Here is a 112,951-nt window from a genome sequence, read left to right as displayed (position 1 = left end):
TGTGTGTGTGTGTGTATATATATATATATATATATATATATATATATATATATATATATGGTTGAAATAGTTTACTGTCAAATAATGCAAAGAGTATGCGACACGTGTTTTGCCCATATATATATGTGTGTGTATATAATGTAATGTGTATGTATGTGTGTATATATATGTGTGTATATATATATATATATATATATATATATATATATATATATATATATATATATATATATATATATATAATATATGTGTGTATATATAGTGTATATAATATATATATAAAAAAAGAATGTATAGCAAATAGAATTTGGCGAGATACAACCTGATTGTGTTAGATGTGTAACTTCAGGTGGCACAAAAGCTTGTAGTTGTATTCAATTCTTCCTGCTCAGCTCCTCATCTGCACAGGCCCAGGCAGCCTGCTATCTTCAGGCCATCATCTGCTCTGCTTTCATCAGGATGTAACATGGCAGAGAGAAGAATGCAGGCCTTTGCAGGCCTCTGTCTTTATTGTCCCTTCCTGGGCCATTGGAATAGCTCAGGCACGGCCCACCCCAACACCTCAAGCAATTTTGTTTCTTACCAGCATCCTTCACATAAACAACCAAGAAAGGAAATGCAAGTCATTAAGCTATAAAACTCGCCCTGTCTGTCAAAGGTTTAGTCATAAAAACAGCGTTCCTAAAGCTTTGGGGAGGCAGAGAAACAAAAGGAACTGTCTTTTCCACTGTCCTTGCTCTTTAAACATTACAACAAGTAAAATGAAAATTCTGCAAATAAAGACACACAAAAAATGTATCTTATATGCAATACTAGCACTCCACCACAATCAAATATATTGGAAGGCAAAAAAAAAAGAAACCAACATTTGAACATAAAAGAGCAGTATTACGTTGTTCTGAATGGCTTTGTGTTACTTAAGATGGGCTACAGGATTTTACAGATCTACTTTTGCACAGAAGGTTCAGGATTAGCCAGTATGCATTTCTAAATAGTTAGTGTTTTTATTAGTTCAACTTTCAGCATTCTCTGTTTTAAACACCCCCCATTTTTTAAAGACTTTCACTTAGCTACTGCATTAACTGTACCATACGCTTCTTTGTTTTAAATGCCCTGAAAAAAAATGTAAACTTTATAGTTTCCTCATCAATGCTCAAACTCATTCTACCGAATTTTTTATATAACTTTAGAACTTTATTTGTTCTCCTTGTTGGGATTTTGGCTTTTTACAGAATCTCTTTAAATAAATAAATACCTAAATATGTAGGTAAATAAATAAATACACACACACACACACATTTTGGTCTGAACACAAACCAGAATGACTGTAAAGCAAGAAAATTCAAAAGATAGAAAAGTTCTGACTTGACTGTTACAGTCCCAGTGAGGCATTTTGGCAGTGAATGAAGACAACTGCTAAATAAAAATGTATTTTCCTCCATTATAGAAATCTGTTACTGTGCAGCATTTAATACATGCAGGAATTACATTTGTGATGGACGTGGAAGCACACAGCACATCAGTTTATTGACATGAGAATACGTTCCTGACCTTTTCACCGTATTTGAACAGGCGAGCAGTAGATCTTCATGCAAACAGCTCCTTCGGTTAAAGGGGATGTACTTGAATAAAAACACAAGGAAAATGTGCTTTTCCCATCATTTATTCAGGAAAAATATCAAAAGATGTCATGGTCTGCTGAGGAAAAGGTAAGTCCACCCTTGGCTTCAGAAGCTGATATTGACCCCAGCCCCCGCAGAAATTAATGCTTGTATTTTGCATAACTGCCTGCCAGTCTCTGACATCAACTCTGACATTTTTGACCACTCTTCCTTCATTTCAAAAATATTTGGGGGTTGTCTTTGCTTGCACGGTCTCTCAAATCCTCACACAACATTTCAATGAGATTCAAATCAGGGCTTTGATTAGGACAGTCCATAAACCCCAATTTCTTCTTTTTGAAGCATTTGGTAGATTTGCTAGTAAACTTTGGATCATTATTATGCTGAAAGCTCCATTTCAGGTTCAACTTTAACTTTCAAAAAGATGGCCCCACATTCTCCTTAAGCACAGCTTGTTCATCTTCTTCTTCTTCTTCCAGCTGCTTCTGTTCGGGTTTGCCACAGCGGATCATCTTCTTCCATATCTTTCTGTCCTCTGCATCTTGTTCTGTTACACCCATCACCTGCATGTCCTCTCTCACCACATCCATAAACCTTCTCTTAGGCCTTCTTCTTTTTCTCTTGCCTGGCAGCTCTATCCTTAACATCCTTCTCCCAATATACCCAACATCTCTCCTCTGCACATGTCCAAACCAACACAATCTCGCCTCTCTGACTTTGTCTCCCATCCGTCCAACTTGAGTGGATCCTCTAATGTCCTCATTTCTAATCCTATCCATCCTCGTCACACCCAATGCAAATCTTAGCATCTTTAACTCTGCCACTCTGTCTCCTGCTTTCTGGTCAGTGCCACCGTCTCCAACCCATATAACATAGCTGGTCTCACTACCGTCCTGTAGACCTTCCCTTTCACTCTTGCTGATATCTGTCTATCACAAATTACTCCTGACACTCTTCTTCACACATTCCACCCTGCCTGCACTTTTTCACCTCTTTTTCACAATCCCCATTACTTTGTACTGTTGATCCCAAGTATTTAAACTCATCCACCTTCGTCAACTCTACTCCCTGCATCCTCACCATTCCACTGACCTCCCTCTCATTCACACACATGTATTCTGTCTTGTTCCTACTGACCTTCATTCCTCTCCTCTCTAGAGCATATCTCCACCTCTCCAGGGTCTCCTCAACCTGCTCCCTACTATCGCTACAGATCACAATGTCATCAGCAAACATCATAGTCCACGGGGACTCCTGTCTAATCTCGTCTGTCAACCTGTCCATCACCATTGCAAATAAGAAAGGGCTCAGAGCTGATCCCTGATGTAATCCCACCTCCACCTTGAATGCATCCATCACTCCTACTGCAGATCTCACCACGGTCACACTTCCCTCGTACATATCCTGTACAACTCTTACATACTTCTCTGCCACTCCCGACTTCCTCATACAATACCACAGCTCCTCTCGAGGCACCCTTTCTCCAGGTCCTCAAAGACAGAACGCAAATCCTTCTGGCCTTCTCTAAACTTCTCCATCAATACCCTCAGCACCTCTGTGGTGCTCTTTCCCAGCATGAAACTACACTGCTGCTCACTAATCATCACCTCCCTTCTTAACCTAACTTCCACTGATCTTTCCAATAACGTCATACTGTGGCTTATCAATTTTATTCTCCTTATTCTTAAAAATCGGTAACAGTACACTTCTTCTCCACTCCTCAGGCATCCTCTCATTTTCCAAGATTCCATTAACACTAGAATTACCAGAGCCTATGAGAAAACTTGTAAATCCGGCCCACCTTAAATCCTTTCTCACATCTCCGTCAGCGTCTTTTGTAAATGTTTCGATAAGCAGCAAGCAGCCTGGTATTTCATCCCCCCGCCCACCGCCGCAGTTCAATTCACAAAGAAGTTTCTCAGTGCTCAGTGTTTATCTTTGAGTGAAGTGCTGGAGCTTTATCGGGTAAAAAAGTAATCATCATTTGGAATTACATACATTTCATGTGTGTTCTGTGTCAAACAACAATTTATGTAAAAACAACAACAACATTTATTTATATAGCACATTTTCATACAAAAAGTAGCTCAAAGTGCTTTACATAATGAAGAAAAGAAAAATAAAAGACAGAATAAGAAATTAAAATAAGGCAACATTAGTTAACATAGAAAAGGAGTAAGGTCCGATGGCCAGGGTGGACAGAAAAAACAAAAAAAAAACTCCAGAAAGCTGGAGAAAAAAATAAAATCTGCAGGGGTTCCAGGCCACGAGACCACCCAGTCCCCTCTGGGCATTCTACCTAACATAAATGAAATAGTCCTCTTTGTAGTTAGGGTTCTCATGGAGTCACTTGATGCTGATGGTCATACAGACTTCTGGCTTTTAATCCATCCATCATTTTTGAAACATCATGGTACTTAGAGTAGATGGTGGTGGCACAAGCCACCACCAAAAGGACACCAGAAAAGGAAACAGAAGAGAGAGTAGGGGTTAGTACAGATTTTAGAGCCACCATGAATGGTTATTATAATGAATTGGATATACAGGGTATCAGGATTAAGTTACAGTGAAGTTATGAGAAGGCCATGTTAAAATAATGTGTTAACGTTGCTGTGTTAAAGTAAACGTTATTAACACAGAAACTTTTTCATGTTTTAGTAATAATTGAGAAAATGTAGACATGAAATGTATAATGTGTGAAGCCTGAAATACAAATATGAAATACACTTTCACAAAAGGTACAAGTATAACAAAACAAGTGCATTTTTATTCAAGAATTTAACCAAAGAAAAAAGAAAGCAGGTTACGGTAGGTGGTTGATATGACATTTTGCGTGGTGCAAAGCTAAGAAGTGCTGCCTTCCAATCAAGAGGTCACGGTTTCGATATCAGCTGCTTCCCAAATTTACCATTTTGAGTAGTGAGCTGCTCTTATATTTCATATTATACAATAAAAACATACATTTGATTTCCGTCTGTAAATTTACAGTACTTGTCAAAGTTAGCATTTTTTTTTTTCCAGGTTTTATTCTCTCACTCACGTTCAAGCTCCCATACACCCCACCCCCCCAAACAAACTTGTTTTGTTATACCCCCTCTTTATTTGAAAACTGTGTCAGATCTTGTGTGCGAAAGAGACTGGGAAAACTGTGGACGTGGATGTGAGTGGTGTGCGTGACTGAGAATGACTGTGGATATGAATTTTTTTATTCAGTTTTATTCTTGAGTGTTCCTACTCACGCTGAATTAGTATGCACCTTCTGATCCATGATGTCAAAGCCGCACTGACAATAAAAAAGAGAGATTTAGATATATATGTCATTCTAGTGTTAAACAATCTGGTTAAAAACTCCACTACTATCTCTCCTAAACACCTCCATGCTTCCACAGGTGTGTTGTCTGGACCAACGGCCTTTCCATTCTTCATCCTCTTCATAGCTGTCCTTACTTCCTCCTTACTGATCCATTGCACTTCCTGATTCACTATCTACACATCATCCAACCTCTTCTCTCTCTCGTTCTCTTCATTCATCAGCCTCTCAAAGTACTCTTTCCATCTGCTCAACACACTCTTCTCACTTGTAAGTACGTTTCCATCTTTATCCTTTATCACCCTAACCTGCTGCACATCTTTCCCAGCTCGGTCCCTCTGTTTAGCCCATTGGTCCTTTTCTTACCCCTTAATATCCAACGTCTCATACAACTCAACATCCACATCTTTAGCCTTTGATGACTCTCTCTTCACCTTACGCCTTATCTCCTTGTACTCCTGTATACTTTCTTCATCTCTCTGACGATCCCATTTTTTCTTTGCCATCCTCTTCCTCTGCATACTCTCCTGTACTTCCCCATTCCACCACCAGGTTTCCTTTTCCTCCTTTCGCTGTCCATTGCCACCCAGTGCCCGTCTTACCTCCTCCCTGAACTCCACCTCACAGTCTTCCTTTTTCACCTTCCATCATTTGATCCTTGGCTCTGCCCTCACTCTCTTCCTCTTCTTAATCTCAAAGGTCATCCTACAGACCACCATCCTATGCTGCCTAACTATTTTCCCCTGCCACCACTTTGCAGTCTCCAGTCTCCTTCAGACTGACCCTCCTGTATAGGATGTAAACTACCTGTGTGCATTTTCCTCCACTCAGAACATTTCCACCATCATGCCTCAAAGTTTTATGAGGTTCTTCTCCTGAAAATGCTGTCTTTGGTTTGTGCCAAACATGTCTATCCTTTGAGCTGTTTGGCTGCAGTATCTTTCCATCTCCTGTGTAGATCACATTGTTCCAGAAGGCCAAGGGGTCAGATTTGTAAGGCTTGTGCATACACAACTTTCCAAAGTCAGGATTTATAAAAGAGTACTTGTGCGGATTTACAGTGGCTCTGACCCAATGTGTAGAGAACATTTTGAAGAAAGTGAGAAATGACAACGCGCTTGATCAAGTAGGAAGATGTCGCCAAACCCTCTAAATGATGCCATGTGAGTATAGCAATGATAATCATCGAGCTGTTATTAGAATGTGTGTTAACATAAAAAACCTTATTAAACTTAAAAGTGATGAATTTTACGTATAGACTGTATTTTAGTTACCTTTTTAGAGGCCCAATGCTGCCCATTTGCACTGAACAACTAGATTGGGTTTTTCGTCAGTTTATATCAGCCACCTATTGTCACTTCTGAGGATTAGAAAACAATGTAATCACCTATTGTCAATAATTGTGTTAAACAAAAACTCAGGTGTCCTTCACTTACTGCATACAGAGAGCTCTAAATCCCATGTTCTGTAGCCTGTGCAAGTCTAATGGTTTGACACAACATGACTTGATTGGCTCTGCTTGAAGAATATATGAATGGTCAAATATAAAGGGAACACGCTTTTAGGAACTGGCAGAATGTTTTTGCCTATGGTGTTGCCTGGCGTATGAGCCAGTTTAGGCTTCCAAGGGCTATTATCTTGGAAAAATATGCCATGTTGTGCCTGGCAATAATAATAATAATAATTCATTACATTTATATAGCGCTTTTCTCAGTACTCAAAGCGCTATCCACACAGGGAGGAACCGGGAAGCAAACCCACAATCTTCTACAGTCTCTTTACTGCAAAGCAGCAGCACTACCACTGCACCACCTGTGAGGACAATAGAAATACAGACTGCCCAAAATCAGGCTGTGTTTGTTAGGGTTGTGCATCATACTTGTAACTAAAATAGTACAAAAGAATCCAATTGTTAAAGTGGTACGGTACCAGCATTTTTGTATTTTCTGAACCAGAATGGCCCACCCCTCATGCTTCTATTAGTAAAGACAACATCAGACCCTCAGTATCTGTGGTTTAAGTAAGATTTCCCATTGGGATTAATAAAGTATCTATCTATCTATCTATCTATCTATCTATCTATCTATCTATCTATCTATCTATCTATCTATCTACCTACCTACCTACCTACCTACCTACCTACCTACCTACCTACCTACCTACCTACCTACCTACTCGGGTCCAACTGAATACTCCCTAAGGAGGTTCAAATCATTGCCACCTCATCTAGAACACCTGGTTCTTATTTGGTACGTTTGAAGTGGTGACAAATGGACTTTTTCCATGTGGCAAATCTGCAATTTTTGTTCATTTATATTATAAGAATTAATACACCAAGTCAATTTTATGTGTCATTTGTTCAAGTACATCACCTTTATCATTAGGCACTGTTCAAATATTGGATTATCGTGGTCTGTGTATCACTTAGTAGGTTCATTACTTAGGATCATCGTCCACCCCATGCATGTGTCCTTTTGCCCATTTTAACCTTTTTTTTTTTTTTTATTTGCCAGTTCCAGATATGACTTTTTCTTTGAAACTCTCCCTTTTAGGCCAATATCCTGGAAGTGTCTTTTCACTGTTGTAGCTGACAACGGTGTTTTGCTTGTATTTAATGAAGAAGCTAACTGAAGACCTTTTAAGGTGTTTGTTTCTCAAATTACAGATTCTGAAGTCCTTATCCTCTTGTGCAGTTGTCAATCTGGGCTTCCTCTTCTGTTTCTAATCTGGTTAGGTGCAGTTTGCTCTTTTCACTCATAACAGTAATAGACACCTTTGGATGAAATCTTCAGTTTCCTGTCAAGCTGTCCTGTGGCGTAAAATTCATTCTGCAAATCAACACTAGGCCAACACGTTTCTTGTGAAAGCGGTTTTCATTTTTGACCACTTTTGAACCCAGAACTGAACTGTAACTCTTTTAAGGCTAACTCATTTTTTTCTTCCTTTTGTCCCAGGGCTGAATATTTTTACAAAAATGTCAATTTTCTAAAAAGCATACAAAGCAATGGTTTCACACATAAATCAACATAAAATGCTTATTTATGCCAAATGTTTTATGTTCCAGTAGCCCCTACAGTAGGCATAGTAACATATTTATTACATACCTGTTTGCCCCATCACTCATAAGCTGAAAGGCACTTTCTGGTAAAAGACGGCTTGAAGTAGTCGAGGGGCTGCTAATTCGTAGTGTCCACCAGCAGGCCACGTCGTTTAGTGAAGTCCAGTTGCCAGCTTGTCTCTCACAGATTGATTTCTGTGTAGCCCCAGGGTGAAAATTTTCGTTGTCACGTCAGCTGCACGAGCGTGTCCAGCACTACAATCAGCTAGCGAATGGTCAGCTGATGCAGGCACCTGACTTTCGCTTTCAATCTCCAGATCACTTGTATCAAAATTGGAGTTGGATAAGTCAGAGTCTAATTCAGCAATAATACGCAAAAAATAAATTATATGCACAGAGTATTTTGCTTTGTGCATTTGCTTCGTTCTCTCTCTTGATGTCGATGCCATTCTAGACGTTGCTTACTCTACGCTACTTACGCACATGCAGGGTTTCAACATTAAGTCAATGAGTCTAACAGTCCTCCGAGCAAAGAGGGTCTACCTATAACGTAACGGTGAGTTTTATCAGCATTTACAGGTTTCTTTCGCCCTCTGCCCTTGATATCCATCCTCAACCCCTTGTGTCGACAAAAGTTGACATCCGCCCTAAAAGAGTTAAGAAGACTAGGACCTTGAACCCCAAGTGAACAGAATAACAGGCTTCAGCTGTGCAAATGCAATTGCAAAGGTTTCTCTAATAACCAGGTTTTAGAATTTTTAACACTGTGGTATTATACAGTTTTGTTTTTTTGGGCCATTCCTAGTTGGACTTACCCCTGCGCAGTGTGTGCACTTGTTGTTTTTGTGCTATTTCACAATACAATGCATTTCCTCACTAATGGGCAGATTCAGAAGAAAATCAAAAGCAGAGAACTTCACTGATCGGCAGGAAGAGCTGAAACTCTTCATGATATACAAGCTGATTAACATCACAATTCTTGATATTTGAAAATCAAGTTACACGTATGTCCGTGACAGTCTAATGTGAAATCAATTAAACATACAGCCCTATTTTAGAATGGGTTTCCCATTGAAAATCAGCTAAGAGTAGGTTGTCAGACTCAGAACAAACCATGAATGGACCTCACGATAGTCTCAATTCTTTCAAAGACATCCTCACTAAGAACAGGAAAAGTGGGCCTCATTCTTAGAACCAGGCTTGGAAGTGGTGATCATTGGTGAGCACGTGATGGCCAAGTGGCCCATGTAGACTGTGGACGAAAGTTGAGACAACAGCAGGCAGACACCAATAAAAAAGTAAAAAAAAAAGCAATTTCTTTTTTCTTGGTGGCAGAGAGACTTCCAGCCCCTGTCAACCAGTTCCACTGACCGTTAGATCAGCTAGCCTATAGAAAGAAGGAGTTAGCTCAATTTTATACCAGTTTGTTTAATAAACAAAAAGAGAAAGTATGTCGGTTCAATTTGAGGTCACGCAGAGTTTGCAAGTAGACACAGCAGATCAGTATTGGAGAAGTACACGGTTGTCTTTAGATAAGAGGAACTGTCAGCATGTCCATAGTGCCAGGCTTCCTACCCAGCTTAGGCTATGCAATTCAGCTATGGCTAATTTTGCAAGACAGTTACAGAGACAGCACTTTGCAAAACATGTACTTCCCTATTCTTCTGCACCATCAGGGTTACAATACTTCAACGGCTATGTGGCAGTTACAATTTACGAATCTTATTATAGCTTGCATTTCGCACATAATGATCATCACACATAATAATTAGTTATACAATATCAAAAGCTAAGTTAGTTTAGTACATTTGTCTTACAGAAATACACTCTTACAGCTTAGTGTCTGTATTAGATTACATTTGTTCAGTTAGCTTAATACATCCTTAAATTGTACACAAGCTTAATTCTTTATATATATATATATATATATATATATATGATAAACAAATCATATAGAAATAATAAATCATATACAGTGGTGTGAAAAACTATTTGCCCCCTTCCTGATTTCTTATTCTTTTGCATGTTTGTCACACAAAATGTTTCTGATCATCAAACACATTTAACCATTAGTCAAATATAACACAAGTAAACACAAAATGCAGTTTTTAAATGATGGTGTTTATTATTTAGGGAGAAAAAAAAATCCAAACCTACATGGCCCTGTGTGAAAAAGTAATTGCCCCCTTGTTAAAAAATAACCTAACTGTGGTGTATCACACCTGAGTTCAATTTCCGTAGCCACCCCCAGGCCTGATTACTGCCACACCTGTTTCAATCAAGAAATCACTTAAATAGGAGCTGCCTGACACAGAGAAGTAGACCAAAAGCACCTCAAAAGCTAGACATCATGCCAAGATCCAAAGAAATTCAGGAACAAATGAGAACAGAAGTAATTGAGATCTATCAGTCTGGTAAAGGTTATAAAGCCATTTCTAAAGCTTTGGGACTCCAGCGAACCACAGTGAGAGCCATTATCCACAAATGGCAAAAACATGGAACAGTGGTGAACCTTCCCAGGAGTGGCCGGCCGACCAAAATTACCCCAAGAGCGCAGAGACGACTCATCCGAGAGGTCACAAAAGACCCCAGGACAACGTCTAAAGAACTGCAGGCCTCACTTGCCTCAATTAAGGTCAGTGTTCACGACTCCACCATAAGAAAGAGACTGGGCAAAAACGGCCTGCATGGCAGATGTCCAAGACGCAAACCACTGTTAAGCAAAAAGAACATTAGGGCTCGTCTCAATTTTGCTAAGAAACATCTCAATGATTGCCAAGACTTTTGGGAAAATACCTTGTGGACTGATGAGACAAAAGTTGAACTTTTTGGAAGGCAAATGTCCCGTTACATCTGGCGTAAAAGGAACACAGCATTTCAGAAAAAGAACATCATACCAACAGTAAAATATGGTGGTGGTATTGTGATGGTCTGGGGTTGTTTTGCTGCTTCAGGACCTGGAAGGCTTGCTGTGATAGATGGAACCATGAATTCTACTGTCTACCAAAAAATCCTGAAGGAGAATGTCCGGCCATCTGTTCGTCAACTCAAGCTGAAGCGATCTTGGGTGCTGCAACAGGACAATGACCCAAAACACACCAGCAAATCCACCTCTGAATGGCTGAAGAATAACAAAATGAAGACTTTGGAGTGGCCTAGTCAAAGTCCTGACCTGAATCCAATTGAGATGCTATGGCATGACCTTAAAAAGGCGGTTCATGCTAGAAAACCCTCAAATAAAGCTGAATTACAACAATTTTGCAAAGATGAGTGGGCCAAAATTCCTCCAGAGCGCTGTAAAAGACTCATTGCAAGTTATCGCAAACGCTTAATTGCAGTTATTGCTGCTAAGGGTGGCCCAACCAGTTATTAGGTTCAGGGGGCAATTACTTTTTCACACAGGGCCATGTAGGTTTGGATTTTTTTTTCTCCCTAAATAATAAAAACCACCATTTACAAACTGCATTTTGTGTTTACTTGTGTTATATTTGACTAATGGTTAAATGTGTTTGATGATCAGAAACATTTTGTGTGACAAACATGCAAAAGAATAAGAAATCAGGAAGGGGGCAAATAGTTTTTCACACCACTGTAGCTCTCTGCATCATGCTTAATGCAAATTACAGTTATTGGTATTGAGAGTTAAATACTTATAATCATTTCAGTTAATAATGTTTTTTCTCTTTCTCAAGACCATCAAGGAAAGTCTTTACAAAGACATGTGGAGTCTTGGAAGCTTGGGCAGATTTGCGGCAGATGGCATTTAATGTTAGTAAATGTGAGATATTACACATAAGAAGTAAAAATTTTAGGTTTGAATACACAATGGGCGGTCTGAAAATCAAGAGTACATCTTATGAGAAAGATTTAGGATTCATAGTGAACTCTAAGCTATTGACTTCCAGACAGTGTTCAGAAGGCTAACAGAATGCCAGGTTATATAGCGCCTTGATGTGTGGAGTACAAGTCACAGGAGGTTCTGCTCAACCTTTGTAACACACTGGTGAGGCCTCATCTGGAGTACTGGGTGCAGTTTTGGTCTCCAGGCTACAAAAAGGACATAGCAGCACCAGAAAAGGTCCAGAGAAGAGCAACTTGGCTGATTCCAGGGCTACAGGGGATGACTTATGAGGAAAGATTAAAAGAGCTGAGCCTTCACAGTTTAAGCCAACGAAGATTAAGAGGTGACATGATTGAAGTGTTTAAAATTATGAAGGGAATTAGTCCAGTGGATAGAGTCTGTTATTTTAAAATGAGTTCATCAAGAACATGGGGACACAATTAGAAACTTGTTAAGGGTAAAGTTTGCACAAACATTAGTAAATTTTTCTTTACAAAAAGAACAATAGACACTTGGAATAAGCAACCAAGTAGTGTAGTAGACAGTAAGACTTTAGGAACTTTCAAAACTCGACTTGATGTTTATTTAGAAGAATTAAGTGAATAGGACTGGGAAGCTTTGTTGAGCTGCATGGCCTGTTCTCATCTAGAGTGTTCTAATGTTCTAATATGTGGAGTCCCCATGCAGGATCACAAAGTGAAGGATGAGTGTTGAGTGCAGTGACAGTTTTTTTTAAGAACAAGAGTGGGATGGATCAAATAATACCAGACACACACACAATGCTACCTACGTCTCTGCTGTACACACAGCATTGGCAATAGAATTGAAATTTTTGCAGTCAAGGGTGATCTCATTTTACCTCATCGAAGACATTTTAAATGATTGTGTGGGAACTCAGAAGACCTGAACTTGAATGTCTTCACTTTGAGTTTCTTCCAGAAGATTAGAAAGTCACCTCAGCAATATTTCACATTGCATAGCAGAGAACTTTCAACATATTTGTATGTGTGTACCCAACAACTTTTCTGAGTATGTGGTCTCTTTAGAGACTTTGGATTCAGAGTACCATCTACAAACTCTGTAGACTAACTAAGGGACTTCAACAGTCATGTAGGGAAAGATAGAGCTACATGGAGGGATGTGAGTGAAAGAAATGACCTGTATGATTTGAGCCCAAGTGATGAATTGCTATTGGATTTCCTTGCTGGTGGATGTTTCTCTTCACCAAATACCATATTTGATCACAAGATTTATCATGAGTTTACCAGAACACCTTGGGCCAATGGTCATTGATTGACTGTGGTTTCTTAATCTACTCTGAGGGCCACTTGTTCTCATCATTTGGTTTAAGAGAAGAAGTGAGCTGTCAACTGATCACCACTTAGTGCTGAGCCAGTTCAAATGGATGACCCACACAGACAGTGAAAGCTTCTGTTCAGATTGAGTATGTCTCCAGATGAGCTTCTACTGCATCTTGGCAGGCATCAGGGGCACAGAGTCTGAAAAGACCCCATTCAAAACCTCAGCTTAGAGACAACCGCTAAGAGCTCTGGCCAGATGCTCATTGGTGCCTATCAAGATAGCAGGTTTAGCAGTAAGGGAAGCTGTCAAGTTGAAGAAAGAGGCTTCACTGTAATGTTAGCAAGAGAATTTCCTGATGTGAATGAAATGAATCAAAAAAATGTCAGCCACCTAAGTTTTTGATTAATGAGAAAGAGTGCACATCAATGGGAGTGAGCGACATCTGTTAATAGCAGAGTGAAGTGAATTTGTTCATTTCCCATTTTAGATCCATTTGATTTATTTTTGTGTACGACTTTTCACTGGGTACAGACTTGGTTGGAGTGCTTGAAGTTTCCAGCTATAAAGCTTTGACAGAAATAATTAAAGCAGACATCAGTTACATACATAAACACAAAAATGATGTGAAATAAGTATTAATACAAACCAAATTTGAAAAGATTTGAAAAGCATAAATAAGTCCTGACTATACATGTGCATCAGTCATATATCTTTTTATATATTTTTATATTGGACAAAATGATAATTGAGATTTTTGTAAAAATGTTTGACTGTGTTCAAAACTGAATCCCATCTCTACTGGCATAGATTTTAAACATGGCAGTAGAAAGGAATGTAATGGGATAGAAGAGGACAAGGAGATGCTGCTGCCTTTGAGGAATGACCTTAGCTGAAGGTAAAAGTAAAAAGTAGAGGGTGACACTAAGAATTTACAGCAGAGGTCTTGTAATGAAAGGTTTAAACTGTTTAGTTTACAATTTAAACTTTATGTATCTTGTGATTGTTCTCATGTGATTTGTAGTTGTAACACAGAAGTCAAAATTATGAAGTTCACACACTTTCCATGTGCAAGTCTTATGATCGTTTATTTGTATGAAAGATTGTTCATAATTTTAACTAATGTTATTTAATGTCAATAATAGGACATTGGGTTGAAAATATATTTTGCCTTTTTAAACTTCATACAGGAAACAAACCCCACTGCTGTTCTGAATGTGGAAAGCAATTTTCCTACAGAAGTCATCTTCAGAGCCACATGAGATTTCACACAGGAGAGAAGCCATATGGCTGTTCTGAATGTGGCAAACGATTCTCCAATAGCAGTCATCTTCAGAGCCACATGAGAATTCACACAGGAGAAAAGCCGTATTGCTGTTCTGAATGTGGCAAACAATTCCGTGAAAGGAGAGATCTGCAGAACCACACTACAGTTCACACAGGAGAGAAGTCATATTGCTGTTCTGAATGTGGCAAACGATTCTGCTACAGGAGTGGCCTCTGGACCCATAAAAAAATTCACACAGAGAAGAATCTGCCATATTGCTGTCCACAGTGTGGCAAACAATTCCGTGAAAAGAGGAATCTTCAGAAACATTCTGCAATTCACACAGGAGAGAAGCCATATTGCTGTTCTCAATGTGACAAACGATTCCGTTATAGTAGTCATCTTCAGAGCCACAAAATAATTCACACTGGAGAGAAGCCGTATTGCTGTTTGGAATGTGGCAAACAATTTCGTTACAGTAGTCATCTTCAGAGCCACAAAATAATTCACACTGGTGAGAAGCCATATTGCTGTTTAGAATGTGGTAAACGATTCTCGTACAGGAGTGGCCTTTGGACCCACAAAAGAATTCACATGGGTGAGAAGCCATATTGCTGCTCAGTGTGTGGCAAGCAGTTCAATGAAAGGAAGGATCTTCAGAATCACATTACAGTTCACACAGGAGAGTCTGAATGTAGCGCAAAATTCCATGAAAAAGAAGACATGCAGAACTACACTACAATTCACACAGTAGAGAAACTATATTGCTGTTCTGAATGTGACAAACGTTTCTATTACAGGAGTGGCCTTTGGACCCACTCAAGAATTCACACAGGAGAGAAGAAGCCATATTGCTGTTCTGAATGTGGGAAGCAATTCCGTGAAAGGGGGGCTCTTCAGAATCACTCTACAATTCACACAGGAGAGAAGCCATATTCCTGTTCTGAATGTGGCAAACAATTCCATTATAGGAGTGGTCTTTGGAGACACAAAAGAATTCACACAGGAGAGAAGCCATTTTCTTGTTTGGACTGTGGCAAACAATTCTCTGACCGGAGTACTCTTCAGACCCACACTAGAATTCACACAGGAGAGAAGCCATTTTCTTGTTTGGAATGTGGCAAACAATTTTGTGACAGGAGTAATCTTCGAACCCACAATAAAACTCACACAGGAGAGAAGCCATTTTCCTGTTTGGAATGTGGCAAAAATTTCCGTAACAGGGCAAATCTTCAGAGCCACACTAGAATTCACATTGGAGAGAAGCCATGTTGCTGTTTGGAATGTGGCAGAAAATTCTATGATGATGGTGATCTTCAGAGACACACTAGAATTCACTGTGGAAAAATCACTCCAGAAAAACAAGCGTTTTTTGGGACTCAAGAGTGAGGTTCATTCCTGTCTTGAGAAGTTGGCAAACTAATCCATTGTTGAGAAATTAGTCCCCTGACAAAAGCCGTAAGGAGTAAATTAGACATGGAAGGAGTCAATTGTCACCCACCTAACTACTCAAGTCTTGATGAATACTTTCATGTAGCGGGCTTCATTGCACAAGAGACATACTAAATCTCATCAAGGCAAAACTACATTCTTAGCAGGAAAATGATCAAAAATAAATCATAGTGGCTGAACATCTCCGCCGATCAAAAGGTGTTCAACCACCCTGCCTCACCAATAGGGCAGGTGATGGTGATAGCAACTTTGAAACATCTTGATATAAAGAGAAGACATCAATGCGTGTGACAGTCAAATGGATGGTGATGCTGGTCACACCACAACAGAACACACTAATTAATGGCTCAGTTGAAGAGTTGAGGTCATGAAATGTTCAAGTAAAATTCCAATAGTTGAAACTGCAGTATTCCATATTAACATATTGTAAGGTTTCTAAAACTCTTGTGGGACTCCCCCTAACAGGACAACATGCTGAAGAATGTCCTGAAGCGCAATCGCAACGTTTGTAGAAGACCGCCTATCAGTTGCCAGGGCAACCGCAGGCTCCCAGTGCTGCAGTGGCTCATCACAAAAGCAAATCCGAACCACCCGTGGTCACACTAGCCTGTCGTCAATGGGTGACGCAACGAACATTATAAATGCAGATAACAGTATAACTTGGCTACGACCCTGCCTGACTGCTGTGCCTGTGTATAAGAGGGTGGTAGATCCCGCTACAATAAATAACCATGCTGTTCCTGTTTCAAGCTGAATAAAGCTGGTTTAGCTAAAGTACTGAGACTCAGCCTCATGTTTTGGGGTGCAAGACAGGGACTCGCACATCACAATATGAAGACCTTATCTTTACAATGGCAAACGTTAACCTCAAAACATTGTTGCTGAAGCACAAAAGTTAAGAAGGTACAAATGACAACACAATGAATGGGTGCAGAACGGACTATTAAGGGGTTAATGCAAAAAAAATTCTATAGTGGACGTGAAAGTAACTATATCACCTGACAGAAAGACCCTACCCCAAAGAAAAGTGACTTCTTAAACAACTTCAGATTCTCAAACCTGCTTAGCTTATCCCAACTGCTTAGCCTATCCCAGTAGCACCTGACACAAAGCAGAATCCAACCCTAAATGGCGGGGCGCCGCTCACTGGTAAGGGGGCGCTGATACAGAAATCCCAAATTAACCTAACGTGTTCAGTTGTTGGATGTCAGAGAATATGATTTTCTTTTGATATCCAGTGGCTGTCTTCATTCGTACGGGATTTCTGCATGCTTCACAGGCAGGACACTTTCGCGTCTCACAGATCGACAAGTCAGATCCCAGGTGGCTGGCGCACCATGGGGGGAATTCAAAAAGCGGCTGCTCTGTCGACTTGGCTGCTCGATCGCCTCCTTCCTCCTCCTTCTCCTCGTCTCTGTTCTTTCCCAGCCAGTGATACTCACCGAGCGCAGGGCTCAGAGCTGACGTGATCAGACTGCCAAGCTCTTGTGGCTGCACGCTAAATTAACCTGCCATGATGTTAATTCGGTACAGCTCAGTGCCGGAGACGCGATGTGACAGGAGCTGATGTGGGCAGACGGTGGCAGAGAGCGAGAGAGAGAGCGAGCGCACTGCATTTCTACACTTGCGTACACTGACATCCTGACTGATGGCGACATTACACTGGCACAGACCACTATTCGGTTAGGGCACTGTGCCCACTTTTGAGAATGCTGAGCAGTCGACATAACTTGCAACCATGATCTATCACCAGAATGGCCATTCAACAATCCTGCACGCTCGTCTTTTTGTACATAAGTCTGCAATTGGCACCTCTGCCACATTCATTGGCACACTTTGTTCTGAGGCCGTGACAGCTGGTATAACAGGCAGGGCCGGATTTATATGAAAAGAGGCCCTAGGCTATTCCACTTATGAGGCCCTTTCACCTTCCATTTTTAAGTTTGTAAATTACATGAGAGATAATAAAATACATCATTACTGTGATTAACCAATACATTTTTATGTTTGTTTATTAGTCATATGCGTAGAATTTCTCCTTATTTTCGGTTCAGTGTTTTAGTGTTCACTGTTTTTAGAATAGTGTAATTTTAATTTTGCTAACAATTTGAATGTAGGCCCCTCTTGATCTTGAGGCCCTAGGCTGAAGCCTAGTTAGCCTATAGGAGAATCCGGCCCTGATAACAGGGCATCCATTGAGGACCTTTATTTCACACTGCTGCTTTTTTGTTGCGTATTTCTTTTCCGCTTTGATGGTAGTTGCATTTATTCACCAGTAGATGGCATAACATTCCTCATTTAACATGTTAAAAACACATTTTATTTATATAGTGCCTCTACTCTGCTCAAATTGCAAACAAGCTCCGGCCCCCGACAGAAACAGCAAGTGGGCATTTGGGCAGAGTTCGGGGTGGGGTTGTTGCGCCTGATGTGATAATATCCTAAAAACCCAACATGTAATACACTCTTAAAAATAAAGGTTGTAGAAGGTATCTTCTGAACAGTTCCATAGACGAACCATCCAAAATAACTTTGATTTATCTGTGTCCATAACAAGGTCCATAAATAACCATGAATAGATGATAAAAGATCTGTTCTGTAAAATGCCAAGGGGTTCATGATTGTAAAAGGACTCCTGCCACAGGCTGAGCCTCAGTTTAGCTTTTCTTGGTCAGTTGTATCCTGCTAGGTAGCCTACTACTAGAAACTGCAGATTTGCTTTGCCCATACTGGAACATTAGACAATTAGAACAATTGAGAAAAGAACAGGCATTCAGTCCAACAAAGCTCGCTAGTCCTCTCCACTTCATTCTTCTAAAATAAGATCAAGTCTAGTTTTGAAAAGTCCCAAAAGTCCTGCTGTCAACCACACTACTTGGTTACTTATTCCACTTGTCTATGGTTCTCTGTGTAAAGTAAAACTTCCTAATGATTGTGCAATATTTACCCATAACCTGTTTCCAACTGTGTCCTTGTTTTCTTGAAGAACTCATTGTAAAGTCACAGTCTCGATCCACTGTACTAATTCCCATCATGATTTGTGGTCGAAGGTTCGGTTCGAGACAACAGCAGGCAGACACTGTCTTGAACAAATAGAAATCTTTTCTTCTTGGTAAGCAGAGGTCTGTACAGAGCCTGTCAGCAAATCACTGACAGTATCACGTCACACACACTGCTCGGTTTTCACAGCAGGCTTTTATATTTTCTCAATCACGTACGCAAAGCTTATCTTATATTTGAAGCTTCACAAGCAGCCCTTCCTTATTGGCAGAGTAACTTCTTCTTTCACTAACTAGGACAGGGTGTTGTCTCCCAAAAGCTGACCCAACCTTTATTTATTTCATTTATTCATCTTGTGGCTACTTTATAAATTTAGGCTCTAATGCTTAATAACCTTAACTTTCCTTCATCACAATCTTAATGCATTCATATGGTTAACACACAGAACTCTTATACTTGCAAATACATATACATATACATTTTCTTAGCATCGGCTGGGTTAAATAATATATTTTCCATCCACCCAAATGCACACAGATAGTAATCACCAAGACGTTTTAGACTTGTTTATCCAAATACAAAATATTCATTGCACTAAGGCGTAGTCCCAAAATCTTCTTCCCCTCCCTTAGACTAGGTTAAAAGCCCTCAGCCCAAGATTCTTTGTTCAAATTATTATTTTAATACACTGATTCAAATTTTATTATTCCACAGATTTTAAACACTTCAATCAGGTCTCCTCTTAATCTTCTTTTTCTTAAACTGTAAAGGCTCAGCTCTTTTAATCTTTTCTTCATAACTCATCCCCTGTAGCCCTGGACTCAGCCTACAGTTTTCTAGTGCTGTGGTGTCTTTTTTGTAGCCTGGAGACCAAAAACTGCAGACAGGACTCCAGATGAGGCCTCACCAGTGTGTTATAAAGCTCGAGTAGAACCTCCTGTGACTTGTACTCCTCATATCATGGCGCTATATAACCTGACATTCTGTTAGCCTTCTTAATGGCTTCTAAACACTGTCTGGCAGTTGAAAGTGTTGAGTCCACTACAACTTCTCAAAAGATGAACTTTCGATGTTCAGACCTCCAATTGTGTATTCAAACCTCACATTTTTACTTCCTATGTGTAATTCTTTACATTAACTGACATTAAATTTCATCTGCCACAAATCTGCCCAAGCCCGTATGCTGGTCAAGTCCCTCTGTGATGATTCAACAGATTCCAGATTATCTGCCAATATGCCTATCTTGGTATCATCTGCAAATTTAACCAGCTTGTTACTTATATTGCTGTCCAAATCGTTTATACTGTATATATTAAAAACAGCAGCGGTCCGAACACTGACCCCTGCTGGTCACCACTCTTAACATCGGCCAGTTCTGATGAGATTCCTCTCATCATCACCTTCTGCTTCCTGGGTACAAAATTGGCTCAAACACATCTATACACAACACCCTGAACACTTCATTCTTTTAGTCTGATACCCAAACTCTCATGTGGCACCTTATTACATATTAGGATTCTTTACAAATCCCAAACCAACTTCATATGCAGAGAACCCATCAAAAATTAAATGCTTCTTTGTGAAGCAACAGTTGTAAGCAGAATCACACAACCCAGTAAAATGCCATCACAGAACCAGTTTTTATAAGAGTGTAGTGTAATCCGACAGCAGGTCTGGCATGTTAAATAATATGAGTGCCAAGTCAGCAACAGTTAGCATCAGAAATGGAGTGAGCGCAGCGATCACAGTACTTTTCAAAATGCCACATGAGGCAAGGTACGCTTTTGCTGCCCAGTCGCCCCAGCCAACATATATTCGTATCAGACATGAGATGATACCCTTCATTCATTTGCGATACGTATTGATGGACAGTCTTCGCTAAACAGGACAGTCTCTGAACATCGGACAAAAAATGTTAAATATTTTCAGAAATAAAATAAAACCGTAAAATACTATATCATATGAAAATTATATTATAAACAATGAAATGTAAAATATGAAATTGAATTCAAAACAAAACTCAGCGGTGTCACCCCTCTGGCACGCTTCTCTGGATACTTTGGCTGTTTCAGACTGCCTGCCCTTCTAACAAAACACTCGCGGTATGAACTCAAGTGACGTTTAACAGACATTGTGACTGACACCCTAAAAAGATTCCAGAAATTAACAAAATATTACAAAACGACATAAGCAGTATGCATACAAAGCGATGTGCATGGGCGCCGACCCGTCATAAATATTATGTATACTAGACAAAGAGCCCATTTCGACAAAGTAAGATGAAATGGGCATGAGTGGAATAGTAATAAGTATAAGCGCCACAAACCTGATATAGGTGTATTGAATGAATGCGTAATTGAATCAGAATGCGTAATTAGGCCTGAAGCTGTAGTCGAAATCGCCTTTCAGGCCTCTAGAGCTTTAATCAAAGTCGCCTTTCTCTTTGAATTTTTGCGGTCGTAAATCCACCGCCTGCCGCGATGTTGGGGTTGGATGTCGGTCGAAGTCGCCTTTCTCTTTGAATTTTCGCAGCCGTAAATCCGCCGCCTGCCGCGATGTCAGTCTTGTAAGGTTTTTCTGGCAGCTGCACAGAAGGCGACTGCGCATTCGGCTTCGGACGGACATGAGTGAGTGAGTGAGTGAGTGAGGAGGCTGGCGAATTATGTATTAAGATTATCATACCCCTTTATCCAAGGCAACTTGCAAAGCAAGTGATAATACATATATAATAATGATTCAACGGTGCAAGTACCAAAAGCAATGGAGATCAAGAATAAAAAATGAGCAAGAGGGAGTCGTTCTGCTACATAATTATACCTGCAATTAGACGAAAACAGAAATCAGGGTCATAAAGTCTTTGTCAGTGCAACAGCAGCTGCCCTATAGATATTGCAAAAAGTGGTCAAATAGTACAGGTCACCATATAGATAATAATCCAGCAACAACAACAAGAAGATGACTTTAAATACATTGCTAAAGATATTGTTCAATGATTATTTCGGTAAAATTTCAAGGGGCAAAACAAGGCGCCTGCACCTAAAAATTCTGAATGGTGATTGTAGATGGAACCTGTCAATCCAATAGGGGCGGTGCTTATGAAAGGTTAATGGCACATGCTCCCGACACCAAGTGTCACACGCTACTGCAAATAACGGCAGAGTTTCTGAGAAGCAGTTGCTCCTCCAATCTGGTGCCAGCACACAAGCAGCATTACTAGTCTGAGGTCTGCGCATTGCGGACCATAGACATATATAGATAGACGCCGCATTCACTGTGTTGCCCAGTCGACGCGGTACATCAGCACGTACACCATATTGCGAGTGGCAAAAGTGCCATTTAAACTAATACAGGTAAATGTGGAAACCGGGTTTTCTGATGAAAAAACAATAACGTTTAAAACAGTATCGCTTACATACAACAGATCTTGGTGAATCGTTTAAATGAAATAATTTATATCCATTCATACACTAATAATGACAATTATTAAATAATAATAATAATAATTGTTATTATTAAATAATTCCTCCCATATAAGTAACATTTCTCGGACTGCCTTCACCATCTCCAAAACATTTCTAGACTTTGTCCTGTTCTTACGCAACACAGTACTGAAGTATTGGTTAATGCCCGAGTCACCTCACATATAGATTACTGTAATGCTATTCTATCTGGCATCCTATAAAAACTTATCCATCGCTTACAACTTCTTCAAAATTCTGCTGCCAGGATAATAACCTGGGGCCTCATGTATAACGCCGTGCGTAGAACTCACACTATAACATGGCGTAAGCACAAAAGCGGGATTGTGCGTACGCACAGAAAAATCCAGATGCAGGAATCTGTGCGCACGCATACTTTCACGTTCTTCCACTACATAAATCCCGATCAGTGTGAAAAGTAACGCACGTGCACGCGCCTTCTGTCCCACCCCAACTCCTCCCAGAATTACGCCTCTTTGAATATGCAAATCAATATAAATAGCCTTCTGTGAAAAGACAATGGGAAAAGCACGGGAGAAAATATAAGAATTTCAGCGAATACCAAGTGGAGGCAAAGGAAAAACGTACTATTTGTTGGTTTAAACAGTGGTATAATCAGCAAAAGGAAGCTGATCGAGTGACAGAGTGTCGGAGAAACTCGAAGGCTCAACTTCACAAAGTCGCACATTGCCCGAAATAAAAAAGAAATCACATATCAAAGTCGGCGTGAAAAGGCAAGTTGTAGCCCACCGTCTGAGTGTCATATGAAAGCTTATTAGGGTACAAACAAAAAACATAGGCACACAGTGGGAAAAAAGCACGAAATGTCAACTTTAATCTCGAAATTTCCACTTTAATCACGTAGTTTATTTTGCCATTAAAGTAGAACATCATAAACTTCATCTTAAAATCGTTTATTTTACTAGTTTCTCAAGTAGCACGTTAAATGCTTTGTTCTGTATTTGATCTTCTATGTGCTCTATGTGTGTGAATCACTACGTGCTTCCGTTCTTTCTCTTTCTCCGACGGGACACATACTCCATTACATTCGAGATATTACAGCTCTCTGAATAATTAAAATACTGAGATGTATACGTGATATCATTTTCATGATGATAGGAATGAAAGCATGTTATTAAACATGGGAACACGGTGGCGCAGTGATTGTTCATATCTCTCGCAAGAGGCTTGCTGCACCATGTGCGACCTTCGATGAAATAATTTATTACAGAAGTACTGTCTCTTTCAAACGTACTAACCTCCAATTCCTGTCCATACTTTTCTTTCTCCAATCACCACACAATCAGTTCTGTAATAGACGTTAAGCCATTTGTAAGCTTAGAACGCCGATTCTTCAAAACTTTTAAGGAACATTGAAATATCTTCATAGTACATGTTTAATTATTCTATTCGTCTATCCTTCCAGTGTCGCGTCAGCACTAGAAATAATACAGCGCAAGGCAGGAGCTATCCTTGAACTAGCTAGCGCTGCGGCACCGTGTCCTCACATGTTTAATTATTAACAATACAGATTATTTAAATGAAGTTAAAGTTTTATCTGTATACTATAAGCAACATATTTTGCTGCATTTCATCTTAAAAATGATATTGTCATCATACGCGCTTTATAAAGTAGCGCAGGTTGTGCAATATTATAACTGTAGTGTAAGTTTACAGTGAGGTGATTGTACTTATAAGTACAAACAGTTCTACAAGGAGCACTTGATGGACTGATTGAGTGCGTTTATAGTTATTGGGATGAAACTGTTTCTGAAACGCGAGGTCCGTACAGGAAAGGCTTTGACGCTTTTTGCCATGGTTGAGGTAGTGTGTACTTGAAACTGTATACCGATAATTCTCTTTCCGATCATCTGCTTCTGTGATTCACACTCAGATACAGTGATATAAATACTCCGAGTGGTGCAGTGAGAGTAATATGGAAAAAGATGATCCACAGTGGCAACCCTTAACGGGAACAGCAAAAAGAAGAACAAGATGCAGTGAGCGTAACAACGCTAAAGCAGTTATGGTATTTGGAATACTATGGCTATTCCCTGGACCATTATATTGCTACAGGTTAATTACAATCAGATGCATTACACTAATAAACAATATGCAGTTAGTTTCAGTGTATTTATAAAGCCGCGTCAGGAATGTGGAGCTAAGAAAGAAAGGATGAGCACACAGGAACAGCAGTTTGACCATTCTGTGGACCATTATATTGTTACAGGTTAATTACAATCAGATGCATTAAATTTATGAACGATATGCGGTTAATTTCAGTGTATTTGATAAAGCCGCCGCCGTGGATGTGGATCTAAGAAAGAGTAACCACACAGGAACAGTAGCACTGCTTTGACGCTGGGTGCCGCCAGTCTGCAAAACCAAGCGGAGAAATTGCGTACGCCAAGGAATGAGTTACCGTGGAAATGTGCGTGGCTTTATGCCAAGTTTAGGTTTTATACATCGCGATTTGAGCGTGGAAAGGTTCGTACGCAACATTTCTGTGCGTACGCACCGTTTATACATGAGGCCCCTGCTGTTCTAAATCCACTGAACATATTACACCTCTTCTCTCTCAACTTCACTGGCTCCCTGTTCACTACAGAATACAATACACAATACTGCTGTGAACATTTAAAGCTCTCCACATCCTCACTGATCTCCTCCAGACTTACACTCCTCTCGCTCACTCAGATCCTCATCTGCAGCTCGACTTTCAGTACCGCACATCAAACTCAGTTCAATGGGAGCTCGAGCGTTTCTCATTGTGCTCCTCAACTCAGGAATTCTCTTCCCTCTCATATACGTCAGCTTGATTCAATAACACATTTTAAAACTACCCTCAAAACTTATCTTTTCAAACTGGCATACCAGTTGTGAATTTTGCACTGTTACTGACAGTAATCTTTGTTTGTCTTTCTTTTAACAGTGAAATGATACACTCAATGACAAAAATAAACAATTTTATTGTATACAAATTGGCTTAATAATTTCTGAAAAATTTTCACTCATTCCTTTCTCAATCTCTCTCTCTGTCTCTCACACTCACACACACACACACGTGGTTACTTAAATATATACATTATAGGATCTGCCTTACATAGCTTTTTCCGTGTGTTGCCACTCTGTAATTTGAGAGTATTCAGTCTGGCAATATGGTGCAGCCTTAGTTTGTGGAAGACAGACACAATTAAAGACGTGAGCATAAAATGATGGTCGTCAATTTCAAACTGTTTCTGTGCTCCTTGTGAAAAAACACATCATCTGAACCAATCTCAGCCCAAACAAACTGATTGATCACAGATACACTGACAGCTTGCCTTAATGTTGACTGTCAGATAACACGCTCAGCTACTTTGACCACCTTGACTGTACCCTCAGAAGGAATCATCAAACCTCCTTTGTTTTTTAATGTGAGCAAATGGTAACTTTGATCATATGATGCCGGTACAGCATCTGTTACCAAACTAGCACGGCACACATCACAGGACAGCTTTCTCAAAATCCCGTCTAAGGGCTACCTCCCACTGCTTCCTGAGGTGGATTTCTTGGGGAAACTTTCAAAGTTTGAGAAATGTTAACAGCTAACAACAATCTACATAGTTAGTGACTAAATACGTTTAGCCAGATAGCTTTGCTATCTTAGCCTGGCATAGCTAAAGTTAAGATTATAAAATGGGATTTTCTAATGGCCAAATTTAACCAAAACAATTGTTCAGCTTTACCTATGAAATGTAATCCCTGTGATCTGGTTTGGAGCGTACAGTGGTTTGTACAATCCCAAGCAGCACACGCGTGAGGCATCTTTATCCATTACTTCAATCCACAGCAGTGCCACATGCAATATGGTGGCGACGTTGACGTACAGTGCTGCTGGTCATGAGGCGTCTAGTAATTCTATGTCTATGCTGTGGACACCTTGGGATTGGGGTTTCTGTGTTTAAAATTTATGTTAGCAAATACTGGAAAAGAAGGAAATTTTAGAATATTACAAATGGGTCCTCAGGGCACAATTAATAGGTTACAACATACAGATGTTCTGCAGCAATTAAAGTAAATTGAGCCTTGTAAATTGAAGCAAACAATTTGCACAGGTGTACCAACTTCTGTTGATTACTTAAAAACCCTTGGTCTGTCTTAAAACCGATCGACTACCATTTTAATAATGCTGCACTTGTTTCTTCCCAAAATGTATACTGTATGACAATCGCAATTAATAAACAGTACAGTTTTTTTTTGAAATACTTCAAGTGTATCAAATGTTCATAAGAAGTTCATCAAAAAGACAAAAGGCTAGCAAGCTAACCAAGTTTACAAGTGAAAGACACATTGTGCTGTTAAGCTAACATGCCTGTTGTTTACTAAGCAGCAATTTCAAATTTTTATCTTTTTCCAATCAAACTTGTAAACTGCTTTTCTCGGCCAATTTTGATTGGTGGTCAATTGATTGAAGCATCCCTAATGTTTTGTATTGTCATACTGATGTAGGCTTTTTATTTATTTATCTATTTATCCTAAAGTATTGACTCAGGCGCCGCCGCGAGTGGCAGTCTTTCCAGCAGCTCCGTGTACGACTTCATCTTCCTACCTTTGTATCTCTTTTATCTATTTCACTGATCACTCCTACCACTTTCTTTTATGTGGACTCGTTCCCTGGACACTTTTTACTACTTTTTACTACTTGGACATGGATTTTTACATAAATTGGTGTATAATTTTTAACAAATTATCTGAGAAGTGGAATTTTGTGGATTTGATTGGAATTTAATTCGGTTTCCTTTCATTTCCAATTATTTTCCTCTTGAGCTGGCTGCATTTCCATTTACAATTCACATTCCAGAAAGTGAACTGGAATTGACCATTCAATTCATGAATGTCCCCAACCCCGACTTTACTGTTCAAAAGGCGTTATATCAAATAAAGGGAACGTGAGGCGTCAAACAAAAGTCGCATTGCAGTTGCACGTACAGCCAGCAGAGTTCAGACGTGACCCACGGAGCCTCGCTTGGCGTTTTAGGCACCTGATATAAAATAAAACAAGAAATCATTGAGTGCCAGGAAATTGACCGGTGCTGCCCCTTCGCTTTAGGTGGCGATCCAGTCGTACTGTAAGGGGCAGTGGGATGTGATGTGTGGTGCCAGACATGGCTTTTTATTTTCTTGATTCTAGTGGGAAACCGTCCACACGTCTTACACCTAGACAGGAGATGGACTTTATTATTGTTGAACGTGAACATCCATAGAGCACCATTAAACTTTTGGATTATTTACTTACTGGCTGTAGATTTTGCACTTCGATGCACTTTTGGGTCTTGAACCCATGTCTGGGATTGTTTTTGAGTAAAATCACTTACCACATTGCACCAGCCCTTGCTGACTGTTTGTGTTCTTGTTACATTTTGGATGGTTCTGGGTTCAGCAGCTGCTAAAGGATGTGGAGCCAATCCGTACCATCACAAGCCAAATCAAAGAGGTAATGGCTTGAAATGGCATCTCCTTGTCTGTTACTCCAACACTGTTTTGAACCCAAGTCCTCAGTCGCTCATACATATCCTGGATAATTGTCACATACTTCTCTGGTCCTCCTTTCTCATGCACCCTCCAGACCACGACATGACACTCAATCACAACTCTTTTCCAAATCAATAAACACCATATGAAGTCCTTTCTGCTCTTTATTTTATTTTTATTTTACTTTTATTTTTTGGCAAACAAATCATACTAGGCTCTGTTCTATTCAGTCAGTTCGCTCTCTGATCACAAGTCAGCTCAGTCCAGAATCGAGACCGGTCACAGATCTGTGAATGCTTGAATAATACTGAAGCCATATTTAGTATGCAGAGCCATTCACGCTGAAAGTGTCCTAAATCACGACACACCTTACTTACTAAGACACAAATGCTACAATACATTTCTTAATTGAGCACACAGCAGTCCCTTTCATATTTCCATTTTTTAAATCCTGTATATTGCCCTTTGTCAATGTCCACCATCAAACTCCCCATCCAAGTCAAAAGTCCATTTGCTCCATTGCTGTGTCTGCTGGTCTGGTGCTCTGACCCATCAGCCATTCTTCATTCTCGCCGCTCTTGTTCTTGACTGGACGCTACGTAACCATCCTTGAATTTCCACAATCTTCTCGAGACACACGGATCACTCGCAAAACTTTAAAATCGATCAGTCCAGGCACAAAGTTTCCCCTGTTGAGCTCATCTGATCCTCTGAAGTTGCAGTGTGTGGCGCCCCCCCTGTCCGTCATTACATTTTAATTCAAGGCTCTTCAGTCTCCATCTTAAGACTTCAGACTAGTTATTCCTCTAGTGAACTTTGTCATCTTCATGCTGTGCGACTCTTCATCTTTTCTATCATCTTCTGTCCTCACTTATTTCTCTTTTGATTCACTGAAAGGCACTATATACAGTATGCTATCATTTAGTCCCTTGTGTTTTGGCCATGTAGTCACCACCTCAACTGCTTCTTCTAAGACTCCATCGGTCATTCTTGATGAGCTCTTCCCTTCACACTTGTTGGTCCAGTCCTTCTGATTTCTCTCATATTTCCGTAATCCCTACTGGTCACTTTTGGGGTTGGTCACCTCTGTCAAGGCTCTGATGTGTGGTCTAAATTTAAGATCTCATTTAAGAAAGAAACATCCTCTAATAGGACAATTCAGTAATCAGGCTGGAGAAAAGCTGTTCATTGTATCTTTGAATTACTCCTCAGCAAAATACCTTGGAGGGAGCATTCGTCAAAAGCAGTCCATTATATCATAGTTAGAATGGTCGGAGAAACAAAGGCTAGAGGTTCATTTTATAAACTGTTGAATTTACATACTGTGTCAATCAATGCATACATTTCACTCTGGTTGGTTTGTTGGTTTACACCCATATATTTAAATAGAATAAAAGTATATTATATTATATTCAGGTTCTTCTTATACCTTTTGAGATGAGACACCATCCTTGAAATGTCTGTGCATATAACAATTGTCCATTCTCATTGTCATCTACTGATTTCTTAATCATCTCTTAGTCCTCCTCCTTTAGTTCATTTTGTATATTACATCAGCCTTTCTTCTGGTACATTCTTTATTTACTTGACCATCTCAGTATTTTTCCTAAACCAATTCTTATATTTCAGTCTACATTTTGTTGTTCACTTGACCTTAATTTGGTTTCCCACACTTATTAACCCTTTATGATATTTCTTTAAGATGAATGCTATGTTACCCTAAAATTATTCTTCCACAAATGGACATTCTCTGTCACAGTCAACTGATGTAATAATAATTAATAATTCATTACATTTATATAGCGCTTTTCTCAGTACTCAAAGCGCAATCCACACAGGGAGGAACCGGGAAGCGAACCCACAATCTTCCACAGTCTCCTTACTGCAAAGCAGCAGCAGCACTACCACTGCGCCACCTGTGAGGATGTAGTGGACCCATCTACTGGGTGAGGTCACTTTATTAAACCACCCATGTCAGCACCAGCATCATGAGACCAAGTCAAGTGAACAAAACATCTAAAAACATCAGTGGACAGAAAATTCACAGTTCAGAGACATGAAGGTTAGGCCAAGTTTGCCCCTGGCGTGTGTGTGTGTTTGTGTGTGTCCATCCTGTGGTGAACTGCCATCCTGTCCAGATGTTGTTCCTGCCTTGCAGGACGTGATTGCTGGGAGAAGCTCCAGTTGCCCCACCACTCTGCTCAGGATGAGCAGGTTTGAAAAATTGAGAAATGCAGTATTTGTTTTAACAATGCGTTTGTTTATAACTTTTCTCTTGTAGTAATATTTATGTGAGAAACATGCTTGAATGGAAAAAAAAAATTATTATGTGTCCATTATTATGAGTCTCTTTATGACTGCACTGTCATTATCATAACATTCCTCTTCTGGTGTCCCAGTGTGGTACCCATTTTCTAATTTAGGTCCTCAGATTAAAATGTTTAAGACCCCCCCACAGGTGTAGAGACTAGAGAAGTGATTCCCAAATTCATCTGTGGAGCGACTACAGCACCACAGCTGTTTCACAAGGCAGCACTATAGAGACCTTGGCCAGCCGATGTTCTTGAAGGAGCAGGAGGAGCATCACAGTGTGCTTCCCATTCAGGGCCGAGAGAGATTTCTGAGTTTTCGAGGACTTGTATATATGGAAAGGGCTGAAGCAGAGTCCAGTTTTTTTTTTTTTTTTTTAAGACTGCTAATAACTGTTTATGAACTGAATTAACATCAAGTTAAGTGCCTTTATTATTTTTTTAAATTTTTGTTTTGCCATTCTCTCAATAAGATTTTTTTTGTACCATACACTTTTCACTGAGAACTATGAATTCTTTTTAAAACAAGTTATTGTCAAATAAAAATCTTCCTTTTCTTTGTACATGTGCCGCTCTTGTGCCTCTCTTATTACACCCGAGACCCCCAACTACTAGCAGGCCATCTGCTCCGGCAGGTGACTTGCGACAGACTGGACAAACAAGAGGAGACCATTCAGTCCATCAAGCCCGTTGGTTTAGCTAATAGCCACGTTGTCAGTGTCTCGTCCTGATTCTTTAGTAATTTTTCATTTCTCTGTCCAACTCTTTTTAACATAAAATGTTCCTTTTCATTTTCACGTGAGGAAAATCACTTCAATCTCCTGGGAATTTTACTATACAGTCCTTCCCATTTGAGACTGCATGGAGACGGAGCCCACCCTAGAATTCTGTATTTCACCATACTTGGTGTTCTTAGTCCCTTATTTTGACACAAACAAATCAGGCAGACAGTGTGGTGCAGTGGTTAGGCTTACTTATGGGTTCAAAGCCCACTACTGACATTGTGTGTGACCCTGAGCAACTCACTTTACACGCCGGCACTCGAATTGGAAGAAATGCAACCAGTTGTATCTGAAATGTTAATGGATAAAGACGTCAGCCAAATTGGTAAATGGTTACCAAGTGAAAGCTTGAAGTCATCACGTCTGTTGGACTGCTACAAGTGGTCTGCGAATATAAGATTCTTAATTTCTTAACTAACTGCAGTCCCTAAAGGAAATGAGACGAAGCTCTCAAGGTAATAAACTCAAAGAGTGAAAGTCAAGTCAGTCCCAGTCAATGAGGGTTGAATATGTGAGGTACAATACAGACAGGGTGACAGGTAACAGTGGCACTGCTGCTTTTGGTATTTCTTCTTATCTCCCATCTACCAAAAAAGGGTAGTTTGTACCTTTTGCGTTGAGTTCATGTCACAGCTGATCTGATAACACGTTAAAACACATCTGGTATTGTTAAATGATCGTTTTTGTTAACATCTCTCATCTTCAGATTTTCACGTACTTGTTGTCCATGTCATGAAAGTCCAGGAGCTCTTCCTTGACTTGTCAGATTTCTTTGTCCTCTCGTTGATGAGGTTTCTACCGCTTTTGTTAAAGGTACAGTATTTGTTTAGCCACTTTAGTATTATTTCCAATCGAGATGGGTTTCTGTTGATGTCCTTCTACATTTTTCTTTTGCTGTACATTTGGAGTAATCTTCTTTATGGTTTGGATGCCCTTTGGCTTTTGTCATCCCTTTCAATCTGCAGCACCTCCAAGATGTCTCTCTTTTGTTATTCATTCACCTTTGAGAATTGGTTGGTTTTTGAGGAGATCCCACTAGTGAGTTCATAGTTGAGGGATTATTTCTAAATTTTCTTTTCATAAACATCTGGTTGGCTGCCTGAAGCTTTCATGGTGGCATACATGTCCCACACCATATGAGGCCCTTCATGTTCTCTTCATCCCCACTCTTTGCCCATTCTATTCTCATGACTTCTGCATTTTGACTATTGCATTTTTGTTTTGCTGTTCTTTTAAGATTACTCTTATTAGTTTTTCTTTGTTAATTATTCTAATTAAAGATGTAATGTTATCAGTTATCTAATATTCACAATGAATTTTCTGAATTCTAACGTCTGGCCAAACTGACCCTTTATCCGTTTTTCTGTTCTCATCTATTGTTGCCTTGACTAATTAAAGATGTAATGTTATCAGTTATCTAATATTCACAATGAATTTTCTGAATTCTAACGTCTGGCCAAACTGACCCTTTATCCGTTTTTCTGTTCTCATCTATTGTTGCCTTGAACCACCTTGTGCTGCTGTGATGAGGCGTTCATCTTCTGCTTGTGGTTTGCCCCTTATGAACCATCCATGGGGAAGTTAATCTACAAGGTGCTGTTACAGGAGGACAGCACACTTCCCACTGTATTTGTGGTCCTGTCAGTTGTTTCTCCTTTTCTGTTCGTCTGATTTTTTTTTTTTAATCTGCCTTCTGCTGCATGGCATGTTATATTGTGTCCATATGCATATGGATGAGTTTGTTTGATCATAGAGGGTGTTGGGAGTTTTCTTATCAAAGTGGTAAATGATGTGCACGTCACATGGGGATGATATTGAGGGTCTCTGTTACTGCATCACAGAATATATTAACTTCTGGGTCATCACAATGATAGCCACAAAGATGGGACATTGTTTTCTCAACAACAGGCCCTGGAATAGTAAAGATCTAAAAGGTCTACTGAACGAGAGTAATCAAATTCAGTGACAAAGAGGCTCTGAAGGATGTACAGCGTGTGCTAAAGAAAAAGCTGAGTGAATTAACACCAGCTTACAAAGCTAAAATTGAAAAGAAACTCACTCAGAAGAACATGAAGGATGTCTGGAATGGATTGGGCATAATTACGGGACTCAATCAATCCAGAGCTTGAGTGCTAGAGGCGGATGTGGATAAAGTTAACATCCTGAATAGATTTTTCTTCCCACTGCCATCTTCTTCCAATGACCATCCCCACTACATCAACAACTCTATCTATCTATCTAACTCCTACCATGTCAACTGGAATGGCCAGTGACAGCGTGGACTGTCCGTAACTGAAGACCAAGTAAGGAGACAACTGAGGAAGCTACACACTGGAAAAGCTGTGGGACCTGAAGGAGTTGGTCCTTGAGCTCTTAACGCATGTGCTGACCAACTTTGTGGTGTCCTCTGTCACCTGTTCAGTGTGTCTTTGGGGCTCCAGAAAGTGCCACTGCTGTGGAAAATATCCTGCATTATTCCTGTTCCAAAGAAAGCAGGTGCCTCTTCATCTAATGACAACACACCATTGGCACTGATGTCTCACATCATGAAGACCTCTGAGAGGCTGGTCCTGGACTATACGAGTCCTCTTGTGGTAGACCACTTGGACCCAACTGCAGTTTCCCTACTGGTCAAAGATTGGGGTGGATGATAGAATTATCTGTCTGCTCTAAAAGACTTAATGTCACCAAGATAAAGCTGGCCGCACTGTGAGGATTCTGTTTTTTGATTTCTCCAGTGCCTTCAATACCATCCAGCCATCCCTGTTAAGGGGTAAACTCAGAGATATGCAGGCAGATGCAGTCTTGTCCTTGATAAGAGACAATCTGTCAGGTCTCAGTTTGTGAGTCTCAAGGACTGTGTGAGCAACACTGGAGCAACACAAGGAACAGTCCTGTCTCTTTTTCTCTTCACTCTGTAAACCTAACACACATCTGTAAATATAACACCAGGCCACGTCACTTACAGAAATTCTCAGATGATTCTGCATTTATGGGGTTTCATGAGACAGAGGAGAGGAGTCAAGTGGAGAAGTTTGGCTAATGGTGAAGAAAGGAATGTGTGCAACTTAACATGAGCAAAACCAAGGAACTGGTTATTGACTTTCACTGCACCAAAGAGTTTCTATGACCTGTCACCTTTCAGGAAGTGGATGTGGAGATGGTCCACTCCCGCAGGTACTTGGGGATCCATATCAATGACAGGTTCAACTGGTCTCATAACACAGAGGAACCATATAAGAAAGGGAAGAGCAAGTTCTTCTTCCTTATGAGTCTGTATTCCTTTAATGCGGGAATTGACATCCTTCACATCTTCTATAACTCTGAGATGGTCAGTGTGATTTTCTATGCTGTGGTGTGCTGGGTTGGTAACATTACTTTAAGAGAGGCCCACTGATTCAACAAGCTAATTAAAAAGGCAAGCTCAGTTATGGGACACACTCCAGACCCCCTGGAGTCCATAGCAAAGGAGAGAATTAAAACAAAAGTGAATGCCATTATGAACAAAGCTGCACATCCTCTCTGTAACACAACAACACTGAGGACTTTCAGCCAACAAATTATTCACCAGAAATGTGTCAAGTAACACTGTGGGGGCTGCTTTATACCAACAGCAATACACTTGCATCATGAACACCTCTCTGGGATAGGAAAGTCAGAAATGTCTTCCTTTTTTAATCATTCTGGGATGTGTTCAGACTATAGTATGTGTGTGTATGTTTATTAATTGAACTCTTTAATAATAATAACAATTCTTTACATTTATATAGCGCTTTTCTCACTACTCAAAGCGCTCATGTATTTGCGTATTTAAAGAGCTTCTGTAAAATGCCAAATTTCCCCCTGGGGACAAATAAAGTTCTATCTGTCGAATTTGTGGTTTAATACTTTTCACACTGCTGCTGTTGTTATTCTTTTAAATTTGCTGCCAGAACTCAGCCTAAGTCATACGTTGTCCCTAAAAGTGCTTCCTTCTGTGGTTTGAATATATCGATGGTAATTGGTAGGATGTCAGATGGGCATGTGAGTTATTTATTGGTAAAGTCTGTTGATCTCAGCACCACTAGCACAATCTCAATTGTTTTATTCCACATCTCACTAATCTCAGAATGCATTTCTTAGTTTTATTTTTTGACTTTCCACTTTGAGTATGGAGTAATCATTTAAAACTGAAACTTCAATGATCCCCCACGTTATCAGATTCTTTAACTTTTTGACTATTTCTGACATGTATTTTCCTGTCAGTTGGTATTGTTACGTGCCAAGTGACTAACGCTTTCTCATTTTCTGTTTTTTAGTCTTGAGTGTGGTCTCAATGCATCTCTGAGACTGGCAAGTTCTATTTCTTGCCTACTTTCAAGTAAAGTGATCCTGAAAGTTGGTGGTGTCTCTGTGTGCATGAATTTTCATATGTCTCTGACGACTGGCACGAAAGGTGAATTTTTTTCCACATTCTGAACAGCAATATGGCTTCTCATCCGAATGAATTCCTGTGTGCTTTTGAAGACCACCACTGGAGGTAAATTCCTTTCCACATTCAGAACAGCGATATGGCTTCTCTCCAGTGTGAATTCTTTTGTGAACGTTAAGACTGCCATTGGTGGTGAATCGTTTGCCACATTCAGCACAGCAATATGGCCTTTCTCCACTATGAATTCTTGTGTGTGTCTTCAAATTGCTACGGCGGAGAAATTGTCTTCCACATTCGGAGCACCCATATGGCTTCTCTCCTGTATGGATTGCTCTGTGTTTCTGAAGACCACCACTGGAGGTGAATTCTTTTCCACATTCAGGACAGCGATATGGCTTCTGCCCAGTGTGAATCCTTCTGTGAACATGAAGACTGCCACTAGTAGTGAATCCTTTACCACATTCACAACAACAGTATGGTTTCTGCCCATTATGAATTCTCATGTGGGTGTTAAGAGTGCTTGTTTGCAAGAACCGCCTGCCACATTCAGGACAGCTGTATGGCTTTTGTCCAGTGTGAATTCTTGTGTGTGATTGAAGACCAAAAAACTGTGAAAATTTCTTTCCACATTTAGGACAGCAGTATGGCTTCTCTCCAGTGTGAATTCTTGTGTGAATGCGAAGACAACTATGGGAAGAGAACCGCTTGCCACATTCAGAACAGCAATGTGGCTTCTTTCTTGAAGGACTATCATGCTTATCCCTGAGTTTACTTTTTGGATTAAACCTTTTCTTCTGCTCTTGTAAAACAGACAAAGCAGATGAATTTGTACTGCACCTCTGTTCCTTGGTGTTCCTTTCATCAGCCCTTGTTAGTCTCACAACAGACAAGGAACTCCGCTGCAAAGTGGCCAGCGTCAAAAGCTCAAGTCCCGATTTTAATATCTTTGCATTTTCATGTTGCTGTGTTTGTTCTGGTCTGCACTGCTTAGATGTCTGAGGAAATGAAGATGAGGAGATGGTGCCAATGTCTTGTAAATCTGCAGAAACATACCAATGCACAATGAAAAGTCTGGAGATTTTCCAATAGGAGAGATCTTTCAAAGTAGAATAGCTTATGCCTGTTGAAATAAACTCCATTCACAGAAGAGCACCAACACCAGCTCTTACATTCTTTATTTAACATTACAAGTAGTCACCATATACGAAGGACATTCAAAAAGTTTCCGAAGTTTTACATTTTCGTTGGAAATGGTGAAGGCGGGAGGAGTAGTAATTGGATATTAAAATGTTGGTACCAACAGGGAAAATCACATCGAAAACAAGGGTGACTATGTAGAAAAGTGATGTAACTTGTTTTTGAAATTCTTAAGAAATAGTGTTAAAAAAAGTGCAGAAACTTTTTGAACATCCCTTGTAAAAACTGTATTAAGCTCACTTCCAGTTATGTAAAAATTGCATTAAGCTCACTTCTACTTAAATGCTGAGTGCACTATACATTAGTTAGCTATATACTGTAACAAAGAAGAAATGTGTGCATAAGGCTTAAAATGTTTTTGCTCATTAATTGGAAATAAAAGTCAATATCAATTTGTGTGACATGATGATATAGGAATGTAAGATTATTTAGATAGATATGCAGCTCTTTGTTGTGAAGTGGAATCCCAATGGTAGCAAAAATGGGTGTAAGATCTCCTAAAAGAACCATGAAGGCAGGCCAGGACACTAACCATCATACTGGAGGAGACTCACCCCAAACCCAGCTAGTTCTCACAGCGACCAAGAGGCTTTGGCCTAGCAAGCTTCAAACGTGGGGAGTCAGAAAAATAACCTGAAATGTCCTAAAATACATCAGAAGCTGCACAAGAAATGGAATAAGGGCAGCAAAGAATCGTTATAAAGGAAAGATTTACAAAAAATATATATAATGAAAACCTCAAAAGAGGAAAAATAGACAAAAGGAGTTTTCTAGAAGGAAATCCTACAACCAACAAATCCCCATAATAATAATTCTTTATATTTATATAGCACTTTTCTCACTACTCAAAGTGCTTTTCATAGTGAGTAAGGAGGGACTTCAACTACCACTAATGTGCATCATCCACCTGGGTGATGAGACAGCAGCCATTTTTTTGCACCAGTACACTCACTACACATTTGCTGTTAGATGGCCAGTTAGAGACAGGGGATGATTAGAGGGCCACAATTACCAAGCCAATTTAACCTGCATATTAAGATACAGTGCATCTGGAAAGTATTCACAGCGCATCACTTTTTCCACATTTTGTTATGTTACAGCCTTATTCCAAAATGGATTAAATTCATTTTTTTCCTCAGAATTCTACACACAACACCCCATAATGACAACATGAAAAACGTTTACTTGAGGTTTTTGCAAATTTATTAAAAATAAAAAAACTGAGAAAGCACATGTACATAAGTATTCACAGCCTTTGCTGTGAAGCTCAAAATTGAGCTCAGGTGCATCCTGTTTCCCCTGATCATCCTTGAGATGCTTCTGCAGCTTAATTGGAGTCCACCTGTGGTAAATTCAGCTGACTGGACATGATTTGGAAAGGCACACACCGGTCTATATAAGGTCCCACATTTGACAGGTCATGTCAAAGCACAAACCAAGCATGAAGTCAAAGGAATTGTCTGTAGACCTCTGAGACAGGATTGTCTCAAGGCACAAATCTGGGGAAAAATTTCTGCTGCTTTGAAGGTCCCAAAGAGCACAGTGGCCTCCATCATCCGTAAGTGGAAGAAGTTCAAAACCACCAGGCCTCTTCCTAGAGCTGGCCAGCCATCTAAACTGAGCAATCGGGGGAGAAGTGCCTTAGTCAGGGAGGTGACCAAGAACCCAATGGTCACTCTGTCAGAGCTCCAGAGGTCCTCTGTGGAGAGAGGAGAACCTTCCAGAAGGACAACCATCTCTGCAGCCATCCACCAATCAGGCCTGTATGGTAGAGTGGCCAGACGGAAGCCACTCCTTAGTAAAAGGCACATGGCAGCCCGCCTGGAGTTTGCCAAAAGGCACCTGAAGGACTCTCAGACCATGAGAAAGAAAATTCTCTGGTCTGATGAGACAAAGATTGAACTCTTTGGTGTGAATGCCACGTTTGGAGGAAACCTGGCACCATCCCTACAGTGAAGCATGGTGGTGGCAGCATCATGCTGTGGGGATGTTTTTCAGTGGCAGGAACTGGGAGACTTATCAGGATAAAGGGAAAGATGACTGCAGCAATGTACAGAGACATCCTGGATGAAAACCTGCTCCAGAGCGCTCTTGACCTCAGACTGGGGCGACGGTTCATCTTTCAGCAGTACAACGACCCTAAGCACACAGCCAAGATATCAAAGGTGTGGCTTCAGGACAACTCTGTGAATGTCCTTGAGTGGCCCAGCCAGAGCCCAGACTTGAATCCGATTGAACATCTCTGGAGAGATCTTAAAATGGCTGTGCACCGACGCTTCCCATCCAACCTGATGGAGCTTGAGAGGTGCTGCAAAGAGGAATGGGCGAAACTGGCCAAGGATAGGTGTGCCAAGCTTGTGGCATCATATTCAACAAGACTTGAGGCTGTAATTGCTGCCAAAGGTGCATCGACAAAGTATTGAGCAAAGGCTGTGAATACTTATGTACATGGGATTTCTCAGTTTTTTTATTTTTAATAAATTTGCAAAAATCTCAAGTGAACTTTTTTCACATTGTCATTATGGGGTGTTGTGTGTAGAATTCTAAGGGAAAAAATGAGTTTAATCAATTTTGGAATAAGACTGTAACATAACAAAATTTGGAAAAAGTGATGCGCTGTGAATACTTTCCGGATGCACTGTACATCCTGCTCTTTAGAAAGGATGCTCAGGGATCTCTAATGACCACAGAGAGTCAGGATCTCAGTTTTACATCTCATCCGAAGGATGATGCCATTTTTACAACAGTGTCCCCATTACTGCACTGGGGCATTGGGATCCACATTCAGACCATAGGGTAAGTGCACATTCCCCGCTGGCCTCACAAACCAACACCTCTTCCAGCAGCAATCCAAGCTTTCACTACATGGTTTTCCATCCATGTACTGGCCAGGCCCAAACATCTTTAGCTTCAGGTGGGAGACCTCAAACAGAAACACAAAGTCAGAAGAAAACAGAAAATCCAAAGAAACGAAGCAATACTCAAAATTGCACACACAAACCCAATGATCTTGCCTTAAATAGCCAGAGACCTTCAAGTGGTGATGGGAGGGTGGCCTCATGTCCCACAGAACACAAGGCATGGAAGCACATTTATAAAGGACTGTACGTATTTGCAAAACTTAACAGCAATAACATGAAAAATAAGGATTCAAAATCAACAATAAAACATACAATACACATGCATACAGAACACATTAATGTGAATTAAATGTGTAACTCAGACTGTATATGACTGTAGAGCTCACAGAAAAGGTTAACATTATATGTAATTGTGCATTTTAACAAGAATACAACAAGTAAGTGCTTTTAAAAAGGCAACTTTGTTGGCAAGGAGCAGCATGAGGGTTACGATACGATACAATATGATATGATGCAATATGATAGCTAGCTTAAGCTGTCCAAGATAATAAATAAAGCTTTTAACAGAATTGCTGGCAAGGAGCAGCATGAGGGTTGATGGGACTGATGCAGGGAATTATGCAACTGCCCAAGCAAATGCAAATGGTAGTGCAATGACTATGGATCTTCCCAAGCTTTAGGCTGAAGATAAAATTACCAGTGTGTACTTGTAAGGAGAAATAAAAGAAGCGATTGGGACTTTTTATAATCTTCCCTGCAGAACCATACGGGACAATAACAAGACATACAGCTATTGAAACTCTTCCATTATTCACTGTGCCACGCTGTTATTTGCCCCTAATTTTCCAGCAGCATTGCCTCATAGGTGTACTGTCCAAGATAAGGGGCTCAAGAGCTCTCGATGGTGCAGTTTTAGAGACATGATCTGAGATATGTGAGGGAGACAGCGTTGAAGACTTAAAAGACTGCAAACTCTGTAAAAATGCTCAAGATAGACCACCTGACATGAAGGCTGCTGTATGGACAATAGCTTAGGTTGTGTTGGTGTCACCTGTGAAGTCCTAGTGTTTGATATGACTACAAATATTATAACACTAGCTGACGCCCGCCGTAGCATACGGCGGTGTAAGAATAGGAACGGAAAACGGTGAGAAAGGAATTCAGAAATCAAGAAGAAATAAATACTTCTTGAAAGACGCAGTGTGCATGTAGAATTTCCGGCCAAATAGGATTACACGTGAAAGTGAAAAATAAATCAGGCTTTCCGAATTTACGTACTATGGCCATGGCATCCTGATAGTTTTGTTGCATGTATCTTGGACTTCCTGGAAATGTGGACGGTAATATGATCATTTTGCCTACACATACGTTGTTATATTCAGCGTTTGCTTGCAGTGCATTTGATAGTCCTTTGTATTGCTCCACACGCAGATCTTGTTGATGTAATCTGAGATATCTGAGATGGGTGTCCCCTGTTTTAACATACGCATCTACGACGTACTGTTGGAATAGTTTGCAGCTGGAGTGCAAAATACTAAACGTATTCCTCATTGATAATCTGTATGCGTAAAATTGGCATTGAGTAAGCCTTATTCGCTTGGCGGTTCTTTTATCGAGAACATATTGTAAATCTTTGTGCCAGCCAATGTCTCCGTAAGGGAATAAAAGTAGGTAAACCATAGGATTGCAATTCATATTGAGTGTGGAAACCTGTTTACAGGAATTGCCTATGGGATAGATGCAAATACCACTTTCAGCAGGGGGTTCACCATCTTCTCCGATGAAAATCGCTGCAACATCGGTGTGACATGTCAGGGCATTGTATCGTCGTAAATCCTGCCCATGGTTTTCCTTGAAAACCATTTGTACAGATGCTGTTGGATTGGACTGAGCAATTTCATGCATGTGTTTGAATGATCTAGCGAAGGGGTTGATGGTTCTGAGCATAAAATCTAGCTAGAGAAGTACATTTTCACTGCATGCAGAGTTTGCTTTATTTTGTAAGCGTACTGCAGTAGTTGGCGCTGTGTCAAAAACATACAACTGTCCATATCCTGGAGAGGTAGAAGTGTTAGCGTATAGTGGAGAGATTTGCCCGTGTATTTTAAAACAGTATGATCCGTGGCCAGGAGGATGAGTTATCTGTGCACCCATGGAAGCAAACGCTAGAGAAGAGTTGTATACTCAAATGTGTTCATGATCATTTTTAGCTTCTGATGTTTGCTGTGTAAGAAGCTGTTGTAAAGATACAGGTGACTCCCGCAAAGGTGGTAAGGCTACTTTACCATTGTGGCAGCAGCTCGAGTACTTGTTGGATGTATTACGCTCAGCAGGCCAGTATAGTGCATAACATGGAAGAGGACGAATAGGAATTGAGAAATGCCGTGTCGGCTGCGTGTCGGCAGGACCAGTTTTGAAGTGGAAGCAGGACGAACCAGAAGAGAAATATATATAAGAGATGTTTGTAATTATCTCATCAAAAGAACCTCACTTTTACAGACATTAGCCATCTCGGAGGGGGTTCTCATTTAATTCAGGTCCTGTAGAGACGCAGAGGGTCCCCTGTGTGCAGTTCCCTAAGTGATGGAAAAATGGGTGATGCCAAAGAAAAGGTGAATGGCTATAAGCCACAGTGCCAGAAGTGTGGAGCCATCACTGTTGAGGCTCCCATTGTGGAAAAAGTGGTGTGTGCATGTAACACATGAGTAATAGGGTATGGTAATGTTTAGGGGCATTTCTTGTCCACTGTTTAGTGAACGAAACCTAGACAAGAGGTGAAAATCACAGTCAAAATTCAAGAAAGAGGTTCAAAACTGGGCAAGAGATGAAAATGAATCACAAAGAGAATACGATAAAGGTTCTGAAGTATTTATCTGCAGATTTAGTAAAGTTCAATGCAAACGCTGACCTTTTATCCCATCTGTTAATGATCTTGAGGTTACGACCTACGAGACCACACCCCTAGAAACGTGGGACACAACCCTAACATTGGTACACATAATGGCTTCCACTATAAGAAAAGGCTACAAGACCCCAAAATTCAGCCCTAATCATGACGATATGAGGTGCTGGTAATAACATAATACTAAATAGACATTAGGATGGATATGTGTTACATATATACACCAAGGTGAGATTCATAACAAAAGATGACTCTGGACATCAGAATAAATTTGGAAACCCAGTTTTGTCAGCACATTTAGTTACAATCCCCAGGCTGCACAGAGTAGCCCTCATTAATTCACGTTAGTCGCTTATCAGTCCAATCCACTTGTCAGTGCTTCTTATTTTTTCAGTTATAGACACAGAATGGGCACTCACTAGGTTCTCAATAAGAACCTGATGGACCTTGCTTGGCATATCATCATAATTCCACATGGTTAGGTTCCACTTTTTCCAGGCACATCCCAGTCCCCAAGGCAGTCCCAGAAAACACTGGATGGTTATATCTCTCAGCAGACTTGGCGATGCCTGGGAATTGCAAAAGAAGAGCTGGAATCTACAGTTGGGGACAGAGAGGTCTGGTTTTCTTGGCCTGCTGCCACACTGATCCTCACCAGGAAAAGCAGCCTCAGAAGATGATGACATGATTCAGTAAAGACTATCCAGGTCTTTCTTATCTGTCTTTGCTGCTTCTTCATTACCTATCATCCCTCCAGTTTTAGTGGCATGTGTGAATTTTGACACATTATGAAAGACATTGACTCTGATGTGCTTAGCATATCTGAGAGAAACTAAAATTCCAAGGACAGATTCTGAAGGAAATTCACAGATGAGCTCATCCAATATGGAGGATTCTTCTGTTATCTGTACACATTGTCTCCCCTGGAACATGAGAAGGCAACCCGCCTGGATTACATCGGGGCCACAGGCTCTGAGCTTGGAAGCTCAACCCTGCTGGTGCCCGTGGCTACCGCCAGGGGGAGCCTGGACAGTTGCGGAGCCCTGGACTGCAGCAATTCTGCCACACCTGGAAGTGAAGCCAGATGACCGTGGATCACCTGGAGCAATTCCAGGTGCAGTATAAAAGAGGCCACCTCACTCCATTCAGAGAGCCAGAGTCGGGAGGAGGAGAAGGAGGACAAAGCTTGCGGAGAGGAGTGTAGGCGGCAGAAGAAAAGAGAGAAATCAAGAAAGAGAGAGGACAAAGAAAGAGAAGGAAGAAGGGAATGAGCAATATTTTTGGGTGGTTTGTGCACTGTGTGCTGTAAAGGCAACAAAGAAAAGAAATAAAAGCATGTGTGCTTGGACTTGTGTCATGGTGCCTGTCTGTGTCGGGAGGTTGACTTCCTCAAGTGGCATCCCAGATGGGACTTCCTGGCTGTCAACTGGCAGGGGACCCACACTAACAATATTTCTTGTGGCCAGCCTGACACAGCAGAGCAAGGCACGCACACCAACCAGCGGCTCACCCTGTGGCCCGCCAAAAGTTCATGGAAGCACCGTTCAAAAATCCTTAAGTTTGATACTTTTAAAGAATTACATTGCTCTAAATATGGCATAGAACCACATGGTAGTACAAGAATTATTCCCATGTTAAATATCGGTGTTAAAAAAACAAAAAATAAATAACCTAGCAATGTGAAGTTTGTAAGGGACAGCTGGCAGCTCATTCCAGCCGGGACACCCCGAGAATGGAAGAATGGGGGAAGGCAGCTACTTTTAGACACTGCCTCCCCAAGACGCTAGATGGAGACTTCCCTACAGTATGGCAGTGCCCCGGATTCCCGCAGCGCACCATGGGAACTGGAGTTCGGCTTCACAGCCCTGCTGGGTACCATGGGTGATGCCAGGAAATGCTGCAGAAGGACCTGGGGAGTCAGGCTTTCCTCATAATGCCGGAAGTATTAGTGAGTCACGAGGATGGAAATTCAGAAGCACTTCCGGGCTGAAGATAACTCAACTTTTCCATCTGCCCCAGAAATGCTGGCAAGTCACATGAACGGAAGAACAGAAGCACTTCCGTGTCAGACCATATATAAAGGACTGTGAAGCACCCAGCGTGTGAGCCAGAGTCGGGTAGTTGTGGAGAAAAAGAAAGAGAGAGTATTGTATTATAGTTATTGTGCTTATTGTATTACTTGCATGTTTATTGTGGCTGTGGTGCTTTGAGGGCACTGTTTTTCAGAAGAAAATAATTAAAAAGATCTTCTTGGTTCTTTTACCGGGTGTCCTGCATGTCTGTCTGTTGGGTTTAACACTAGAATTACCAGAGTCTACAAAAAAACTCGTAGATCCAGCTCATCTTAAAACCATTCTTACCTCTCTTTTGTCTTCTAAATGTGCCGATTAAGACGAGCAGCGAGCAGCCGGCTATTCCATCCCCCACCGTCGCAGAACGTTCACTAAGTTTTCCCAGCTCATGCCATGTTTGATTATCTGGAAGTGACTGAACTGCTGGAGTTTTAGAATGGAAATACTGTAATAGATCGTTATTTGGAATACATGCATTTCATGCGTGTTCCGTTTCTACAGTAATCTGTGTAAACACATTGCTAAAACAGAAACTTTTTCATATTTTAGTAATAAATGTTACAAAATGTAGGCATAAACTATAGAATATGTGAAGCCTGAAGTCCAAACATCAAATAAACACTTTCACAAAAGGTTCAAGGATGATACAACAGCTTCCGTGGCTTAACGCTACGGTTTGCTGACTTGGAGCACAGCTGCCCTACCATGCTACAGAGACGTGAGTTCGACTCTCAGCTTTGAAAAAAGTGGGTTTTTTTTCCTCAAACGGACATTAAATTTATAAATTGGTATGCACTGTAAATCGTTAAGTTTAAAATGTCAATCGCGGTTATTTCTGTTGATTAATTCATGCTTTTTTACTTAGAGTCAGAACAGGAGCTTTTTCAGCTTATTCAGCTTCTGATCTGACTCAAACAGCGCCAGTATAACTTCACACCCGATCTGCCGCTGTTCGTTTTCAAATAATATTGCATTACTTCGACGATGTTTTCTGATTGGTACTATTCGCGTTTTAACTCTTTTAGGGCTAATTTTTTTTTTGTTTCTTTTCTCCCAGGGCTGAATATTTTTCCAAAAACTAACATTTTTAAAAAAGAACACAAAGCAATTGTTTAACACATCAAATCAACAAAAAAATTTACTTTTGACAAATGTTACTGTCTTGCATGTTGTATGAGCCTGCATACTCTATGATTTCACATACATATCACATACATGTTACACAGCAAAGTCTGATCTCGCTCAAAGCAGCCAATTTCAGTCATTGCCACATTGCACTCCTTACAATATTATGTGTTGTTTTGATGCCTATTTTTCAATTGTCTGTTGCTGCACTTTCTAACATATATTGTTAGTGTGTACTGTAGAGAGACAAGTCACCCATTTGCCATCGTGCCATGCCACTGCCACCAAGTTTTCTGCCTGCATGAAAACCGTATTGTCACCTCTTTTCATCTTCTGAAACTTTATGAACTTTATGTATGACATTATAGCCTGGCTCACCCCATGGGATTTGCTTCTGTTTATTACAGAAGTGAATAAAACTTTGCAGCAGCACGTACCTAAGCCACCAGGGGACAAAACACGTTTGGACCAATGCTCCCTGAAGTTATATCACCAGTTCTGTCCCATCTCTATTTGTAATGCCACAGCGCGCTTCATCTTGTCTTTCGTTGTGGGTTTCCACTTTGAAAAACGAGAATGCGATGCAAACGCAGCCTGCGATTCAAAAAAAATCTCTGCCTACCTGTTTGTCTCGTCTGACAGTAGCTGAAAAGCAGCATCAGGAGAGAGCAGCCTGAAGTACAGCAGCTGGTGATCTGTCATGTCCAACAGCAAGCCATGCCGTCTTGTAAACTCCGGTAGCCAGATCGGCTCTCAACGGATCAATGTCTGTGTATTTATCCCATGCGAACTTTGCCGTAGATGCATCGGCTGCGCGAAGGCACTCAACTGGCAGCAGATCCGCTGGCGCGGCATCGGCTGGTGTCTGATCAGCTGATGCCTGCTTCTAACTCTCTTGCTCGATCTCCTGATCACTGCCAATAAAATCTGATTCTGAAAAATCAATAGTCCGACTCCGCTATAATGCGCAAAACATCGCCTGCCGAGTGTTTTCTTTTCTGCACTTGCTTCGCTGCCTTTTCACATGTCGGTGCCATCTTGCCTTTGTTTACATTTCGCAACTCACGCACACGCAATGTTTATTTGCAGAGTCAACGAGTCTAGCATTCCTCCAAGCACAGAGAGAATGCCTGTGACGTGACAGTGAGATTTGTCGCCATTAACAGCTGATTGTCGCCCCCTATCCCTGGATGTCGACTTTTGTCGACATTCGCCTTCAACCCCTCCTGTCGACAAAAGTCGACATCCGCCCTAAAAGAGATAAAATGATTTCTTCAAAACGTCACATATATTTGTCTCTTTCATTTTTCAAATGTGCGTTGTAGCACGCAGCAACTGGCCACCTGCATGTTCTTGCGCACACTGAATAAGACAGCGCTATATGCAATCATCAGATTCAAATGTTAACAGTTATTTAGCACAGAATGGAAATCAGCAGTTCTTAGCATTCCACCACGCAAGCTGTCATATCAACCGCCTACTGTAACTTGCTTTCTGTTTTCTTCGGTTATAGTCTTGAATAAAAGTGCACTTGTTTTGTTATACTTGTACATCAACATATGTTCCTGTGTTTGAGCTACATGGGCATACTCAAAAAATACACGTATAATGCCACGAAAAGTGCATGCAGACACTTCAGTTCGCAAGCACTGGTACGACAATGCAGCCACAAGTACACTGCAGAGCTTTAGCGCGTCTTTATGTGAAAACATCAGTGTCAGATGGGGAGTGTCTGATGATTGCATATAGCGCTGAAGTGACTGCTCTTTACTATGCTTTCCTCTGCATGTCCTGGAGTACAAAAGAAACAGCATACAGCAACACGTGGGGAATGGCAATATTGGGGGAAAAAAACACGCGGTCGTATGTATCGTGATACACTGCAGAACTATAGCGCGTCTTTATGTGAAAACAGCAGTGTCAGATGGGGTAGGGAAGGACCGTGAACGCGACTGAGACAATGAAAAGTGAATTTAAAAAAATAATAAAGCTAACCTTTACAAATATCATAAATTACACCGGCTGTTACAGACTGAAATCAAATGTATCTTTTTATTCTAAAATAGTGAAAATAAGAACACTTCTCAAAATGGAGTTGTGCAGGATCGAACTCATAACCTTCTGATTCCCAGTCAGGGACTGATACTGTTGTGCCACAGAAGCAGTGATAGCTAACGCGTGTCAATGTCACACACTAAGGCGGCTTTTTTGGCGGTGGCTTTTTTTTTTTTGTACCTTTTGTGAAAGTGTTTCTTTGATATTTGGACTTCAGGCTTCATACATTATATAGTTTATGCCTACATTTTGTCATTTGCTACTAGAATATATAAAACGTTTCTGTTTTAACAATGTGTTTACACAGATTGCTGTAGAAATGCAACACATATGAAATGCATGTGTTCCAAATAACAATCTATTATTTCTACTCTAAAACTCCACTTCACTTCCAGATAATCAATCAAGGCATGAGCTGGGAAAAGCTCGTTTACGTTCTAAGTGGTTGGGGGGATGGAATAGCCGGCTGCTGGCAGCTTGTCTTTATCAGTACATTTAGATGACAAAAGACGCTGGCGGAGAGGTGAGAACGGTTTTAAGAAGCGATTTAAGGTGGGCCGGATCTACGAGTTTTTTCGTAGGCTCTGGTAATTCTAGTGTTAAGGGGCAACAGTGATCCCTAGCATCCACAAGTTATAAAATCAGAAAGTCCAATATAGAGCAGCCTCTCAAGAGACATTAATAGCATGTGAACAGAAGCACAGCTACACTTATTTAAATACCACATGAAGAAATTCTTCTCAAATTCTGAAGAAGCTACAGGAAAGTTCCTTTTAGAGAAAATACTTTTTAAAATTAAATTAAAACAAGATCTCCTTTTCCTGATGTATTCTCGTCAGTGGATTCTCCTACTTAAGTAAGTTGAGTAGATGATTGAGCAGTGTGGCCTAAGATTTTCAGATGTTACTCTGACAGCAGCTGTGAGTTCAAAACTCTCTGACCCGATTACAAAATATTACTTCCAAGAATAACGTGAGCGTGGGACATGAGAACCAGGTGACTAACCATGTCAGTCATAATTAGGGTCTTAATGTGGGGACATTTTGTATGATCTGTGTCTAGACAGGTGGGCACTTTGCATGAAGCTAATTACAAACATTACAACAATCCAGATGAGAACAGGCCATTCAGTCCAACAAAGCTTGCCCGTCCTACCCACTTAATTCTTCCAAAAAAAAACATTAACTCAAGTTATGAAACTCCTACTGTCTACCCCAATACTTGGTTGCTTATTTCAAGTGTCTTTGGTTCTCAGTGTAAAGAAAAACTTCCTAATGTCCATGCAAACTGTATCCTTAACAAGTTTCCAGCTGTGTCGCCATGTTCTTGATGAACTCATTGTAACCCTTTGAACCTTGCAGGCTGTTTTCTGGACCAGCCATAAAGCAGTACATACATGAAAGACTGGTATAACAGCCCACCTATCCATCGTCATAAACCTGCTGGACCAAATAATAGATTACGCATATCTGTTACACTACACTACTCTCTAAATCTTGTAGTCCAGTGCCGTAGAGGCATATTCCCAAAAGGCTGATACACTGGCCTTTGCAATATTAGACCACACACATACTGTAAATATACTGCTGTCTGATTATATTGTTATGCTACTTATGCAAGTTATGGTGCGTTTTTGTTTTTTCAGCAGCAGCGTCAGTTTTGTTTTTCACGTTGAACTCAAGAAGAAAACAGAAAGGAACTTTAGTTGTACTTTAGCATGGGAGCAACTCAATACAGCAGATGCTTAGTGTGTATGCAGAGAAGAACAAGCAGGCAAAGAGAGCTTTTGCCCTTCTGCTCCATGGGAGGTTTCTTTCCTCCCTGAGCTCACCATAGGACACCTGCGTAGGTAGGTCCTTACAATGGATGGTAGAAAATGAAAGCGATTTAACTAGTTCTATAGTATCAATCTGTTATAACGGTGTGGCTTATCATCATACAGTGGAACCTCGGGTCATGACCGTAATTTGTTCCAAAACTCTGGTCGTAAACCAATTTGGTCATGACCCGAAGTAATTTCCCCCATAGGATTGTATGTAAATACAATTAATCTGTTCCAGACCGTACAAACTGTATGTAAATATACTTTTTTTTAAAGATTTTGAAGCACAAATATAGTTAATTATACCATAGAATGCACAGCATAATAGTAAACTAAATGTAAAAACGTTGAATAACACTGAGAAAACCTTGAACAACAGAGAAAACTAACATTGCAAGAGTTTGCGCTATAGCGCTACCAACCGCTTGCTAAAAACACTTTTTTTTAATGAGTTTTAAGCACAGGGAAAAAAATGAACATTTGAAAAATCTGTAATTTAATAAACAACCAAGAAAAGTAACATTACAACAATGCACGCTACGAACCGATCGCTGTAAATAGAAGTGAAGTGGAGGTTAAAATCCAATAGAAAAAAGTCTTCATTAAATGCAATGACGTTAAAACAATGCTTGAATCAGTCTCTTTAAAAGCAAGCCCTGTGCATTCTTTGACTGCCTTCTCGGCCTTACGCGGCCAGCCCTCTCGCGTGTGTGCGTGCATGCGTGCGTGCATGCGTGTCTGTGTGTGTGTGTGTGTCTCTCACGCGTGCGTGCGTCTCTCTCTCTCGTGCGCACGCGCATGTGTGTGTGCGAGAGAGTGTGTGTGTGTGTTTGTGTGTGTTTCTCTCTCACGCGTGCATCTCGCTCTTGCTCTTGCTCTCTCTCATGCGTGTGTGTGTGTGTGTGTGTGTGTCTCTCTCTCTCTCGCTCGCTGCACAGGGAATGCACAGAGAGAGACTGAACACGTGCAGAAATCATCAGCGCGCACAAACCGAAAGGGAAACTGGCTTGTTCGTATACTGAGTGTGTGGTCGTGAACCGAGGCAAAAGTTTGGTGAACTTTTTGGTCGTAACCCGATCTGTACGTGTTCAGAGACATTTGTGAACCGAGGCTCCACTGTATCATAAAATTTTACTTTTATAAATTAAATTTTTTGTTTTTCAAAATTGCTGAGGAAACCAGGGTTATAGCGCCAAAATGCTGGGGAGGGTAGGGTTCAAAGGATTAACGTAACCATTTCGATCCACTGGACTAATTCCCTTCATATTTTAAACACTTCAGTTATGTCACTGCTTAATCTTCTTTTGCTTAAACTGTAAAGGCTCAGCTCTTTTAATCTTTCTTCATAATTCATGCCCTGTAGCCCTGGAATCAGTCTAGTCGTTCTTCTCTGCAGTGTTTTATGATGCTTTGAGACTGCACGGTCAGCACTGCTGTTTCCCAGGTCCAGTGCCATGGTTTCCAATTCCATGCCAAACTGTTGTCTATGTGGAGTTTACAAGTTTCTCCACATATCTGCATGGGTTTTTCTCTGGGGTCCCTCATACATCTCCAAGGAACTGCTGATTAGGCAAACTGACCATGCCAAAGTGGCCCATGTGCATACGGGAATGTGATGGACTGGCACCCCATCCAGGGTTGTTTCCTGCATTGCGCCCAGTGCGGTCAGCATAGGTTCTGGTCTCACCCGTGGTCCTGAATTGGAATAAGTAAATCTGAGATATTTCTAAATATAAAGGAATTATGAAGTGGTTTATAAATACATAATATTTTTAGTACACAATTCATAGATCATATCGAGCATTATTACACTTAGTATAAAGAAAAGAGAGTCTCTACGGGTATAGAACATCAACCACAGGATGGCAATTTTATTTAATTTAGCACCTACCTCCACCAGTGAGACTTGACCCTGAGGATTGTTCTGATCTCTTCATGTCAAATTCCAAAGATTCAGACTTCACATATACAGAATGATGTGGTGCAATGTCTGACTGACGTACACCAGCCACTGATTTAACCTGTTCTTCTTTGATATTGTCTACTGTTTCATCTTTTTGCATAAAATTTCTATGAAATACTGGTGAAGGTTCTTCTTTAATGTCTTTTACTACGAACTCACAATCCTCCTCCATAACAGCAGGACTTTCCTGCTGATGGAACACAGATTCCCACCTGCAGTCCTCTTCCTTAATGTCCACACTGCCTTCCTCCATGCTATAGATTAAGATTCATTACTGGAATGAGCAGCTTCTCCTTTTCTCTGTAAACAGAAAACAGTAGAATATATTGAGAAGTGTACCAAAAAAATCAAACGCTAAATCCACAGCAGTCAACTCCTTCAATCTTTATTTACTTAACAGAGCCGCTTGCCAGATTCTGCATCCTGGGTTCACATCCCATGTCTGGTCCCTGTGTGTGAGGAGTTTGCACCTTCCACCCCTGAACACACACCCCTAAAGATATGAAGATTAGGCAAATCGGTGATCCAGTCCTGTCAGTTTGTATGTTCGTGCATGTGAGCAAGCCCTGAATTGGACTGTCGTCGTGTCCATGATGGGTTCATAACTTGCATCCAGCGCTGCCAGAGAGGCTTCATATCCAAGAAATCCTGAAGTGGATTAAGTAGGTTTGAGGATGTTAATATATTACACCTTTTAAAAAATCTAAAAAATGATCAAAAGGACCTCATATTGACAATTGAGGTACCCCGGTCCAAAGAACGTTCACAATAAAGGGTTTCTGCACATCTTAATTCAATTTTTTACTTTATGCATTTTAAAAGATATCGCATCAAAAGCTTTTTGAAAGGAGGGGTTAATAGAAAGGAGTGCTCTTTGACAATGAAACACTCCAATGCCTCATTTATGAACTGGAGTTTTATAATGAAGGAGCAGTCTCCTCCATTTAATCCCATTTCATATACTGGTTAACAGCAGTTTTGTCCCAAAGATTGTGTTCTAAACATACTTTGCAATGTCAAATCCAAAAATGATGTCAGATTTTCCCTACCTGGCTGAGTTTTCATGTGACCCTACTGTCATATTTACATCATTTTGTGTCATTGTGGGATAAACATGAAGAAAAATTCAGTATCAGAAATACAAGTTAAATAAGTGGGAAGATCCAAAGGTGACTACACTTCTGCCCGACTCGGTTTACACCAAATGCTGTTGTATTCTGCTTGATTGGGACAGTAAGAATAGAAGAGCAGGCAGCATGGTGGCGCAGTGAGTAGCGCTGCTGCCTTGCATTTAGGAGACCCGGGTTCGCTTCCTGGGTCCTCCCTGCGTGGAGTTTGCATGTTCTCCTCGTGTCTGAGTGGGTTTCCTCCAGGTACTCCGGTTTCCTCCCACAGTCCAAATACATGCAGGTTAGGTGCATCGGCGATTCTAAATTGTCCCTAGTGTGTGTGCTTGGTGTGCACCCTGCGGTGGGCTGGCGCCCTGCCCAGGGTTTGTTTCCTGCCTTGCACCCTGTGTTGGCTGGGATTGGCTCCAGCAGACCCCTGTGATCCTGTAGTTAGGATATAGCGGGTTGGATAATGGATGGATGGATGGATAGATGGATAGAAGAGCCACTATGATTGGAAAGTGTGGCCATGATGTACCTCATTTGTTCCAGAAAGCAAAAATCTGATTATTTCGTCACCAAACTTGACTTATGAAGAAGTTTGTTAAAGGAAATGGATAAGACCAAAATGGGGCTCTTGTAGTAAATAAATACAGGTGCATCTCAATAAATTAGAATATCATCGAAAAGTTAATCTATTTCAGTAATTCAATTCAAAAAGTGAAACTCATATATTATACAGATTCATTACACACAGAGTGATATATTTTAAGCATTTATTTCTTTTCATTTTGCTGATTATGGCCTACAGGCAATGAAAATGCAAAATTCAGTATCTCAGAAAATTAAAATATTACATCAGACCAATAATAAAAAATGATTTTGAATACAGAAGTGTTGGCCTACTGTAAAGTCTGTCCATGTAGGCACTCAATACTCGGTTGGGGCTCCTTTTGCATGAATTACTGCATCATGGAGGCAATCAGCCTGTGGCACTGCTGAGGTCTTATGGAAGCCCAGGATGCTTTGACCGCGGCCTTCAGCTCGTCTGCATTGTTGGCTCTGGTGTCTCTCATCTTCCTCTTGTTAGATTCTCTATGGGGTTTAGGTAAGGTGAGTTTACTGGCCAATCAAGCACAGTGACACCATGGTCATTAAACCAGGTATTGGTACTTTTGGCAGTGTGGGTAGGTGACAAGTCCTGCTGGAAAATGAAATCAGCATCTCCATTAATCTTGTCAGCAGAGGGAAGCAAATGTCCCGGTAGACAGCTGTGCTGACTTTGGACTTGATAGAACACAGTGGACCAACACTAGCAGATGACATGGCTCCCCAAATCATCACTGACTATGGAGACTTCACACTGGAGCCTCAAGCAACTTGGATTCTGTGCCTCTCCACTCTTTCTCCAGAATCTGGGACCTTGATTTCCAAATGAAATGCAAAATTGACTTTCATCTGAAAGGAGGACTTTGGACCACTGAGCTGTTAACAGTCCAGTCTGTTTTCTCCTTAGCCCTGGTAAGATGCTCCTGACATGGTCTCTGGTTCAGGAGAGGCTTGACACAAGGAATACTGTGACAGTTGTAGCTCATGTCCCGGATACACATGTCTGTGTTTGGTGGCTCTTGAAGCACAGACTCCAGCCGCAGTCCACTCCTTGGGAATCTCCCCCAAATTCTCAAATGGGCTGTGCTTCACAATCCTCTCAAGACTGTGGTTATCCCCGTTGCTTGTGCACCTTTCTCTGCCCCATTTTTTCCTTCCACTCAACTTTCCATTAATATGCTTGGACACAGCACTCTGTGAACAGCCAGCTGACCCTTAGTGGCTTCCCCTCCTTGTGGAGGGTCTCAATGACAAGTCTTCTGGACAACTGTCAAGTCAGCAGTCTGATTGTGTGGCCTACTGAACCAGACTGAGAGACCATTTCAAGGCTCAGGACCCCTTCACAGGTGTTTTAGGTAAATTAGCCAAGAGGAGTTGGGACACCGTGAGTCTACAATATTGAACTTTTCACAATATTCTACTTTTTCTGAAATACTGAATTTTGGGTTTTCATTAGCTATAAGCCATAATCAGCAAAATGAAAAGAATAAACGCTTGAAATATATCACTCTGTGTATAGTGAATATGTATATGAGTTTCACTTTTTGAACTGAATTACTGAAATAAATTAACTTTTTGATGATACTCTAATTTATTGAGATGTTCCTGTACATTTCCTCAGATCAGTTGTGCCAAGATTAAGGAAGGCATTTTTGTAGTTCCTCAGTTCTTCAGAGCATTATAACATGAGAGGTGAACGAAGTTGAGAAAGCTGTTTGGCGATGCATCAAAAGTGTCTGCAAAAACTTTTTGAGAAATCATAAAACTGATAGTTATCTTAAAATAGGGAGCGATCTCCACAAGCTGAACCTTTTGAGAATTTTGATCAAGGATCAATGTGCTGCATGATTAGTTTTTGTGTTCTTAGCTATGAAAAGTCTAGGCCTGAAACAATGTTAAAAGGACACCATTAGTTTTGTTAGAGAGGCCTCTTGCCTGCCTGTCCTTCTTACTCGCCTTGTTTTGAGTTTCTGCGAGTCGAGCTGTGAGACGAGGCTATCATGCTCTCTGAGGAAGCAGGCAGGCAAACTTTGTTTTGAGAAATGCAGGAGTAGAGCTTATTACTGACAGATGACAAAACAAACTGCATGTAAGGCCTTTGCCTGTGTGAGTAAAGGGTAAGCTCTTAAAGGTAGAGCCTAAAACATATAAACAATTAAATGACATTTAGAAGTATTAGGGGGTATTTGTGTACTAAACGGCCCAACACTAGAATGGGTAGGGGGAAACTTTATGCAACCTCCCCTCTTCAATTTGGTGCCATGACCTTTGTATCTCTAGTTTTCCGAAATTGTCAAAACAATTGTACATCTGCATTTCTATAATCCATCCATCCATTTTCCAACCCGCTGAATCCGAACACAGGGTCACGGGGGTCTGCTGGAGCCAATCCCAGCCAACACAGGGCACAAGGCAGGAACCAATCCTGGGCAGGGTGCCAACCCACCGCAGGACACACACAAACACACCCACACACCAAGCACACACTAGGGCCAATTTAGAATCGCCAATCCACCTAACCTGCATGTCTTTGGACTGTGGGAGGTAACCGGAGCGCCCGGAGGAAACCCACGCAGACACGGGGAGAACATGCAAACTCCACGCAGGGAGGACCCGGGAAGCGAACCCGGGTCCCCAGGTCTCCCAACTGCGAGGCAGTAGCGCTACCCACTGCGCCACCGTGCCGCCCGCATTTCTATAATATTTCTGTAATATTTCAATTTCTGTAAATTTCTATAGATTCTTTTATCCCAATAAATATGTTATGAAGTCATCAAAACACTTCTGTTTTCCTTTGTCATACCATCCATTTAGTACACAAGTACCCATTAGGGCTCATCAATACCTTAGGCAATACAATTAAAATATATAGTAGCACATATTAGTTAGCTTAAAGAATCAATTGTTAAAGGCTTGTCTTTTTCCTCTGAATTCACTGTCGTAATCTTCTTTATTTTTTTATCTGGTTTGTACAATGCTATATACTGTATACCGTGCCATTTCTTCTTATATTCTGTAAGTGCCTTGAGCATGGGAAAGGCGTTATATAAATAAAAAGTATTATTATTATTATTATTCTTTCTCTCAAGCGTGAAGCACTGTGTCATGTCAAGGTTGTTCGCAGCTTGGCCCTTATCAGTGAAGATGTGCACTGCAATTCACTGGCACAGTTGCCTGTTATGTTAGCCTTAGCCTTACAGGATGCTTAGTGCAACTATTAATCATTTATTGAATTATTAATTAGGCAGTCCAGTTTTCATACATGGGTCCTTCTGATCTCAACTTAATTCTTAAGAATTGATTAACTGAAAGGCCATCGATCTTAACAGCTCAGGATTAGGCCATGAGAATGAAGGGAGGGGTAATCAGGTGATGCTCACCGCTAGATGGCAAATATGTCCTGCCAGCTAAAATATTGTTATGAGGAGGTCTAGTGGGAAGAAGACTATTATGGGGATGTCTTCAGGGGCAAGAATATTGTTATGAGGAGGTCTGAAACATCAGGTGATTGCTATGGGTAGAGTGGTGCTGAGTGGGGACAAAATCATGGGAAACTCTATACAGTAGATGTTGGGAAACGAGTCTGGAAGGTGGGCATTTGGAGATAAGAATTGTAACATATTCGGGGCTCTCTGGGCACTCGGGGCTCACTTCATGAACTGAGACAGACTTTATGTGATCTGCAATTGTTTTCTATGCTGTGCAATAAAGTATTAAATTCTGACTGCCTGCTTATTTTTTCTGAGGTTTTCTCCACAACAAACCAAACACGCGAAGCCCCCTATTGGTATCATGGGTTTTGGTTTATTTATTTATTTACAAATGTTTGGTGCCAGGTTTATGTTTAAGTTGAGGGTTTCGACCCTTCAAAATCTTATGCAAACATGTATTTTACTCTAGAAAATGTTTGTGAGAAATTAAAAGTTATTTTGTTTCCCTGCAATGCCATTATGTTTGAATAGGGCACTGCCATTTCCATCAGTGGCATCACCTGTCACCATGACGATCACTTTCCAACTTCAATTTTTGACAAGCTCTGAAGTGTTTTGATGATTTGATCTCCTTGTAAAAGTTGGTCACCTTTTCTGGCCATGTCATTTCTCATCGTCTCTTTTGAGTTAGTATGTCACTGAAAAGTTCTTTACACAGAGAACCACAGTCTTTATACCGAGATCATAGACACATGGAATAAGTTACCAAGTGGCATGGTAGACAGTAAGACTTTAGGGACTTTCAAAACTCGACTTGATGTTTTCTAGAAGAATTAAGTGGATAGGACTGGCAAGCTTCGTTGGTCAGAATGGCCTATTCTCATCTAGATTGTTCTAATGTTCTATTAAATATATATATAGTAAGGGACGGCTGGCAGCCCAGCCCAGCCCAGCCAGGACGCCCAAAAGATGAAAGGATGGGGGAAGGCAGCTGGTTTATGGCACTGCCTCCCCCAAAACACTAGATGGCAGCTGCCCTGGTCTACAGCGGTGCACCAGATTCCCACAGGGCATCATGGGACTTGGAGTTAGATATCTCAGCCCTGATGGGTACCGTGGGTGCCGCCAGGGACTGTTGTGGAAGGGACATGGGGCATGATGTTCCCGCCTAACCTGAAAGTGCTTGCAGACCACGGGGGTGGAAGAGCAGAAGCACTACTAGGTTGACCTCACATAGATGAGCCAAAGTCAGGTAGAAGGTGGATGATGCTTTCTGGGAGGAGCAGAGGAGAAAGAGTAGAAAAAAGAAAGAAGAATAATTCGGTGCTGTATTGTTTACTTGTGTCTGTGGTGGTGGGAAACACTTTGGGGAAGAGTTTCCTTAAAAATAAAAAAGCTCTTTGTGCTTTTAACTGTGTTGGGTTAGAGGAGCAACAGTGCCCTCTAGTGTCCTCACTGGACTCTTTTTTTTTTTTTTTTTTTTGAAGACGTTTGTATGCTCAGTGATACATACAGCAAACAATTTCATCAGGACATTTAAATCATGGAAAAGCATGGAGTCACAGCATACAGTCTGACTACTGCTGGTCTAGATGGTCATGAGACAACAGAAATTTAAAAATGGCTCAGTGTTAGATTTTAAAAATGTGCCATTTTTAATAACAGGAGACATAATAAAGACAAAATGTACAAGAGGGATATTTATAAGAAGAGCCTGGGCACTAGGAGCGAGGGGTCTTAATTCTGTTTTATTAAAACTCTTGATTGCAGTAGAGCATATTGCACCTATCGGCATTAGTTATATTTTGTTGCAATTTTACTTTTAGTTATTAAGGACTGGAAAAGCAGGATTTTTCAGTAGCTTTCATTGCCAGATGTTTCATAGACCATCACGGACCTTTGTCAGTTTGTGTAATGTTAATACAAATGGCCAGGAGATGGCACTAGAAAACGAAGTGTCGAGGGCCTTAAAACCTCGGTTACATACAATTAAAAACATTGCTCCCTACTGTGCTAACTTTCCTCTAAATTACCAGCAAGTGTCAGCACTGATGGTGACTTTAATTTTTCCATCTTGCCAGCATCTGTGTTACAACTCAAATATATACCCTCTTTACTAAAGCATGTCTGCTCCTCACCTTTTTCCTCCTATCACCTCTGCACAGGCACTACCATCCTGGAATACAATACCCTTAGGACGTGACAGCCACTCCTAGCTCTTTATTAGAAAACATACATGCAGGTACATGCATCTAGTGATCAATAAGTAACTAATTTTGTTACAACTTCAAGAGAAGTGCAGATCTCACTTACAGTTATATCCAGTCAGCACATAATCTAATGCGGTAGGCCCCCCTAGGGAGGCGCAAAGTAACAAAAAGGGGGGTGCGAAGATGTGAAAATCAGAAAACAAGAATCAAAAATATGAAAAATACATCTATTGAAACCAAAACAAATTAACTTAAACTACATTCTGATGCTAGGAAAATAAATAAAGAGTTAGATAAATGTCAATAAAAGTTAAGTAGGTATAATAAAATATGCATCTATGATATATCATTAATTTAAAAAGAACAAATTGGTATTAGTGGGCTCCTTTCAAAAAAACGTTGGGGGGGGGGGGGGGGTCGGGGCGCGATTAAAACTGTTATGAAAACTCAGGTCGCAAATACTTAAAGGTTGAGAAATGCTGATCTAATCAAACCCAAAGACACTAAAAAAGACAAACCATTAAAACAAATGTCTTCATCCTTGTGCTCAATATGTCGCCCTGTTGCTCTTAAAATTGGAGTAAAGTGCAAGACAATATTGTATTTTTTTTTTTCTCTGTAAAGATTCTTTGGGGGAATATAGGAAATTATTGTAGTACCCCCTTAGTTCAGGCCTGTAAAAAAGCACTTCAGACATGTCTTCCATCTGCTAGAGCCCATTGGCACAAGCCTTAGTTGTGGATGGAGCCAAGGAAAGTTTGTAATAGGGGTTTGCCTCTAACCCCAAGAGAGTGAAGTCAGACAGAATCAGAAGGCATGGATGAGCAGATCAATGGTCATTTATACAAACTGCAACTGTGCTGAGAAGTTGCATCACTCAGGGTTGGTGAGTTACTCATAGTATGAGCTAGTAATCCATTGTGCAAATGACCAGCTTCAGATCCAGTGGCAGGGGAGCCTTGTAAAACAGCAAGCCTACAATGTCACAAACAGAATTCCACCTAGTATGCCAAAGGTGAGCAGACCTTTTAAGGATAGCAAGCCACATAAAGATCCATGTAAAGATCAAAGGATCTATTCTGGTACCTGGCGCAAGTGCTACATTAGTGTGAGGAAGTGGGATGAGGATAAGACCTTCCATTTGATTTAGCAAATCGCAAAGTGACCTACAATGAACATGCTTGTCTGTTCTTAAGATGTGTTGGAGAGTCTTGAGACTGAGATACAGGATCTGGAATGTCATTTGCAGCATCTGTACAGGGAGGAGGACAGCTGTGAAACTGTTATCTGAGCAGTTCACCAACGCTTCTCCATATGCTAAGGTCCACCTGCCTGGCTGCACAGATTATGGTGGAGCTTTGGGGTCATCATACTGGGTAAAGAGTGTGGCAGATTGAGTTGCCGCTGACCCCAAGTGAGCTATGTGAAGCAGGGTTGCTGGTAAAACTGTAGGGAAAGGACAAGGCAGATCATGGAGATGCTACAGAGTAGCTGTGAAGGGAGAGTCTTAAACCAGAGATCTTCCAGTGAAGGAAGACAGCCAAGAGATGGGTATACTGTATATGCAGCTCCACACAAGGAGGGTCACATTCTTATTTATCTTCTTTTTTCAGTTGCTCCCATTAGGGGTCGCCACAGCAGATCATCTTCTTCCATATCTTTCTGTCCTCTGCATCTTGTTCTGTTACACCCATCACCTGCATGTCCTCTCTCACCACATCCATAAACCTTTTCTTGGGCCTTCCTCTTTTTCTCTTAACTGGTAGCTCTGTCCTTAGAATTTTTCTCCCAATATGCCCAGCATCTCTCCTCTGCACATGTCCACATAAACACAATCTCGCCTTTCTGACTTTGTCTCCCAACCGTCCAACTTGAGCTGACCCTCTAATGTCCTCATTTCTAATCCTGTCCATCCTCGTCACACCCAATGCAAATCTTAACATCTTTAACACTGCCACCTCCAGCTCTGTCTCCTGCTTTCTGGTCAGTGCCACTGTCTTCAACTCATATAACATAGCTGGTCTCACTACGATCCTATAGACTTTCCCTTTCAATCTGGCTAATATCCGTCTGTCACAAATCACTCCTGATACTCTTCTCCACCCATTCCACCCTGTCTACACTCTCTTTTTCACCTCTCTTCCACAATCCCCATTACTCTGTACTGTTGACCCCAAGTATTTAAACTCATCCACCTTTGCCAGCTCTACTCCCTGCATCCTCACCATTCCTCTGACCTCCCCCTCATTCACACACATGTATTGTCTTGTTCCTACTGACCTTCATTCCTCTCCTCTCTAGAGCATATCTCCACCTCTCCAGGGTCTCCACAAACTGCTCCCTACAATTGCTACAGATCACAATGTCCTCAGCAAATATCATAGTCCTACCACAGACCTCACCACTCTCACACTTCCCTCGTACATATCCTGTACAACTCTTACATACTTCTCTGCCACTTCAGACTTCCTCATACAATACCACAACTCCTGTCGAGGCACCCTGTCATTTGCTTTCTCCAGGTCCACAAAGACGCAATGCAAGTCCTTCTGGCCTTCTCTATACTCCTCCATCAACATACTCAGAGCAAACATCACATCGGTGGTGCTCTTTCTTGGCATGAAACCATACTGCTGCTCACTAATCATCACCTCACTTCTTAACCGAGCTTCCACTACTCTTTCCCATAACTTCATGCTGTGGCTCATCAATTTTATCCCCCTGCAGTTACTACAGTTCTGCACATCCTCCTTATTCTTAAATATCGGCACCAGTACACTTCTCCATTCATCAGGCATCCTCTCACTTTCCAAGATTCCATTAAACAATCTGGTTATAAACTTTACTGCCATCTCTCCTAAACACCTCCATACTTCCACAGGTATGTCATCTGGACCAACGGCCTTTCCATTTAGAATCCTCTTCATAACTGTCCTTACTTCCTCCTTACTAATCCGTTGCACTTCCTGATTCACTATCTCCACATCATCCAACCTCTTCTCTCTCTCTCGTTCTCTTCATTCATCAGCCTCTCAAAGTACTCTTTCCATCTGCTCAACACACTCTCCTCACTTGTGAGTACGTTTCCATCTTTATCCTTTATTACCCTAACCTGCTGCACATCTTTCCCAGCTCGGTCCCTCTGTCTAGCCCATTGGTCCTTTTCTCCCTCCTTAGTATCCAACCTCTCCTACAGCTCATCATACGCCTTTTCTTTATTTAGCCTTTGCCACCTCTCTCTTCACCTTGCGCCTTATCTCCTTGTACTCTTGTCTACTTCCTGCATATCTTTGACTATTCCACTTTTTTCACCATCCTCTTCCTCTGTATACTCTCCTGTACTTTCCCATTCCACCACCAGGTTTCCTTTTCCTCCTTCCTCTGTCCAGATGTCACGCCAAGCACCCTTCTTGCTGTCACTCTTACTACATCTGCTGTAGTTGCCCAGCTGTCTGGTAACTCTTCACTGCCACCCAGTGCCTGTCTCACCTCCTCCCTAAACTCAACCTTGCAGTGTTCCTTTTTCAACTTCCACCATTTGATCCTTGGCTCTGCCCTCACTCTCTTCTTCTTGATCTCCAATGTCATCCTACAGACCACCATCCTATGCTGCTTAACTACACTTTTCCCTGCCACCACTTTGCAGTCTTCAATCTCCTTCAGACCAACTCTTCTGCATAGGATGTAATCTACCTGTGTGCATGTTCCTCCACTCTTGTACATGGTCCTATGTTCCTCTCTCTTCTTAAAATACGTATTCACCACAACCATGTCCATCCTTTTGGAAAAATCCACTATCCTCTGACCTTCTTCATTTCTCTCCTTGACACCATACCTACCCATCACCTCCTCTGTTCCCTTCATCAACATGTCCATTGAAATCCGTTCCAATCACCACTTTCTGTCCTTTGGGTACACTGTTCATCACTTCATCCAACTCACTCCAAAAATCTTCTTTCTCGTCCATGGCACACCCAACTTGCGGTGCATATGCACTAACAACATTCATCATCACACCTCCAATTTCCAGCTTCATAATCATTACTCTGTCTGAAACTCTTTTCACCTCCAAAACACTCTTGACATACTATTCCTTCAGAATAATTCCTACCCCATTTCTCCTCCTATCCACAGCATGATAGAACAATTTGAATCCACCTCCGATCCACCTGGCCTTACTCCCCTTCCATTTAGTCTCTTGCATGCACAATATATCAACCTTCCTTCTCTCCATCATATCTGCTAACTCTCTCTCCTTACCAGTCATACTGCCAACATTCAAAGTTCCTACCCTCAGTTCCACTCTCTTTACCTTCCTCCCCCCTCTTCTTCTCCTTCTTCTTCAGCCAACAGTAGCCCAATTTCCACCAGCACCCTGTTGGCTAACAGTACTGGTGGCGGTTGTTGTTAACCTGGGTTCACATGCTTACTTATAATGGACAGAAATGCAGAATGAAACACCTCTGCTGTACCGCATGACAGCACCACACTCAAAGTCCCAGATTTGCCATCTGGCAACAAAGTATGCTTGGTCTTTTCTGAGGTGCCTTTGTCACCAGCAACATGACTTCAGTGGAAATAAAGACCCCTGCACTATATTCAAAAGTTGTGTGCTGTTCCAAGTGGTCACTGGGAATAGTGACTGTGAAAGGACGGGTACAGGACAGCATTGACAATCTGCATTGAGTCAGGGATGAGTCACCCATAGTATGAGCTGGCATTCCGTCAGGCAAATAAGCAGCTTCAGAGCCAGCTGCAGAGGAGCCTATAAAAAACAAGCCTGCAATGCTGCAAACAGAATTCTAGCTAGTATGGTAAAGCAAGTTTCCCCCCTAAGAAAAGCAAGCTATGTAAAGAGCAATGCATCCATTCTGGCACCAAGCATTGACACTATTATACTTTATTGACCTATCTTAGGGAAGGTAAACCTGGGAGTACTGGTTAAAGCCCAGTAGAATAAAGGGCTTGGGACTAAAAATCAATTTGTTATAATGAAATTGGAACACAGCGTAGTCTTTCAGCATGTACAGTTGACAAAGCTGACTGTGGAATGCTAAACTCAATGGTAATGTGTGTTTTCTTCTTGCTAGCATCAATGGCAGCGAAAAGTTCCAACTTTTACTGTAAAGTAAATTAGCTTTATTTACATAAACAGCATTCCTCTGTGTCCATAGTGTGCAGCCAGAAGGTCTGGTTCAGGAGTCGCCCTCGGTGTCCAGAGCGTGCACCCTTTGAGCTACATAAATGGCTCCCCCTCAGTGTCCGGAGAGCACACCTCTTAACCTTCCTTAAATGGTAGCTTCAGTTGACATCACCTAATAGATTGACTATCTCTCTTTGGCAGCCATCTGCTCTTTTGTTGGACCCCCTATTTTTATAACCTGGAAAAGTTTAAACATACAATGATAATGATACAAAGTTTGAGGAAATGAAGGTCACATTTGTAAATCTATTTTTGAGCACAAAAGTCAAAGGCACATTCAAATACAACAATAAAAAGGAAAGATTGTGGTGTACAGGTGTTCATAGGGTAAAATCTAAGAAATAAAACACTATGGAAACTGATCAAGCAACATAAACACGACGAAAGCTTAGCAGTCAACGTCACTGCTGAAGGACAAGGCAAAAATAAATCCTCAATTTTTATCAATGTGTTCTGCTAAGTTAAACCATACGTCGATAAACCTGAAAATAACTGACAGGGATGAGCTGCTTGGAACCACAAAGCACTGCCCAGTACAGGTGAAGTCAGATTTGACTGACAGTTGCCCCGCCCCTTGATACGCCCACAATGCCTTGCGCCTGCAGTAACTCTTCACGAGGTCCGCTCTGCTCCACAAACGAAAGTACTGTATCTGTATACGTCTATCGAGTAAAAATTGCCATTTTTGGGCCAAGCAGAGGAGAAATACACGTATTTTGCTGGGGTTTTTTTTAATGAAAAAATGACTTTGTTGTACGATATTGTACAGATAAAATGGACTTGAGCTTGTTCTAACAGAATGAGACCTGTTTTATGAAATAGATGATTTAAAATCTCCTTTAACAGATTTCACCGTCAGATATCAAACGAAAAGCAGCCCTGTAAGATCGGAATTGAAGAGTTCATGCTGGTGCAAAAGGACAAGCAAAAACATGTAAATAATAAATGTAAAAAGCCAATAGATAATAAATGGGCAATAGGCACCGTTTGTTGAGATCAGGGTGATAAGTGGAAATGCAAATCTCCTGAAAAATTCTGTTTACAGGTTATTGTTCATGTCTGTCTACAGGACGTGCCTGTTGTGCAAAATTGTCACCTGCTTTGAAGATTAAACTGCTTTGTGTCTCATTAACATACAAAATTGTGATAGCAGAACTGCCCGCTTTCTTCGAAAATGTTTACATTTACCTGGTTTGAAAATTAACATGTTCTGGAGACAATGGTTTCTAATCCGCATAAAATGGTATATGTACTTCTTAATAGCTAAGAACAGTTCTCTTTTTTTTTGTAAATAAATGAAAATGTTTTTACACTATTGATAACGGGCAGCACGGTGGCGCAGTGGTGTGCTGCCTCGCAGTAAGGAGACCCGGGTTCGCTTCCTGGGTCGTCCCTGCGTGGAGCTTGTATGTTATCCCCGTGTCTGCGCGGGTTTCCTCCCACAGTCCAAAGACATGCAGGTTAGGTGTATTGGCGATCCTAAATTCTCCCTAGTGTGTGTGTGGTGGGTGTGTGTGTGTCCTGCGCTGGACTGGATTTGTTCCTGCCTTGCGCCCTGTGTTGGCTGGGACTGGCTCCAGCAGACCCTCGTGACCCTGTGTTAGTATGTAGCAGGTTGGAAAATGACTGACTATTGATAACGCAAGGAAATTCATGCATCTTCGTTTACAGCGACTAAAGCAGTGACATACTTCGGTCCAAGAAAACGCTGCCAAGATCACTCACACGGAGTGCTGGGACTCGCAGGCAGACTCGCTGGCAAGGCACACAGACGGTAAAACACATGAGAGATATTTTCTGCAAAAAATGAAATGAACATTAAAATTATAAAATGAAAATGCAGTCTGTCTTTTGCAATTTCATTTTCAAAGTCTGCGCGCAAGAATGCTGCAAAAAGTAAAATAAAAATGAAATAACCCCATTTGTAATTTCATTTTCAAATTGAAACACAAAGAAGTTGCAAAAATTGAAAAGTAAAACACATTTCCACTTTGCATTTTCATTTTCAAGTTCTCAAAAAGCAAATAGCGCGGATCAAGGGGCGGATGTCAGCTTTGAGGCTCGCACTTCACGGCCGCTTCACATCTGTCATGCCCTTATTTTTACCACCGGCCCTGCTTCTCACGGCTCACTTGATGTCCGCGCACACAGAAAAACAGACCTTAACAGATGGAGAAGCGGTGGTGAAGCTGCCCAAGTGTCAGTCTCTCAGCTGGCTCCATCCCTGTTCTGCTGCTGCTGCAAACTGCACTCCAGCGCCTCCGCCGAAGAGCCATTACGGTGCTCGGTGCCGACGGTACAATACAATACTACAGAAATAGAAAGCGTCACGTTACCACTTAAGTGTAAATAAAGAGAAACTAAGATGCAATAAAGGCTAATGTCTGTCATGTTAAATATTGTAATTAAATAGCACATTTCCTCAAAACTACAATTATGTGTGGTCTTTGGATTTTGTGAGACAGTTTTGCTGTGAAACTCACAGAACCGGGGTGAAAAGATCAAAAACACGTCAATTAAACACTGTCGAAGTGAGAAGAATTCTATCGATCGAAATAGCTCTACTGCTTAGAAGGTGAAAACAAATGTAGAAAATCGCCAAACCCCGCCCACTGACCCTCGCTATTTGCATGTTGAGAAGTCGAAAATTAAAATGCAAAGTAGAAAATGAAAATTCAGTGAGCAGCAGGTGGCGCCAGTGCTTATTTGCGTTTTACTTTTCGTTTTTGTAACTTCATTGTGGTTCAGGCTGAAAATTAAATGGCAAATGGAGTTATTTTATTTTAATTTTTGCAGCATTCTTGCGTGCATGTTTTCAGAAATGAAATTGCGAGAGACTGCATTTTCATTTTATAATTTTAATTTTAAATTTCATTTTTGCAGAAAATACCTCCAGGCAGGGCCGGATTTATATGAAAAGAGGCCCTAGGCTATTCCACTTATGAGGCCCTTTCACCTTCCATTTTTAAGTTTGTAAATTACATGAGAGATAATAAAATTTTGCTAACAATTTGAATGTAGGCCCCTCTTGATCTTGAGGCCCTAGGCTGAAGCCTAGTTAGCCTATAGGAAAATCCGGCCCTGCCTCCAGGGAGGAAAAGACAGTTTCGCCAGAGAGGCTACGGGTCCAGCAAGGGAAGAAAGATTCACGAGAGGGCCGAATGAAGACCTGGCAGACAAGAAGCAAGACTTCTGTTGGAAAACAAGCATTCGGCGAACAGTGTGTTTGAGTGGGACAGTTGGAAGATGAACTGTTGTGTTAACACACGCTGTAAAAAATAAATCTTGCATGTGTGAAAAATAATAAATCATAGCTAACTATACTCAAAATAATCATCACTTTAATTAAAATGGGTTTTACCCTTTATTGATTATTTAATTCTAATTCAATGAAAAAAATTAAGAACAATGTTAACTCATTATTTTTCTTAAAATGTAAACATCTTCTATAACTCATTCTAAGTAAAAAACTATAGTGTGAATTGAACACATTTAAGTTAAATTTAATGACACTGCATTTCCTCTCACATCGATTTCTTGGTCTTTACAACAACGCAATCAGCTGTAACGTTTATCCATAATAAGAGCTATTTTACTATGAATGTGTAAGTATAAAGCATTTTAATTCCGTAATGTATAACTAGTATTTAATTTCTTATAGTTACAGACGTAAGAAGTTGTTTTCACAAAACCTTTCCCTTCATGTGGGAAGAATGGCGAGCAAGGTATCATCTTTTTAACAACCTACCTCGTTGGTTTACTTTAAAAAGCAGGCACATTTCTCGGATAGTTACGTATGTTCATATTTTTTATCGTTTAAAACTACTATTTTATACAGAAAAAGAAAGTGACACTTCAAGATAAGTTTGAGAACGATATGACGTTTGTCCTAAACTACGACCTGTAAACAACATAAAAAGATATCTGCCTAACCGTCACAGTATTATTTGACCTCTTATTTAATTAGTGCTCTGCATAGGTAATGTATTTTCTGGTTAATTTTTAACACTGCGATTTATTTAGCGCTGCAAAAAAAAAATTGTTGTGATTTCCTCCGTCCCATTTTATTTCAGGATTTTCGCTATCGCATACTGAAAAGAAACGGAAAAGGCGGCCATTCATTTAAGCGGATATGCTGGTTTAAATGCAGAACGTGTCTGAAGAGCGCCATCTGCCTGGGGATTTCACTCTTTCACTCTCCACGTTTCCTTCCCGTTTACCTCTCATTCCTGGGACATTTTTTGATTGAGATATACTTTTTGTGCAAGTTTTTTTTTTTTTTTTAAAGAATTTGCATTGAAATTTGAATGTCAGTGTAATTCAGTAAAAATTATCCTCAGACATTTAATTTTGAAATGTTTACCTTTGAAAATATAATTCCGTTGTTGTGACTATCTGTGTAAATTCAAATAAATAACGATATATGGAATTTTAGTATTTATTTGTTATGCAGTCGTTACTGTCCAGCGTTGTATTATTACTCTTTTTTTTGTTTGAGTAATTAAAATGAAAATCGGAATAAAACAAAAGTATATTTTTGCCACTACTTATATTTAATTAAACTCTTTGATTTTAGGTAAATTTGAATAAATTAATAAATTAAGTTTACTCAATAGTGCAGTATATTAAATCTACTCAAAAATATTGCTTGTAATTTGTTGTCTTATTTTTTTAAGTAATTTTAACGCAGTTTTTTTTACAGTGGCAGCTCCCAACTTCGCCTTCGCACCACCAGAGATTGCATCCTCCATTATCACTGTTTTAATGGACTTTTATTGTATGGACTGTGTGCTTCCCTTTTAAAAGGTTTTCGCTCCTTATATTTTAGGCTGTTATCTACTTTAATCTGCTTGGTGCAATATAATATTGTCTCGTGTAATTCACGTTACTGTTGTTTTTCTTTAAAGTTCTGCCGTGTCTTTAATTATGTGTTTACTCACCACCCAATTTAAAGAAACTTGTGTACTATTATCTTCAAATTTCAAGAATTCTCAGACTCTTAATAAAATTGTGCGGCGCAGTCGGATATTTTAATTTTGTTTTGGTTAGATTATCTATAGTGTAACCTAGACACCCATCACAAAACGGCCAGAGAGTAGCTGTTCATCGGCTGCGGTTATGTCTTTAAAGCAAACAGACTAAACTGTGCCAAGGGAAACGAAGAAATGACCTGCAAGGAGTCGAGCTGTTGGCTTTCTCAATTCTACCGCTATTACGAAGAGAAGCCTTCGCGACCGCTTTGATATCGAAGTTAAAGTTAGTACCTTTCTCATTCAGGGCTTTGCTTATCCGACTCCTACACGCGTGACAAGAAACTGCAGTCAAACTAAACCATGAACTACACCTTCAGAGACCCTACATGCCAGTTCAGTTCTCGTACTGCGTGACGCCAGCTGCCTTTATCCGCGTCCTGGAGGGGTGAATGCAATAAAGTGTATCAAAATAAAAGTCACCCGGCCGTACAGTAAACTTTCTTGCACTCTCAAAAACAAGGAATTTCTTTCTTTCTTTTTCTAGTAAAAGGGTAAAATGGAATACAAGAAAAGCATAATATATCTACAAAACTCCAAACAATTATGATTGTTATGGATAATTAATATAGTTGATTATAACATAACCATGTCTGTTATGTAAATAGTCAGAACGGATGAAAGTGGTACTTTACATATCTCAAAATTTAAGGATTGCGTCGGCTTAAAGCCAGGGTGGACTGTAATCCAGAGACGCTCTTCTAATAAGAATTGTGTCAGTCACTTGAAATTGACGTCACTGCTCCAGCAAAATTAACTCAAACATGTCCATTCTGCATCTAAATATAACATTTGTTATATTTGTTAAGCTTTACGAAATCTGAGCGCTCACGAGACGATGCACTCGGTCCTCGTACAGCGATACAGACTTCGTGATACAGTGTATCCTCCAGAAAGAAAAGTGTCAATTTATTAAAAAAAAAAAGATTAAGAACAATAAACATATTCACATTCTTTACCACTGCTGTTTGACCACCTCCCTTTACATATTTTGAGTTTTGCAGGTGTAAAGTAATAACATGCATTGAATTTGTCATTCCAATAGATGGCACATCACAAAAATGTGTAGTAATAAAATTCATTGCACACAGGGCCGGATTTTCCTATAGGCTAACTAGGCTTCAGCCTAGGGCCTCAAGATCAAGAGGGGCCTACATTCAAATTGTTAGCAAAATTTTATTATCTCTCATGTAATTTACAAACTTAAAAATGGAAGGTGAAAGGGCCTCATAAGTGGAATAGCCTAGGGCCTCTTTTCATATAAATCCGGCCCTGATTGCACATTTCATTCCAACAAGTGACACATCACAAACATCACCACTGCTTTTATGAATCCCATTCCAAATTGCATACAGCAGTGACATAGCAACTGGACGGACATTATCTTTTAATTAAGGCAGAAAAGCCGATTTCTGCCCATCTGGCAGTTAAACTCTATTCGATGAGTTCAGCATTAACGTTTGCAGTGCAGTGTGTCAATCGGGTTGATGTATCTCTATTATATGTCTTTCGGTGTAGGATTCGTTACAGCAAAGCTAATCTTTATGATGGATAACAGAGAGCAGCTAGGCAGACACACAGACATGTATCCTTTTATTAAGGTAGATAGGGATTTGAATCACTACAAACCGTCAATCGAGTTTTCTGTTTAAAAGTAAAATAAATTGTTCACATGGGTTTTATATCGTATTCTATTAATAGCAGTAGTAGTCTGCCAAATCATTGATTCATCACTTTAAATGAGTGCACAGAGACGAGTGACAGGGGCGAGCAGGTTCATGTAAACCGGAGCGAGCGAACGCGCGGGCACGTGAACAAATTTGCTTGTGACGTAATCAAGACGACGGATTAAAAAAAAAGTCTCCGCTTCCCGTGTCTCTAAACTTAAAGTAAAGTGGAGGAAGTGGACGAAACGGTGGTTTCTTATGGTTGAGTCAGTTGTCTTTATCATATCACCCAGTGGCAGAGGTAAGTTGTCCGCGTTCGGCTCCGACACTTTACGGAAGTGGGAGATTTTTTTCATTCGTTTAAATTTGTGCTACTCGACTTCAGTCACAGGCAACCATTGCGTTTCAGGCCAGATATGCCTGAATTTCTCTCGGTGGGTTGTGTGCAGGGCCATATTTATATGAAAAGAGGCCCTAGGCTATTCCACTTATGAGGCCCTTTCACCTTCCATTTTTAAGTCTGTAAATTACATGAGAGATAATAAAATTTTGCTAAGAATTTGAATGTAGGCCCCTCTTGATCTTGAGGCCCTAGGCTGAATTTCCCATTGGGATTAATAAAGTATCTATCTAGCTAGCTAGCTAGCTAGCTATCTAGCTTATAGGAAAATCCGGCCCTGGTTGTGTGTGTCTTCCCAGTCCCAGTTCTCCGTGTATGACTCGCTGTATTTCATGTTTTCGATTCACATTTCTGCTTCAAAACGGGCAGACACGCCGCCACCTATTAAATCTCATTCTGTACCGTTTGGTTAATCTTGGCTCCGGACCAAAATACTAAAGAGGGGCATACAGTTTGAACTCGAGAAAGAATGCAGCAACTTCAAACAGAAATCGCAATCGTTCGTGCCAGCCAGCCTGCCTCACCCATTTCACTTGAACTGCAGGCACTGTGTTAATTAAAACGATGTGTATCCCTCACAAGAAAAGAAAACCACTCATCGGGGAGACTTTTTTCTTTTCGATTTATGGCTTACACTTACTTTTTCCAACTGAATTCTTAGACCTCTTCTTTGATTCCTCTCAAAATCATTATTATTTTTATTAAATACTTTCCACATTACAAGAACAAAGCTGTTACAGTTTTTATACAAGTTATTAAAAAAATAAATAAAACGTGGATTGCTGATATAGTATTTTTAAAATTGAATTAACGGATATGTCCAGTCGGGGTTATTGCTTCACAATTAAGAAGTTATTTACAATTTATTAATTTGAAGAGGTTCTGTAAAAAATCTAATTTACCCCTGGCCTCTGTCGATCGATCGATCGATCTGTCTGTCTGTCTTATAGTGCTCTTCAGTTCTGTCTAATTTGCCACATGAAATTGTATTCTAAAGTGAATCATTTATTTTTTTTTTAAAGTCTGCTGTTGTGCTTTATGATGGTGATTAAGGACTCTGGGGTCCCAACAAGAAAAAAAAAGTCTTAGAAATTACCAAATATGTTCAATTTGATTCGGCAAAGGTTTTGATTTTGGAGAATGTGCCTTTTTGAAGCATGTTTGTGACAACAAAAGTTAACTGTGAGTAATAAATTGTAGAAGAGATTCTTAGTGCTATTTTTTTTTTTTTCTTTTTGAGGTAGTAATACATTTCTTGCTTTCTAGTCTTACTGTAGTGAGTGTTGTGTCTGGAGTTTTTCCCTCCATCCCTGAGATGGCTTGTAATAAGAGAATGATGCACACTCCCATCGCAAGATTACTATTCTTAAACTACTCCTACTTCTGGGCCCAACACATACTGTGTTCGTATTTTATTTAATTTTTTTATTTTATTTGACTGTGTCATAGGTGAGAGGCCCACTAAGTGGCAGCGTGTTGGTGAAGAGTGCACTTTACAGTTTCATTGTACCCAGCACCCTGCATTGGTATTTTGTTTTTATTTTATCTGGCCATGTCAAAGCTGAGAGTCGTGGTGAACGGTGCACATTGCGATAATGTCCCAAATGACCAAAAATAAAATCATACCTGACAGTGTTGGAGGGTTGACATGATATTTGGGGGTTAAATATCATGTCAAGGAGCCGGGCCTGCATAACCGTAAATCTGAACTGATCTTATATAGACTGCTTTGTATTGTTTTTATAAAAGCTGTAGATTTTTGAAAGAGCCAAGCTGCTTGCATGTCGGTATGAAGTTCACAGAGTTGATCAACTTTACGCTATCCTTGCAATACCAAGTACCCCTGCTAGTCCAGATAAATAAAATTGTAATACACTGTTGTCTGTCATGTGTCCTCCCTGCGTGGAGTTTGCATGTTCTCCCCGTGTCTGCGTGGGTTTCCTCCATGTGCTCCGGTTTCCTCCCACAGTCCAAAGACATGCAGGTTAGGTGGATTGGCGATTCTAAATTGGCCCTAGTGTGTGCTGGGTGTGTGGGTGTGTTTGTGTGTATCCTGCAGTGGGTTGGCACCCTGCCCAGGATTGTTTCCTGCCTTGTGCCCTGTGTTGGCTGGGATTGGCTCCAGCAGACCCCCGTGACCCTGTGTTTGGATTCAGCGGGTTAGAAAATGGATGCATGGATGTTGTCTGTCATTTGAAATTTTCAGCTTTGGTTGATGTTATCTTTGTATTCTGCACACTGAGGACCTCATCCTAAACTTAAGATCACATGCTGTCCTTCTGTTTGGTTGCCAATCACACAAAAATGCTGACCCGATTTTTCAGAAAATTGTGTATGCAGGTTGCCATTGCTCCAGCTGAATATATTGACTAGAATGGTGTTTAAAAAGCATCACTCCAAAATGGCAGAGTTGAAGTTCACGAAACGTTGCAGGCATATTATGGTTGACACAACTTCAAATCCAGACTTTAGGGCCTTTCCCAACGAGAAATGAGGTTGTAAAGGTTCGAGGTGCTGTCACGTTATCACAGCAACACAGTTTAGCTGATGGTGATGAACTTGACCCGTCTTCATTCCACACTGTGTATCATCGGTAAAGCACTGATATGAGAACCCATGGGAATTGGATGATGGAGCCCAACGAGGTGGTGTACAGAGACAGAAGTAGAGGACCCAACACCAATCCTTGGGGCACCCCTGTGTATGTCTTGTGTACCTTTGACAACTCTCCTCACCAGGATACAGTGTAGAATCTACTTGAGATGTAGGACTCAAACCATCTTAGAGCATTTTAACTGATGTCTGTGTCAGTAAAGGTGGTATGAAGGATGTTGTGATTCACTGTGTCAAAGGCAGTAGAACAATCGAGTAGGATCAGGACTGATGACATGTTGGTAGCTCTAGCAAGTCATAGCTGGTTGACTCCAGTCAGTAGAGTCGTCTCAGTGGAGTGGTTTCTCTTGAAGCCGGACTTGTTGGTATCACTCAATTCATTCTGTACAAGGAAGAAAGATCTGGTTAGATACAGCACATGCATGTACTGTATTTTGGAAAGAAGAGACAGGAGAGAGACCGGCCTGTAGTTGTTAACTTGGGATGGATTGAGTGTTGTTTTTTTGAGAACTGGGGTTATCAGAGCGTGTTTCAAGATGTTTGGAACTGTGCCTGAGCTGAGTGAGGTGTTAATGATATGTGTAATTACAGGAATGAGTGAGGGGGTGATGGCCTGAAGGCAATGTGAGAGAATAGGATCGAGTGGAGAGTGATTGGAGAGGAGGTTGGAAACATCAGTGGGGAGAATGTTGGGTATTGCTTGGAAGGAGGCATAATGGGTGGCAGCGAGGGTGAGAACTGACTGCTGAAAGTGACCATCCTATGCTGAAAATGTTGGGAAAGTCATCAGCAGATGGAGTGGGGGGTGTTTCGGTGGAGGAGGGTTAAGAAGAGAAGTGAAAGAAGAGAGAATGTGTCAGTGGTGCTGTTAATTCTAGTCTGATAGAACTTTAATTTAGCGTTGATGGTGGCCATACTTAGCTAGGTCTGCCTGAGCGTTTCGGCTGTCCTGAGGTCGGTCCATTAATTGCGGTGTATGGTCTGGAAAGCCAGGGACAGTAAGATGTTTTGCATGCAGGCCTGGAAGAGAAAGGACAAACATTATCAATACTGGAAGACAGAGTTGAACATAGGGTGTCTGTGGCCATGTTGTTGTCAAGAGAAGAAAAGTGGTTGTGAAGAGGAAAAGCAGAGAAGACCATGGAAGAAAAATGTGTAAGAGAGAGGGAGTGGAGGTGTCGGTGGAAGGATACATTGAGGGAGGAGAAGAGAGAAGCAGCAGATGGAACTGAATGGAAAAGTGGTCAGATGTGTGTAGAGGAGTCACAGTTGCAGTTGTGTGACAGAACACGGTCAAGCAGATTGCCAGCCTTGTGAGTGGGTGGGGTGTGGAGCCGTGTGATGTTGAATGAGGAAAGAAGAGTGAGGAAGTCAGTAGTAGGAGGGCTGTCCAGGTAGATGTTCAGGTACCCAAGAATTAAAAGTGGGCTGCCTTCGTCTGGGTGGGAAGAGACCACTCCATCCAGGTCATCAAGGAAGATCTCGAGCAAACCTGGAGAGCGATAAACAACAACAGTGGTCATGTTAATGGGGAGGGAGACAGTGATAGCATATAATTCAAGGGTAGCGAAATTGCTAATATTACCCAGAGGGGTGAATTTTCAGTGCTTTAATGTAAGAATTGTGGCACTGCCACATAAATGCCATTTGATTTGCTTTTGTCTCTTAGCCAGCCTCATTGTCAACCCTGTAGCTGCCTATGCACCTTTTAATATGGTGGTTGGGGTAGAAGAGGAAAAAAAATATCGGGCACATTGGGCAGACGGTTGTAAAGAAGACCTTGGGGAGGTGTGGTCTGTTGCTGTGGTTTCCATGGATTGTCAAGGAGAAAGGATGCCAGGATACAGTTTATATATATATATAAAAAAAAAAGGCTACGAAAGGCAAGAAGGGGAAAAATAAAAGAAAAGAGAAAAGATTTCAACACATACTGAAAAATGGGTCAACAAAAAACAAAATGGCAAACATTGACTATCCACGGTCAGAGTAAGGATTGCCTCGCCTGCTTATGGAGGTGGCCGACTCACTCTAAAGTATAAACGGATAGGACAGTCAGGAGAAATTAAAGTGGGTGAGATAAGGGTGATCCTTGCTAATCTGGGGTAGCGCATTTGGAGACTCTGGGGGGACAAGGAAAATAGACTAATATTACATTTTTTATTATTTTTCCTTTGTTATTTACATACTGTATTTGGGGATGTGGGGTAGGGAGGTGTGTTCACTAATTTTGTTTGTTGCCTTTTATCTTTGTATAGTTTTTTTTTTTTTTTAATATAAGATTAATCTAATAGTTATTTTCACCTTGTCTGTTTCTCACAGTTATTGTGCTGAGATTGTGTAATTTATATTAGTTATCATATCAGTATCGCAGGAGGGGTCAGAGGGCTTTATTAGGTTGACCTCCTATCCAACTCGCATACACCACATGTGGTGGTGACATATAGCTATATCGGCCAGGAAAGGTTGAAGTGTTATAGAATACCTGACCCCCCCCCCCCCACCAAACCCATATCCCTACCTGTGGAGTGGGAAAAGCTGAAGGCAAAGTAAAGTGCTGTCGGTGTTACTGTGTTTAATGGCTGAATCTTTGTCTCTGTCAGAGTCAGAGACCAAGCAATATAAAACGGTGGTATTCTTGGTTCCAACCCAGTAAGGAATTACCACAATTATGGAATACAGACATAAAAAACACATTTTTGACTCCTAAGAGCAGACACATTGACAGAGAAGTAGTGGAGATGACAAATGGAATATTTTAACAAAGCAGTGACGTTAAGATCAACATTTGAAAAAAGCATGTTGATATTTGCTTTCTTATCTTTAACCCATTGTACAATTATACCTGAGCAAAACCTGATACAACCCGCTTATGATTTTATTTATGTATGGATCTGTGTGTATATATATATATATATATATATATATATATATATATATATTTGAAATTTCTAAGAGCAAACCAGGCCTAATTGGTGCCACTCTTAAGCCGAGATAATTAGAAAGGGTTAGTGGCAGGAAAGGTAAAACTTTAGCCAAAACCTTAATGATGGAATTAATCCAAAGAAGAAGAGCATTGGTTTTGAATTATTTTTCATAATTTACGTATTCTTCAGGGCGGCACGGTGGTGCAGTGGGTAGCGCTGCTGCCTCGCAGTTGGGGGACCTGGGTTTGCTTCCTGGGTCCTCCCTGCATGGAGTTTGCATGTTCTCCCCGTGTCTGTGTGGGTTTCCTTTGGGCGCTCCCGTTTCCTCCCACAGTCCAAAGATATGCAGGTTAGGTGGATTGGCGATTCTAAATTGGCCCTAGTGTGTGGGTGTGTTTGTGTGTGTCCTGCAGTGGGTTGGCACCCTGCCCGGGATTGGTTCCTGCCTTGTGCCCTGTGTTGGCTGGGATTGGCTCCAGCAGACCCCCCCGTGACCCTGTGTTCGGATTCAGCGGGTTGGAAAATGGATGGATGGATTAATGTGATTCAGTTCCACACAATTTGTTGTTAGAACCCCCCAGAAGGCGGGGCCACTCTGATGTCACTGTTGCTGACTCCTCCCACTGTCTTTATGTGGTGGCTAGAGTGAGGAACCCAGCAAGTGGATCATTGTGAGTTGTAATTTTGGAAATATTAAAAGAATGCAATACTTACATATGTTCTGGCTCTTGATTTTTTTTTTTCACTTCAGTTTTTGTATTTTTTTTTTTTTTTTTTTTTTTTTTTTCATATATCAGACTTCTCTTGGATTGCCTTTGGAGGCAAATAATTTTTTCCTCTCTTTTTGCTTTTCTGTGAATTTTGCTACATTTTTCTATTTTTTATTTGTAATGCATTTTTTCCTTTCTGAAGACTATTTGTGGAACTTGTTTGTCATCGTTTGTTTTCCTCTCTCTAGTGAGGCATTTTTGTATACTCTGGTACTTTTTACAGTCATTTTGAACTTTCAAAACTATCTGCCATTTTTGAAGTCTGCTAGGCTGGAAAGCCGACCAGGTTCAAGCTGGTCTAAAACAAGCCTCTTTTTGGACCAGCCAGTGAAGGTCTAGACAGCTTTGTGGTCATTTTTGCCCTATTTGTGTCCTCCGGTCACAACAGATTGCCAAAGTCAGAAGTGCTACCATGAAAAACTCTTGAGGGTGCTACACACTCAAAAATTAGAGAACACTAGCACTGAATGTCCGAAAGGTGCCAATATCTAAACGAATGACAGCCTGAATCTACCATCCCTCTGGTCAGCTTGTCATTTTGTTAATTTTATTGTCTGTCTTGTTTCCACAGTCTCCGCCTGCTGAGAGCTCACCTGAACTTTAATGAAAAAAAGTCTATCTCCCACTCGGATCATAAAATCTCAAGATGAGTAAAGATGACTTGAAAGAGAAGTGTACTTCAGTAATGTCCAAGAAAAGAAGACATGATGAAGATGTTGATGCTCTGCATGGTGAGAAACTTGGCAATGTTCTTCTTGAGTTAAAACCTAATCCAAAACTTTTTTTAAAGTCACATAGTTTATAGAGAATGCTGTGTGTTTATTTGTTTTAATACCATTTGATTTTGTGGATGTACTGTACACGAGATTGATTGACAACTAATATTAGCTAATTTACTGGCATTTTGATTTTTATGTTTCATTGTCTGCTGTTTTCTCCGATACAATTTTGGATTCTGTTTACCACCAAGAAACTGGGCACTGCTTTTTACAGTTCTCTTCATGTGCACTGGAGCAAAGCTTATATGACATTTACTGTATGTGTGTTGTGGCGTTGTTATATCAGCTATTGAGGGATTTCAGACCCAGGATACAAAATGAAGAGGAGATGAAGGTAGTGGTGGTGATTATTGAGACTAATCACTTGTCTTTGTTGAATTGAGCAGAACTGAAAACAAATTATTAAAGGTGTGGTTAACTTGGGAAGACCCCACATTGTACTTTGAGTGCTTTCTAGGTTGATTGCATGAATGTGGTGACACTTACCCTGGAGAAAGTATTGTAAATATTGAAAGGGGGGCTGATCAAACCTGACTCAAACTTGGCCAAAGGTGTGGACCTCATGACTTGCCGCCGATCTGGGATTTTCATCCTTGATTGTCGTTGATGACATTGAGTGTTGTTGCAGTGCTATTTATATTCCATCATACTTACTGTTGTGGTAAATAATCAATCAATCCTTGACACACAGAGGTTTGGGACAGCTTCCCATATACTTGAAAAGTGGCTGCAAAATTTGAAGAGAGGTTGAGAAATTGGTCTTTACAGACAAGAGTCCAAAACAGAACTGTTTAGGTTGGTAAACATGGCGGATTTATAATGGAAAGGCAGGAAGAAGAGGGATCATGGGACCAGAACTGGAAATGAGGTAATGAGGTTGCAACTTCTTGAAAGGTGGAACCAGAAGTAACATCTTGTGGAGCTGAATTTCCCACATTTGGTTTGTGGGGAGATAAGAGAAAAGGATTAATGCACTCGGCCACCCCCTGGTCAGATTGAGAATTGCCTTCTTTTCAGCCCTTTAGCTGCCTCCCATGCGCATTTGTGTGACACTCTGAATAGATGACACCAGCATGGAGTCAGTATAGGTAGCCTTATCAGACAGACCTCTGACCCCTGAGCCTCTTCATTTTTGTCTTTTCTGTTTTCCTTCAGGTTTGACACAAACGTTTCCTCAAGTTATAAAAACGTTCTCTCATGGTGATCTCCACATGATCACAGAATACTACAAGCCCTTTCTCACCTATGTGATTGAACACGACATCATGCGTATCTTGGAAAACCTGGTAACCAAGCACATCCTCACCACTGATGAGGCCAAGGTAGGCGAGTCTAACTGTTAGTGCCACGAGCAGGGAACTGAAAAGAGCTACTAAACTTGAGGGAATCGTCAGAGACTACCCAATCCTCCATAACAGAACTTCCTTTCATTGTTACGTTATCAAACAAGACTCCACTGTTTACCTTTTAACTGAGCCTCTGGTCACTTGGTTGTCTTTCAGAGTTTCAAAGCCAAAGAAGAAAGTGAGGGACAAGCAGCTGTGGAGGTCTTCATCAGTGACCTAATGAAGATGGATAGCATAGTGCTGGTGAGGCTGTGGGAAGCACTAGCTGAAGAAATCTCAAGATTTCCATCACCAAACCTGAGCAAAATACTGATGGAGGTGACAGAGCGGGGTGAGCTAATAGATAGATACTTTATTAATGGATTCTTGCATACAAACACAAGGAAGGGGAATGGAGGGAGAGACTCGAGAACACAAAACACAGCGTTACCGTCTGTGCACCATTTGACACACGCCTGCCATGTTCACCACTTACGAAGAGATACCTACGTGATGGCCTAGAACACCAAAACATTGAGTTTCTAAATTCCTCTCTTATGTATCTGTTGAAGTCTTTAAAGGGGTGAGTAGTCACACCATATTGATTTAGTATCTGGTGTGGTGCTGACACCTAAATGTCATCTCTCATGACTGCACATCTGACTTGCATGTTGCCCTTCTGCACTTTATAATGTTGTCCTTCTACACTTTATAAGCCTACAGATCAGCTGGATCTTCAGTAATAATATATTTTGTTCCTACTTTTACTGGGAGTCACAGATTTGTTTTCCACCACCCCTGATCTTCTCACCCACTTCATGTCCATGTGTGTAAACCTTTTGGTTTGTTTGTTTTTATTTGTTATTCAAGGATTGACAGACCCCTGGGTGGTGCTGATCTATCTTTGTTTTTCCAGAAGTTTCACCCTCAGATTCCCCTTAGGCCTACATGCGAGTCCCTGTTTTCTCCAGTAACACACCTTGTGCTCTCTTCAGCATGATACTCACAATATGTCTGCTATGCCCGATGCTGTGTAGCTGGTCATTTTCTGTGTCTTCTTTCCTGAACAGTAAATTTTCAAGCTTCACAACATGGACACACGTATTACTGGCCCTCTCTCTTTCTTTGGGCATTGACATCTTCTTGTAGCCTCATAAACTTCATGTTACCTGCAGTCTGTTTATTTTTCCTGTTGTGTTTCTGGGTTTATACTTCATTGTGCAATTTCATATACTTGTGTTAATCTACCCTGTCTCATTTGTCTCTGTTGTTGTTTCTCAAGGACCAGAGCTGTTGACGGGCATCGAGGCCAGTTTAAAATCCCCTCCTATTGATGCACATATTAAAGGTAACCCCACTGGTCTTCTATCTCTGGCCATCAGCTTATCCATTCTTCTGCTCCTTAATTTTCTCACTTGTTTTCATTGTGACTTGCAGACCTCCGTGATTTGCACAGAGTTGGTGTGTTACAACCCACAAGACCTCTGGAGGATCAGGGTTCTCATGGATATCCACACACTACTGCTATGGGCTCTGAGAGTGGATACACAGAGCTGATGGTTAATGACGGTTACATAAGGACCTACAGTGAAAGGTACCATGAACTTGTTAAGATAGGCAATGATGATGCAGAGCCAGTGGAAAAACGGACAAATGAGAAATGTGACCAAGTCTGGATGAAACAGCTTTTTAGAAGAAGTCCAGGAAGTGACACTACCCCTCACATTGTAGTGGTAAGTGGAGTAGCTGGAATTGGTAAGACCACCATCGTCCAGAAGATCATGCTTGATTGGGCCAGAGGCACTCAGTACCAAAGATTTGCATTTGTGTTCTTGTTTAAATTCAGGGAATTCAACCTTTTAGACATGGAGACAGATCGACAAATGTCTCTGACCAGGCTGATTGGAAGGCACTATAAGTATCTCGGTGACCCAAAACTGAGAGAAATCCTACAGAAACCAGAATCGCTCCTTTTTATATTTGATGGACTGGATGAGTACAAACACAAACTAGACTTCAAACAGGAACAACTCTGCACAAACCCAGATGACCCCTTTCCTGTCCACATCCTGGTCACCAGCCTGGTCAGTCAGGCATTACTGAAGGGCTGTTCGGTCCTGATAACAAGCAGACCAACAGCTTTGGAGATGCTGGATATGCAGAGAGTTGATTACTTTGCAGAGATCCTGGGGTTCTTTCCTGAGCAAAGACTGATATACTTTAAGAAGTTCTTTGGTGACACTGATCTGGGCACCGAAGCTTTTCGGTATGTGGAGGACAACACCACCGTTTACACCATGTGCTTCAACCCCTCATACTGCTGGATGATTTGCTCTGCACTGAAGAGCCACTTCATGACACCTAAAGAATTACGAGGCACCACCCCCAGAACTGTCACCGAGGTCTTTGTCATGTTCATTCACAACATCCTTAGCAATTATAAACAAGAGGCCGAGGACCAGCGGGGGATTCTTGTCAAACTGGGGAAAATGGCTTATTATGGAGTGGAGAATAGGACTCTTGTGTTTTATGACAAATTTGAGATGTCTACCTTTGGTCTCCAGCTAGTCCTCTCCTCCCCATTCCTCAAAGAAATCTTGGAGAGGGAAAGCAGTCTGGATCACACAACATACACATTCAAACACCTCACCCTGCAGGAGTTCATGGCTGCCTGCTCCTTCTATCTTGATCCATCAGGGGACATTGAGGAGCTTTTTGTGAAGATGGACACCTGTAAAGATGGCCGGTTTGTGATTTTCACTCAGTTCTTGGTAGGATTGACCAGGCCTTCTGTGCTTAAAACACTGGGGGGGATCCTGGGGGAGTTGGAGAGGAAAACAGAAAAGCGGGTACTGGAGTGGGTGAAGAAGAAAGCTGAAAAGATACTATGGAGTACAGATGCAAATGACGATCAGCTAATAGTGTGTCAGTGGCTCTATGAGACTCGGAATGAGAACTTAATCAGAGAAGTCATTGGGAAGGATTTAAAGTTGGACTTTAGTCATAGGGGTTTATCCCATCTGGAATGTGATTTGATGAACTCTGTCATTGGCTGCTGCGGAGAACTCGAGGAACTTGACTTGTCATACACGCTTCTTACCCCAGAGTTCTTCAGAAGACTGGCACCGTGTCTCATCTGCTGTAGAAGCATCAAGTGAGTAATCAAACCTTCATGAATTTAGTTTTGCTGTCTCTTAGCAGAGGATTGTCATTATTGTGTCTATAGTAGGTGGCATCAAATCTACAAATAGGTTGTGTTCAGTGTTAGGAAATGCAATGTGTAAAGATTGTTCTGCTTAGAGTTCCACCTCAGAGCGACAATGAGATGAAAAAAAACTCAAATTGTACTCACTCAGCATACGGTCAATGTCAGGCTCTGCTGGGGGTAAAAGTTGAGATGTACTTTCTTACCCTCTCTTTGTCTCTCTGCCTTCTTTGTTAGCCGAGGTGCTCTCAGTACTCCAGCTATTGTCTTCTCCCAGTTTTGTCAGAGTTTGGATGGGTTGAAAGTTTTACACAGCAGCAAATTATAGTTCCCTGGGCTGAGCAGGTGCTCCAGGGTGTCTTGGGCAGGTTATTTTGGTTTCATTTATCTTTCACTAGCCGCCCCTCATGGCTCCGCCCGTGTAGTAGTGAAACAGGACAAACTTTAAACATCCGCTAGCTAAGCAGAAGCAAGGTACGCTCCAAACCGTAGAGGCAGACCGACTCCCCACTCCTGACTTCATGCTTTCCCCTCTCCTCGGACCGCAGCCTCTGTCTCGGATTAGTGCAAACCTATTGCTCCTTCAAGGGAACTATGATTCTTAGCGCAGTTAGAGAAGTTGCAAAATTAACCAGAATGTTCAAGCAAATTCTAAAACAAAAACCCGATCTAAATCCGTTAAGTAGTTCTCTCATTTGGTAGCTAAGTGGAGGGTAAGGTAGACACTCTAAGGCTGCAGTGTGAGGGAGGAGTGCCTCAGCCTGCTGCGTGTCTCTCGGATTTGCGCAAATAAATCGGTACCGCAAACGAACTTTGATATTTAGCGCGATGAGACAGGTCACAAAATCAACTGGAATGTTGGAGCAAATTCCAGAAAAAAAAAACCTGATCTAAATCCATTAAGTAGTTCTCTTGTGTAAAGCAGACAGACATACGGATAGATGTTGGATTTTATATATATATAATATATATATATATATATATATATATATATAAATATTTTTTTTTTTTATTATTAACATTTTTCCTTTACTTTTGTGAACTCTTGACCATGTCAGTTTTTATTTTTGGCGACGACTTTTAGGTTTAATTTTGAAACAATCATTGCACTTTATATCTTTTGTTTTATACTTGACTAATGGCTGTTCATTGAAGATTATGGAATTTGTGCCATGTGTACATAGCACAGGGATTGTAGAAACATGAAGATGTTCTCCTGAAAGACACAACAGGCCTGTTTCTGCTCTAGCTGTTCATAGACAGTGGTGAATGTTAGAGAACTGATTCTCTGTGTACTGCCTTGAAGTGCACAGCATTTATTTTTATTAAATAAACGCAGACATGCACACTCACTCAGGTTTTGTTGCCTATCTATTTCATTCCAAGTGTTTCTTTCTGCCTTTCTAATTAATTAATTATGATTCAGATCTTAAAGCAGTGAGGATTTAACTGAAAGGAGCACCTCACTCTGCCCATAGCTCTCTTATCACGTCCTTTTTTTCTCTTTTCTACAGCCTAACTGATTACGCGGTCTCGTCTGAATGTTGCTCGGCTCTCTCCTCGATACTCTCTGATGAAAACTCACGACTGACTGAGCTGAAGCTGTTTGAGGATCCGTTGGAATATTCAGGAGTGGCTAAATTGTGTGAGGGGCTGAGGAGCACAAACTGTAAATTGGAGAAATTGAGGTGAGTAAAAGAAACTTCTCGGATGGTTGCGTCTGCTTACCCTTAATAGCCTAGCCAAAACACAACTGAATTTTGAAAGCATCAAGTCTACACAGAAAGGAAATTCATCAACTGCACTTACAGAATTATAGGCTCATTCACCTGCATATCTGTAAGTGTAACGTGAATGGCTACAGGTATTGAAAGGCACTGAAGAAATAAAAAATATAATGTTGTGTTCATCCTGCTGCCAGCTTTGTCCAGGAGGGAAGTAAGCCTTGTGGATCAGATCGATGATGACCTATTTCACTCCAGTGTTTGTCTGATAGGCAAACTGCAGTGAGTCCACATGTTCTTTCACAAGAAGGCTTTTATTGTCAAAGACCATTGTCCTCATGATATGGGACATGAAGGCAACTGGTCTGTAACAATTAGGTGAAGTGCCTGCCTTATAATACAGGATGTTTTCCACCACAGAAGAAGACTGAACAGGTAGTAGAGTTCACCACAAAGTTGGTTAGCACAGGCCTTAAGAACTCAAGGACTGACTCCATCTTTTCCTGTGAGTAGCTTCCTCCGTTGTCTCCATACTTGGTCATCAATTATGGACAGCCAGTACTGGTGACCAAAGGTGGACTCATTACTGGCTCTACCATATTGATGTGGTAGGAGTTACTGAAGCAGTTGTCGGAAGTGAGGAGAGTTAACTTGGTTAATCAATTATCTGTTTGGCTTTCAGCAATGCTGGCAATTAATTAAATAATTCGGTACGGGTCCTACTTTCTTTACCTTGCCCTTCTCTTTTGTAGGATGCGGGTCGCTGGACTTTATACTTCTATCAAGGTAACTGAAGCACACTCGTTTTAATAGATGGAATAATACAGTTTATCGAAAAACGCTTCATCTCTATCCTGGTGGTAACAGCTTGATGTCTAACATCAGGCTTATAGATGGGGGTAACATGGATCAGATTGTGGTCATATTTCTGCCCAAATTCACATTTAAAGTAAATATTTTCAAGAAGTGCAACCAAGCTAAGGAGAGTGCATAGTGCAGAAGTGTAAGGTATTGTTGTATGTTTACACAGTTTAAGTATAAACGATTTGTAACTCGTTTGATTTACATTATACGTTTGCAGTGAAGTTGTTTTTTTGCCATGGCTAGATTGTCAAATCTGTTTTTTTTTTTCTTTCTTTCCTTCCTCCTTCTCCTCCTGATTTACATAACAGAAATCTCCCAATTCCCATCTGATGGCTAACTGAAGCATGAACTGCCTGATTTAATGGCAGGACTCATAAATGTCATTACAACTAAATGTCTGTAGGGCAAATTTTATTTGTGGCAAAATGGTGCCATGGAGTTCTAGTTGTGTGGTACACTCAATAGCAGGATCAGTTGGGAAGTACAGATAAGTAATGTATATGGAGTTAAGTAATTTCTGTAGAGAAAGAGAGAATATTCTGCACATGTTGGACAAAAGATATCAATGGGAATTCTACAAAAGTGTCGGAGCATTCTACATCGCTCTCCAGTCATACTGGTTGTAGCTACCCAAAGGTGGCTGCTGTTATGCTGTGAGCAAAGAGTTTAAGAAATTCATCCAAGGCCAGTGCTTTTGCTTGCTGGCTGTCAATGCTGAGGAGAATGATGTCTGCCAAGGCAGTCATCATCCATGGTTGAGCTCTGTGACTTTTTACAAGCTTTAAAGTGGAGATTCTGCACTCGCACCCAGTATAACTCCATAGCAACAGCTGCAATCTTGCACAAATGAAAAAGATCATCGTAGACTTAACAATCTCTATCAGGCCTCCGTGATTCTCTTGTCCATTTGTTTATGAGGAGAGCATCCAGCTGCAACATGGGATTAAGGACCTGTCTTATTGAGACAGTTTTTCAGAATTAAACCTTAGTCTTGATCAGAAGAGAGTGTTAGGGGACCTAATCCTGGTCTTCAAAATTCTCAAAGGCATAGGTAAAGTAGATCATCAGAGTTCTTTCATATTAACGGTGAATCACATACTGGAGGACACCAGTGGAAATTGTGCAAAAAAGTGCTTCTTGGGTTCAGTCCTTGGTGCAAGATTGTGGGAACCCGGAACAAACTATCAAGACATGGGGTTGAAGCAAAAACCTTTACAACCTTTAAGAAGTGTCTGGCTGAGACGTTGGGATAAATGAGTGACAAATGGACTCGATGGTCTCCACTCGTTTGTCAGATTCTCTGTGTATTTAGGAATGAGCGAAGATGATATAGGATTTTATGTTGGCAAAACTTGTTTTGTGTAGCTGGGATCACAGCTTACAACATTTATGGCCAAATTGGTGAGGGATAAGTGTAATTCACTTGTAAGGCAGTGTACCCCCTGGTGGCTTTTAGCGAGTAGGTTTCAGGCTCCACCTGCACGCAGTCATATTTTAGAAATGTGGAGTCGGGATTTGTGGGTTATGTTTTTTCCTTTCTTGTGTTCCATTTGTTTATTTGTATTTTTTTTTTCATGTGTTTATGTAATTTCTATTATTCTACGTGTAAGCTGCTGTTCTCTTAGGTCCCTTGTGTCCTGTGGGTGGTACCTTAAGGGGCATGGCCATCTTAGTCACTGTTGCTGGCTCCTCCCTCTGGTTACTTACAGTAAGTTGCCCAGATAGAGGAGTCAGCAGTCTCTTCTGTTCTTTGATGGACTAGTATTTCTGGGTTTTTTTTTTTTTTTTTTCCTTCTGTTTTTGATTTTTGCCTCCAGTTTGTGGATTTGAGCTTTGTTTGCCTCAGATTGCTCTTTTAGGCTGAACCTTTTGATCTTTTGAGCAGTTTTTGCATTATTTCACCTTTTGTGTATAAACATTATAAAGATTCTTGTGGGACTTGTCTCAATGCAAGCCAGAGTTTTACCATTCTCTCCCTTGTGAGACATTTCTTGTATGTTTTGGAACATTATGGTATTTTTAAACTGTTAAAACTAGCTTCAAAGCTTTGGCCCTAGGTGGGCCAAAGCCTGCTGGGAATATTGATGGACAGGTGATTTCTGGACAGGCCAGAGAAAATCCCGGCCTGCTTCAATGTACAGTAATCCCTCGCTATATCGCGCTTCGCCTTTCACGGCTTCACTCCATCGCGGATTTTATATGTAAGCATATTTAAATATATATCACGGATTTTTTGCTGGTTCGCGGATTTCTGTGGACAATGGGTCTTTTAATTTCTGGTACATGCTTCCTCAGTTGGTTTGCCCAGTTGATTTCATACAAGGGACGCTATTGGCAGATGGCTGAGAAGCTACCCAGCTTACTTTTCTGTCTGTCTTGCGCTGACTTTCTCTGATTCTGACGTAGGGCGTGTGAGCAGGGGGGCTGTTCGCACACCTAGATGATACGGACGCTCGTCTAAAAATGCTGAAAGATTATCTTCACATTGCTATCTTTTGTGCAGGTGCTTCCTGAAGCGACATGCTGCACGGTGCTTCACATACTTAAAAGCTCGAAGGGCACGTATTGATTTTTCTATCTCTCTCTCTCTCTCTCTCTCTCTGCTCCTGACGGAGGGGGTGTGAGCTGCCGCCTTCAACAGCTTTGTGCCACGGTGCTTCGCATACTGAAAAGCCAAACAGCCCTATTGATTTGTTTGCTTTTGTCTCTATCTTTCTGACAGTCTGTGCTCCTGACACGCACTCCTTTGAAGAGTAAGATATGTTTGCATTCTTTTAATTGTGAGACGGAACTGTCATCTCTGTCTTGTCATGGAGCACAGTTTAAACTTTTGAAAAAGAGACAAGTGCAGCTGCTTCCTGAAACTGCACGGTGCTTCGCATACTTAAAAGCTCGAAGGGCACGTATTGATTTTTGACTGAAAAACAAACTCTGTGTCTCTCTATATCTCTCTCTCTCTGTCTCTCTCTCTCTCTTTGTCTGCTCCTCACGGAGGGGGTGTGAGCTGCCGCCTTCAACAGCTTTGTGCCACGGTGCTTCACATACTTAAAAGCCAAACATTGATTTGTTTGCTTTTCTCTGTCTCTGTGACATGATCTGCTCCTGACACACTCCTTTGAAGACGAAGATATGTTTGCATTCTTTTAATGGTGAGACGGAACTGTCATCTCTGTCTTGTCATGGAGCACAGTTTAAACTTTTGAAAAAGAGACAAATGTTTGTTTGCAGTGTTTGAATAACGTTCCTGTCTCTCTACAACCTCCTGTGTTTCTGCGCAAATCTGTGACCCAAGCATGACAATATAAAAATAACCATATAAACATATGGTTTCTACTTCACGGATTTTCTTATTTCTTATTTTTGCTCTGGAACGCAACCCCCGCGATGGAGGAGGGATTACTGTACACCCTTTTCTTGTCAGTCCAGGTTACAGAATTGGTACTCATTTGAGTAAAAGCATTGCTACCCCATAGCTCCTTAGGATAGTGTCCGAAACCTCACCTCTGTAACTGTCTACATTAGGTCCTGATGATGCTAAAAACAATAAAGGAAAAAAGATCAATTTTTAAAGCATCCTGGTGACAAGATTAGAAATGTTTACTGGAAAGACCAAGATAAATTACTTAAGGAGCACCTGTCTTTACCTCAACAGACTGTGTTACTGCTTTTTCACCTCTGAATGTTGCTCAGTTCTCTCTTCAGTCCTGTCTTCTCCACACTCACGACTGACTGAACTGTGGCTGGACTACAATGACCTGGAAGTTTCAGAAGTGGATCAGCTGTGTGAGGGGCTGAAGAGCAAAAATTGTAAAATAAAGAAACTGAGGTGAGTGAACAAGGAGTGAGAGTGTAAGAGTGAGTGGTGATTTTCATGGATTTCATTCTTCATAGATCTGAATATAAAATGGGATAAAAAGCTATGTTTAAAGTATACTATGCTTATAAGTTATCAGATTTAAGAGAGATTTGCTGCTTTTTATTTTCATTATTTTTTCACACGTATATCAGAAGTTTTGCTGTCACTCATTCTTGGTGTGACATTTCCTGTCTCTTTATCTCCACAGCCTGGTTCAATGTGATCTCACCCCTGGATGTTTGACGGCTCTCTCCTCAGTCCTCTCTTCTCCACACTCCCAAATGACTGAACTGGACCTGTCTGCCAATCGCTCGAGTGACTCGGGAGTGACAGAGCTGTGTGAGGGACTCAAGAGTGAAAACTGTAAATTGGAGACACTGAGGTGAGGACACAAGGATTGTGTGTGTGGGTGTGTGTGTGGTGAGTTTATGGATTGAATTCTTTCAGCTTCATAGATCTGAATATTAAAGGCATATGGAATAACAGACCCTATTTAATGTATATGTGGTAACTTCTGGCCAGACTACAATGTAACCCAAGTTGGCATGTGTTCCAAATTAAGTTGTTTCTTATACATGAGCACAACTGGTTTTGACCTTCACTCTCAGTCACTCACCATCGCTTTACTTTTCTCTTTCCATTTCCACAGCCTGTCTGGTAGTCTCGCCTCTGAATGTTGCCCAGCTCTCTGCTCAGTCCTGTCCTGTACACACGCATCATTGACTAAACTGGACCTGAGCAGCAACAAGCTGGAGGATTTGGGAGTGAATCAACTCTGTGAGGGGCTGAGGAGTGAAAACTGCAAATTAGAGAAACTGAGGTGAGGAGACAAGGAGATAGTGAGTGTGTGTCTGCGTTTTAATTCTGGCAGCTTCACAGATTGGAAAATTCAAGATGTGGAATGAAAGGCCAAGTTTAAACTTTATGTGATGACTGCAGTGTCACCAGAGTGGTTTGATTTACTGAATGGAGTTTTTATTGTATTGTATGCATGCACAGTATCTAGCCATCAAATAGTTATCTGTCTGTCACTCTTGTCTGTCTGTGCTCCATCCGTCCGTCCATCCAAGCAAGCAAGCCAAAAATCCCTGTTGGGGGCATCTCTATCACAGATACATAGATAAGAAAGGCAGTATAAAATTCATAAATTGATGGGAAAGGCAGTATATGATAGATAGATAAGGCACTGTATGATAAATACATGGATAGAGTGCCTTATCATTTATATATCCTACAGTGCCATTCCATGTAGATGATAGGGCACTCTGTCTCCTCCATCTATCTATCCATCTCTTTTTTATAGTGCCTTTCCTACTCATATATTCATCCATCCATCCTGGTCTGGTCTACTCTTTTCCTGAGGACATTCGAATTGTTGCCGACTTTCACTTTCGATCTTCCCCTCCTCTCTCTTTATCTCTACAGCCTGGTCTCATGTCATCTCCCCTCTGGATGTTGCTCATATCTTTCTTCAGCCCTCTCTGCTCCACATTCACGACTGACTGAGCTGCAGTTGGACTACAATGACCTGCAGGATTCAGGAGTGGATCAGCTCTGTGAGAGACTGAGGAGTGAAAACTGTAAATTACAGAAACTAAGGTGAGGAGACAAGGAGTAAGAATTTGTGTGTGTGTATTTCTTTAAGGAGATAATTGTAGCAGCTTCATGGATTGGAATATTAAAGGTGTGAAGTAAAGGTCATGTTCAAACTGTATGTGACGACTCCAAGTCAGACTACAGTGTTGTCAACATTTCCGAGTTGAGTTTTTAATTGCCAATTTTTACTGGAATATTAGCAATGGCAGTGGCCTTCACTCTCAGTCACTCTGTGTGTCTTCACTTCCTCTCTCTTTATCCCTATAGGCTGGGGTCTTGTAGTCTCACTTCTGGATGTTGTTCAGCTCTTTCCTTAGTCCTCTCTGCTCCACATTCTCATCTGACTGAGCTGGCACTGAATAACAATGAACTGGAGGACTCTGGAGTGGATCAGCTGTGTGTGGGGCTGAGGAATGAAAACTGTAAATTACAGAAACTGGGGTGAGGAAACAAGGAATGAGAATTGTGTGTGTGTGTATTAAGGATTTAATTGTAGCAGCTTCATGGATTGGAATATTAAAGGTGTGAAGTAAAGGACAAGTTCAAACTGTATGTGATGACTCCAAGTCGTCAACATTTGTGAGTTGAGTTTTTAATTGCCAGTTTTTGCAGGAATATCACCAATGGCAGTGGCCTTCAATCTCTATCACTCTGTGTGTCTTCACTTCCTCTCTCTTTATCCCTATAGGCTGGAGTCTTGTAGTCTCACTTCTGGATGTTGTTCAGCTCTTTCCTTAGTCCTCTCTGCTCCACATTCTCATCTGACTGAGCTGGCACTGAATGTCAATAAACTGGAGGACTCTGGAGTGGATCAGCTGTGTGTGGGGCTGAGGAGTGGAAACTGTAAATTACAGAAACTGGGGTGAGCAGATCAGAAGACATGGAGTTTGTGTGTGTGTGTGTATTTTTTTAAGGAGTTAATTGTAGCAGCTTCATGGATTGGAATATTAAAGGTGTGAAGTAAAGGTCATGTTCAAACTCTGTAACGAATCCAAGTCAGATTACAATGACTGAGCTGGAGCTGAGAATAAAGACCTGAAGGATTCAGGAGCGTGTCTGCTGTGTGAAGGGCTGAGGAGCAAATACTGTAAATTAGATAAATTGAAGTGAGTAAACCCTGTGTGTGTGTGTGTGTGTGTGAAAGTTGAGGCGAGCATGTGGTGGCATACAGAGAAGTGCGCCTTCCCTAGAGACATCTCACCATTGTATGATGGACTGTTGCCCTTTAGCTCCACTGGTTAGTAAACCAAGGCCCCAGATTTGCTGCTGATGGGTGGCATTCATAAAGCACAGGCAAATGGAGCTACTGACGGTGTCGCTCACACTCCTGGCAGCTGGCCTTACTAAGATCTGAACTTTGGATGTTTGACATTATAAGCAGCTAGACTTCCGTGTGTCAGCTGATGTTCTGCCGCCTTATCTGTGACAGCACTTACTGCACAGCAGTGAGGGCCACATCTTCACTGCATGCATCATTTAGCCTTTCTGAGTAAATTCTGGTCAAGACACCATTTTGTCTGTGGTGTCTTAATGCTGTATGCTTGCCACAAACAGGAGGTCTTTGGATTACAAATAAACGGTTTGATTTCAAGGAGTTGAAGGAGACCTCGGCCTGCTCTGTGGATGCTCTATGGATGCAACCGCGTGTGTGTGTGTGTGTGTGTGTGTGTGTGTGTGTGTGTGTGTGTGTGTGTGTGTGTGTGTGTGTGTGTGTGTGTGTGACTTCAGACTGGTTTGGCCCAGCCTCTCACTGCTATGCATGCCCCTGTACTGTTACATGGTGTAAAAAAGAATCGGAAAACACTGAAGAAATGAAGCTGAAGGAAAAGAACATGGATATAAATGGAGCACATCAGCAAGTAAGAAGAAAATGGAAATAACTGAGCAGGCCAATGAGTAGACAGCACAGCATTCTTCATTGACCAACAGGAAGAGCGTCTGTTTAACCCACTTTGTGTCAGGAAAGGTTATGTAAACCTAATGTGTGAGAAAATGAACCAAAACCCCTTGCTGATTGATTAACTTCAGGAGGCAGCAGAGGTATCTAACCGTCCAGAGTCCCACTGGTACTGGGATCCTGTTAGACTGCAGGTTTATGCAGTTAGAAAGTTTGGGTAAGAGATGTTAGAGACCAGGGTATCAAACAAGAATTAAGTGATGCTTGATGGGATTGTAATTCACACTTCTGTCTCCTATACAGGGTGAGTTATGTTCGGATCGGTGAGGAAGAGAAGAGGAACCTGAAGTTGCTAGAGGAGGAGCTGAACAGATCAGGGAGGCGGTTAGAGATTCATGTATGAGAGGAGCAGTTTTGTGATTTAAAGTGATGTTCCAGTGCCGGTACACACCATCCTCTCACTTCCTCAGATACCCTACTGGAGGTTTCCCTTTGGTCTTTTCTATTACTTTTTTGTTTTAAGGTTGTGACACAGAGTTGACCTTTGCCCCAAACCATAACTCCTTTCTGATCGTTTTCATCCCAGGCCCTCAAAGCCCAATGCCGACCTGAGAACTGATAGAGCAGTGTAGATGGCGCCACCCAGTGTCAGGCCTCCTCTTTACAGGATACATCTTACTTGCTCTGTGAAGGTAATTAGCAAGCACTCAGTCTTGCAAGCTTGACACAGGAGTGTGAGGTGATGACAAAAGGACACTTGGTCCTGCTGTCCATTATTATTGTGTCCAATCTCCCTGCGTCACGGGAAGGTGTGGCTCACTGCCTCATCAGTACAACTAAATAACAGAAAAGGATCAAATGTCTGTGCCATCGGGGTAATGAGGACTTTGTGTGTGTTTCCACATTAAAAGTAATAAATAACCCAAATATGAACAGTTTGTGAGGACCTGCTAAAGCCCCCTCACTTTCTGCACGTTTTTTTTTTTTTTTTTTTTTTTTTTTTTTTTTTTTTCTTCCCATCAATGCACAGACACCGTTAGGTTCCTTTTTTTGTGTGAATTAGGTTCAGATTGCTTTTACTATGAACCAGAAAGTATTAACATCAGAATCACATTGTTTTGGCCATGTATGCACACTTATTTTTTTTTTTTGACGATTCTTGCCAAATTTCCCTCTTGAGGACAAATTAAATATATATCGTTTCATTCTTGTTCCATCTATTTATCTATCATATAGTGCCTTTACTATCTATCCATCCATCCGCATATCAATCATATAGTGCCTTTACTATCTATCCATCCATCTGCATATCAATCATATAGTGCCATTCCTATCTATCCATCCATCCGCATATCAATCATATAGTGCCTTTACTATCTATCCATCCATCCACATATCAATCATATAGTGCCTTTCCTATCTATTCATCCGTAAATCAATCATATAGTGTTTTTTCAGTCATATAGTGCCTTTCCTATCTATCCATCCATCCGCATGTCAATCATATAGTGCTTTTCCTATCTGTCCAACGGCATATCAATCATATAGTACCTTTCCTATCTATTCATCCATAAATCAATCATATAGTGCTTTTCCAATCATATAGTGCCTTTCCTATCTATCCATCCATCCGCATATCAATCATATAGTGCTTTTCTTATCTATCCATCTATCTGCATATCAATCATATAGTGCTTTTTCCATCTATGATATGCAGATAGATGGAATCATATAGTGCCTTTCCTATCTGTCCATCCGCATTTCAAACATATAGAGCCTTACCCATCTATCCATCCATTACCCATCATATAGTGCCTTTCTTATCTATCACCTTTCCTCTATCTAGTTATCCATCAGCCATATTATGCCTTTCATATGTATCCATCCCTCCCATAGTGCCTTTTACTATCTTATCACATAACCTCTTTCCCATCCATCCAAGTATCGTGACATGACAAACATGTACATACCTATGATAAATTTACACATGTGTACAAAATGCAAGGCAGTGCAAGGAATTCTGAAGTATATACACTTTACCTCTATGTAAGAATATTGTGGGTGGTGGGGGGGGTGGCACATACCACAAGGACAACTAAATTAACCATTTGTGAGCTTGATGGCCTATGCAAAGAAACTGTTCTTCTATCTGCTTGTTTTGGTGTAGTTTATCCTGTACCACTTGGCAGATGAGAGAAGTTCAAAGAGGTGGTGTTCTGGCTGTGAGGGCTCAGTGTCAATTTTCTCCACCCGCTTTGTGACTCTAGAATAGTTGAGGCCCTGTAAGGTGGGAAGACTGGTGCCAGTGGTCTTTTCAGCAGACCTGACAGTTCCCTGTAGCCTGTGCTTGTCGTGTTTAGCTGCTGTTGCAAACCTCACTGTGACAGATGAGCTGAAAACAGACTTGATGATTGTTGTGTAGAGCTAAATGAACTGCTCCTGTGGTAGATTGAGCTCCCTCGGCTATCACAGGACATCCATCTGCTGTACCTTGTTCATTAGGGAGTCTATGTTGGTCTTTCATGTCATGTTCCCGGTGATTATAGAGGCCAGAAACGTGAAAGTTTCCACAACTGATACCTTACTGTTAAGTATTTAGAGGAGAGGTAATAACAGGGGGGTTCTCTTGAAGTTCAGTGTCATCTCCCCAGTTTTGAGCACATTTAGCTCCAGATTGATTCTCAGCGCACTAAAGAGCCAGCTGCTCAACCTCCCTTCTCTCTGCAGATCTGTCACCATTCCTGATGAGTATTGGTTGTGTTGTCCGCATATTTGAGGAGCTTGACCGAGAACGGGGGTCCTTCAAGGTGTAGTCTTCAGTATATAGGGAGAGGAGCAGTGGGGAGAGCACACATCCCTCAGGGGTACCAGTGCTAATTATACAGGGGGGGGAGGTGGGGCTAGAGGCGAGTTTCACCTGCGGTTTCCTATTTGTCAGGCGGAAACGGAAAGCTCCAGGAATGATTATGTTAAAAGCGGAGCTGAAGTCCACAACCATAATCCTTGCATAGGTCCCAGGGTCATCGAGATGCTACAGGATGTAGTGCAGACCCCCTGCTGGCTGCGGCATCAACTGACCTGTTTGCACATTTAGACAAATTTGGGGTCCAACAGGGGAACTGCAGTGATCTCCAAGTGAGTCTCTTGGAGGTTGTCATGATCGCAGATGTCCAAGCAGCAGGCCTATTCACATTCAGTCCAATTATTGTGGATTGTTTTGAGGGATTGGTATGATTGTGGCTTGTTTACAGTTTCACCCCATATAAAGATGGGGACCAGTTGATCAGCACAGATTTTATTTTATTTTTTTTAACATTTTATTAAAACCAAACAACATTCCATACAAGCAAGTCAAATTTTACAAAGCTAGGATCACAAGTCAGGATCAGCACAGATTTTCAAGCAGGAGGGTGAGACGCACCATCTGGACCTGCTGCTTTCTTGGTGTTTGGTCTTTTTGGAGATGCTGGGGCCAACGTGCTTGTGACACACTTTTTAAATTTTATTCATTAAAGTTCAATTTGAGATATTAAGACACTTCAACTTACATGTAAAAGCGCTGAACCGGTGCTTTCCGATCCTATCACTTCTCTCTGTGGGGTGGTGGTGGTTCTCGCTTGAAATTTGAATACTTCGAGCATCCATCCTACTCCTCATCAGCCAATTATGTCACACCCCAGAATGCTGACCGATGTCTGTCAGTCTTTGCCAGTTGGAGGACATACGGCATAGCTTTCTAACTAGTCAAAGACGAGGCTTGCAACCATTCACAGCAAATCAGAGGGTCCTTCACAGTCCAGTAGAGCCAACCTGGGTGCCGGACAAACGTCAAGCCATGGAAGTTTTGAGCTGTGTAAACTAGTGATGGTGGAAAGGATTGGTGTAAAGGACTCAGTTATTTTAAAAAAAAGTGTCAGAAGGTGTTTTGAAGCTTTTGACACTCGCCTCTCTAATGACCTGTCCTGGCTGTTTGTATTCAAGTTACAGACGTTGACAATAGAGAGAAGAGAGAGAACCCACCAGAGTAATAGCAATCCTTCTCATACTCCCATTAACTCTCTCAGTGGCAGTTCAAATCTGTGTTTGGTAGAATGTGAATCATCAACGAGATGTAAAAGTTATTTTGATGATCATGACAGCCAGGACTTAATACTGTGATGGTGTTTCAAAAAAATAAAAAAATTCAGCCGTGAGTGTCGGTATAGGGCGGCTTTGCATCCTCGGAACCAAGTTACCCGAACTATTCTCTAACATTTTCAGTCATTATTTACTGCTCTGATCTGTCTGATCATAAAATAGGTCATTACGATAGCAATCGACACGAAGAATTCATCATTAATTGTAGAGTTGCAGAATTTGGGGGCTCATCTTGAATGCCTCTTTCTCTTAAACGATTTGGCTCAAAAACTAATCAGCACATCGTCATCTCATAACAGGCTTAAGTTTTGAGTTTGGTATTTTTCCGACCATCCCCAAGAAACTGACACACAGACACACACCCATCATCGAGATATCAGTGTTTTCGGTGTCGGGGAACCCTAAAACATTGAGATCCGCGGAAAACCGATGATCGGAATTTTTGACGCATCTAAAGCTTTTGCTCCTCCTCCATAGATGACAGATTAGGGTGAGGGAGGGTGCAAAGCAACAAAATGAGCTTCCCTCTGTTCTTCTTGCACTCTTTGCTGCCATCTAGCGGGTTTAATCAAACCCAAACACTTGGGGCAAAATCATTTAACACCTAACAGTGGTGTCCACCTTCTACCTCCTAATATTGACAGCTGCCTTAAATGTGTTCAACTGGAACTTACAGTCACTAACAGCATTAATTTTTTAGCAAATATAATTTTAGCTCATACAGTACTTGTTATGGTGGACTGTAATGTGCAAGGAATAGAACACAGATGTTTGATATATTTGGGGTCGCACAAGTTCTATGCCAAGTTATTTTATTATCATTATTATTGTTTTACTATATACAGTAACTCAAATGCCTCTCACACAAATGCAGGCCTAACAAATCAAGACTGTGTAATTTATCCCTGCTCTTCCGTTTTAACTCGATGCTGCACATTCAGTGGATTCAGAAGGTCTTCGGACTCTTTCACTTTTAACACATTTTGCGGTTGCAGCCTTGTGCTTAACCTAAAGATTTTAACTTTTTTTTTTTCTCTCCCCCCAAATTGACCAGCACTCAATAGGGAGATAAGAGGATTTTAGTCATTTTTGCAGATTTATTTACAATTTAAAAAAGCTGAAATAACACACCAACACAAGCATTAGATCCTTTGCTCTTGGTGTAGTTTAAGCCCCATAGCTGGTGATTCCATCCTGGAGTCTTCTTGGGCTTGACAAGCTTCACACACCCGGATTTGGAGATTTTTCTTCTCTGCAGATCTGCTCAAGCTCTGTTAGGTTGGGTGACGTTTGTTGGTGGGCAGCTATTTTCACGTCTCCCTAGAGATGTTCCATTAGGTCCAAGTGCAAGAACATCCCCCAAGTTGAAGCCATCTCTGTGAGGTCTAAGCTTTGTGCTTGGAGTCGTCGTCCTGTTGCAAGGTGAAGCTTCAGTCCAGTCTGAGGTGTGGAGTGCCTTGGGCAGCTTTTCATTAAGGATATACAATATGGACATTGTTCTGTTCATCTCTCCATCAACCCTGTCTGGTCTCCCAGGCACTGGCACTGAACATCAACCCCAGTGCATTATGTTACCTCCACCATGCTTCACCACTGAAATGGTATTGCACAGCTGATGGCGCACTGCCTCGTTTCTTCTGGACGTGACTAATCTCGGTTTAATCCGAGCAGTGATTCTTGTTTTTCTCTCTCTCTCTGTCTGCTGGAGAGTCCTTTTTATGTACCATTTTGCAAACTCCAAGCAGACCACTGTGTCTCTTTTACAGATCCAAAGCTCTTGTCTGGCCACTCTGACTGGTAGAGTGTTGCAGTGATGTTTGTCCTTCTGGAAATTTCTCCCATTTTCACACAAGTTCACTGGAGCTCTGCCAAAGTGACCATCAGCTTCATGGTCACCTCACTTAGTAAGCCTCTTCTCCTATTGTTGCTCAGTTTGGCTCCAGAATTAGGGGTCATTCCAAACTTATTCCATTTAGGAGTTACTAGGAGGCTCTGCCTCCTGCTCACTTTGCTGGCCAACCCCCAGGTGGGCACTATGCACTAGCCTCTTCACGGCTCTGCCACTCATGTATGGGGAAGCAAATGTACAATTTAAACAGGTTTGTTATTTTCATGGGAATTGTTACGTATGCATAATAGAATGAACTATTTTATATTACAGCAAGTAATTAACCATAGTAAAAAATTAGTAAAACATAATAAATTGAAAGAAAATTGTTTCATGTTGCATTAGAGGTTGTCGTTGCATTATACGTTTTCATTCTGTTTGGCTTTGAAATTAACACGCAGATACTTTTTAAACTTAGTTTTTACTGAAGTTTTACAGAAAAAGTGTGTTTTTTAATTAACTTTTCATCAAGATCACATTGAAATTTGATTCCGTGTTTGGACTTACATCGTGACAATGCAACGTATAACTGCCCGTGAGTGAATATCGTTTCTTTCCCTCTAATAAATAAACAAACATTTTTGAATGTTTGTCCCTGTGATTTGTTAATTGTCATAGCAAAAGCTATTCTCACAGGAAATTGTAAACGTTTTAATACAAATGGCATATGAACATCTCATTTGGTGTCTGTTATCCATGGAAGATGTAAAATTTTAACAGGCAAGAAGAAAGGTAATGTAGTACATGTCAGAATTGTTCGACCAATTTTTACTACAACTAATCTTGTCCTATTGCATAGCCCATCACTCAGACATAAATTACGCAATAACATTACGTTACATCCTTCTTTCAACAGTAAGGTGGAAGACCTGATGCTGTTAACGCTTGTAGATATTCTACGGGATATTGTAAGTTGATGTTTTCATGTTCCTCACCATCACCACCAACTGCTTCAGCATAGTCTATTGATACACATTTAAATAATTTGCCATGTTACCAATCGACATTTTTGGCGTTTAATTTGTTTGACTTCGTTTCTCAGTGCTAGGATTGCCCATGTACTCATTTCTTCTGTTGATAACCCTTCAGGACATAATAAGTCTTCTTTTCTTTTACTGGGAACTTAAAGTGAGGAAAACATAAAAATTTATAAGAGCTGAAAGCACAGGAAGTGTGTCTGACCAAAGCATTCACAAGAATGAGAGGTAAGAGGACGGTGGGTGTGGGCCGTTACCTGTAAATGGTGGAGAGGAGGGCGGGACTTGAAAAAATCTCTTGGCCAAAGTCCCATCGCGTCTCAAGATTTTCATTTATAATAGAGAGATGTAGACCACTGTGCTCTTGGAAACCTTCAGTGCTTCAGATATTATATAATATATATTTTTCAAGCCTTGCCCAGATCTGTGTCTTGACATAATCTGGGGTCTGAGTACTACAGGTAGTTCCTTCAACCACCTGCTTGGCTCCACTGTCAGCTCTTGTATAGACAGGTGTGTCCTAATAATGTCCATTGTGGACGCTAGGGGTCACTATTGCCCCTTAACCCTTTAACCGCCAACTCCCTAAATATTCCCCACGCCAGGCGAAATCTGAACAATTTTCGTTTTTTTACTTTTTTACATTTTTTTTACATTTTTTACATTTATTCAAGCAGTATTGACCACTAAATGTTGTGCAAGTTGCCAGTGTATACACGAAATCTATAAATGTAACCTGAATTCTCAGCTAAGCAAAACATCTTGATACCAAACCGTGCCCTTTTCAATGGTAGATACTGTCGAAACTGTAAGCGGCCCTTCCACGACAATAAACTTTCATCAACTGCAACTGATGGTCCTGGCATGTAGGGCAACTGAAATGCTTCAAATAAATGATCAATCAAAGGACGTAGCTTGAACAAGTGGTCGCGGTTTGGATCTTTCTTATCTGGCTCGTTTCTGTTGTCATTCAAATGAAAGAATTTCAGCAGCAAAGAGAATCGGTTACGTGTCATGACAGCTGCAAAAATAGGTGTTGCATACATAGGATCTGTAGACCAGTACATCTCAATATCTGGTTTTCTGATTATTCCCATCAACATCAAAATCCCAATGAATTTTTTCATTTCGTTTTCATCAGTGTCTACCCAAGCACGAACACGGGAATGTGGAGGTAAATTGGGATTTTTCTCAATAAACTGTGCTGCATACAGATTTGTCTGATGAACAAAATGTCTGATCAAATCAGGTGACACAAACAGCTCATAAAACTGCTCAGCAGTGTAATTGTTTACATCAACAATAAAGCCACACGTTGCCTCAAACGAATGCAGAAAAGGTAGTTCACCACGGGCAGCAGCCCAGCTGAGATGCTGGGGATACACCCACTCAGCGCCGTCATCCGATGTGTCTTCATTCACAGTATCATGCAGCGCACGTTGCTGCTCATCACTGTCGCTAAAATCTTCTTCAGAACTGCTACAATCATGATCAGAACTGTCCAAAATCGCCTGCAAAGCCTCACTTGAAGTCAGTTTACGTTTCGCCATATTCACAGCTGTTACATGCGAATCACGTCACATGACTGGCCAAAACAACCACAGACTTGTCGAAATACAACGTAGTAATAATACCCACGCCAAACCGTCAGTTATACTACTTGCCAGGCATTCATATAACCACAGGCAAATGTGCCGGATAATTCCAGCAGTATGGCGTTAGCAATAAAACAACGGTGCCGGATATATCCGGCAGAGGGCGGTTAAGGGGTTAAACCCAACAACCAGACATGCAGGACACAGGGTAAAAGCACCAAGAAGTACTTTTAGTTGTTTTCTTCCTGCACAGCCACAGCCACAATCAACTAACACAATAATCACAATATTCCTCTCCTTTTTCTCCTCCACTCCTCCCAGCAAGCTTTGTCCACCTCCACCCGACTCTGGCTTGCTTGCTGGGTCTTCAGCAGTCCTTTAAATAGTCCTTGACCTGGAAGTGCTTCTGTTCTTCCTCCCACGTGATTTGCCAGCACTTCCAGGTCAGATGGAGAATTTCAGGTCTTTAATCAGCCCGGAAGTACTTTGGAGCTTCCATCCACGTGACTTCCTAGCACTTCCGGGCTATAAGGGAAGCATGACTCCCCAGGTTCATTCACAGTGCCCCCTGGTGGCACCCAACAGGGCTGAGCAACTGAACTCCATGTCCCAGGATGCCCTGCAGGAATCTGGCGCACTGCTACACTCCAGGGGAGAGGCCATCTAGCATCTTGGGGAAGGCAGTGTCCAAAAGTTATTGCCTTTCTCCATTCTTCCATTTCAGGTGCGTCCCGGCTGGCAGCTCTCTCACACCAGTCGATTGAACTGACCACAGTTGGACTCTAAACAAGATGTAGAATCACATTGGATGATGGATGTTTGATGAAAAAAACAATTTCATTTAAACCATTTTCACCCAAGGCTACAATATAAAAAATTGTGTAAATAATGAAAAGGGGTCTCACTGTTTTCAGAATCCACTGTACATTTCATTATTGAATAAAATGCTTGCACTTTTTCTGATTGATTGATTGATTGATTGATCAATCAATCAACATAATAATCTGCCAACAAATTAATTGCTAAAATGGTCATTAATTGCTGCCATGCTTTACCTTTAGAGCCAAACAACCTCATAAGTTCTTTTGATTTATAAAGATTTGCAATTTTGGTTTGCTGCCTTTTGTTCAGCCTTTGGAGCTGAAGCTCTTCTGCTGTTCCTTTTATGTACACACACGTTTGTTTGGCTTCTACTTATAATAAAATGTCATTTTCCTTTTTTTTTTGTATTTCATTGCAACTAAAAGTCTGTACAGGATAATTCAGAAACACTTTGGACACCTGCAATAACTTTTATTTTATCAAAGACCATTGTGTGCTTTATTTTAAATCTTCAGTTTTTCTTACGCAGTATACAATAAAAATACAAAACGTTTTTTTCTTCATATCTTCTTTTTTTCCCCTCTCACGCTGTTTGCACTTGTGTATCATATAAGTGTCATGTGTGTAGCACCAGTTCCATTCGAGAAGGGCTGCAGACAAGGGGACACCGTCTCTCTGAATCTCATCTCAGTGTGCCTTGACATGGTAACAATAGGGGACATCGCCTGGGACGGAGGCGTGCGGATAAACAGCAACTGGCTGACCCACTTCCGATTTGCAGATGATATTGTACATATTTCAAAAAGTACTGCACAACTACAGACTGAATACTTCAGATTACAGAGGATCAGCGGTCAGTTTGAAAATCAACTGTACGAAAACAAAGCAGATGCGGTCAGATGATGTGCAGTGCATCTGGAAAGTATTGACAGAAGAAATCGGACGGAGTGGTCCTGTCCAACTTTGCTTTTATCACATCCTCAATTGAATTAAACACCGTCCATCCCGCTCTTATTCTCTGCGAGACCTCCTATTCAAGACAAACGTAGTCAGGCACCTCTTCTATTTCATTGTTTCTGATAGTAAGCGACCGGGAGCTACAGTGCATCCGGAAAGCAATTACAGCGCATCACTTTTTCCACATTTTGTTATGTTACAGCCTTATTCCAAAATGGATTAAATTCATTTTTTTCCTCAGAATTCTACACACAACACCCCATAATGACAACGTGAAAAAAGTTTGAGGTTTTTGCAAATTTATTAAAAATTAAAAAACTGAGAAATCACATGTACATAAGTATTCACAGCCTTTGCTCAATACTTTGTCGATGCACCTTTGGCAGCAATTACAGCCTCAAGTCTTTTTGAATATGATGCCACAAGCTTGGCACACCTATCCTTGGCCAGTTTGGCCCATTCCTCTTTGCAGCACCTCTCAAGCTCCATCAGGTTGGATGGGAAGCGTCGGTGCACAGCCATTTTAAGATCTCTCCAGAGATGTTCAATCGGATTCAAGTCTGGGCTCTGGCTGGGCCACTCAAGGACATTCACAGAGTTGTCCTGAAGCCACTCCTTTGATGTCTTGGCTGTGTGCTTAGGGTCGTTGTCCTGCTGAAAGATGAACCGTCGCCCCAGTCTGAGGTCAAGAGCGCTCTGGAGCAGGTTTTCATCCAGGATGTCTCTGTACATTGCTGCAGTCATCTTTCCTTTATCCTGACTAGTCTCCCAGTCCCTGCCGCTGAAATACATCCCCACAGCATGATGCTGCCACCACCATGCTTCACTGTAGGGATGGTATTGGCCTGGTGAGAATTTTCTTTCTCATGGTCTGAGAGTCCTTCAGGTGCCTTTTGGCAAACTCCAGGCGGGCTGCCATGTGCCTTTTACTAAGGAGTGGCTTCCGTCTGGCCACTCTACCATACAGGCCTGATTGGTGGATTGCTGCAGAGATGGTTGTCCTTCTGAAAGGTTCTCCTCTCTCCACAGAGGACCTCTGGAGCTCTGACAGAGTGACCATCGGGTTCTTGGTCACCTCCCTGACTAAGGCCCTTCTCCCCCGATCGCCCAGTTTAGATGGCCGGCCAGCTCTAGGAAGAGTCCTGGTGGTTTCAAACTTCTTCCACTTACGGGTGATGGAGGCCACTGTGCTCATTGGGACCTTCAAAGCAGCAGAAATTTTTCTGTAAACTTCCACAGATTTGTGCCTCGAGACAATCCTGTCTCGGAGGTCTACAGACAATTCCTTTGACTTCATGCTTGGTTTGTGCTCTGACATGAACTGTCAACTGTGGGACCTTATATAGACAGGTGTGTGCCTCTCCAAATCATGTCCAGTCGACTGAATTTACCACAGGTGGACTCCAATGAAGCTGCAGAAACATCTCAAGGATGATCAGGGGAAACAGGATGCACCTGAGCTCAATTTTGAGCTTCATGGCAAAGGCTGTGAATACTTATGTACATGTGCTTTCTCAATTTTTTTATTTTTAATAAATTTGCAAAAATCTCAAACTTTTTTCACATTGTCATTATGGGGAGTTGTGTGTAGAATTCTGATGAAAAAAATGAATTTAATCCATTTTGGAATAAGGCTGTAACATAACAAAATGTGAAAAAAGTGATGCGCTGTGAATGCTTTCCGGATGCACTGTAGCTCCCGGTCGCTTACTATCAGAAACCATGAAATAGAAGAGGTGCCTGACTACGTTTGTCTTGAATAGGAGGTCTCGCAGAGAATAAGAGCGGGATGGACGGTGTTTAATTCAATCGAGGATGTGTTAAAAGCAAAGTTAGACAGGACCACTCCGTCCGATTTCTTCAACAGCACAGTTTTTTCCACGATAATATGTGCACGCATCCGGAATGAGGAGACCAGGGAGAGAACTGGAGTAAAAGATGTGATCGCGCAGAACAGGCAGAGCGCAAACTCAGATGGGCAGGACACATCGCACGGCTAACCGATGAGTGGTGGACACGTGCAGTTCCATGTGAGTGGAAGGCCACCACTAAGATGAAAAGACGGGACATGAAAACGGATGGGACATACATGGAGAAGTATGGCAAGAGCAAGTGGGCGCAATGCTGTGGCCAGCAGAGTCAAACTGACACCCGAGAGTCTGGTCGATCAAGGTAACTTTAATACATCATAGCATGTGGCACTAGGGTTGTCAGATTATAAAATCAGAAATACAGGACACTCTTAAAATCTCTCTCTATAGTACTATGTATATACATTTATACATGCCCCCTACACACCCAGACCAATATATTATATAAAAGTAGAGACATAGTTTAAAAACATAAAGCAAGGATTTTAATGGGTTATGAGGAAAACAAAAGTAAAATCATTTGAAAATTATTTAATGGAAGCTAAAAAAAATCTGTAAAAGTGAAATCATTTGAAAATATTTTTTTAATACAGACAATAGAGAAATATTATTTAATACACGCGGTTAGAAAAAAATAGTGGTCCGTGGCAAGTAGTAACAACACATTTGTTGACCCCGTATGTTGCAATGCTGATCCAGAACTGCACAGCAGCGCGGCTGGAGAGCAAAACGGTAAGAGTGTCGCTGTCCTCAGCCAACCAGAGCAACTGAACAAGTTACAAACAGGCAGCAAACACTAGTTTCCTCGTTACATTTGGGTTATTTTCATCAAGAGAATCGGAGAAAGGAAAGTATAATTACTTATAAAGTTACAACTAAGTACCAGAAGAAGGTTAATAAAAATATATTTTTATTATGAAATTTGAAAATGAACTAAATAAGGGACATTTGGGTGTCCCTGAAAGGTCAGTATGAGACAGGGGACAAAATTATCCAATTTGGGACATGTCCCGTATATAAGGGACGTCTGGCAACCCTATGTAGCACCGTTCATAACTGCAATGACTGGGAAGCTGAATTGTGCTGAATCAGACCCGGGGTGCTACTGGGTGTTAGGGGATGGTTGGAGAACACATAACTCAATGTTACTTGTGTCATACAATTCATGTTAGTTATAAAGTTATATGCTCACATTTTTCATGTTTATACCGTATGCTGACTTTTCAGCAATTATTTAGCAATGTTTTTTGCAAATTTTAGAATGTGTGGGTGCAGATTCAAGTCAAGCTTACGGTCTTATCTACTCAACATCATTAAATTCTTACTTGCACGTCTGTTCCTAACAGCTGATAATCTCCTCTCATTATATATAAAATCCACATCTGCCTGTCTGTCTGTATGCTTTTCACAAGAGAACTACTTAATGGATTTAGGTCGTATATATATATAATATATATAAAATATTTGTAGCTGGAGATCCACAAAGGGAGAAAATGAATCATGTACCATAAAGTAGTTTTTATTCCTGAGCTTTCAGCTCCTGCCAGGAGCTGTCATCAGAGGATAATGCTTAGACATACAAGAATCAAGGTATGGTATTGGCCTGGTGATGAGCGGTGCCTGGTTTCCTCCAAACATGACGCCTGGCATTCACACCAAAGAGTTCAATCTTTGTCTCATCAGACCAGATGGTCTGATAGTCCTTCAGGTGCTTTTTGGCAAACTCCAGGTGGGCTGCCATGTGCCTTTTACTAAGGAGTGGCTTCCGTCTGGCCACTCTACCATACAGGCCTGATTGGTGGATTGCTGCAGAGATGGTTGTCCTTCTGGAAGGTTCTCCTTTCTCGACCTCTGGAGCTCTGACAGAGTGACCATCGGGTTCTTGGTCACCTCCCTGACTAAGACCCTTCTCCCCCGATCGCTCAGTTTAGATGCAGAAGTCTCATTACGAACCTGCAGCTCTAGGAAGAGTCCTGCTGGTTTTGAACTTCTTCCACTTATGGATGATGGAGGCCACTGTGCTCATTGGGACCTTCAAAGCAGCAGAAATTTTTCTGTAACCTTTCCCAGATTTGTGCCTCGAGACAATCCTGTCTCGGAAGTCTACAGACAATTCCTTTGACTTCATGCTTGGTTTGTGCTCTGACATGAACTGTCAACTGTGGGACCTTACATAGACAGGTGTGTGCCTTTCCAAATCATGTCCAGTCAACTGAATTTACCACAGGTGAACTCCAATGAAGCTGCAGAAACATCTCAAGGATGATCAGGGGAAACAGGATGCACCTGAGCTCAATTTTGAGCTTCATGGCAAAGGCTGTGAATACTTATGTACATGTGCTTTCTCAATTTTTTTATTTTTAATAAATTTGCAAAAATCTCAAGTAAACTTTTTTCACGTTGTCATTATGGGGTGTTGTGTGTAGAATTCTGAGGAAAAAAATTAATTTAATCCATTTTGGAATAAGGCTGTAACCTAACAAAATGTGGAAAAAGTGATGCGCTGTGAATACTTTCCGGATGCACTGTATATATATATATATATATATATATATATATATATATATATATATATATATATATATATATATATAAAATATATATTGCAACTTCTCTCATCGAGCTAAGTCAGGGGTGTCCAGCTGTCCAGCTTCAGTCCTGGAGGGCCACAGTGGCTACAGGTTTTTATTCTAACCATCTTCTTAATTAAGTGACCAGTTTTTGCTGTGGCTTAACTTCCTTTGGCTTAGTTTTAATTACTGAGGCCCCTCGGTTGTTATTTTTTCTTTAATTAGCAGCCAAATAATAATGAGACACAAAGCGAGCAGCCACATGACCACCTAACCACAGTATCTGAAAATATCACTAAGGTTGGTCAGTTGAGTTCCCGTAAAATGTTACAGTGGTGTTCTTAGACAAAACAGAAAAGCAACAGTTCTGGAATTGTCTGCTGTGGCAGAACGAGAGCAGCAATGGGCCACTGAATTAAATGACTTTAATTAACAACAAGAATTGGAGTCTCATTACGAACCTGGTTGGAGTTTGAAGCCCTGATTTAGCTGGTCATCTGTCGACTCGTTTCACGTCTCATTTCTGTTTGGCTGCCATTTAATGAAGAAAGGAATTAATTTAGAGGGCTGAATCCTTAAAAAACAGCTATTAAAATGAAAAAGAAAAGAGTTAATTAGTAGTGAAAGCTGAACACTGATAAGGAAAAGGGTTAGAATGAAAACCTGCAGCCACTGCGGCCCTCCAGGACTGGAGTTGGACACCCTTGAGCTAAGTATTATAGTTTGGTTGCACAAATCCGAGAGAGAGGCTGTGGGGCGGGGCCTTCCTCACTCACGCGCCAGCCTCCATTCGAGTTGGTCTACGTCTCGCGACATGTTGGAGTGCACCTTCCCTCCGCTTAGCTAGCGATAACTGTTTGTTCAGCAGCCAATATCATCTAGAGATTGTTAAAGAGTAACATTTGACGTTTTTGAGAGAGAGATCTGAGCTACGTGTGCTTTAGAAGGTAGCTGTTCATTGGCAGAGATATCACAGCCACGTGCTCTTCTCCCCATGCGGGGGACGCTCTCCCATTACAGGTAAACACAATCCGATACAGTGGCAATGTTTGACGTTGGAGCGGAGTTATCTCCGCTTGGCCAAAAATACCTTGCCAACTTTTTACATTTTTGGCAAAGAGATCACAGCTACATTCTCGCCCCAGATAGCAGAACCAAAAATATTGTATATCAAGAGGCCCTCGGATATGAAAGCTATCAATATAAATTGTTACTTTTTTTTTTATTGATTTTTAAAGTTTCTCCTGTTTCACTACTACGTGGGCAGAGCGACAGGGGACAGCTAGTTATACAATAAAAACAAAAGTCACACACAGATAAAGGTTAAGTGCCAGCTCTATGTGGGGCTACAGTGTATTGGGGGGGCGGGGAAGCACCACAGTTCCTGCTGTATTGCTGGCCCTGCTAGTTGGCTTTTTTTTTTTTGGCCAAATTTTTTTAAATTGTCAGTTTTGCTGTCTAGTCTGTTGTACTGACTCCATCGGTACACAAGAGGAGGTATCAGGCACACTTTCATTTCTTTGGAGTAATTGATTTAAGCTTTATAAACTGACTAGGGGGCTCCGCCCCCTGCTCGCTTCGCTCGCCAACCCCTGGTGTTGGGAAATGACAAAGAGCGTGATGTATGAATGAGATATAGAATAGTGTGAAGGTGTAGATGATGCAAATAGAAAGCAAACAATAAAGTGTGTGGCACAGTGTAAAGGGTTATTGGAAAATTTCTTTGTACACGCCGTTTAAGTGTAAAAGGTAATTTCAGGTCAGAACTTGTAAGGTCAATGAAGATGGTCATTGTTGTGATCAGAGTCAACTTTGTCAGAGCTTAGAAAGAGTTGTGTCTCTCCAGGAAGTAATGCAATGACTTGGTTATTTATGTTTTCTACATTAACATTGTTTGGATATAATATAGCGCATTGTGTTAAAAGGGGCATTTGGTCTAATGAGATTGCTGTTCCAAATGTCTCTGTAACTAAGTCGGTGCAGATAAAGGCTTGAGGAATTGTAATAATATCTGGGAGAAGTCTATCTGTATTGGTGAGTGTACCATCTCCCAGTTGTAATAACCAATTGTTATGATCTGGATGTGGACATCACATGTTTTGTATTAAGTGTATCTTTTGAAAGCAATGTCAATTGTTTGCGTTTTTTAAGGTGCACTGAACAATAGCTGAGCGCATGGCATGTGGAACAATAGCTAAGCACTGTCTAAAATCTCCTCCTAATAAAAGTACCTTTCCTCCAAAGGGAATATTATTATTCATCAACGTTTGTAGAAGTTTATGAATGGTGTTGAGTAAGTGACTGGATGCCATTGCACATTCATCAATAATTAATAGTGTGGCAAGATGGATGTCATGTGCAGTGCCACTGTTCATGTTTATAGTGGATACCGATTTGTAGGATCTAATGCAGTTGATAAAGTTTTCACTTTCAGGTACATCGTTAGTTAGAAGGTTCTGTAGATATTCAGGATATGAATGTAAAGGAGGCAGTCCAATTTGACCCTTTTGACAACAACGTGTAAATTCATTACTTGTATTGTCAGTTGTTTCTTCAGGGTAGTTAAGTGAATGACAATGATTGCAGATGACATTCATTAATCCCAATGAATTTTCCTCAATAGTGGACTCATTATTGAACGCGTTGTCAGCTAACTGGCGCAAGTGTTTAGCACATGTCTGTCGTTGATGTCCGTGACGTGTATCTTTTGCTTGTGCCGTTTGAGAGGCGCGTTGTTGTATGTGTAGTATTTGGGACGTGTTGTTTTGGAGCTGTAATCGATTTCCCTGTGCTGTGTGAGAAGCCCGTTGTAGTTTACTGTGTGCATTGTTTGTATTGAGTGTTGCTCGTTTTTGTATGTCGGTCAGTTGAGCTTTCTCTTTTTGGAGCCTTGCCTGCTTGTTTTTCGGCATTCCAGATGCGCGGTGTAGACGTCTGCGTTTATTTATTTTGTCCCTTCGCTGCCGTTTCTGTATGTCTGAGGTGGGAGGTGTTTCGTTTTGAATCCGTGCCTGTTTCGATGCAGCACTTTGAGACGCGTGCTGTATGCGTCTACGTTCAGTGTGTCTGTCCATACGCGCTCGTTTCTGATAATGTGTTAGTTGAGCTTTGCGTTTTTGGAGCCGAGACATTTTTTCTTCCGGAGGTTCATAAGCACGTTGTATGTGCCGCCGTGTATTTTGTTTTTTCATGCGGGTTCGTGTGTTTGGTCCCGTTATCCGAGCCGTATCGTTTTGTACCTGTGATCGTGTATTCCTGACTTGTTTGTTCTTCAGCGTGAGAAATGTGGATAAGTAATAAGGAGGATCACACTCACTCTTAATATGGAGCCTTTTCTGCAGTTGAACGGTTAATAGTGCTTCAGTGTAAGGAGATCCACCTATGCTGCCTAGTGTGAAGGTGTTGAGATGACGTATGTTTAATACGAACGGTTCCTTCAGAAATGGGGCTTTAGGTGTCACTTCTTATTGATGTTAGTGTATTTGTGGGTCTGAATCGTCGTCTTTGTGAACGTTTCGTGTGCAATGTCCGTAGTCTGTCCCGTTTCGTGTCTAATGGGCTTTGTGTGGCGGTTACGGCTTCTTCTTTTTGGTGTGCTAGGAGCTTGTTGAATTCTCCACTTTGTGTGCGTCCCGTTTCGTGTGCAATGGGATTTGTGTGGCGCTGTGTGCTTTGCCGGCGTCTGAGGAGGGTGGGGGGATGTTGCTTGGAGGGGGTGGTGGGATTGGTGGGGCGCGAGCGGCTTCTTTCTTTTTGTGTGCCAGGGGCTTGTTGAATCCTCCTCTTTGTGTGTGTCCCGTCCGTTGCTTGTGGGGGGGGGGGTGCTTGGAGGTGGGTGTGGGATTTGTGGGGCGCGAGCGGCTTCTTTTTTTTGTGTGCTAGTTTCGTGTGCAATGGGTTTCGTGCGGCGCTGTGTGCGTCGCTGGCGTTTGACTCCGTTTTTCTGTGCTGACTCCTTTTTTCTGTGGTCGCGGTGCCTCATTTCTTGGGGCGCCTGCGCAGTACGTCTTTTGCGGCCACGGCCCATGGCCGGATGTCCCTGCGTCCATCCGGTTTAACATTCTCGGTTAGTAATATGGATTTTGTTTTTTGTTTCATATCTGAATTCTTTCAGGACATGTTGCTCTTTAGAGGGCATCAAATAAGGCTGAAGTGCACATGTAATTTATTTCCCTGAGGCCAGGAACCTCTGAGAAGTATCCAGCTGCAAGTCAGGACAGTAGGCCTCGGACAGATCCAAGCACATCAGACCCTATGAGGCCTTGGCACCACTTCTTCTTCAGGTGAGAAGCACATTTATTTTTAGAACTCGTTTAACTGTACACTTAAATAATTTACAAACACTTCTAATGCAATGTGTTGCCTTACCTAGGAAACTGATTCACTGTATTTTTTCACACCAAAAAAAAAAAAAATTACTTTAACTTCTGAAAACATACATATATGTATGTAGGTATATGTGTGTACGGTATTTCAAAAAAGTGAGTACATCCGTCACATTTACGTAAATATTTCATTATCTTTTCATGGGACAACACTGAAGATGTGACACTTTGTTACAATGTAGTCAGTGTACAGCTTGTATAACAGTGTAAATTTGCTGTCCCCTCAAAATAACTCAACACACAGCCATTAATGTCTAAACCGCTGGCAACAAAAGTGAGTACACCCCTAAGTGAAAAATGTCCAAATTGTGCCCGAAGTGTCAATATTTTGTGTGGCCACCATCATTTTCCAGGAGTGCTTTAACTCTCTTGGGCATGGAGTTCACTAGAGCTTCACAGGTTGCCACTGGAATCCTCTTCCACTCCTCCATGACGACATCACAAAGCTGGTGGATGTTAGAGACCTTGCGCTCATCCACCTTCCGTTTGAGGATGCCCCACAGATGGTCAATAGGGTTTAGGTCTGGAGACGTGCATGGCCAGTCCAGCACCTTTACCCTCAGTTTCTTTAGCAAGGCAGTGGTCATCTTGGAGGTGTGTTTGGGGTCGTTATCATGTTGGAATACTGCCCTGCAGCCCAGTTTCCAAAGGGAGGGGATCATGCTCTGCTTCAATATGTCACAGTACATGTTGGCATTCATGGTTCCCTCAATGAACTGTAGCTCCCCAGTGCCGGCAGCACTCCTGCAGCTCCAGACCATGACACTCCCACCACCATGCTTGACTGTAGGCAAGACACACTTGTCTTTGTACTCCTCACCTGGATGCCACCACACACGCTTGACACCATCTGAACCAAATAAGTTTATCTTGGTCTCATCAGACCACAGGACATGGTTCCAGTAATCCATGTCCTTAGTCTGCTTGTCTTCAGCAAACTGTTTGTGGGCTTCCTTCTGGGACAACAGCCATGCAGACCAACTTGATGCAGTGTGCGGTGTACGGTCTGAGCACTGACAGGCTGATCCCCACACCTTCAACCTCTGCAGCAAAGCTGGCAGCACTCATACGTCTATTTTCAAAAGTCAACCTCTGGATATGACACTGAGCACAAGCACTCGACTTCTTTGGTCGACCATGGCGAGTCCTGCACTGAGTGGAACCTGTCCTGTTAAACTGCTGTATGGTCTTGGCCA

At 41.2% G+C, this 112,951-nt stretch overlaps 3 protein-coding genes across 4 annotated transcripts in view; 2 read left to right on the top strand and 1 right to left on the bottom strand.

Annotated features, from left to right (window-relative positions):
• Nucleotides 1-15,925, top strand: part of LOC114665113 (gastrula zinc finger protein XlCGF26.1-like) — a 131,134-nt gene extending 115,209 nt beyond the window's left edge. For both annotated transcript variants that reach the window (XM_051925570.1, XM_051925574.1), the window contains exon 2: nt 14,321-15,925. In XM_051925570.1, coding sequence (XP_051781530.1) covers nt 14,321-15,786 — 1,466 coding nt within the window. In that variant the 3' untranslated portion in view covers nt 15,787-15,925. The remainder of the gene's footprint in view (nt 1-14,320) is intronic.
• An 18,902-nt stretch (nt 15,926-34,827) lies between these two features.
• Nucleotides 34,828-69,268, bottom strand: LOC127527453 (zinc finger protein 501-like). The gene is made up of 3 exons (XM_051926293.1): nt 69,168-69,268; nt 51,270-51,641; nt 34,828-36,383 (listed from the first exon to the last, which is right to left on the bottom strand). Exons 2-3 carry the CDS (start codon nt 51,592-51,594, stop codon nt 35,290-35,292), a joined length of 1,419 nt encoding a protein of 472 aa, XP_051782253.1. The 5' UTR covers nt 51,595-51,641; nt 69,168-69,268; the 3' UTR covers nt 34,828-35,289.
• A 1,502-nt stretch (nt 69,269-70,770) lies between these two features.
• Nucleotides 70,771-93,521, top strand: LOC114666971 (NACHT, LRR and PYD domains-containing protein 3-like). Its single transcript, XM_028822031.2, has 14 exons — nt 70,771-70,901; nt 77,879-78,038; nt 79,242-79,408; nt 79,589-79,763; nt 80,694-80,759; nt 80,849-82,565; nt 84,131-84,304; nt 88,857-89,030; nt 89,269-89,442; nt 89,710-89,880; nt 90,486-90,659; nt 90,924-91,097; nt 91,345-91,518; nt 92,857-93,521. Exons 2-14 carry the CDS (start codon nt 77,954-77,956, stop codon nt 92,954-92,956), a joined length of 3,525 nt encoding a protein of 1,174 aa, XP_028677864.2. The 5' UTR covers nt 70,771-70,901; nt 77,879-77,953; the 3' UTR covers nt 92,957-93,521.
• The last annotated feature ends 19,430 nt before the right edge of the window (nt 93,522-112,951 follow it).

Source organism: Erpetoichthys calabaricus, chromosome 1, assembly GCF_900747795.2.
Source record: "Erpetoichthys calabaricus chromosome 1, fErpCal1.3, whole genome shotgun sequence".
NCBI classification, from domain to species: Eukaryota; Metazoa; Chordata; class Cladistia; order Polypteriformes; family Polypteridae; genus Erpetoichthys; species Erpetoichthys calabaricus.
The sequence above is the reverse complement of the archived record's forward strand: the minus strand, read 5'-3'. Positions and strand labels throughout refer to the sequence as shown.

Bases quoted from the DNA above. Each gene is read 5' to 3' on its own strand.
- LOC127527453 (XM_051926293.1), bottom strand. From the start codon at position 51,594: ATGGAGGAAGGCAGTGTGGACATTAAGGAAGAGGACTGCAGGTGGGAA. The intron at 36,384-51,269 runs GTAGGTGCTAAA...ATGTTTCTGCAG, and splicing joins GTCAAGTCTCACTGGTGGAG to ATTTACAAGACATTGGCACC.
- LOC114666971 (XM_028822031.2), top strand. From the start codon at position 77,954: ATGAGTAAAGATGACTTGAAAGAGAAGTGTACTTCAGTAATGTCCAAG. The intron at 79,409-79,588 runs GTAGGCGAGTCT...GTTGTCTTTCAG, and splicing joins TCACCACTGATGAGGCCAAG to AGTTTCAAAGCCAAAGAAGA. The intron at 89,881-90,485 runs GTGAGGAGACAA...TTATCTCTACAG, and splicing joins TGCAAATTAGAGAAACTGAG to CCTGGTCTCATGTCATCTCC.